The sequence below is a fragment of the Oryza sativa genome, chromosome 3, assembly GCF_034140825.1.
Source record: "Oryza sativa Japonica Group chromosome 3, ASM3414082v1".
NCBI lineage: Eukaryota > Viridiplantae > Streptophyta > Magnoliopsida > Poales > Poaceae > Oryza > Oryza sativa.
In genome coordinates, this window is record NC_089037.1 from 17,837,870 (window position 1) to 17,979,559 (window position 141,690).

At 46.2% G+C, this 141,690-nt stretch overlaps 8 protein-coding genes and 3 long non-coding RNA genes across 18 annotated transcripts in view; 5 read left to right on the forward strand and 6 right to left on the reverse strand.

The window, feature by feature from the left end:
- Positions 1 to 4,664, reverse strand: part of LOC4333120 (vacuolar protein sorting-associated protein 52 A) — a 10,118-nt gene extending 5,454 nt beyond the window's left edge. Inside the window, exons 1-8 of the mRNA XM_015777081.3 lie at positions 4,397 to 4,664; positions 4,218 to 4,278; positions 3,901 to 3,996; positions 3,444 to 3,545; positions 2,794 to 2,877; positions 2,035 to 2,115; positions 1,132 to 1,275; positions 200 to 291 (exon numbers count right to left, since the gene is read on the reverse strand). Coding sequence (XP_015632567.1) covers positions 200 to 291; positions 1,132 to 1,275; positions 2,035 to 2,115; positions 2,794 to 2,877; positions 3,444 to 3,545; positions 3,901 to 3,996; positions 4,218 to 4,278; positions 4,397 to 4,500 — 764 coding nt within the window. The 5' untranslated portion in view covers positions 4,501 to 4,664. The remainder of the gene's footprint in view (positions 1 to 199; positions 292 to 1,131; positions 1,276 to 2,034; positions 2,116 to 2,793; positions 2,878 to 3,443; positions 3,546 to 3,900; positions 3,997 to 4,217; positions 4,279 to 4,396) is intronic.
- A 3,924-nt stretch (positions 4,665 to 8,588) lies between these two features.
- LOC4333121 (chitinase 12) lies at positions 8,589 to 9,846 on the forward strand. The gene has a single exon (NM_001417683.1). The coding sequence runs from the start codon at positions 8,655 to 8,657 to the stop codon at positions 9,633 to 9,635; it is 981 nt and encodes a 326-aa protein (NP_001404612.1). The 5' UTR covers positions 8,589 to 8,654; the 3' UTR covers positions 9,636 to 9,846.
- Positions 9,847 to 27,566: 17,720 nt separating this feature from the next.
- On the reverse strand, positions 27,567 to 30,810 carry LOC4333123 (uncharacterized). 3 transcript variants are annotated; one of them, XM_066308893.1, is made up of 4 exons: positions 30,277 to 30,783; positions 29,884 to 30,051; positions 29,203 to 29,440; positions 27,567 to 27,787 (listed from the first exon to the last, which is right to left on the reverse strand). In XM_066308893.1, the coding sequence occupies exons 1-2, from the start codon at positions 30,725 to 30,727 to the stop codon at positions 30,026 to 30,028; spliced, it is 477 nt and encodes a 158-aa protein (XP_066164990.1). In that variant the 5' UTR covers positions 30,728 to 30,783; the 3' UTR covers positions 27,567 to 27,787; positions 29,203 to 29,440; positions 29,884 to 30,025. The 3 variants fall into 3 exon arrangements, with proteins under 3 accessions (XP_066164990.1, XP_066164989.1, XP_066164988.1); XM_066308892.1 differs by lacking the exon at positions 27,567 to 27,787 and adding an exon at positions 27,899 to 28,085 and having other exon boundaries at positions 30,277 to 30,810; XM_066308891.1 differs by lacking the exon at positions 27,567 to 27,787 and adding an exon at positions 27,899 to 28,085 and having other exon boundaries at positions 29,203 to 30,051; positions 30,277 to 30,792.
- A 7,687-nt stretch (positions 30,811 to 38,497) lies between these two features.
- LOC107280468 (uncharacterized) lies at positions 38,498 to 39,967 on the reverse strand. Its single transcript, XR_001544752.3, has 2 exons — positions 39,748 to 39,967; positions 38,498 to 39,499 (listed from the first exon to the last, which is right to left on the reverse strand). It is a non-coding gene; the product is annotated as an uncharacterized lncRNA (long non-coding RNA).
- A 115-nt stretch (positions 39,968 to 40,082) lies between these two features.
- LOC4333124 (protein LONGIFOLIA 2) lies at positions 40,083 to 44,599 on the forward strand. 2 transcript variants are annotated; one of them, XM_015776884.3, is made up of 5 exons: positions 40,083 to 40,521; positions 41,177 to 41,244; positions 41,353 to 43,017; positions 43,117 to 43,258; positions 43,763 to 44,599. In XM_015776884.3, exons 1-5 carry the CDS (start codon positions 40,368 to 40,370, stop codon positions 44,512 to 44,514), a joined length of 2,781 nt encoding a protein of 926 aa, XP_015632370.1. In that variant the 5' UTR covers positions 40,083 to 40,367; the 3' UTR covers positions 44,515 to 44,599. The 2 variants fall into 2 exon arrangements, with proteins under 2 accessions (XP_015632370.1, XP_015632371.1); XM_015776885.3 differs by having other exon boundaries at positions 40,083 to 40,518.
- Positions 44,150 to 45,695, reverse strand: LOC136355619 (uncharacterized). Its single transcript, XR_010739953.1, has 2 exons — positions 45,519 to 45,695; positions 44,150 to 45,262 (listed from the first exon to the last, which is right to left on the reverse strand). It is a non-coding gene; the product is annotated as an uncharacterized lncRNA (long non-coding RNA).
- Positions 45,696 to 52,291: 6,596 nt separating this feature from the next.
- On the forward strand, positions 52,292 to 56,559 carry LOC4333125 (nuclear transport factor 2). The gene is made up of 10 exons (XM_015777796.3): positions 52,292 to 52,449; positions 53,668 to 53,717; positions 53,800 to 53,937; positions 54,016 to 54,313; positions 54,396 to 54,628; positions 54,771 to 54,942; positions 55,026 to 55,147; positions 55,215 to 55,280; positions 55,488 to 55,551; positions 55,966 to 56,559. The coding sequence occupies exons 2-10, from the start codon at positions 53,670 to 53,672 to the stop codon at positions 56,289 to 56,291; spliced, it is 1,467 nt and encodes a 488-aa protein (XP_015633282.1). The 5' UTR covers positions 52,292 to 52,449; positions 53,668 to 53,669; the 3' UTR covers positions 56,292 to 56,559.
- A 10,640-nt stretch (positions 56,560 to 67,199) lies between these two features.
- Positions 67,200 to 70,588, forward strand: LOC4333126 (ninja-family protein Os03g0419100-like). Of its 2 annotated transcripts, NM_001417686.1 has the most exons (3): positions 67,200 to 68,161; positions 68,698 to 68,789; positions 69,953 to 70,588. In NM_001417686.1, the coding sequence occupies exons 1-3, from the start codon at positions 67,663 to 67,665 to the stop codon at positions 70,064 to 70,066; spliced, it is 705 nt and encodes a 234-aa protein (NP_001404615.1). In that variant the 5' UTR covers positions 67,200 to 67,662; the 3' UTR covers positions 70,067 to 70,588. The 2 variants fall into 2 exon arrangements, with proteins under 2 accessions (NP_001404615.1, NP_001404614.1); NM_001417685.1 differs by lacking the exon at positions 68,698 to 68,789.
- On the reverse strand, positions 70,290 to 74,841 carry LOC9267848 (uncharacterized). The gene is made up of 5 exons (XR_001544766.3): positions 74,471 to 74,841; positions 72,663 to 73,189; positions 72,437 to 72,573; positions 71,972 to 72,287; positions 70,290 to 71,415 (listed from the first exon to the last, which is right to left on the reverse strand). It is a non-coding gene; the product is annotated as an uncharacterized lncRNA (long non-coding RNA).
- A 24,453-nt stretch (positions 74,842 to 99,294) lies between these two features.
- Positions 99,295 to 102,138, forward strand: LOC136355828 (uncharacterized). Its single transcript, XM_066308981.1, has 2 exons — positions 99,295 to 100,337; positions 100,436 to 102,138. The coding sequence occupies exon 2, from the start codon at positions 101,025 to 101,027 to the stop codon at positions 101,880 to 101,882; it is 858 nt and encodes a 285-aa protein (XP_066165078.1). The 5' UTR covers positions 99,295 to 100,337; positions 100,436 to 101,024; the 3' UTR covers positions 101,883 to 102,138.
- A 30,866-nt stretch (positions 102,139 to 133,004) lies between these two features.
- On the reverse strand, positions 133,005 to 139,839 carry LOC4333130 (PHD finger-containing protein 1). Of its 4 annotated transcripts, none has more exons than XM_066308971.1 (11): positions 139,637 to 139,839; positions 138,543 to 138,628; positions 138,085 to 138,179; positions 137,941 to 137,995; positions 137,618 to 137,859; positions 137,353 to 137,517; positions 137,060 to 137,174; positions 134,631 to 134,855; positions 134,396 to 134,514; positions 134,083 to 134,200; positions 133,005 to 133,284 (listed from the first exon to the last, which is right to left on the reverse strand). In XM_066308971.1, the coding sequence occupies exons 1-10, from the start codon at positions 139,673 to 139,675 to the stop codon at positions 134,112 to 134,114; spliced, it is 1,230 nt and encodes a 409-aa protein (XP_066165068.1). In that variant the 5' UTR covers positions 139,676 to 139,839; the 3' UTR covers positions 133,005 to 133,284; positions 134,083 to 134,111. The 4 variants fall into 4 exon arrangements, with proteins under 4 accessions (XP_066165068.1, XP_066165067.1, XP_015629352.1 ...); XM_066308970.1 differs by having other exon boundaries at positions 137,060 to 137,177; XM_015773866.3 differs by having other exon boundaries at positions 137,618 to 137,995.
- Positions 139,840 to 141,690: the final 1,851 nt, after the last annotated feature.

Sequence of the window (141,690 nt, forward strand, 5' to 3'; positions counted from 1 at the left end):
AAGAATCCTGCTAACCCCATCTCATCCCTCTCGGTCTCCCTTTAGATTCATGACCCACAAGTTTGTCTTTGACTTCAGACTGAATCTGAGAGCATGGAAAATGGCATTGACCCATGATCCCAATGACTATCCATAGAACATTGCTCATGCAAGAACTAAATGTGGATAAAACAGGATCAGAGAAGACCATTTTGCATACTTGTATTTAAGAAGAACACTCTGCTGTAGAATCTGAATATTTGTTTTCGGTTTTCTCAAGGCATAGAACTTTTGGATGACAAATTCAAAAATCTGCAAGAACAATTATGAACGCATCAGTCATCAGCCATAAAACTCTTTAGTAGCTTTCTGCAATTGGATTGGCTAGATATAAAAATTCAATCAGCAAGATGCCATGAATCCAGGGACATTTTATTAAAGTTCAAGTTCATACTCATGAATAAACGAGACATTTTTTTTCCAATCTTGCCTTCCCAAACATATCTAAAGCCTGATAAAGTTTCAGAGAAATCCAGAGGGACATTGATGTGACTTCTTACTTCAAATGACCAAATCTACAATGGCTTGTATTTGCTCTGGAGTACGCTATCAAGTATGAACTGAGCAATAAACAGAGGTAGCAGAAATTAGGGCAACTCCTAATTTTAAATGAACCATTATGGCTAGTACATTTGATGGTAAAGTGACACACTGGTTGCCATCAAATGTACCAGATAAATTATTAGCCAACATAGCTGCATCTTTCTTAGTAACACCAAACTGGTTGCCATCAAATGTACCAGATAAATTATTAGCATATCATTCTAGTTAATGGTGGACATACCAGGCACTTTCAATTGACTCATTTCTATGATATTACTGAGCCAATTATCTCTATTGAACTGAGATGACATAGCATGTATGAACTAACCAACCTTGCAAACTCAGAAAGCACAAAGGCATGACACATAATCCCCTCAACCCACATAAAACAGATGCTGAAAGCCATAGATTGTTTCCTATAATTATTTTGACAAAAATAAGCATGTACGAAAGATGAAACGCACATACACCTTCAGCATGATATAAATCCTAGACCTGCTCACACTCATAAGAAACTAGAAGTAATAAACTAGTGATTGTTCTTCAAACCTTTGAGACTGCTTTCTGCCTAAGTCTCTCAACCTCAGGTTGAACATCCTTTAGAGCCTTGGACGATTTAACCATTGCATCAACTTCAATGAACTTGATTTTTCTGCTTAGAGTCTCAAGTGTTTTCATGTATTCGTCATTAACCTGCAGTGTTGATGCATAGGTCATTTTCAGTTCTCAAACAAATTAATCAGAATTAACTGCAAAAGAAGCAAGTTGACTAGGATAACAAAGTAGATCCTTGGGACGGATGACACATCAAACTAACAATTGAAATCTTCTGTTGGAAAAAAATATATCAATCAAAGACAAAGAAAAAAAACAGCTGCACCAAAAAATAATTAAAAAAAGGACAAATCACCTACGAAAGGATATAAAGCAGTTAAACTGAACATTCTCACGGCTGAGCCAGAAGAGAAGAAACCATTGGCATAATGGCATGTTTGGATCTCTTGCCAAGGACTCTGTAATAGTAATACCATAGCGTCTAAAATCCCCTTTTCACTAGCTTTGTGTGTGTGCCTCTGTGATTATGTGTGTGTCGGGGGAAGGGAGCAGACCCACTTATCCATAGCACCCTCTAACACTCTCTTCTTTGCCGCATGTAGGATTAATTCCACCAAATGACTATATTTGGGCCACCACTTAAGGCCAGGGTATTACACCTTGACTAGTCAGAATTGGCTATCTTTCATTGACAAGGATCTCCTCGTCCACAATTACTAGTAAATACAATGTTATGCAAGAAAAAATGAGGCATCCTCACTATCAGGTAGAAGCAAGGCTACGCAAGGGTGGGCAAGAGAACCAAACATGCGCTGCATAACTACACATGGTATTGGTACCATATCAGAAAGTTGCAAGGTTAGCTGCAAACGAACATGAAAGGAATATAGTGATCACCTCTCCATCGACAATTATGTCAATCATTCTTGGAGGCACTATTATATCCTCAACAAATTTTGACAATTTAGACTCTGCAGCCTGCAGTATTTCCAAATGAGTGAGAACCAACATTAGGATCATCAAAGATAATTAAGCATGGAACGAAAGAAATATATAACATGCAAAAAGCTATAAAAACTGTGAAACAATTCCAAGATAAGCTACTTTTGATGATTCAGATGACAGTGACTGCCCTTATAATGTTGCAAAAAGGGCTCATTTTATAATTTCTATGCCATGTCTTGTACTTGAGTCTTGTCTCATTATTTGATAAACAAAAATCTAAATAACAAATCGGTTTGTCCAATTAGTTATAACACATTTCCTTAAAAAAGATACAACACATGGCTGTTCCTTCGGTAACAATTTATGATGCATGATTATTTGTCAGAAGTGTAAGATAGAACCTTAATCGCATATGCAATATTTTCTGAAACATTATATCAAGCAATGGGGTGATCATTCATGTGTCGATATGTAAAGAACTATTGTAGTAACACAGAAACTATGTATGCTCTGGCATCTACTCTTGAGATATTGGAAGGTACAAATTTTAACAGTCATAAAATATCCAAGATGCAACCAATATATGCTAAACCACCAATCCCCTAGATATTTCAAATCAAGGACCTAGTATGCACTCAGATCAGAAAAGATTGAAATGGAGGAATAATTGGATATATGCGGATAAAATGTACAGTATGAAGTGAACCAAACCTTACGATTTTTCAACTTTAATCCCATGTCCATAGATTTCTCCTGAAGGACCTTTATCTCCGAACTTATAGAACCAATTTCTGTCTACCACAGAAGTCAAAAGAATTGCAGAATGACTTAGTGATCGTAAAAGAGTGAGTTACTTTTGTCTATAGGTGAAAGATTAGGTAGAGAAAACAGGAAAAAAAAAGTATAAAGACTTTTTTGGTTTGAGAGGGAACATTGGTCATCCAATTAAATGATAAGAAAGAGTAAATAATAAGCTAAAAATGTTTTGATTCAATTATGTCAATGAACTTCTCGCATGGATCACATAGTAAAAACTAGAAACATTGAGCATAGAATTGTGATACAGGTAAAGAAAGTTCTTCCAAGGAGGTTGCCTTCATGTTATTTAGTTGACAAAAGGACAGCTTAAAAATGCAGAGACATGATCCTGGTGAATTTTCAGGTAGCTCACAGTAGGCAGACTCCTCTTTGAGAAGAAGTTCAGAAACCACGTGAATTGCTAATTGATACAAAGTAATACTAAAGTTTGCACATTCCAAACATGATGATAATATGTTCAGTATAACTACTCATTCAGCTAGCCAGCACACAAGAGAATGCCACAGATAGTTTTGTCAGAACATATGAGAATATGCTTTTACCTGGAATCCAGTCAGAACAGTTTCCATTTGTGACAAAATGTTATCACAGTCACGAATCTGATCATGCAGCGATACCAAGTTTTCACTTTCTCCAATGTAATCCTACAAAGAGGGAACACTACATTTTATCCACTGCCAATTTCTATTTATGAAGCATCAGAAGCTGAAGATCATAAGTTTTTTTTTCCACAACATTTGTGCAATTATTTGATCAACGTAAACTTTCTCTGGTAAGAATAGGCAAGTCATTGGATGGATTCGTAGTCTTATAGCCATCTGGCAAAATAAGCTAAATAATCTTATTTCAAAATAAAATAAAACCATGCTGTAACTGTATTCCTACTCAACGTCAAATTCAAACTGCAGTTCATATTCATATGTATATAAAAAGAGCAGCTCTAGATCAAGCATATTAACTTGGATGATTGACGTGAATGACCATATCATATATAAATACCTGTATAGAATCCAGCTCAATTTGGCGAATGTTGTTCTCGACGCCTTTTGTGTAATCACGCAGTTTGATGCCGTTAGCCAGGATATTTGCCACTTCCTACATCCACACAGAAAAGTAAAATCAGCGATCCACACACAAGAAAGAAAAACAGACGGCTACACTGTTTCTTGCTCGTAATTGATAAGTGAGCTCGGAAAGACAACAATGCAGCACCCAGGGACCTGAGAAGCACGTAGCCCAAAGAGAGCTCAATCGCCAAGCTCGTTACTAGTCTACAAGTAACAAAAATAAATAAGCATCGGATCAACAGGCAGCACCTCGTCGTCCTTGCAGTCGTCGAGCTCCTGCCTCAACCCCTCCAGCGACTCGTCCTCATCACTGTCGAAAAAAAAAAACCAAACCAAATGTTATTCAAAACAGCGCGCAAAGGCTCACGTTCTCGGACGTTATCCACGGGACGAGATCGGGCGGCGCGGCATCCCGTCACCGTCCGTACCTGGCGACATCCTCGTCGAGGGCGAGGTCGCCGACCAACACCCCGAGGTCGAACCGCTCCCTCTGCCCGTCGTGCGCCTCGGCGGCGGCGGGGGCAGCGTCCATGTCGTCGTCGGCTGCGGCGGCGGAGGGGCTACCGATGGGTGGCGAGGATGCCGGGGATCGCCGGCGGCGGGGTGGCTCCGATCCAGATCTACCACCGGAGGCGGTGGTGTCGGGATCGGATCGGATCGGAGGACGGACGGGGGGGGAGGGAAGTGGGTCGGATCGGTCCCGGCAAAACGAAGATGGGGGAAGAAGAAGAAAGAGAGAGGTTGGGTTGCGAAGGGGGAACGGACGCGTATTGGGCTGGGCTTTCAAGTTAGGAATTTGTAGGCCTATTGCAGTCCAGGAAGGAAAAGGTTCACTCCAAGTCCCTCGTCTTGTCGTCTGAGTTGTAAAATCATCCTTAAACCCAACGCATCTGTAATCTTATAAATCCGGGTCAGTTACAAGACAGTATTGCTTCCGATTTTAGCTAACGTGACGAGCTGACTTCGATCATCCAGACTGAGTCAGAGACCGAGACCCACATAGCATACATACAAAATATTCTACATTAGACCAGTTCTTCCTCTACCACCTTTCCTCCATCTCTCTTCTCTCTCCTCAGCTCACGATTTTAGCGAGCAAGCTATGCCGATGATCATTACAGAGGCCTGACGAGGAAGCACATAATATGCTGCAGGAGGTACACAGCCTCGCTAAGCTATAACGGCGAGTCGGCGATTAAAAAAAAAAAGTGTTCCAGTGTACAATTAATTCGTTCTATATAGATTCATTTTTCAAGTGAAAAAGAGCCTTTTGTAACTCTTTATGTAACACCTTGACTACCATTAATACAATAGTTATAAGGTAGAGTCTCTCTACCTTTTTCAGTCAAAAAAAAAAGTGAAAAAGAGACATATCAGCGTTTTTACAACAGCAGCTATATTTGTTACAGCTCCTTGCGTACAACACTTTGATTGATGGATTGCACAAGGAAAAAAGATAAGGCATTGTTTAGATCAAAAAAAATTTAGCCAAAAACATCATATCAAATGTTTGGTCACATGTATGGGGCATTAAATGTGGAAAAAAACAATTGCACAGTTTGCATGTAAATTGCGAGACAAATCTTTTGAACCTAGTTGTGCCATGATTTGACAATGTGATGCTACAGTAAATATTTACTAATAACGGATTAATTAGGCTTAATAAATTCGTCTCACAGTTTACAGGCGGAATCTGTAATTTGTTTTGTTATTAGTCTACGTTTAATACTTTAAGTGTGCGTCTGTATACTTCAAAAACTTTACACCCAAAGAACTAAACGCATCCTAAAGCTGTGTTTGGATGCCCTTTTCCCAACCCCTCTCTCTCGTTTTCCACGTGCACACTTTTCAAACTGCTAAACAGTGTGTTTTTTGCAAAAAAAAAATGTTTCTATACGAAAATTGCTTAAAAATCAAATTAATCTATTTTTGAAAAAAAATAGCAAATATTTAATTAATCACGTGCTATTGTACCGTTATGTTTTCCGTGATCACTGTTCCGGATGGGAACTTATTCTAGCGAACTGAGCCTACTCCCTCCGTCCCAAAAAAAAAACAAACTCTGAGTTTCCGTGTCCAACGTTTGACCATCCGTCTTATTTAAAAAAATCAAAAAGACAAGTCACATATAAAGTATTAATCATGTTTTACCACCTAACAACAATGAAAATACTAATTATAAAAAAATTCATATAAGACGGATAATCAAATGTTGGATACGGAAACCCAGGTTTATCTTTTTTGGGACGGAGGGAGTAAGTATGTTCCAACTTCCAAGAGAATGTACTGTTCGTATACATGCCCCGTACGTAGCTATCTGTCGTATACATCCCCACACGCATCAGAGCAAGTTTAATAGTATAGTTCACTACTAACTCCAATTCATTTATTGCCAATCTAATAGTCAATTCATACAATAGTTGCTTACTATACTAATAATATATGGTCCCACCTGTCATACACATATTACGTCTTATAGTCCGTGTTGTAACTGGCTATAGATCTATAGCCCGCTACTTTTCTCTTTTATCTTTTATCTTATTAAAATATATTTGTAGTTGGTTAATAGTCTGTTACTATACCTGCTCTCACGAGACAATGCATATATATGTGCATGCATGTGCCAGCCTGCTTGTTGGTTTGTAGTGGCAGCCGTTTTGTTGGTTTGTAGCTAGCTCGGCATACGACCGGCTGCTAAGAGCAAAAGTTTAATAGTATAGTTAACTGCCAGCTTCAAATTATTTATAGCTAATTTAATAGCCAATTCATCTAATAGTTGTTTATTATATTATTAATATCTGATCTCACCTGTCATACACACATTACGTCTTGGAGTCCGTGTTACAACTGGCTACAAATGTGTAGTGTGCTACTCTTTCCTCTTTTCTTTTATCTCTTTAAAATATGTTTATAGCTGGCTTATAATCTGTTATTGTACCTGCTCTAAGTTCGATCGTGGATGATCGATCATTCGTCAAATGTTACCACGTCCAGTGACTTATCCATGGTTCACCTTACTATAAAAAATGATTTTTACGGACAACTCCTTTAATTTTGTTCAAACGGACCAAAGAAACCCGTATGTAAAAAGGTTGGGAATATCTGATCCCGTATGTAAAAAGCTTGGAATATCTGATAGAGGGCAAACTTGTGAAAATTGTTTTTTTAAGATAGACCTCTTAACAAGCCTACTTGCAAAAATCGACCTATTTACACAGACGGACTTGTTAAGAGACTTGTCTACGAAAATCGGTGGATAGCATGACCGGTCACAATACTTCCCCTATAATTTTTTAATCCTCCTAGATAAACCCTATCTCTCTCTCCATGTTCTTTGCTTTCCATCTATAGTCTCGCATCCCTCATCACCTCCCATTCCTCTCTCTCACCCCCTGCTCAGTGGGAGCGCAGCTGGCGATGGCACCACCAGTGACGAGGGGCCAGAGGCCTCGCATGTGCACGGAAGTGACAATGGCGCCACATTATTAGCATGGGAGCAGCGGCGGCGATTTCGTCGGGACACGCTGCAATTGGCTCTAGTGACGGCACCCTTGAGAGGACATGGTAGCGGTGGCGGCCTCAGGAGTGGTGGGGCACGGTGGCAGAACTCCGGCGGTGGCAAGCCACCACACAGCGACAGATCCACCACCACCGACCTTGGGAGTAGCGGGGCCTCAGCGGTGACGACGATGGTAGATCGAAGCTAGGGTTTCTATTTTTTTTGCTGCAAAAATCACTTTTTACACATGGGTACATGTATGTTTTTTACATACACCTAGTGTTAGGTGGGCCGTCCACCCGTTCGCAAAGATCATTTATGCAGTCGTCATGATAGGAGATGGAACCATGGAGGCATATATGCAAGTATTTGGCCAACATGTCCAATGTCCACCAGATTGGGACGTCAATCCTACCCGTGGTATGGGTATATTACCGTGCGCCTGATATTTACGTACGCTGGTTTAATATATTTTTAAAAAATTTGCTACATACTCCCTCCGTCCCCAAGGTTGGCTTTTTTTTTTTGAGGGAGAGAGTAATATTTAGAGTTTGTGGTTTTTGTTATTGAACACCTTAAAAGGCATGAAACGACTTGTCGGAGAACGAATCTCCTCTAGCAGGGAAGCAACGAACCTCCCAAAAAAAAACAAAAAAAAACTCCTCCTTTCATGATTCAACCAAAGGGCAATTTGAGATCGAGCCTACTTTGTGTGATGAACTCAAAACACAATCAAGTATACTTGTGTGATGAGCGGTGAGCCAGATATGTTCCTGCTCTGTCCGTGCTCGACTCAATTCATTGTCAACCCTAGCGATTTCCATTAATGCAATGACTATATGAAATGCAAAGATGTACTATATGACTACTAGTTGGATGCACAATAGTGCTACTATGGAACCCCTTTTCCCCTCTAAATAAGTAGCGCATCCCTAGGCAAAATGACTTTCCAATAATCACAGTTAGTAAGGGATGCATGCATATGCATGATATAGTGATGTCTGTTAATCGTGGCAAATTGGCAATGCAATTTGTTGTTGAAAAATACCAAGATGCCAATACTACGCCCACTTCCCGCGCGCTCTATATAAAGCCATGCGCTCCCATCGCTTCTTCCTCACAAACTTTCCCTCAATCAGTCAATCTGTATACAGCAACTCAGCGATCTTATATTTACCCAACACACCATGAGAGCGCTCGCTGTGGTGGCCATGGTGGCCACGGCCTTCCTCGCGGCGGCCGTGCATGCCGAGCAGTGCGGCAGCCAGGCCGGCGGCGCGGTGTGCCCCAACTGCCTCTGCTGCAGCCAGTTCGGCTGGTGCGGCTCCACCTCCGACTACTGCGGCGCCGGATGCCAGAGCCAGTGCTCCGCCGCCGGCTGCGGCGGCGGCGGCCCGACCCCGCCGTCCGGCAGCGGTGGCAGCGGCGTCGCGTCCATCGTGTCGCGCTCGCTCTTCGACCAGATGCTGCTCCACCGCAACGATGCGGCGTGCCCGGCCAGCAACTTCTACACCTACGACGCCTTCGTCGCCGCCGCCAGCGCCTTCCCGGGCTTCGCCGCCGCGGGCGGCGACGCCGACACCAACAAGCGCGAGGTCGCCGCGTTCCTTGCGCAGACGTCCCACGAGACCACCGGCGGGTGGGCGACGGCGCCCGACGGCCCCTACGCGTGGGGCTACTGCTTCAAGGAGGAGAACGGCGGCGCCGCCGGGCCGGACTACTGCCAGCAGAGCGCGCAGTGGCCGTGCGCCGCCGGCAAGAAGTACTACGGCCGGGGTCCCATCCAGCTCTCCTACAACTTCAACTACGGGCCGGCGGGGCAGGCCATCGGCGCCGACCTGCTCGGCGACCCGGACCTCGTGGCGTCCGACGCCACCGTCTCCTTCGACACGGCCTTCTGGTTCTGGATGACGCCGCAGTCGCCCAAGCCGTCGTGCCACGCGGTCGCCACCGGCCAGTGGACGCCCTCCGCCGACGACCAGGCGGCGGGCCGCGTGCCGGGCTACGGCGTCATCACCAACATCATCAACGGCGGGCTGGAGTGCGGCCATGGCGAGGACGATCGCGTCGCCGACCGGATCGGCTTCTACAAGCGCTACTGCGACATCCTCGGCGTCAGCTACGACGCCAACTTGGATTGCTACAGCCAGAGGCCCTTCGGCTCCTAAGCTTCGCCTACCTAGCTTCCACACAGTGATAAATAATCACTGATGGAGTATATGTTTACACCATATCGATGAATAAAACTTGATCCGATCGACGACGATGATCAGTAATGCACGACGAAGCGATTGGTAAAATATAATGTATTATATGGAAAGAATACAGTACCACTTGATTAATATTGTATGGAAAGAATACAGTATCATCGAGTGGACAAAAATCGGAGAGCGTGAAATCATAGCTACTACTAATTGATGTGCAGCATACCCATGAAAGATATTCCGATATACATCAAAATGGGATTAATTCAGCCCAATCGATGTACACGTCCACGTCTAACTATGGTAATCAAACCCATGAATAAGAACTTGTAGTCTCTTAAAATACTACAACGATAATTTAGTCCGTATATTTGTTTTGCATTAAAATATTATTATATTTTTTATTAACTTGATTAAACTTAAAATAGTTTGACTAGAAAGAAAATCAAAACGACTCATAATTAATATGAAACAGAACGAGTAGCAATTATTGACACTATCCAATGTCTTTCTTCCTTCGACTGGTTATGGGCAGTCTTCGGATTACTAGATCCTTCAGAAATATTTTCTTCATGTTTGGGAATTAGTTATATAACGGGATGATGAATGGGAAGTGGATTTTGATCCCTCGAGGGATTCCCTCATTGTTTGCATGTCACTCAAATAGTTATGAAAAAAATTTGACAAGATGTATTAACATGTGATATATCACTCTGCAAATATGCAAGTTCAAATTCAACTTATACATCTCGCAATGAAAAAAAACAAATTTAATTGTGAATATATGTTAACTACCTATGGTTTAATTTGTTTTTCGTTACGAGATGTAGAAGTTGAATTTGAACTTGCATGTTTATGGAGTGTTATATTACATGTTAATACATCTTTTTAATTTTTTCTAATTTTTTTATAATCATCTAAGTGACATGCAAATAACAATGGGATATTCCCTCGAGGATCAAAAATAGTTTCCCCGATGAATGTAAGGTTTGAGGATTTTTTTTTCGCGTGGCTGCTTTATGTTGGGTTAACTAATTGTGTTGTTTCTGCAATAGCAATGACACACTATACTTTTTTGTTTTGCACTACGTCTGTCAAAAAAAAACAATATAGTATTGGATATGTGGCGTTTCTTAGTACAACGAATCTGAACTATTATGTTGGTTTTTTTTTACGGAGGGAGTATGTTGTTTGGTTAAATAAAAATGATATTGCTTTTTAGAAAAGACGAAAAAAAACTGCATGTCTAACCCTATAAATGGCTGATTTTCATGTGTTATTTGGATGAGTACGTTTTTAGTCTTTGCTCAAAATGAGGCATGACAATCAGTCATTGTTACGTCAAGTCTCACTTGTTGGAGCAGACAACAATAGAGGTGTTCTTCAATGGTGATGGACAGAGACGTGGCAACCGGATTTGCGAAAGTTGTTTCTCTTTCATATCGAACTTTTGCCAAACTTGTTTGTGTGGTACGGTAGTTCTACTGTAATAGTGTTGATCGCTGTGTATACCATGGTCAGAATGTTTTGAAAGAAATACGAAGAAGGGTTTTTTTAATCATTATATATCCTGTAATTATCATGGAAAACATTTCGTTTTAATTTGGAACGGGGGGTGAAATAGCTGAGTGGACTAAATAGACAGAAACTCAGAATGTGATAGATAGATGCATGCATGCATGTATGCGTTCGTGGAATTCCATCGATTTCTGGCAGCAAATCAAAGATGCCTGCATGCGAACGGCAAGGTGCAGATGAAGTGATGTAGAAGTAGCTAGCTAGTCAACGAGGACTAGCTATAGCTAGCGCTAGTTAGACCATTAATTCACAATGCTCCCATGTGGCATTCAACCTAGGCACACCGAACCGAATATTCGGTGCCATTTCCTCCACCAGCAGAGCTTTTCCAAGACTGCGTAGCTCTTTGCCATCGGTTCCTCATCAGTTTTTCAGGAAGAGAGAAAGAGAGAAGAGGAGAGGGATGCGTCGTCGTCCCCATGCTCCACGCCGCCGCGGGGAGGAGGACGACCGGACGCCGTCCTCGCCGGAGAAGCTCGCCGGCTCAATAGGGGGAAAGCGACGGCGGCGGTGAAGATCGATTTGGCATCGGCGAACTCAGAGAGAGAAAGAGGGGAAATTCGGCGAGTTGTCACTCCGCCCGGCTCCGCGAGGACCACCGACGGTTGGGGGAGTCGGCCGCGTCCGCCGGTGAGGTTGACCTCGATCCGCGCCGCTGGGAGCTCACCCGCCACGCTAGGCTTGATCCGCGGGGCCGCGTGAGGCCACTCCATGGACGTCGTCGCCGAGACTTGCCTCGGGGTCCTCCGCCGCCGACGATGTGGGGAGTGGGGACTGGCAGTGGGGAGGAGAGGCGCCGCTCGGGGGCGTCAGCCGAGAAAGGGGAGGAGAGGCGCTGGCCGGGGGAGGAGATCGAGGCTCCGCCCAGGCGGCCGGGGCACTGGCGTGAGGGGAAGAGGAAGTGGGTGTGAGGATAAGGTGAGAGAAATGATTTTTTTATAGTTGTGTGGATCCTGTTTGAGGCTACATAGCACTGTGAAACTTGTGACAAGTATTATTCTTCTTGTGTTTTTATCCTATGTGGTAGCCCCAGGCTCTGCAAAATAGGTGGCGCACTGCTAATGCCATTAATGCGCAGAGCGCGGCCAGCAGGAACAATAATGCCCACGTGCATGAAACATCTCAAAGTCGTCTTGCACTGTTGCATTAGGTACGTTTACGTACACAGTAATACTAATTCATTATACATACTACTACTAGCAAGAGCTAGAGCTAGCTGGATATTTACCGCAAGTGGTATATTACATGGTCAACTAGACCATGTACGGAAGCAATTCGCCCATCGATAATTAGGGTATGTTTAGTTCACGAACGAAAAATTTTTGATATGTCACATCAGATATACATGTATATATATTTGAAGTATTAAATATAGACTAATAACAAAATAAATTACAGATTCCGTCTGGAAACTGCGAGACAAATTTATTAAGCCTAATTAATCCATCATTAGTAAATGTTTACTGTAGCACCACATTGTTAAATCATGAAGAAATTAGGCTTAAAAGATTCGTCTCGTAATTTACGAAATCTGTGTGATTAATTTTTTTATATATATTTAATACTCCATACATGTGTCCAAACATTCGATGTGATAGGGTGAAAAATTTTTATTTAGGAACTAAACAAGGCCTTAAGCTAGAGGGATATATCCATGTCCTCCTAATCGATGCGGACCAAGTCGAAACTTGACATACACGACTGGCTAGCTAGGATTAAATTAATGCAACAAGATATGCTACTGTCAACAGTCGTATCATCCAATCAGGCGAGAGTTATGAGAGAAAGAGAGAGCAATGTGTGTACCGAGCCATCTAGATCTTATAAATATACTCCTAAACTAAGACTTATGATGGCATGAGAATGGAGGCCCCCGTGCGCTCGTGAAGAGCAACACGGGCGGCGACCCATGCCGCTGCAACTCCAACCCCCCCACCCCACCCCACTTCCCTCCCTTCCCCCTTGCCATGCCGCCGGAGCCAGCCTGGGCGCAGTGATGATGCAACGGCAGTCGCCGCCGGTAATGGAGGATGAAGTCGTGGGCGGTATGGTTGGATCTGTCCAGATCCATCGGTGGCGCACCCGGATATGGCTAGTTAGGGGCGGGTAGCATCACAAACCGTATAGGTGGTGGGGGTAGCCATGGTGTCAAGCTGGAGTGGAGGAGGCCGACGGCTGCTATAGGTCGGGCTAGCGACCGAGCTCTTGGAGGTGGCAACAACAGGAATTCTTCCTTGTCGTGGTTAGGCACGATGGTGGCTTGGAGCTAGCATGAAGGGCAGCGGTAGCCAGCTTGGCTTAGACTAGGCTAAAAATAGCCAGTCATGGCGGTGGCGTGGCTTGTTAGAGGAGGCAAAGCTATACCTTGCTGCCAGCCAGTCATGGTCGATGGTGGTCAGGAGAGATAAAGGTATAGAGGGTGATGGAGGGTCGCGTCCCTTGATGTTGGCCGAACACTCTCTCTTTTTTTTTTTGGAGCTCCACTTCTCCTTCCGTGGAGAAGGTAGTAGTGGGATAACAAGGGTAGGCTTGGGCCACCGAGACATCGCTGCCCAAATCTAGACTCTCTTTGACCGGATGTGGCGAGCAGGCTACTGGATAGCGGATCAGAGGGATCCTGAGGTAGTGCACAGGGGAGCGGTGGCATGGTAGTAGGCGCTAACGATGAGGCATGGTGGTGGTGTGGGTTGTCTTCCTAATGGTTGGCTTGATATCCTATCTATTTGTCGAGCTCCTCCCCCCTCTCAGTAGGGAGCTCTGTAACAGGATGAAGAACAGGGTGAAGGTGGCGCATGGAAAGTTTTGGGCTGCCAAGACAACACAACTCCAACCGATCTCTCCTTGGTCGGATCTGGTGAAGAGGCTAGTGGAGATCTGAGCCAGCGTAGCGAGGAGTGGAGATGGGCTAGAAGGCGTTGATGGCGGAGAGCAGTTGCGGAGGACGTCTAACCATTTTCCCAACATTTTGGATGGACTTCCTTCAATCAACCGTGAAAAAAAAAAGGCTTATGGGCCGTTCAGTACGTATAATTAATTAGCCCAAGCAGCAGCTCAGCCCATTCCTAACCTTGCACGCATCAGTTGCACTGTTCTCCATGTGGTTTAGTCACGTTGCCTGAATTATTTTGGCTCGTCAGATCAGAGCTGAAGGACATATATTGGATTCTATTTTGTACTGGGACTAATTAACCATAATATATGTTAATAAATTTTCACCTGAGAATTATCAAGTGTAAATATAGTATAGTCGTAGTAACTTATATATTACACCCTCCATTTCATAATATAAGGTACAAATACTTTTAAAAGTTGTTTCATAATATAAGGCGTGTATACATTCATGCCATTAACTGGCACCACTTTTCCACTAAAATATTATTATTTAAATCCTCCACCATCAAGATCTCTAATTTTATTGGGTGCATGCATTCTACTCCCTCTGTTTTAGGTTATAAGATATTTTGATTTTGGTCAAAGTCAAACTGCTTCAAATTTGATCAAGTTTATCGAAAAATAGTAATATTTTCGACCCAAGATAAATTTATTATAAAATATATTTAATTACTAATTTAATAAAACTAATTTGGTAATGTAAATATCATTATATTTGTGAATAAACTTACTCAAACTTAAAGTAGTTTGACTCTGATCAAAGTCAAAACATTATTAGGGTAATCTAAACTATGAGGTGATAATAATAATTTTTTGGTTTTTGGGTTAAGGGTGGTTGTGTCTTATATTTTTGAATGGAGGGAGTATAATTTACATATATAAAATATAACTTTACAAAATCTTGCAGCAACACGTTATTTCCCGGAAGCAGAGGTTACAGGGCTAAATCCCCTCATACACGTGTTATGATTTTTTTCCCTATTCTACTTGCACAAATATTGATGCAAATCTAACGGTTCAAAAAAGTTAGACACATGTTAATATGTTATATTGCAATTATATGTAAGTTATGATATGATTATATTGTGTGTGTGTGAGAGAGAGAAAATATGTTGGTAGTTACAAAATCATTTTTGAACAGTAAAACCGGATATGACGCATCCTCCAACTTACAAAACCAGTGCAAACTAGGTCCCTCGGCGGTTTTGACTCAGATTTTGTTCAATGTGGCAGCTGACTCAGCGTGGAACCCACGTGGGCCCCATACATCAGCCTATTCTTGCCCTCCCCTCTCCACCTCTCTTCCTCTCACCTCTCTTCTTCATGGGCAGCCAACAGGGGAGTAGCTGGGCGCAGGCGGCGGAGCGGCGCCCGGGCGAGCGCAGGCGGTGGGGGAAGCAGCGGCACGGGCAGTGCCCGGCGAGGGAGCTGTTGCCTGCAGCCGGTGGGCGTAGGCGGCGGGAGGAGGAGCGGGCGGCGCGTGACAGAGCAGCGCGCTGGCAAGCGAAGCGGCCCCGCGCGGGCAGGTGTTGCGGCAGTGGCCGTGGAGCTGGAGGTGGGGCCAGGCGTCATGGAGGTGGACACGGTGGACTCGGAGCCCCGGCCTACTCCCGCGCCGCATCCTCCCTCTCTCCGCGTGCTCGCTGTCAACCCCCGCCCCATATCCTCCCTCTTCGTGCGTGCTTGCCGCTGGCCGGTGGCATGGGAGCAAGCGAGCTGTCCGTGGCGTCGGCAGCAATGGCAGCGCGGTGTATGAGGATGGGGAGGACCAGCGTTGTCGCTGCATCATGTCCTTGTCGGCACCGCACAACGTCACTGCCACCGCGTCGCCCCCTCTCACCACCTCGGGGCTCAGGCTCGTGGGCTCGCTGCTGGTGCCAGTGTTGAGAGGGGGTCGCCGCCCGCTGGATGCCGGATGCCACGGCTGCTGCTCTGGACCGCCGCCGTCGTTGGGGTATGTCGTTCGGCAAAGTGAGAGAAAGTGAGGAGGGAGAGAAGAGGGGAAGAGAGAGATGGTGATGTGGCATCCTAACATGTGGGTCCCACGCTAACTCAGCGACCACGTCAGATAAAACCAGGATCAAAACCACTGAAGGACCAAAGTGAACGGTTTTGTAAGTTGAGGGATGTCATACATCTGGTTTTGCGATTGGAGGATGATTTTGTAACTCGACGACAAGTTGAGGGACCTTCGATGTACTTTTTCCATTTGTACTTACAGTATCAGATCATGGAATAAGTTCACTTTGTGACCCTCAAAAGTGATCAAAATCTAATCCGTGACCCTAAACCACAAAACCGGATATCTCGACCCCCAAACTCTTAAAACCAGTGCAATTTGACTCCCTTGGCAGTTTTGTCGACGTGGCGCCTACGTGGTGGTATTGACTGGGTCTCCTTTACACGTGGCGTTTAAGTTGCATTTAGAATTAAAAAAATATGTGTGTGACCCATTTGTCATTGACATAGAAAAGAAATTGTGGGACCCACGTGTCCCTTCTCTCTTTCCCCTTCCTTTAGTTCCTTCTCCCGCCTCGTCGCTCCCTCTCTCTCCCGCGGCGGGCAGCGAGGGTCGGGCGAGAGCCGGCGGCAGGAGGGCGGGCGGGGGTTGGATCCCCTTTGCGAGGAGCTGTGCTGCTCTCCTCCTCTTCGGCGCCGAAGAGGAGCTGGCGCGAGCGGCCCACGAGCGGCGGAGACGCGGAAGTCGGAGGACGGCATCGGAGGAAAAAGAGAGAGATGCTATGGGTGTTGGAGGACGCTGGGTGGCGGAGGCGGGAGGCACACGCGGTGGGGTACGACGAGCTTGGCCGCGCCCTGCTTGACCTGCAGGCCGCCACCGACCAGGTCTTCGACGCTGTCACGGCACAGGTACGCGTACTACCCTCCTCCCCTAAGTATTTTGGTGTCGGGAGTCTGTGAGGGTGCCGTCACCGGTTTCATGTCATCGGGAGGTGGTGTGGTCTCCTTCATCTTCACCGTGGTGGAGCTCAGCCCGAGCGCCGCCGCCATCGCCGCTCCAGTGCCTGCCACCGCCACTCCCACGTCTCTGCTGCTCGCAGGCCGCCGCGCCTCCGCCGCTCGCCACGGTCTCCGCCCGCCGCCGCTCCGGCCCTCGCCGCCCACCGCGGGAGAGAGAGGGAGTGGCGAGGAGGGAGAAGGAACTGGAGGGAGGGGCGAGAGAGAAGGGACACGTAGGTCCCACAATTTATTTTATGTGTCAATGACAAATGGGTTCCACACATATTTTTTAATTCTAAATGCCACCTAAACGCCACGTGTAAAGGAGACCTGGTCAATATCGCCTTGTAGGCGCCACATCAGCGAAACCGCCCTCCAAACCGCCAAGGAAGTCAAATCGCGCCGGTTTTAGAGTTGGGGGGGGTCGAGATATCCGGTTTTGTGGTTTAGGGTCACGGATTAGATTTCGATCACTTTTGAGGGTCAGTATGTGAACTTATTCATCAGATCATAGGCGCCTAGCATTCTCCAGTACACGGGCCTTCACTCAAAGCTCATTCGAAGCTCACGCTCAAATGGGGCAGCAGGCCAGACGATCTAGCGCTTTGGCGCTCCTCGTCCTCGAGATCGTCCTCACGACCCCGCCACAAGTCCACAACGCGCCTACGCCGATCTCCCAGATGCCTATTTCTCAATAAGATGTGCTTCTATGCTTTCAAAGAAAAAAAGCACGAAAGTTAAAGCGCATAAGTGGCTCAGATTAAAAGTTGATTAATGGAGTAACTGTCATTAGCGAGAGGCACTTTTGTCCAAGTAAAGTTGAGTCCACGTCCTGGCACCTCGAGCAGCGCAGCGCAGCTCTTCCTCGTGAGCAGCGTCAATGCCCCTTCCCCTCCTCGCCTCCCATGGTATGGCCATAAGGCCCGCCCGGCCTAGACACGGCCCAAGGCGATCAGGCCGGCACGGCACGGTCGGCAGTTCGTGTCGTGCCGTGCCTGCCCACGGGCTGCCCACGGTACGGTCGGCAGGCCGTGCCGTGCCTGTGGTTCCACGGGCTGCACACACACACACACACACACACATATATATATATATATATAGCTAATATAAGTCTATTTTATGTCCCTACTTGTTGGCCCATGCCATATAATATGTGTATTTTTCATCCCTATTCTTTGTGCCGTATCTTACATATGGTTGAAAATAAGTCTGTTTCACATCCCTGAACTTCGTGTCGGGTCCTGCCGGCCCAGCGTGCCAAGGTAACAGCCCAGACATGGCACTGCCGTGCCTGGGCCAGGCCGTCGGGCCTCGGGCCATATGGCCTCGATTCCACGCGGCGCGTGGAACCGCACACGCTTTTGGCTCGGCTCCTTTGGCAGAACTAACTATGTGGCGCTCGCCTATTACCAGGCCGCGTACCGGTTCCGCGGCAACACGGCGTGGCTCAACTTGCCCGACAACGCCGCATCCCGTGGGTTGCTTCACGCCTCCGTGGACGCCAAGCTCTAGGCTGTGCCAGAACATCATGGCCGCCAAGAACGCCAAGTCCTCCATGGCACCGCCTCCACTTCAGTCTCTGCCACTGCCACCTCCTCCGCGCTCATCAACAACTGCTCCTTCTCGTCCTCTGGCAATGCACCGTCCGCTGACTCATCCCTTTCCCTGTCATAGTCGTTGTTGATGAAAAACACGAGGCCTGAGAGATCTGCTTAACTCCAGTGCAGGTCCAAAACTCGCCTTCGGGTATGCTAGCATGCCAGTTGATTTGATCCTGCAATCAACATGAAATAAAGACAAAGAAAGAACTAAATCGATAAACGATAGCCGATCGGCTAAGTGCCGATGACATATCATTTATCTTTGAGCCGATGTCATATATATACATCGATCGACAGTTATAAATGAATAATAAAGAACTAAATCTACTTGATCGGCTGTAGATATTAACAATATATAATCCTTATGTGGATATATACTTAAATCAAGTGATTGGGATAGATCGGTCGCCATGCCGAGACAGTATAAATCACTTAGATTGAAATATATACAAACAACAAAACTATATATGTTCATAGCATAGCCGATCAGATAGATCTAGCATGTATCGGCTAGTACTCCGATACCACTCTATATTAAGATATTAAAGCAAGCAGAATATACCAAACAAAAGCATAATATACCTAAATGCGATAAGATCTTAATATAAAGGACAGATTTAACATGTCAGTAAAGCATATAAAACAAATGTAGTTAAATCAGGTAAGATCGGCTGAAACTCCGATACTACCCTAATCGGCAACCAAGAAGCAGGCTAGAGATTGAGATTCTAATCACGACTCATAAGATCAAACAACTGATGCAGCTATAAGTATGAAAAGAAGGACAATATCTAGACAATCAAGCCATTGGAAGTTTCATAGAGTGGTAGATATCATATAATCTAAGCCAATGTTGATATTTAACCTAATCGGCTGCCATCTATTGATAGACGTTAGCCGATTGTAGGTTAGATAGCGATATTGCCAGAGATTATATAGGATATATGATAACTCTACGAATTACATAAACAAGATTAGAGTATCATAAAGATGGAAGCACTAATCCCGAGAACGCAAGCCGTCATAACAAGTTTTACCTCTTGTTGAAGATCGAAACCGATGCAGCTCAACCCGAAAGCAAGAACTCGTCGAAATAAAACTAAAGCAAAAAGGGTGGCGATGCGCCGAGATTGTATTGAACGTATGTGTTAATTGATTACATGGGGTGCGGGGTCTATTTGTACCCGAAAATTACAAACTATGTCCATATCGGACATGACTCCTATCTCTAACAAACTCTAAGATATCATAAGTCTTTATGGCAGACTTTTGCCAAAACATATATCTAAGAAAATTACATAAAATATCCTAAGTAATATATACAATTGCCTTCTCAGGATTCTATCCATGCGTGGCAATCATCTTGAAGCATATCAATTCAACCCGATGTCTTACACCAAGTCGTATTGCCAGAATCGGCTGCATCACCAAACCAAGTCTGACTTGAACTTAGCCGATCTAATCGTAGCCGATCCGGACTCTAGCCGATTCCTACTCTGTTTCTGCAACGATCTTCATCTTTGATTCCGCTTCAATCTAATCCTCATCTCCGATGCTGATATTACCAAATTTGGTCGTTAACAGTCGTACACCGCCACCACGCTCGAGACGTACATACCGCGCCGAAGCACAGAGATGCAAGCCTGCATGCGCAACAGCTCGACTTCAGCGCCCTTTCCCTGTCATCGTCGTACACCGCCACCACGCCCGAGATGTCCATGACCGCACCGAAGCACAGAGATGCAAGCCTGCATGCGCAATAGCTCCACTTCAGCGAGGCACCGTGGGGCGAGTCTGCTGCCTTCGCCTAAACAAGTACCCGTCCTACGAGATCGACCGTCCGGGACTCCCTCCTCACCATCAAATTAACCACCACCGCTTGGTTAGTACTCACATCATCGTTGTTAGCTTAATAGCCGCCGCCGCTATGCAGATGGGATTTTAGATATTCTGCAATCTACTGCACCGACGGGCACTAGGGATTAGCAGTTTTAAGCCTCCTGTTGGTTGGTTCGTTGTGTATGCATGCATAGATCTCTCTCCAGACTAGTAGCTCGGTTCTTCTGTTGTACTGTCATCTGGCTTCTCCTGGGAAGAACACCAACCAACCCTGTGATACAGAAGAACCAAGCCAATGATACTGAAGCTTGTGTTTTTGTGTTCGGCGTACGTCTCTAGTAGTTATCCAGTCAATCATTGGTCGATGCTACAGAAGGGTCGGCGGGCCAGCGGCGCTGTTTGCTGGGGGAGCCGCATGGCTTTGCTTGAGGTGGGCTTGGGCTGGACGTGTGCTCAAGTTTCCATGGATGAAAATGCCCCTCACCAATAACGATCACTCTGTTAATCCACATTTAATCTCAACCACTGATGCGCTTTAACTTTCGTGCTAGTTTTTTTTCTGGACGAGCATAGAAGCACGCCATCCTCCAAACTGACCACTCGGCCATCACCAGGGACTACACGAGTAACAATTCCTCACCGACATTCATTTTGTCATAAAAGTCTGGTTACTGAATCTGCTCCCGTGCGCAGGCGATCCAGGAGGCGATCGCGATCCCACTCTCGATTTAGGCCGCCATCGCCGGCGATCTTGATTAGCAACACCGGCGACAACTCCGATCACAGTGCCCACACCCCGTTTTCCGACCTTTGTCGGCGACGGCCACCGCATATCGTCGGTTAGCCATTTCTGGCGCCACCAAACACAATTTCTCACTAGGGGTAGCGCCGCTAGGAACCCTAGAGTGGGATCGGTTTTGGTGTGCTAGCCTCCAATCGGTACGCTGCATATCCTATTTCCCTCCGATCTGTGGCCATGGCCGCAATCGGGAGTGGACCACCGGTTTATGCCGAAAGTGCACGTTGCAGATCAGCTTCAGAACCTCAACCTGACTACAGAAGAAGAAAACGTTGCGGAATTCAGCGATGATGATGAGACTGGAGACCCCCAGGAGGTTGAATGGATGCTTGTTGGCAAGGTCCTCTCGCCAGCAATAGTGCATGCCACCACAGTATTCCGGGCGATGAAACCGGCACGGGGGAATCCCTACGGATTGAAGATCAGATCCATCGACGAGAAGGCGGATAACATTTTTGTCACGAAATTTAAAGTTGAGCGGGACTTGCAACGTGCTTTGGGTGGCTCGCCGTGGATGGTGGGACGCCACGTCCTGATGCTGCAGCCCTATGATGGAAACCTCAAACCTTCAGTAATAAGGTTTAATCGAATGGAGATCTGGATTAGAATCTTGAACCTCCCACTCGGCTGGATGACAAGCACCGTGGCGAACTCGCTATGGGATTGGTTGGCGTAGTGAGGAAGTTGGAGGTGGACTCTGACGGCAAAGCGAGTGGCCCTTACCTACGTGGACGTGTGGCGATTGTGGTGGCCAAATCACTAAGAAGAGGTATGCTTTTGAAGACAAAAAAGGATGCAGCACCAGAATGGTTTTATCTGCAGTATGAGAAGCTGCCTTATTATTGTCTTGCGTGCGGTATAGTAGGCCATTTAGAGCTGGAGTATGAGAAACCGGTGGTCCGATATGGGTCGGGTAAGCTACCCTACGACATAAGACTTAGAGCACCAGAGATTCGGAAGAAGAAATTGCTGAGCTTCCAAGCCGCAGTGGCAGAATCCTTTGGCAGTGGCTCTTCGGGTGGTTCGAAGCAGCCGAAGGGATCATCGTTGAGATCCAAGGACGGGCGCCCGAAGAATCCTACCTATGCGATGAAGATGATGAGACCTTGTCACCTCCGGGAAACCAGGCCTCTACTTGAGAGAAGGCTTCTAATCAGGGGGTGGTTGCAAATCGTCACTTATCCTAGAATAACAATGAAGATCCTCAGATTGTGCTGCGAAAAAGGAAAGCGAATGGTTCGTGTAGTACCTCGGTGTCAGACCCCAACAATCAAGTGGCCAATATGACAGCCCTAGTTCCAAGGGGACTGGTGTCGGAGCGAGTGAGTCAACTAGGCAAGACAGGTGGAGAGGTGGAAGCATCTATTTCGGAGGTGTCGCCAAAGAAACAGAAAATATCTGAATCTCTGACAATCGCATCATCGGCAGCGACGGCAGGAAGCAGTCCCCACCGGGCACAATGAAACTCTTACGTTTGAATTGCCAGGGCCTAGGGCAGCTCGAGGCAGTTCAAGAAGTACATGTGGTGGTCTTTCTCTCAGAAACTCGATGCTTCTCCAACAAGGTGCAAGGATTGCGGAGTAGCCTCAGTTTCCCGAATGGCATTGGGGTGGGAACCTATGGTTGCGGTGGGGGTCTCGCCCTACTGTGGAACAACGAGGTCTGTGTGAAGCTGCAATCATATGACAAGCTTCATATAGACGTGATGGTGGTGGACCCGGTATCGGGTGTGGATCTGTGTCATTTTACTGGCTTCTATGGTGAAGCTAAGAGGGAACTTCGACACCGAAGCTAGGAACTGTTGAATTTTCTGAATGACCAAAGCAATGCCCCGTGGCTGTGTGCTGGGGATTTTAACGAAATCTTAGATGCCGGCGAGCAATTTGGAGGGGCGCTGCGGCCAGAAAGACAAATGAATGGTTTTCGTGATGCTGTGGCCATGTGTGGCTTTCTTGACTTGGGTTTCTCGGGACTGCCATACACCTGGGATAACCGTCAAGAAGGAATTCATAATATTAAGGTTAGACTCGACAGAGCTTTTGCTAACGCCTCGTTTGCGGATATGTTCAAACAGATCAAGGTAGTTCATAAGCTAACAACAGAATCTGACCACTGTTGCCTGGTGATCGAGTGCAACCGATCCAAGAGGCGAAGAGGTAGAAGAACTTTCAAATACGAGAACATGTGGAGGAGGGATCCTTCTTATCTATAGCTGGTTAAAGACACATGGGGGGATGTAAACCATGTCCAGGATTTTGGTGAGTTGCAAAACTCGCTTAGGAAAATGCAATCGGCGTTCCAAGAATGGATCACACGGTTTTTGGCTCAGTACGGCAGGAAGTGCGCAGGTTACACTGGGAACTTGAGAATGTGAGGAGCTCTTCCCTCCATTTAGGCCCATCTCGGTGGGAACTGCAAATTATGACTCATATTTCTGAACTTCTTGCACGAGAGAAAATAATGGAGAAGCAACGCTCACGCTTGACATGGTTGAAGGAAGGGGACTGAAAAGCAAGGGAACGAGCAAAGACTAATCAGATACTAGCTCTGAGGGCGGCTAATGGTGATCTGATTATGGGACAGGCAGCGATGGAGTCAATGGCTGTGGACTTCTATGGTGACCTATTCACGGCCCAACCAACCTTGGAGCCAGACAGCATTCTGACGCATGTACCGTGGCATGTGACTGAGGCCATGAACGAGTCGTTGTAGAGGCCTTTTTCTGGACAAGAGGTAGATCGGGCTCTATCTATGATGGGTGCCCACAAGGCGCCTGGGCCAGACAGCTTCACAGTTGGTTTCTACCAAGCGCACTGGGAGACGATTGGCCCGAGTGTTACCAGAGCTGTTCTGAATTTTCTGAATGGAGGCGAGCTACCGGAGGCAATCAATCAGACAACACTCGTGCTAACCCCGAAGGTAAAACACCCACAGGATCTCAAGAACTTCAGACCGATCTCTCTTTGCAATGTGGTCTATAAGTTGTGCTCAAAAGTACTCGCCAATAGACTGCGAGTGTTCTTGGATGAGATTATCTCTGCAGAACAGAGTGCATTTGTGCCTGGAAGACTAATCACAGACAACGTGCTAGTGGCCTATGAATGCACTCACTATCTAAAGAGGAAGAAAGGAAAAACGGGGGCATGCGCAGTCAAACTTGACATGGCGAAAGCCTAAGATCGAGTGGAATGGGACTATCTCCAAGGTACGATGTTAAAACTAGGATTTGCAGAAAGTTTTGTGCGAATTATCATGAGATGCGTTACCTCAGTATCTTTCTCTGTACGGGTCAATGGACAACTTTCGAACCCGTTCAAGCCGTCGAGAGGGATTCGTCAGGGGGACCCAATCTCCCCATATCTCTTCCTACTGTGCGCTGAAGGTCTCTCCTGCCTCTTAAGGGTGGTTGGACCGGTGCATCTTGCCAGAGGTGTGCAGGTTGGGATACACGCTCCATGGATTTCACACCTGTTTGCAGACGACTGCATTGTTTTCTTAGAAGCTTCGTAGAGAGGGGCTTGACGGTTGCAAGATATTCTTGACTTATACAACCGAGGATCAGGACAGTTGGTGAACAGAGATAAATCAGCGATCTTTTTCAGTGCTAACTGCGATAATGCATGCAAACGGGAGGTAAGAGAAGTTTTACATATTGATATGGAAGCATTAGCGGAGAAGTACCTAGGCCTCCCTACTGCCTTGGGGCGGGCAACAAAGGACACCTTTGAATTTATGCCAACCAAAATCAGAAATCTAGTTGGAACATGGAGTGGCCGTGAAGCAAGTTGTGCAGGTAGGGATGTGCTGTTCAAATCAGTTGCTCAAGTTGTACCGACCTATCCCATGAGCTGCTTCCTAATCCCAAAGGATACTTGTCGGAAAATGAAATCAATGATAGCGAACTACTGGTGGGGGAGCTCGGCAGATAGCAGACGCATTCACTAGCAGCGATGGGAACTACTGACTAAACCGAAAGCTGATGGAGGCATGGAATTTCGAGATTTGAGATTGTTCAACCTAGCTATGTTAGGTAAACAAGGATGGAGACTGATCAAAAATCCTAATTCACTATGTGCCCGAGTGTTGAAAGGCAGATACTATCATGAGTCAGAGTTCTTACAAGCCACTCGGAAGAAACATTCAAGCCATACTTGGAGAGCTATATTAGCGAGAAGAGATATTCTGTTCAAGGGGCTTGTGCGCCGAATTGGTGATGGCAATTCAACGAGGATCTGGCAAGATCGTTGGTTGCCTGGACATTTCAGGGGGAAGCCGATTACTGAACCAGTTCGGCAGCATGTGCATGTGGTGTCAGACCTTTTAATCCCAAGTGGAAGTTGGAACACTGAATTAATCAAACAACTCTTCCTTGATGTGGATGCCCAGGCTATCCTGAGTTTGCCGGTGAGTGGAGTAAGAGAAGATTCCTGGGCTTGGGAACTCAAAAGACATTGGAATTACTCTGTCAGATAAGCTTATCGCTGCTTGTTTGATGAACAGAGGCAGTTAGATGCTACATCTCATGCAAGTCCCTCAGGAGACACGACTTGGTCCCGAATTTGGAAACTATGTGTGCCCCCAAAAGTTCGCGTCTTCTGGTGGAGGGTGGTAAATGATTTCCTTCCGGCTAAATAAATCTGTTCTGAAACGCAGACACATAGAACCCATTGCTAATTGTGATGTCTTTGGAGGGGAAAATGAATCAGTGAGGCATGTTCTACTTGAATGCACGGTGGCTAAATTCTTTTGGAACCAGACGAAAACCTTATCTGGAATCAAGGTCCTGCACCTACACCCGCTTACTTGGGCGTGTGATCTGGTCGACCCAAGGTGTGTCCCATCCAAAGAGGCTGCAGTAATCTTGTGTGGCTTTGGATGGCGAGGAACAGCAGGTGGCATGGTGAGGAGCCGCGACCGGTGAGAGCTGCCACACAATGGGCTATTGATACCGCCTTCGATCTCTGGCAACTGATTCATCCGGAAAAGGAAAGAACAATGATTGGTAATCCAATACCCTGGGAACGACCGGCTCCGAGATGGGTAAAGTGCAATGTCGACGCAGCCTTCTAAGATGGCAAACGCTCGGCGGCATCTGGGGCAGTTCTTAGAGATGAAAATGGAAGAACTTGTGGAGGCACTGCTCGGTGGTACGAGTACTGCCTAAATGCTCTTGCTGCTGAAGCATTGGCGTGCTGCGATGGCATGATGCTAGCTCGGGAAAAAGGTGTTCAACGACTGATCTTGGAGACTGACTGCCAAGTCCTTACTGGTTTATGGGAGATGAGAGCACAGCAATGTTCAGAAATCTCAGCTCTGCTTACACATATGGAGATCCTCAGCCGGAGGCTGGAGCTTCATAGACTTCAATTTACGTTTTATTAGCCGAAACTGTAATAGGGTAGCGCATGCTTGTGCCCGGATGGTATCCCAGAACTCTCTCAGGTGGTGGAGTGGCTTATAACCCCAACTGAACTTAGGGATATCTTAATCTAAGATTGTAACCCTGACCGTGATTAATGAATCTACGGTCCCCCGCAAAAAAAAAAATAACAATTCCTCACCACATAAACCACATCGCCAAACAAAATCAGCCAAGTTGTGATTTACCCCCTTCTTAAGCCTATCTCAATTCCTCAACAAATTAAATCCTCAGTTTATAGATACGCCCACCCCACTAACTATATTAAATCCTCCACAAATTGTTTGTCTTGATATGTTAATTGGTTAAGATCTTTGTCTTTTAAAAAAGAAGACAATGCCCATGGTACGTATATATGAAACATTGGAAATGTATCTGCCCGATGCAAGGAGTGCATGATATTGTCCAATCATTTGTTTTTCCAGACCATATGAGACATGGCTATAAGCACGACACGATCGAGAGCTAGACAGCTAATCTCCATGCGCACGCTTAATTCCGTCATGTGATCGATGCAATCGTCCACACATATTAATTACTAGTTGGGTGCCCGTGCGTTGCAACGGGAAATAATATATCAATTTAAAATTACACTTAGTGAAATGATTTAATTCGATTATGGTCATATATAAATATATTAAAGACAAAATACGATAATATGGTATTTAAGGAAAATTAAAAATAACTTCCGAATCAAAATATATGCATAAAAATTTGCATGTCAAATCCAAATATGCATATCAAAGAATATTAGTGACCCAAACATCGTGAGCTTGCGAAAAAGCATTAAGCGCCAGCAAGAACATACCTAAATAAAGATCAATTATTTTCACTCCTTGCTGCAAATCGCCCAAAAAACCTGAACTACCATAATGTTACCTGAAGTTTTGGTTTCTGTATGGTTTTGTTAATATTTATAATATATACACTGTAGGAATCTTTTCTATAGTGTTTTTACATAAAAAAAAACTGAAGATTATTGCCAGTTGACCACCATGCAAAAGTCTGAGATGCAATCCAAAGGCCAAACCTGAGGTAAATAAGGAAAATGATAAGAGGCTCATCCAGAAACCTCCGCACAAATTTATTATATTATATTTCTCTTTTTATTTTGGCTATCAAGCAACCGTCAGTGACACAATGCAGTCTCAATTAAGTATTTGACATTTAAGAAAATAGATGGTATAAGTTCAGTACAGTAAAGGGGAAAATTGCGAGAACATCTTCTGCTCAATAATGCCAAAAAGTGACCCAGCCTCTGACCAGCTGACCTAAGAAATGTTGAATATCGATAAGCATTTCTTAACTGCAATCCATTTGCTCTGTTCCTGAAACCATTCACAAGATGCTCGTAAAGAATGATAGCATGGTGAAATATCACTGTGAGGAATACATTACTTGTTACTACCATTACATTGCCTACGAGTTTTACTTGGCTATATGGAAAACAGCCTGAAAAGAATTCCAACACACAGGGTGTGTTTAGTTCACGCCGAAATTGGAAGTTTGATTGAAATTGGAATGATATGACGGAAAAGTTGGAAGTTTATGTGTAGGAAAGTTTTGATGTGATAAAAAAGTTGGAAGTTTGAATAAAAAGTTTGGAACTAAACTCGGCCATATTCTCATAGCAATCATGTCAAAATGATCCAGTAAGGGATGTCAGCATGTATCAGATGTGAAGCTTCTAAATTTTGTTTAATAACCACAACCTAGCAAGAGCAAGCTTTATACTACCCATAAAAAAATAATAAAAGTTCCTCAATATCAGGAGTAAAGCCAGAGAGGCTGGTAGAGGGTCTATTTCATTGATAATGTGCATTATATCTGGTTGATAAACCAATTATGTTCTGGTTAATGAGCTATACCTCTGACACATCTAAATTTCTTGTTACAAATGCCCAGTTTCCTAATAAGATCCAAGACACTCAGACCAATAACTCAGCTCCTTCTCTATTAATACAAAGGAGGCAAATCTTTTGCCCATCTTTCAAAAAAAAAAAAAACTCAGGTCATATACGAATTGAGATCTGTTTTGGCATTTAAGTGCTGAGAGCACCAAGCTTTAATGAAATTTGTGCGTATATGGCTGCAGCTACAAATGAAAGGTTGAAGCCTATCAACAGAACATTGTTTTCAGACTGTGAACAGCCTCATTGAATCAAATATTTATTTTCACAGTTCATGAAACATTTCAATGTCTCCTATAATATCAGTCCATGATTCTTTTTACCCACGCATTTGGCACCTGGAATTCTTTTTACCCACAGTTTCTCCCTAATTATGAAGCGTCCTCACGTTGATGCAATGCAAAAAAAAAAAAAAAAAACTAAACTAAACGATCAGGTCTGATAAACAATCAGATGATGGCGATGTCAGCCTACAATTTGCAAGGAATAAACAAAGACCAAACAAAATTGCAAAGAGGTCTAGAAAGCTGCTCACCAAGGTGGACCTCATGACCGCACTGCAGCCTTGCTGTAGACCATCGTGTCGAGGTAGATCAAGCAGTCGATCAGGGGGAAGGGCCGTGAGGCCTTCCCAGCGATCATCTGAGAAGGCCAAACGTGGCGTGGCGTATGCAAAAGATCGCGGCGGACAGCAGCACTTCGTCGGCAGAAGATCGTCGGCAGGCAACTGATGGATAGAGAGAGGAGGCACAGGGTATGGCGATTTGTTGAAACTACAATGCAGAAAACAAACAAGTCATTATTAATACCCTTCATTGACGTGTTCAGATCTACTACAAAAGAAATTGGTAAGACTACACTATATAAAATATCATCTCAAAGATTATATATGATGTATATATGAATTTGGTGGTGATATATAAAACTATCAGATAAAAGAATTACATAGAGGTATAGAACAGAGGAAATTGAGGGCCATAGACCTCCCTATTATTCCTATATTGTGATAGTAAGTTTTCAGACTTCCCTATCTTATATTTTTCAGAAACTTTCAGTGTTGAAATAGATAATGTCGCATCCCAATGTTTGCATATATGAAAATATATACATGTATATTAAGAAAAAAGTTCTGCTGCAGCATAATATGCATGATAGACTGACTGTACTAAAGACCATATGAGAACATATACTACTAAGTAGCCTTGAATTAAATAACCATGAACAAGTGATATGTGTCTGGCGATCGGCGGCTGCAGAAAGTTGTCCTGGGAAGAAGATCAGCGGCGGCGGCTGCTGGAGAAGTACCCGACAGCCAGCAGCTAATCACCGTTCTATTCAAACCTTCGATCCAACATTCATCAAATCATCAGACACAGATAATACCCTGCAAACAAGTTGAAAATTTTAGACATTGTTGCAAACAAGTTGAAAATTTTCCTATGTACAGCAGGATAATAATCGACAAGCAAAATATGCCTATATTTTGCTGATTTTAATGGAACACACATTGTCTTGATCATATATATTTACTGCATGAATAAATTTGTAAACATATGAAGATGTGTTTTCAAGAGAGAGAAGAGGGGGGTTGGAGAGGGGCAGTAGTGACCAGCTGAGGTGGCGGCGGCCTGGACAGCGACCGGTGGAGCCGGTGAAACGGCGTTGATGGGGAGGACCGCGCGGGAGAGGGAGAAGGCCGTGGCGTTCCCCTGCTCCTGTGGAGGCGGCATCGTGGAGGCGGTCAATCGGTGGTGATGGAGGGACCACGCGGGAGGGAGAAGACCGCGGCGTCTCCGGAATCCGTCGCGCGGAGACCTCCTTCTCCCGCTGCGGCGACGCCGGCGTGGATGCGGTGGAGTCCGGGGGGCGGCGACGACGGCGTGGAGGCTGTGACGGTTGGATGGCGTGGGGGAAAAGGGGGGGAGGGGAGAAGGGCGGCAGCGACGGCGGCGTGGAGGCGGTAGAGTCGGGGAAAGCGGGGGGCCGGCGACGGTGGCGTGGAGGCTGTGACGGTGTGAGGGAAAAGGGGGGAGGGAGAGGGGCGGCGACGACAGCGGCATGGAGGCGGTGGAATCGGGGAAGTGGGGGGCGGCGTGGAGGCTGTCAAGGGGAAAAGGGGATGAGGAATGTGGGAGGGGGGCGCTCGTGAGCGTTTGGCGGAGGCGATCTGGATCGTTGGATGTGTACGATCGTACGGGTAATACCACGCGTGTCTGCTAGGTTAGAGTCATCGTCACCACTACAAAATTTTTAAGTAGTAGAGATTAATTAATTAATTAACTCATTTTTTTTATGTGTCCATGCACACGATCGATATATATGGCCACACGAATGAAGAATTAACAGATGGATTAGTTACGATAATGCGGTGGAGTGGAGATCACATATATATATATATATATATATAGATCGATCCACATCGACCGACAGATTTGTCGTTAATTAACTGAAGAATAAATATGACAACTGCCACAAGATTTTTGTGTGCTCCTAATTAGCACTTAGCTAGCTAGACTTTACCCGTGGCTCCAGCAAACGATCGCTGATATATATGCTCACATGCATGCAATGCGAGATACTGCCACTTGACCATGAAAAGAGTATAAGATATTAGAAAGACTTTGGAGCTGCACTACCGTACCAGCTGCACACTGGTAGCTAGTTAGGCTAATACATACGAAAAAAAATATAATCTCGATGCTTTGATTAAGGAATCTTGAGCTGAACGATCGAAGAAGGACGCGCACATGATCGTTGTTAATAGTTAATTTAAGTGTGTGCGTGTCAGTTGCATTTGTCTATATATGATGCGTATGATATCGCTGGTTATTTTGTTGATCGACTCTGCCAGAGCTATCGTTGCAAGGAACGTGAATTGAAAAATATACCATCACAAAGGTCGTCAAATAGTATAGTGCACTTCATCGTTGTCACGGAATTTTGTTCAGAAGTGCATCGATGACTAAATTTGGGAGATTTTGGAGTCCATTTTGTATTTTAGAACAGCTAGCTATCAGGCTGCAATGTGCCATAGGCCATAAGGTGCCTTACCGGTGTGGGGGCTGCACTAGTACAAAACACGTCATATGAACCAGTCTCATATGAGAGGTTTTCCATGTTTTGACATTATCAAATTAAAACCAATATCAATAGTCATACACGTATTGGTTATGACAAAAAACTGATACTTACATGTGAGTCATTTGTGTTGGGCGTATAAAAACCAGTATTTATATATGAGACATCAGTGTTATTTAATTAGTTTAAGAAAAACGCCACCGATGAATCAAGCTGAGATGACATAAGACACAAGTTGACTTATAAGCGACCAGTTTATCTTCCACCAAATCCTCTTCTCTTCTCCACCCGGTAAAGGTGCATCCTCCCCCAGCGGCATATAGCGGGTGGCCTCCCACCAGCAAGGGCTCGATGGCAGTCGGCGCATTGGACGGCGATAAGCAGTGACAGCGGTAGATGCACTGGTTGGAGAACTTCATCACGAAGAGTAGTAGCAGTGACGGTATGTCGTTCTCTTCCTTCGAGATCTGTGTTCTTGGATGCTGACTAGTATATGTTTGATTCTGTGATATTGTTCTTCTATGTTCTTGGAAACCTTTCAATCACAGATGTTGATGATACACAGTAGCAGGACCGGCACTAAGTGTTATATATGCATGCATGTACATAAGTACGGTATACCCTATGTTTCCATCCGATTGATCGGATGTTGTATGCACGCATGCTTGCCAGCTCCTACGTTCTACAGAGTACGTTTTGTATTCTTTATATGTCCCCCATATATATTGGTACAGGAGTACATACTACGACTATAATCTTATACCATAAGTACATGAGAGAGAGAACAATATGGATTCTCTCTGTCTCAGAATATATAGCAATCTAAAACCGAATGTGCTTTATGATAATACAATGAATTTGATAGAAAACTCTCTATTAATAGTATTAGAATAAGTTACATACGATTTTAGGTTACTGTAGTAGTATAAGATGGGTAAAGTAGCGAAGGAAAAAGAGGCTGTCGCCATCCGACGCGATGGAGAACGTTAGATTGGCTTTGTTCGCCGTCATCTCGTCGTCGCACGCGTCGATCGATCAACCGATCACGCGTGTCTGCCGGTCGATCCCCCGGCAACTGTCCTGGAGCCCTAGCTATAGCTAGGGTCGAGTTGCTAGCTAGTAGCTTATTTAAACGGTCAATATATATATATATATATATATATATATATATATATATATATATATATATATATATATATATATATATATATATATATATATATATATATATATATATATATATATATATATATATATATATATATATATATATATATATATATATATATATATATATATATATATATATATATAAACGGTCAAAAACCGTTTAAATAATGCATGCTAGCTTTAGCACTGCACACATGGCAGCGACTGATGGATTGACTGCAACATCTAACTAGAGTACTCTCTATCCAACATGCATGTCCTCTAGCTGAAAGAGAAGAAAAAGACATGCATGCTCCATTCGCATGTGTATCGGAACATGCATATGCGCTCTATCTCTATATCTTCTCGTCGGAATTTGAGGATAAATGGAAGCCTTGTCGTCGACCGGCCAATGCCCCGGCATCCATTAATTGTTTCTCCAAGTTACATTTGCATGCAGTGCAATGACTTGCAGCGGTTTTTAGTCGGCACACGCACACACACACACGTGTCGACAAACTGAGGAGATAAGGGATGGACCGCGATTGGTTTATTTTCTTTGTTTTATTTGCAGAGAATATAGCGATCTAAAATTTATGAGCACATTTCCAGCCAATTATTAGCTCTTCTATTGTTGACGATATTATTATAAGATCTCTTCCCCATGATTTTCACCTTCTGCACAAGCGGATAAACCGGTACTAGTCTTCTTTAGCTCCACTCTTACTCTTACGATCGCTGATAAACGGATAAAATAGAATGATTAATTATTTGCCACTTTTACGAGTGGTGATAAAAAATTTACTACTGGACCTACCTGTCATAGACACATGAGAGCTAGCATGTCATAGATAACGAGTGATAAATACTACTAATTACCACATCTTAAAAGTGGCAAAATGTTAAATGTCCCAGGTTAAATGGGGCTACACTCATTTAACTTATATACTAGAATAAATCTCCTCCAACCACTCCCTTATAGGGATTAATCGAATAAGGCCTGAGGCGGTGAAAAAAGCTAAGAGAACCCACCCTATCTCAAAACCCTAGGATGGTTAGGCTCGGGCTTCTCTTTTTGACTTTTTGTCTTAGGCCCTTGTTTTTAGGCTTATAAGCCAACTTATAAACCGAAAAATCTAAGCCTAAATAAATAAGCGGCTTTTTCGTTTGGCTTTTCTAAAGCTATAAGCCACTCTAACACTATTAAGCCAAAAACTAAGTTGGAGAAGCTTTTTTGACTTATGTGAGATAGATACATGACTTCACTATTAAACTTAGGATATTAAATCCACCGGCTTATAAATCATATAAACCAATAAGCTAACTTAAAAGTCTAAATTAATAAGTCTATATCTAAATAAAGAGGGCCTTAGCATTAAGCTTAGGCTTATTGGGCGTGGCCCGAAGCCCAACCTTGCCCATCATTTTGGCAGTGGTCTAAATTGGTTTACCTTTTTTAAGGGGGAAGATCAGAATCCCATTCATTGAGATGGAAATTTAATTAGAGCATTATGTCTAATTAAAGTTTGTTTGACATTACATAAACTTTCGTGCAAAGCGTAAATAAATGCGACAAGTCGTAGAATCTCATCTCGGTGTAACAACTTGTACTCTGTGTAAACGAAAACCAAAAAAATATGTTGACTTGCAAGCGAGGAGGACAGATACGTGGAGATGACATTTTAAACGAAACCTCCCAAGCTTAGGCTGAGTTTAGTTCATGTGCCAAATTTTTTTAAGTATATGGATACACATTTAAAGTATTAAACGTAGACTAATAATAAAATAAATTACAGATTCTGTCTGTAAACTGCGAGATGAATTTATTAAGCCTAATTAATCCGTTATTAGTAAATATTTATTGTAGCATCACATTGTCAAATCATTGCGTAATTAAGCTCAAAAGATTCGTCTCGTAATTTAAATGCAAACTGTGTAATTAGTTTTTTTTCGTCCACATTCAATGCTCCATGTATATGTCCAAATATTTGATGTGACGAAATAATTGAAAGTTTGACGAAAAAATTTTGAATCTAAACACGGCCTTATTTCTTCTGTATTTCGGCTACTTCTATATCATTTCAAAACATTTTATCGACAACAACTAGGGTCTCATAGTTTCCCTTATGCCTTTCATCTCATTTCAAAACATTTTATTGATAACAACTAGGGTCTCATAATTAAGTTTCCCTTATGCTTATTCTTATAAACCAAAATTTAAATTTTAGAACTCAATTTTGAATTTATTTTTAAAATTTTTCTATCATATTTTCTTTTACAACATTTACTTTTGAGTTCTTAAGGACATGTATATAAAAGTTTTACTCACAAATAATTTTTTATTTGTTAATAAGTAATTCGGATAAGTGAATAAGCGAAACAACGAAGCTGTGTAAGTGTTGGAAGGGACAGACCAGACCAAAGTCTCAAAACAATATGAATTAACTTACCCATGCAATTTATGGATTGGAATAATTGGGCACGGTAATTGAAACAAATAGTCTGAGAACACTGCTAATTTACTTGTGTGGTTTCTTTGGCCCTAGTTCACGTGGAACAACAAAGAGCATTATCGCTCGGCCTGATAAATCAAAGCAAAAGCCAAATTTTAAATTTTTGAACTTAATTTTAAAATTAATTTTAAGATATTTTCAACGCAATTTTTTTTAGCGTTGGCTTTTAAGTCCCTATAAAAAAATCTATAAAATTTGTAAATATAAATTAATTTTTATTCTCTAATAAACCATTTTGGCTTATTAGTGAATATGAGCAACCGATAAGGCTATGCAAATTAATAGTATCTCATAAGATTCCAGTAACTTACATAATATTGCTATGTTTGGATAATGTGATAAGAAAAGTAGGATTGGGATAGGAAAATGAGTGAAGGGTTAGTTTTAAATCAAAGAGAGAGAATAAATGGTTAGGATTTAATGATGTATTTTAAATTAACCATTTAACACTAGGAGTTATCTTATCAAGAATGTGGAAGTGATGTAAAATGTCATATCTCATGAGTTTGAACATTGGATGGCACAAGGCCATGTGTGTGTTTAACCTAATCCCGGAAGAAATTCCTTCTTTTTTATAATGGAATAGTATAGTATACATCTTAGGCCTGTGTCATCATATCGGCACACAGCCCACCTCCTCCGAAGTAATCAATACAATTTCTTTAAACCACAATAAAAAAAGGAATAAACAAAATATATGTTGAATTGATTTTTATTGTAAAAAAGGAGAAATTAATTAATACTATCAAAAGAACTAAATTCTATTCTGCGCTCATGGAAAAGAGCGAAATGGATCAACAGACACTTAGCAGAAAACTATCGCTAAATTTACCTGATGGGTAAAAGTTTCAGAGCACCTTTTAACGTTCAAATAAGAAAGGCCAGCGATAATTCCGTGTGAACCTCACCAAATTCCCAGTGAAAATACATACACCCGCATATACGTAATTAATTGTGGGTACTAAGATTAGTTGAACCTTATTTGGTGAAGCCATATATATTCAACTTTATCACCCATTTCTTTGGTGTATATATGTGTAGTGATGTCCGATGTATATACATATGCCTTTTCACATAATCCGAAGTAAAAAAGAAATTTACATTACACCATACTACCATATTAGTGAGTCTTATTATTGATCTTAGGGACCTTTTTGAATCATATGAATGAAAAAACTAAGAAATAGAGGAAATACATACAAAATTCTGACAATGCCAATGTAAAACGGATGATTGCAAAATATAGGAAAAAATCGTTTGATTGAACCGCGGGAAAAACACAGTAATCGAATGAGAGATATAGACTTGAAGTAATTTTTCAAAGAGGTTGGACTTCTTACAAAGTTTCTTCAAAAATCTACATCTAACGAGTCATTTCATAGTAATTTTATAGGATTTGAAAAACTCCAATCCTTTAAATAAAAGGGTAAATAAAAACATTTTCTCTAGAATTTTAATCCTATAAAATTTCTTCCTAAACCTTTTATTCAAAAGAGACCCTTAACCGACCATAAAAGCGTTTCCTTGGTTGCAAGGCACGCGGCACGCCATTGAGCTGCTCCCGCCAGGTTGAAACCCGAAAGTGCACATTTACCAAACGGTTAAAAATGAACATTCCAATAAAATTAAATGCAAAGAAAAAAATCCACTCTGTTTCAAAATGAGTTCATTTTTCACGAATTCCATATATATCAATGAAATGTAAAAATATCAGAATAACTTCAGTTTATCAAATCCCAATATAACTATTTTATACTTTATCTACTCCCAACATATTTATTTCCTGCTTTCACAAACTCTGATACAATGATTAATTAAAAACAAAACGAGTGGAGTTAAAAATAAACTTATTATAGAATGGAGAGATGAAGTATATTGATATACCAAAGAACCACTATATATGGTTTGTAGTGTCAGATCCAGGAATCCTAATCAATTGAGGCGGACAAAGCACAAACAGGCGATCGAAACATAAAAGGCGTCCACTAATTAATCAATGCAAATCCAACTTACGACCACCACCACAGCAAAGGGGTCCAAGAAAATACAGCTAGCACTAGCAGCAATCCATCCATCCATACATCCATCAGTGTGAGGTAGTATAACCCACCTAACAACATCCATGCCTCCAGATCTGCTTACACTGGTCCCTGGAGTACAACTAGCTACCCCCAAAACACACAAATTGCTATCCATTTATCGCTGTGTCTTTTGCTTGGTCCCCTCTTTGCAGCTTCTTGAGAAGGAACCAGCAGGAATGCTCTGATCTAGTAGCTGCCTTCATCACTTCCCAGTTTATCCTGCATCCCCTTCAAGTTTGGTACTGCAACCCTTGCCACTGCTACTGTACTACTACCCTCTCTGTTCCAAAACAAAACATAGTATCTTTTGACTATGTTTACTTCTATATTACGAGTAATTCCAATATGTTATATAGTACCCAATGCGCAAGATGCTGACCCGTTTAGAGTGTATTTTATATGTAGAAAAAACAAAGTATTCAAATTTCTAAAGAATAATTTGTATTAGTGTCATTCGGTATATTCAGAGCGTGTTCTACTTGTAGAAGAAAAACAAAGTATTAGAATTTCTAAAGATTAATTTCTATAAGTATCATTTGGGTTGTAGAAACAAACTATAGAAAAACCAAAGGAAATTCTCCTTTTTTACAAGTTGTAGAGAGAAAACATGGGAATTTTACATCCGCTCAAACCTCTTAGAAAAAATTATATGGATTGATACGTGCATCCATTCCTATTCCTTTACTTTTAATATTTGTATGGGCTGAAAATCCTTTAAACTGAACAAATGGTGTGTTAACTACTTCCCGAGAATTGTTTCATATATTATGTTGACTGAAAATTGTGTGCAAAGTGAAAAAAAAAAAGAAAAGGTGGTTGTCAACAGCAAGGTCACGTACTCACATGTTGAGATATGTTTGATCTGTTCTGATGTCAGTGTTGATACACTTTGCAGAGAGTTCCAGGAGTTAGGGTCATGCAGCAGTGTCAGAGCATGATGCATGTGTGGATGAATGTGAAAAGAGGAGTAAACTGTACAAGAGGAATAGCTCTTTTGGTCCACCTAGGCTACAAGAGGAATCTCATGGACCTCATCTGATAAACCAGCTGAGAGATAGGATTGTTTGGCAGCCATTTACAAATTGAGTCAAGGACCCAGCTGTATAATTAGGCTTAGCTACATTACACATGGCGCCTCAAATTGAGGTGGCAAACGCGGTGCCACAATGAGTGAGTAGTACGGGGATCTACAGTAAACAGATGACTGAACAGTGGTTCCATACAGAGAGAGATTAATTGCAGAATGAATTAACCTCGTGGCCTACACTGATCAAATTGCTCTTGCAACAGATGACCGAACAGCAAACAGCACGTTGATCAAGTTGTCCTTTTGCAAAAACCAGATGCCTAACAGTCTAACACAGCTCACCCATCAAATTGCTCAAGTACAGCGCTTACAACTCATCCGAAAAATAGTGCCAACCTTCCATTTGCATGCTCCTGCATCCGCAAACATGCGAGGGCCCAGGCATACACACCCTATCATCATCGTTCAAGCAAATCTATCCCTTTTTTTTCTTTTCCACCATCATCCTAATCAAACAGACCGTCTCGCTACCACCGACTACCTGTAATACCTTTAAGGACCCACATGTAACACCTTTAAGGACCCACATGTCAGTGCCACATGGAGCGGCAAAACCCGGAGTAACAAATCTTCGGGTGGTTGCCTGTGGGGGCATGCAGAGCATCCACATCGTTTGGTGGTGATCAGCTGAGGCCGTAGAAGTCTGAACATTGAGCATGGCCCGGCCGTTCTGACCGCAGCTAAAACAAACAGTTCATGGTGGTGGTGTAGTGGATTGCTGCTAACGTGATCCACGTCCAGAAGCAAGCTTAGATTATATATCTCATATGTAGAACCGGCACATGCTCTCTGCCACACGCGCCGCTCTGGAACCAGGGATATGTAGCTGAATCTTCCTTCGTCTCCAATCTTCCCCTTTTCTTCTTCTTCACAGGAAGATTGAATGGCTTAACCACCAGATTGACCAACCGCTCTAGCATTGTTCTGCACATGAGCATACTTAGATTAGAACCAATCTATATTTATTCGGGTTACAGATTTATACATGTTAGTAATACTTCCCACTGTTTACGGAAAACACGCCATTTTGGACGTGAATGCAAATTTTCAGGATGTAACTTCGACAACTACTAATCTCGGTCATATGATCCAATTTATGAAACCCAACAAAATTATGATCATTTTTTTCCCACTCCATCAATGTTAAGGAATGAGGTTTTAATCATTCTCACCTGTATATATAACCGGGGTCGGAATGTGGGACCCGGGGACAGGTCTGCATTCCTTCCTTAACACTGGCAGTGGCAGGCTCTGATCGATCTAGGCTGAATCTGATCTGACGGGCGATGACGACGACGACGGTGCAAAAGCCTGACAGGCATCACATGCCCATGCCCACAATGATCAGCCCACATGTGCCTTGCACAGTATTGTATTTGCTCATTTGCTGTGGCCTCCGTAGGACCAGCCATACCAGTCGTCGTTGCTGCTGCAATGCATTTGCAATGCCATTGCACACATATCTTCTCGTTCTTAAATCAAGCTGCTGCCTCTCCCTCCTCCTCTTGACAAGCACCATTCCTCTCAACTGAACCTGTCAAACAGAGAGAGAAGTAGATGATAGCGTGAGAGAATAGAACAGAAGAAAGAAGATAAAAAAAAAGAAAAGGAAAGGAAAGCTCTGTGTAAAGCCTGCATCTACGTGCTCTCTTTGGTTGGGGTGTTCTTGCTGCTAGAACTAGCTTAGCCTGGTTCTGCCATGGAGTGAAGAGGCCTCTCGTTCATCTCCGATTCTTGGGGGTTGTCTTCAGCTGTTCAGCAAGAGCCGAGAGCTTAGCTTGGGGCAAAGGAAATGCCGTCCCGGATGATGCAGGCGTTCGCGCAGGAGGCTTCCGACTTCGACCGGCAGATGGGCTGCATGGCCGGCATGTTCCAGATCTTCGACCGCCGCCGCCTCCTCACCGCGCGTCAACGCGGCGGAGCCCGAGGCACGGCGCCACCAGGTAGTGGTACCATACCAATTCTTCTTCTCTGTACTCTTCTGCGGCGTGTGCTCTTCGTGTAGCTCTTCTTCTTCTTCTTCTTTCTCTCTCTCTCTCTCTCTCTCTCTCTCTCTCTCTCTCTCTCTTTTGCTGCCAAAGTTTATCACAAAGACAAAACTGAATACTAACTGTCCTGTGGAGATATGAACAGTGTTACTGGCAGTAGATGCTAAACTAGAACAGGGATTAAAAAATTGTTTCGTTTAGAAAGTACTGCTGCTGCCAAGTAAGAACAGGGGAAATTTATAGGGAGGTACATGGTCATGGACAAGAAACTGACACAAGTTCAGAAGCTGCAGGAATGTAGATGTAGCACATATGAGTTGTAGTAATGGGCAATTGCACAGTGAATAATCAGTCAAGTAAAAATGAAATGGTAGTAAAGTGAAGTGCTTTTTCTATTCAGATATTTGGTATTCTTTGGCTGAAACAAATCAATAGATTTCAGTGATATGTTCTTGATCAAATCCAACTTTTAAAATTCAGATATCTTTATGATATTGATCTTTTCCTTCCCTCGATCAAATTAGATATTTATAATTTAACTGCGGTAACTTTCTTTTGGTTTATACCCAAATACAGTTCATATTAATAACTGTTTCCTGAATACTTTCTTTAGGCCATGTTTTGCCAAACAGCAACAGCAATGTCTCGATTCAAAACCCAGTTGCTTCAAACAACACTCTGGTAATTTTCCTACTGTACTGTGCATGACAAATATATATCCCAAGTATGCAGTTCATCTGCCTCAAACAGACTGGTTTTTGACTCAAAACATAATACTTACTTGTGTAGGACAAAACCTTCAGCAAAAGTATGACCGAGAACAGTAGCCTCTCCATGGAATCATCGCGGGCATCTTCTTCTTCCTCATCGTGCTCTTCGTTCTCGTCCACAGACATCAACAGACCAATACAACAAGAGCTCTCCTACATCAACAAAGAGCGTTTTGCTGGGAAGCCACCAAGAAGCTCACAGACAAAGAGTGTGAAATGTTCCAAGACAGAGGCCAAAACCAAAGACCCACACACTGGCTTTAGAGACATTGTCAAGGAGTCCATCAACCGGGAAACCCATGGTATGACCATCAAGACGTCGACAAAGGAGTCCAGAAAAGGATTGCACAAAGACTCACCAAGGCCGTTGCTGATCTCCAAATCAACCGATGGAACTTACGTGATTGGGATCGACAGGAGCACCGGCGTTCCTGGATATGTTCATGAATCCAGCAGGCCACCACGCTTCTCATGCGACGATCGGCAACTCCTGAGGTCGGTCGAAGCGCAAGACAGCAAGAAGCCTTCAGCAAAGCTCAAGGAGCTTCCCAGGCTGTCCTTGGACAGCAGAAAAGAATCCATGAATCCATGTTCACGTCTGAAGAACTCTGGCTACATAAGAACTGATGACAACCTCCTGGATGTTCTGAAGCACCAAGAATCGCCGAGCCATCAGCGGGCCAGCAGCGTCGTTGCCAAGCTCATGGGGTTGGAAGGAACTACTCCTGACATCCATGAGACGGCAAGGTCACCTACACCTGTCCATGGCACGCAAATTGATCAGCCGTCACACTGTCAAAGGATCAAGAACCAAGATCATAGTGTCCCGGTGCAGAAGAATCACTCTCCAGTACTGAAAACCAATCCTTCTCCAAGAATTATCCCTGAAGCAGCCCCATGGAGACAGAATGAGAGAGCTGTAACAGGACGTGCAGCTGAAGTGAAGCCAAGAACTGCATCCATCTATGCTGACATACAGAGAAGACTCAGGGGTCTAGAGTTGTCGGAATGCAACAAGGAACTGAGGGCTCTCAGGATATTGAGCACACTGCACAAAAAGGATGGCCCAAGCCAGAGCGACAACAATCCTGAATTAACAGCCATTCAAAAGAAGGCCTCTGAACAAATAGTTGATTCTGAAAATTTCCAGTCTCCAATTGTGATCATGAAACCAGCAAGATGCATCACAAAACCTGATGCTTCAGATACTTTGGTTGCTCCCCTTTCAAGGCCAAAAGGCATAAGAAGACTACGGCATGAAGAGACATCTTTCACCAGGAAGAATGAAAACAGTGATAGCAAGAGAAATCATTCTCCGAATGAAAGTGCTCATTCCAGTGGTGAGGAACCTGTAAATTCTGCAAGATCACCAAGGCTTTCCAGCTCATTGAGCCCCAGGCTGGCACAGAAGAAGGCGGACTCTGAAAGGAGGTCTCGTCCACCGGTTTTGCCAACGTCACCAGGCAAGAAATCTAAAGAAACAGTGTCCCCAAGAGGCAGGCTAAGATCAAGGCACTCGCAAACAAAGAGCAACTCTGACAACGATAATGTGTTACACATCCCTGAAACTAAAATCAATTTGGCAAAGCAGATCGATGTGGGTGTCGTTGATCATCCGAATCCTCTGAATGCCAACTCACCATATATCCATCAAAGCAAAATAGCTTCAACACCCAATCGTGAGGTACAGAAAATTAACTGTAGTACCACCTCTAAAGACCTTACTGTTATGAAAACATTATCTGGCAGTAACAACTGATTGACAAAACATTGTTTTTCCCAGGAAATGCCTACAATTCTACCTGCAGACAAGAAGAAGATCCATCCACAGGAGAACATCCCAAGTCCTGTGTCAGTTCTTGATGCAACATTTTATCATGAGGGGTCATCGCCTTCTCTGAAGAGAATCTCAGATTCCTTCAAAGGTGAGGACTTGGTCTGGCAAGCTATTCTTCTGCAAACTTTTTGAGTTTTTATACTGTTTGTAACTTTGTTTCCATCCACTAAGGAAGCTCAAACTGGTTAGGCATAGGACAAGCATACTTAGCTGTAAGCACATCCACCAATCATAGTGACAGGCAACCAGTAGCCAATGCACCAAGCATAGCTTGTGGTCCTTTCAGATCGGAAGGATCACAGTAAATTGACAGTTGCAGATACACATGTGAGTGTTTGCTTGTGCCAAACTGTTAGAGAGTACAATTCCTTAGCTGCCTGCTGTTGTTCATGTCTACAGTCTGCACCTAACATCTACAAGGAACCCCACATGTTGCACTTGCCACGAAGGAACATGATAGTATGTTGGTTAATGTGCAGACATACTTATGTAGATGAGCCCACCAATTATTTTGATTTTTATAGATGAGACAGAATGTCAGATAGACAAGAATTATCAACTTATCTTTTCTTTCTTTTTTTCACTTGTTCAGACGGCGAGACGCATACTTCAGATGAGAGTTGGAACCCAACAAGCCTCCCTGATACACCACCTTCAAAGGCAAGCAACGATGGCAACCAGATAAAGGCAGAAAACATGAAAGCCCTCATCCAAAAGCTTGAGCTCTTGCAAATGTTGAGTGAGGAAGCTCTGAAAACCGATGACACTTTTTCATCAGTTGCTGCCAATAAAGATCACCAGTACCTCTACGAGATACTTTCAGCATCAGGGATCCTACACAACAAACTAAATTTTCAAATGATGCCTCATCAGCTGCGACCATCAAGCTACCCGATTAATCCAGAGCTTTTCCTCATCCTTGAACAAGCAAAACCAGACGAAGAAAAGCTGCACCGTAGGCTCATATTTGATCTTGCAAATGAACTCCTCGCCCAGCAAATGGATGCCAACCACACTGTGAATTCATCAGTGCAGTTCTTTCAGTCAAAGAAGTTAAGTGGGTGGCAACTTTTCAAGGACTTATGTGCAGAGATTGACATGATCCAGTCTCGGTCCTCAATGATAAGGTGCTCTGAAGAGGAAGATAGCAGGCTAGCAGAGGATGCAATGCAAGGCATGAAAGAGTGGAAGAGCTCCGACAGTGAACGGCAAGGAATTGTTTTGGCCATTGAAAAATCCATCTTTAAGGATCTTATTGATGAGATAATTAGTGGAGTAGACAAAGGGAAGGTGCACCTGACGCAATGGAAGCTAAGGAGGCAGCTGTCTTTCATCAGCATATAGGCCAAATTTCTGCTTCTTAGGAAGCTTAGCTAATGGTATATGTAACCGTTTTAAACTGGCTATACAATCCATGAGTTAACTGACATATATATATCTACATGAGCAAGCAAACAGTAACACTGAGATCTTGCCAACCAAAAAAAAAAATATCCAAAGATTCCCTCGAAGATGTTCCCTGGTCAGACAAAGATCCATTTCTATTTTCTTCATACATTTTATTATATTTTTTCAGGATGACCACCAGATGCTATCTGTTATAAGTCTCCAACCAGATCAACAGTATTTCAGACAACATAATAACAGGAACCACCTGTCAGACACATCTTGCACTACTACAGATAACATGTGATGTCTTTGTCTAGTTGGGATTTGGTAACATTAGAATGTTTAGCAGTGACCAAATTTTGCCCTAACCCTCGATTTTACAATTTCAGTACCAAGGCGCAAATAATGTGAATCGTAATCCTACAAAATTCTCATCTTATACCAAACTAAGTCTAAAATCCCTTTAGTGCAACCACTATTCGTTCCAACAAAGGAACGCAAGGAACTGAAACATTGAGCAATATTTGGTTAACAAACAAATGCAGAAATGCTCATGTGCCATCAGTGGCACTGCAGCTCTGCAACTTACCTGATTAACTTGGCATATTAGAAGAGCTCTCCAACTTCCAAGCTGAGATATTTTTAGTCATCGGACATTCAGGCCCATTCATCTTGCACAAGTGATCCTCCTAAGTCTGAATCCCTGCAGGCCTAAAAAAACATCAAAATCCGCTACGAATTCCTAAAGTTCTCTCCCCTCCAAAAAAAAAACTGTCACCGAGTTGCAAAGCAAGAAAACCTGAACCCAGTTGGATTTCTTGGCAGTTTTTCCACCTTAATCCATGGAACGTTTGCATTCATCTCAATACGCATTTCGCCAGAGCATTTCAGTAGCGCACCAACTGAAACTGAAGCCAAAGAGAGAAAGAAAAGCGTGGTAGGATTCAAGCGAGCAAGACCTGTATATGGACGAACAGGGCAACTGAAACTCATGGAGGTCGGCGGCTTCTGGCTGGGCTCCAGGCCCCCGGCGAAGCTGACGACGGCGAGGTCGTCCATGGTAGGCCGCACCCGTGTTGGGAGTACTAAAATAACTCCGCCGAAGAATCCTCCGAAGGATGGCGATGCGAATACTGAGCTGGGTTCTCGGCCTGTCGACCATTCCTATGCCAGTTTCGTCTGGCCCACATCAAGCCATCCTGCTCCAGCTAAAGTAAAATCGACGAATCAAATAAAGGAATAAGTTCATCTTAGGTCCCTTAGAGCAAGTATAATAGAAGGTTATAAGCCAGCTAAATGCTGAGGTGGAGGAGAGAAGAGAGGAGAGAGAGGAGAAGCGGGCTGTAAACTTACAGCCGGCTTGGACACAAGAACCAAAAAAACTCCGTGAGACAGACAAGTGGGCTACGTATTAATTATAAAAAGCTAACTATTATATGGGTAGGCTGAGAGAAGTCTATAAAGAACCTTATAGCCAACATGTCGGCTGTATTATAAGCCTTGCTCTAACTTGTCAATGAATCTGATTTTCGTCTTTCAACCGGAAAACCATATACAACTGGTCCCACAATTGTCAAAGCCGTTGCAATATAGGTCCTATGGCGGTTTGGATGGCGGTTTTAGCTGACGTGGCGTCTACGTGGCTAATTTGACTCAGTCTTCATATGATGTGGCACTGACATGGCGCTTTCATGGCAATTTGATTTGGAAAATAATACTCAAAATTATGGGCCCACACATGTCAGTTACACCAAAAAATTAATTTTAAAATGGGCCTCACATGTCATTCTCACCCCCCTCCTCTTCTTTCTCCTCTCTTCCCAACTTCCCTTTCTTCATATCTCTCTTCCTCTCCTCTCTCCAGGCGCAAGTGAGGAGGGGTGGTGCGCGGTGGATGGCTCACAAGGAGGGGCGGTGCGTGGCGTCCGGGCGGAGAGGGAGGAGGACAACGAGCGGGGGTAGAGTGGAGAGGGAGGAGGCAGTGCCAATCGAGATCTTGAGCTCGAGCTCATGGGGGAGGCTCACCGGAAGGAGATCAGATGATATCGATCGAGCTCAGTGACGGCGACGCCACCACCCACGTCACTCGAAAGATAGGATGGAGAGGAGACGAGGTGGAGCCGGTCGAGCACAGTGACCACACCGTCGCCGCTCAAAAGGAGATGAGGTTGCTGCCGCCATGGCTCAAAACGAGACAAGTTGGTTGCCGTGCATGAGCGCCAACAAGAGGTCGACGATGTTGAGCGAGCAGACCAAGTTAGAGACGGGCAATAGATCCAGCTCGAGCGGGGCGGCGGCATGGTCGGCTCCTCAGCCTCATAGGCCATCGCGCAACCCTCGTCTTCCGCCAGCCATTGCGCGTCACTCCTTCCTTTCCCATCTCCCATCAGCCGTCGTGTGCTGCCCCTCCTCACTTGCACCTGGAGAGAGGAGAGGGAGAGAGAGATGAAGAAAGGGGAGTTGGGGAGAGAGGAGGAAGAAGAGGATGGGTGAGAATGATATGTGGGGCCACGTAGGCCCCACTATTTTTTTTGTGTAACTGACATGTGGGCCTGCAATTTTTATTATTTTCCAAATCAAAATTGCCCGTAAGCACCGCATCACTGCCACATCAGATGAAGACAGAGTCAAATTAGCTACTAAAAGTGTCAATTAGGCCTAGAGGGGGGGTGAATAGGCTAATTCAAAAATTCAATTAAAAGCGGAAGCAGTAATTTTCGGATATTTCCGAAAATTTTCGGAGTCAGCACAAATAGCAAAGTAAATCCTAGATCTAGTTGCCTACAACAAGAATATGCTAGCACAAACAGCCACTAGACCTATAGCGGCTCAAACAAGCAAAGCTAGTGGAGAGAGAGGAAGTAAAGTCACCAAAGATGAAGCTCACGAAGTTGTTCCCGAAGTTCGAATCCTTGAGGGGATTCTACTCTCCGTTGAGGAGCTCACTAAGAGCCGGGTCTTAGCTAACCCTTTCCTCAAGAGGTTGCACTAAGCACTCCTTCTACTAAGGGTATCTCTTCCCTTTCGGAGGTGAGATCCGACCTTCACAAACTTCTCCCGGCCAACCACAAGTAGATCAGTGGCTCGGGAGTGACACCTAGCCGCCTAGGAGTCCTCAACCTCCAAGAGTAACAAATGAAGCAAAGAACTCCCGGAGATGATGCAAGTGCTCACAAATCTTTACAAAGTCAACAACAAGCACTCACACAAACTCGAATCCACAACTCTCACACACACACCAAATCCAAATCAAACACGGGTGAGAGGGGAAACAAGAAAGCAAGGTTCAAAAGTGCTAGAGAGAGAGCAAGCCAAGGGCACAAATGATTGGAATGGAACCAGCCGCGCTCACAAGTGAGGGGAGGGGGCTATTTATAGCCACAGCCCAAATTCTGCCCGTTATGCACAATAATTGAGATTTTCGGATATTACGAAAGATTTTCGGACAAGTCCAAAAATTCCAGCTCAGCACCAATAGCAAAGTCAACGAAAGATTTTTCAGACATTCCAAAAATTTTTCGGATAAGTCCGAAAATTTCCAGCACCAAAACATCGTTCTGGATGTTTTCGGAAAAGTCCGAAAATCACTTTCGGACAAGTCCGAAAATACACAGAAGCGATTTTTGCCTTTGCTGAAGTTTTTCGGAAACTCCGAAAATCAATTTCGGAAAAGTCCGAAAATAAACAGAACCACATTTGCCTTCACAGTCATTTTCGGAAAGTCCGAAAATGTCTTTCGGACATATCCGAAAATTTCCAGAAGCGAAAATTGGTTCTGTGCATTTTCGGAAAGTCCGAAAATGACTTTCGGAAAACTCCGAAAATTTCCAGAACACACCAAACTGAGGAGAAACACTTTTTAAAAATTGATTTTGAGCACTTTGATCACTCCTCATATGTCAATACATCATCCCTCTTAATAGTACGGCATTCCTATTGACTCAAACGAAAGAAAAAAGGTACAATATACCATTTGCTCATTTGCCGCATCACACACATCAACATATTCGGCGGGATATGCATTACGCTAACTCATTGAGGACATAACAACCTTCACATTTGCTTAAATAAAAATGTTAGTCATCTCTAATCGCATTGTAATTAATCACCAAAAACATTAAGGGCCTAGATGCACTTTCAGCTACGTAGGCGCCATGTCAGCTAAAATTGTCGCCCAAACCGCTATAGGACCTATATTGCACCGGTTTCGATAGTTGAGGAACCCGTTGTATCTGTTTTTTCGATGGAAGGATAAAAATCGGATTCGTTAACAAGTTAAGGGACCTTAGATGAACTTATTCCTCAAATAAAAACCAATGGAAATAAAGCGTGAGGAGTGAGAAGATGAGTTATTTCCCTTAGAAAAGGCCAAATGGGCTTGATGGGAAATAATCATTGGCTTTCATGAAGTCTTATTTTTGAGAGACAATTGATAGAAATCCCAAGCTGCTCATAAATTCAATCTTCTTAAAAGTTTCTGTTACCTAGGTCAAGTTATTTACTTGTGTAAATGATGTATTATCAGCATCACAAACAGACCACACAAATCTATTTCTCCAATTCTTTTTTTTTTAAAAAAAAAACCTCTAATAGAATTTAAGGGATAAAAGTATTCTCCCCGGCAACCTAATTTAACTTTTAAAAGAGGTGGACATAAAAGAAACTTCCAAATAAATCCATTCTCTTTTCGCACTCCAGTGTATGGCCCCTTCTTCTCCTGACGTGCACGACCTTAATGGTTGGGAGCTGAAATCTCGCTCTTCACAAGTAGGGATAAATATTTTCGGAAGTTTGTTTAGGGCTAATGTTGAAGACTATTTTTTTTTCTTAAACAAAAACCTAAAAATTTAATGATTTGGAGTAGTATAGCTGATCTCACGAGTATATTTCCCAAACTTAGGGGCCTGTTTGGATGCCCACCTCACTTTGCCACAATTTTGTGTCAAAGGTGTGGCAAAATGTAAATTGTGGCTCCAAAATTGATGACCACACTTGTGGCAAACTTTGATTAAGAAAAAGGTCTATAACTAGTGGGATCAAAAGAGATCTAAGAAAGTGCGGCATGCTAAAATTGTAGAAACAAACCAAACCTAGCTATATTTGATCAAATTAACCTACCTCAAGTGTAGCAACATGTGGCACCAACCAAACATGCCTTAAATCCCAGTCGGACGTACGTGAAAATCAACCGCCCGCCCCACCTCATGGCACGATTGAGGAGATCAACCACCGGATCGGTGGCCCCACTGTCTTAGCTAAACCATAGCCCCACGCATTAGTGGGTGAGAGATGATTACCGCCTTTGGGTAAAGGAAAGCCAGTCATAGTATTAAACCCTGAGTGCCATATTAGCTCATTCATAGTGTGTCCTACTCATTTGAGGAGCTTCGGAGTGCCACGTAGGTTTAGGTTACAGATCTAAAATCTTGATTCTTCATATCTTTCACAATGCACCTAGGTGGCATTCAGCCCCAACATGCCAACTAGGAGATCCTTTCCACGTCTGTATCTGTCATGCCCCAAGTATGCTCCTCGTGCAAAGCAAGCGAGAATGGGCCAGACGAGCCCCCAGTCAAAGCCACTCGCATTGTAAGAATAGTTTCTTATACGTTCTTCAGCTTATGTGGCACATAGCTTTTTCGTGAGTCTCCTCATAGATGGTAGCAACACTGCTCTTTCCCTGCAAAGTGGCTTTAGAAGTGGCTTCAATTTTATAGCTTATCCCCTATTATTTTTGTAGTTCTCATTTTATTTTTCAATTTATGTGGAGGTCCAAAATTTACACCGAACACCCTAAAATCTAGAAAAAAATTATAATACCCCCCTCTCCTTTCTCCCTTATCCTTTCCCTACTTCGGCCTCCTCCTTCGGCTACCCTGCCGCATCCCTCTCTCCTTACCACCCACTATCGGCACCCCTCTCCCCCTTCACCACTTTCCCTCCCCCCAACCGTTGCCCGTTGGTGTGGCTCTCCCTCCACCTTCCTCGTCGGGGCGCCGTCGGAAATTGAGCGACAGAATGGCGGATCGAAGCGACAACGAGCTCGGCACCACGTGCGTGCGTGGATGGCAAGGAGCTCGAGACGGATCTAGCAATGTTGGCGTGTCCGTCTCGTCGGCGCGACCGGGCAGAGAGGCGGCCAAAGCAGCGACTGTGTCGCCAAGCGGATTGACGGCGGGGCTTGCTGGATCCAGCCTCAGGCGGCAGTGGCGGCTTGCTGGATCTCCCCTCTCTCCCATGGGATGAGCTCGACGATGACACGGAGGCTAGGAAAAACGACAATGTGCTCACTCACTCATGCACGCGGGAGCGGGAGGGCGAGGGCGAGCGCGGTAGGACGATGAAATGAGGTCACGACCTCCACAACACACCGCTCGCCCCTGGATTAGACCGAGGAACGAGTGACCAAAGTTGGACGCTTGGACTTCAGCTCGGTTTGGTAGAAGCTAAAGGCTGTGTTTAGATTCAAAATTTTTTTCTTCAAACTTCCAACTTTTCCGTCACGTCAAATGTTTGGACACATGTATGGAGCATTAAATGTGGACAGAAAAAAACCAATTGCACCGTTTGCATGTAAAATCGCAAGACGAATCTTTTGCCTAATTACGCCATGATTTGACAATGTGATGCTACAGTAAACATTTACTAATGATGGATTAATTAGGCTTAATAAATTCATCTCGCAGTTTACAGACGGAATCTATAATTTGTTTTGGGGGTTTTAACTATTTGCCACTCTTCCGGAGTGCCACTATCCATATGCCACTCTTAGATTTTTTTTACACAAACACTACAAGAGAGAGATTTTCTCCCTAATTAGTGTGCCATGTCAGCAGGGAAACTTGAAATGACCTTTTTGCTAGCAATCCAAGAAGCTTACTCCTAGGAAAAAGCTAGCTAACAAGCCCAAAATTCCTCTTTCAAAAAAACAAGCCCAAAATTGCTTCACCACTCAAGCTTTTCAACTGATTTTGCTATGTGATGTGTCCTGATGAACTTATGAAACGATGTATGGTCTGAAAAGCCTTTGGCACCTTTTGTTGTGATCTGATGTGTATGGCCTAATGAGCGTATGCCTTCTTATTTTGCTACAAACTACTTTATGGCCTGCATGTACGGCCTAGCATCTCTCAATGAACTTTTATAATATGAGGGATTACTTATGCATGATGTCTTATTATGGCATTGTGAACATGTCAGGTTGGCAATATATATTGGAATATGGATGGTTCGGTTCTATATGAAAGTGGCTATGTTCAATCTATTATTATATTATGGTGAACTTGTTCAATGAATATTTGTTAACATATGTTTGTATGTAATCTCTCATAAAATATTATATGAAATCAGGGGCAAAAAGATCATTTCAAGTCTCCATTGCTGACATGGCACACTAATTAGGGAGATAATCTCTCTTGTGGTGTTTGTGTAAAAAAATCTGGAAAAGTGGCATATAGATAGTGGTACTCTGAAAGACTGACAAATAGTTAAAAACCTCTTTGTTTGTTATTAATCTATGTTTAATACGTTTTAACGTGTGTTAAAAAAATTTTGGGCATACGAACTAAACCCAGCGAAAACCTCTGTGAACTTCAGGTGGTAGGACGCGCGGACTATAGGTAACGTGGCGTGGAATATTCGTTGGGGGGAACGACGAAGCCGAATGCCCACTAGACGGCCGCTGTGAATTGGAGTACCCCCTTAAAACCTCTCTCCCCTGCCGTTCCGTCCCGCAAAATAATTCGCGTAAACTATTATTCGCCGCCGGCCCCCGTGTCCATTCCTAGGGTTTCTTCCATCCCCACGCCGGCGGCGGCGTTGTCTCGCGGCGGCGCCGGCGGACTCCTCTCTGCTTCCTTCCCCGTTCCCGTTCCTCCCCCGCGCCGCAAGGTATGGCCGTGGCCCTCCCTCGGTGTTCCCTCCTATCTGTTTTGCGTTTGCGCGTGCCGATCTCCGTGGGGGGGAAGGGGCTTGATCCGCCTCCCCCTCACTTCTTGTCGGCGTGGCCTCTTCACCCTCTCGTGGAGATACGTTTTTTCGTGGCGGCGTTGCTGCTGCTTTAGGTTTATGATGATGATGCGCGGGATGGTGCCATTGGTTTCCGTATGAGCCGTCGTAGGGCAGCCATTGGGATGGGATGAGATAGCTGTTTGGTACTTCAGCGTTTAGTTGGATCGTTCTGGGTGGGAAAATTTTCTGTTCTTTTTATTATTATTATTATTATTTGCGTGAAAGGAACCTGAGCGAACCTGTCATTGGATAGATTTGACTCACAGTGCAACACGAATTAGGCGATTGATTTGTCTTGATTAAGCTCCTGCTGTTATGTTTGAGTGATTTTAAACTGAGCAATCAAATGTTGCAGCAGTGCCCATTTTGCTTGATGAGACCTTTACTATTAGTCAAAATATATTTCCGTTTATGTTTATACTTTTGTTATTTTAATTGTGCAATTGAGGGTTTCCTAGGCTGTTGGGTTCTTACCTAATCCTGCAAAGATTCCATGAGCATTGTTTATGGACTTTGTGTATGCAGGATGGGCCTGTTGGGTTGGGGACTAATGTTGCCACACATTTTTTATTCTTGCCACACTTTTGTGGCAAACAAAATTACAAGCTAAGCTTAGGCAAAGTTAGGTAAGAAAATAGAGTGTATGACATGTGGCTAAGAGTTAGGCAAAGTAAAGTTGTGGCAGGAATCAAACACTATCTACTAAAAGTGTGGCTTGTCTAAGGTTAGGTGTAGCAAATTTAGTTGCCAACCAAACAGCCCCTTAGTATACTTTATTGCACTACTCTGGTTTTGGAATTCATTGGGAGAATTGGGTACTGTCATGGAGAAATTATTCTATTTAGAGTACTATTGACTACTCCTAAGTTACAAGGTTTTTAGCTGTTATTTGTTATAGCTTTTGTTTGTTGATTCCTCAGGGTCGCATCTTATTAGTCATTCAAATTTATGCTAATCGCTGAATCATGGTGTTTTCGTACATTTATTAATGCAGCTTATCAGCACATATTTTGTCTGCAATTCTTTTTTTTTTGCACATGATAGTATATCTATCTATTTCTGTTATGACTAATAACTAATGTATACTTCTTTCTTCAGCTATGGCAGTGCAAGCTGGAACCCCAGCTACTCCTATAAGCCCCCAAGTGGTAGGCATTTTCTCTTGTCAACTGTCTGGTAGGCATTTGCAGAGGTAAAGTGTTGATGAAATGTGGTCTTTGTTCATTGCAGATTAGTGGTGCATTTGTTCAGCAATATTACCACATTCTACATGAGACACCAGATCAGGTCTATAAGTTCTATCAAGATGCAAGTATTGTTGGTCGGCCTGATTCTAATGGAGTCATGAAATATGTATCAACAACTGCTGTAAGTCCCCTTACATTCGGTTGCTATAATTGGTAACATTAGTACTTTTGCTAAATTCTATTGCTTGTTTTTGAGCAGGATATCAACAAAATAATCTTGTCTATGGACTTCAGCAACTACTTAACAGAGATAGAGACTGCAGATGCACAGTTATCTCACCAGGATGGTGTGCTCATTGTTGTTACTGGATCTTTGACATCTGAAGGCATATGCCGTAGATTTACACAGTCATTCTTCCTTGCACCACAAGAATCTGGTGGCTATGTTGTTCTCAATGATATTTTTAGATTTATAGTGGAAAGGCCACCAGTTGCAATAAGTCAAGTTAGTCAAGAAAATGAGAACAATCAGAACACTGCCACTCTTCCTGAAACTGGTACCTGATTGATTGTCTTCTCTTTTTAAGGAAAACTTCTTAATCTTCATTCCATGCACACTGACTTTTTCAACATTATTAGATCCTAATCCAGCGGGAGATGGTATGATCTCAGAGCCTGTGGCAGTGGAAAATAATGTTGCGGAGGGGGAAGTGACAAATTCCACGGTTGATGGCACTAGTATTGAAAATAATGCTACTGCTGCTGTCGAACCACCTGTACAAATGACGAAAGAGGAGCCCAGGAAGATCTCTGTTGCTGCTCCTCCCCCTCCAGCTCAGAAGGATGTAACGAAGAAGTCCTATGCGTCGATTGTGAGTTCTCTATTCTCCCTTCTTTCAACTAGTCTCCTTCTGCCTTGTTTGAAGCATATTTCTGAATGATTGGCTAATGATAACTGTGAATTCGTTGGTGAGTTCCTACTGATTACAGACCTTGACTATGATTGCATTACAGGTGAAGGTTATGAAGGAGGTGTCACTAACCCCAGTTGTCAAACCTAAGCCAGCTCCAAAACATGTGGTTAAGACTGTTGAAGCTTCAGAGAAACCTTCTGTTAAAAGTTCTCAAACTGTTGAAATCACTCCGAATGATAACAACGATGCTGAAAATAACACTTCTAATGATGGTTGGCTATAGCATTAGTTTAGTATATCCCATGGTTAACACCATTAGTAGAATAGCATTGCTAACACTTCTTTTGCACTGTAGAGCAAGGTTACTCAGTTTTTGTGAAGAGTTTGCCTCACAATGTGACAGTCCAGACGGTTGAGGAAGAGTTCAAGAAATTTGGCGCTATCAAGCCAGGTGGCATCCAAGTTAGGAACAACAAGGTTAGTAATTGTTAGTTTTGACCCGAGTCATGTTATTTTTTTGACACTTTTTTACCATAATATGCAGATTGACCGGTTCTGCTTTGGTTTTATTGAGTTTGAGTCCCAGCAATCTATGCAGGCAGCAATTGAGGTTGGTCTTTTTCCAGACTGTTCCTCAATTTTCAGAACTGTTGTTAGAATTGCTAAATTGTTGTCATTGAATTGTGTTTTAACATTGGTTTGATTTTTGCCATGGCTCTTCTTTTGTGATCTCCTTAAAAGAAAATTGCTGAAAACTATTAAGACATGTATATTCCAGTGATTGTACTCACTGTATATGTATATGATTGTGATCTAGGCATCTCCGATTCATATGGGTGGGAAAGAAGTATTTGTTGAGGAGAAAAGAACCACTACCCGAGGTAAGCAAAAGCAAATCTTCCTGATCAGACTGACAACAGATGGATAATTTTTGCTCGTTTTGGAATGTGTTTGTAGGGTTCAATACACAAAAAAAATAAACCGTGATTCTGAACTGAATCAATGGCATTCGCTAGCTTTGTTTTGAACTCTTGCACCTGGTTTCCAATCTTAATTCTGTTCATCTTTTGCATTTCTTAGCTTATAGCAAAAGTGCACTTGTTTTGCAAAATTATATACGCCAGTGCCTTGTTGGTTTTTTGTGGTATGTTCTCCCTTTTGCTTATTATTTACTGTCTGGTTTGTTGAGTCATTTTGAATTTCGGCATGCTTTTTAGAAGTGTTCTTTCTATATGTAACTTCCATTTCGTATCAAGATATGTTTGGCTTTAGTTTAATCGTACTTCTTGCCTCAGTTGTGAATGGTGTTGTCATCACGCGTGGTGATAATGGGAATGCTGGTGGAGGCGGACGTTACCAATCTGGAAGGGGAGGCTACCGCGGTGATAATTTCAGGGGACGGGGTGGTGGCTATGCGAACAGCGGAAACTACCGTGGAGGTGATAACTTCAGCAGGAGGAACGACTTGAGAAATCGCAACGAGTTTTCAGGTCGTGGTCGAGGGCCACCGCCTGGGAATGGCTATCAGAACAACGGATTCCATCCAGCAAGGCCGTTCCAGAACGGAAATGGGAGGTTCACCCGAGTCAACGGCCCTAGGCAAACACCGGTTGCGGCATAGAGGAGGGCAATGATGAAGGGAAATTCACCGTAGCAGGAATTTCCTGAAGAGATTAAAAATTTTTAGTAGAGCATTGTTTCATAGACAATTTGGGATGGGCATCAAGATTCTTTTGCACCTTGTAACGGCTGCTACAAGGTGAGTTTTGGTGATTAATTGCCGTTGACTAACGTCCATTGGTTGGTGGTGTTCCAAAATTGTATTATCTGCCGATCAGAATTTGGTGAGATGGGATATATCCATAACGTCCATGCAGAGATTTATGCTACTAGTCGTATCTCTGTTTGTCATCGCCTCTTCCGCCGCTTGTTTCGCCAATCTGTCTATTCCACTGGCTATTTCTTTGTGAAAGCTTCCCTGCGAGAGGAATGTTTTTTTTTTATTCTCAGTTTGAGCCGAGCAATTTGCTTCCCAATCAAAAGCGATAGACCAGAACTAGCCTGCTCTTTTTGCCCTCGGAAAGGAAATGCGAGACGGAGGAGCATAGCTTTGGCTGTGAGACTTGATAGGGACAAAGCAACCTACACAGGAAATTTACCATCAAATTGCAGATTTGTGCTCCCCACGGCGCCGATCTCGCGGATCGCCAGCGAAAGAGACCTTTGCGGGCCGCGCGGCCCAGCCAGCCTACTTGTCAGATTGACCGGACGGCTGCCAATCCCCAACTTGCGCCTTTTCCTTCTTTTTTTTTGGTTTGACGGGACGTGACGCGCGACGGTGACACTGGTAATCAATCAGGGTGGAATGATGGAGAAGTTAATCATTTTTATTTTCCGCCCAGTGCAGTGCGGTGCGGTGCGTGTTATCGTGTGTCATCCATCCATTCCTATCGCACGTCGCCTGGCTTTTGTAAACGTGATCTTGCTTGTTTTGCTTTTGGAACTGTAGTGTGTGGATAACATTCTCAAACGTATCCTGCAAGGGATGAAAAAGAGGATACCCCCATAATATTGGCTGCGGATTGCCAACCTACTTTCAGGTAGGAGAAAAGTCGCATATAGGCTGCGACTTGGGCCCGTTTAAATTTAATGCAGATGATGATTAAGTAGCGTACCATAAAAATATCATTAGTGTAAGATTAATTAAGCGTTAACTATTTTAAACTTTAAAATAGATTTATCTGATATTTTAAAGTAACTTTTAATAGAAAGTTTATTAAGCATTTACTATTTTAAACTTAAGAATGGATTTATTTGATATTTTAAAGCAACTTTTATATAGAAAGTTTTTGCATGATATAAAGTGGTATTGTTAATGGACGTGACTACATAGAGACCGTGCGTATTGTCTTAATCAGAGACCTTACTCTCAAGTCTGGTTGCATTACGTACTATACCTAATAATACATGTATCTTTTTATTCTTACAGATTTTTCTTTTAAATTACTTATCCGATCTATAATCCGATTACACCATTTGTGTTCGTTGCAATTAAATCTTTACAACAAGATCTTACATGATTATATTTTTATTAAAAAAATATCTATGTTATAAATTACTTTTATTCATATGTAAGTTACTTTTATCATATATATGAATTACTTTTAGATTTTAGATTTGATTAAATTACTTCTTATACATTAATAGTGTTTTGAGTTGTTTGATTTATTATCATTTTTAGTCAATTCCATAATTTGTGCTAATTAAATTTAATTTTTAGATAGCCTTATGTTTTTACCCCCACAACGGATTTACTTCTAATGTCGTGACAAATTACTTTCATTTTGTTTTAAGTTACTTATATAATATATGTAAATTATTTAGTCTAGTCGTATAGAACGGGTTGAGTTCTTTTTACTGAGTCCTTTCGAGGCTGGAAGTGTTTCTTACAGTTTCCTTTTCCGAAGGGAAAGTCAAGTAGTATAAACTAGTACTAAGTCCAAGAAGAAGGGGTGAAAAGTGAGGAGGGCGATTAGCCCGATCCACTTGAGGGGAGGAAGGTTATTGAATTTACTTTTATATGTCTAAGAAGTAATTTAATAAAATCTAAAAGTAATTTAGATATATTATAAAAGTAATTTATACTCTCTCCATCTACTTTTGATAAGCATATTTTTAAATCTGAAAAATTTATTTTTGATAGGCATATTTCAATTCAACAACTTATCATCTTAATGACTTTCTTGGATTTAATGCGTGACTCTCCATTCTTCCACACAAGATTGGCTACATGGGCATCGAGAAATGTAAATATTAATAAATCACTTGTTTACGAGGAATGACTAGTAGCATATTTAAATGAATGATAACTAGAATCACTTATCATTAGTCTGTGTGTCAAGATGAAATATGACTATAAAAAATAGATGGAGGGAGTATTTTTTTTATAAAAATATAATCATGTGAGATCTTGTTATAAAGATTGAATTGTTATGAACACAACAGTGTAATCCGATCATAAATCCGATGAGTAATTTAAGAGAAAATTTTATTTGAAATATAGGTGATAGAAATATATTTCTATAATTACATGTTGGACTAGTAGGATCTCTATGCGTCGCTGGATAGGGCAAAATCGAGAGCGCGCACGATTTAGATTTTGCAATTGTTAATTGCTAAATTTTGAAATTTTTGATTAAAAAAAGTTGGAACCTCTGAAAAAAATACGTTATCATATTTGTTTCAATTTGTATTCAATAATAATAATATTTGATTATTTTTGTTTCCGTAATTTCTGGTTTTAGAAAAAAAATATGAAAACAATAATAGTAGTAATGGTTTCCGTCCGTTTTCATCGAGCTACAATGGTTGATACTTCATGGAACTTGTGAGCCTGTGACTGTTGCGGCCTGTGGATGAAGGACCACCCCCCCACCCCAAGAAGAGTCCCAGCCGTCCATCTCTATCACACGACCAAGCAGCACTGCATGTCACGTGGCCGAGGCAAGTCGAGGCAGCCACCCACACACCGTCGCGTCGCGGTGGCGGTCGCAGCTGCGTCTGAGCTGTCGCGGGGCCCGCCCGCCCACCCGCTCCCTCTCCCACCCTGCAGCACACGTGGCAGCCAGGCCAGCCACCGCACGGAAAGACCGGCCCCACCTCTTCGCGTGGGCCCGGGCCGTGGTGGGCCCCACCTCTTCGCCAGGCAAACGGGCAAGTTGCGCCACTTGTGATAGGCACTGGTACGTTATGGGATGGATACAGTATAGATGGATGGACAGTTGCGGTTGCTTTGCAGCTGGTGCAATGCAACGCAAAACTGGCCGTCGCTGTCTCTCACTGTGTAGATCTGGCTCGCCTCCCTCCCTCCCCGGCTTGCACAGGAGACCCGAGCCGAGAGCTCTGGTTTTCGTGTGCTTAATTTGCTGGTCAAAAAATTTCCGTACGTCGAGTGGCCAATAAGTTTGCGCTATCGAATGCTTTCCATTTGGTTTTGCTCCTAAACTTGCGTAGGTTTACGGGTCTGTTTGGATAGGTGCCACAGTTTGACGCGTCTCAAGTTCGGTGTGCCATACATAGTTAGCATATGTTTGTTTGCTTACTGTACATTAGCCTATCACAAGAAATTAGTTGCTCATGAACTACTTTGCCACAACTTTCTTATCCTAAGTTGTGCCTCTCAAATTGTTCGTCAAACTTAAGGCACAGGCTAGCTTGTGGCTTGGCAAGTAGAAGTAGTCATCCAAACAAGCCCCGTCTCCCCCCTCTCATCAGCAGTTAAGCTAAGGTCTCATTTGACACAGTCCAGCTCTCAACTCTAACTTACCTGGAGTCAGAGCTGGGCCAAACAATGTAGATCCTCCTTTTTAGGAACGGAGTTGGCAGAGCTGCTCCACAGAATTGTACTACAGGGGTGGAACTGGGTTTTTGCTGCTCCACAGCTCCACTCCACCCTAAAAGACCCACTATCCTTTAATTTTCTAGTGTACTAGAAAAAACACCCGTGCGTTGTAACGGCTGAAGGTTATTTTAATCTTATTATTGCTTACGATTTAGTTAAGATGAAATTCACTGTTAGAATTCGCTTGGATATATATTTTTTTAGAAAATCATGAGCTGCAATAAAAAAATCAGATATCTCAAATTAGCATGCGAGTTTTTTAAATAAATATCTTATACAACTCCTTCTGTATTTTAAAATCCGACTCAAATATGAATCTGTATTTCCAAAATCGAACAAATTTAAAACCAACTCATACACGGATAACATACCAGAACCGGCAAAAACATCTTCAATTTTTATAAATTTACACCAAAATACCATTAAACTACCCCCTCCTACCTCACCCCTCCCGTTCTCTCTCCTCCTTCGTCTTCCTCGGTAAACACCGACGGCCGGTGGCGGCGGCGTCGGCGTCAGCAGCAGCAGGCGGGTGGCGCGCAGCAAGGGCCATCGGCGGCAGGCGGCGCGCGGCGAGGGCCATCGGCGGCAGGCGGCGGCGAGGGTCGACGTGCGTGCGGTGGCGGCGGTGGCGGCCGACGAGAAGACCGTTGGCTGCGGGGCAGGCGGCGGCGCATGGCCTGAGCGGCAGCGGCCGCGGCGGGGCGGCAGCGGCGCGGGGTCGATGGCGCACGCGTGCTGTGGCGGTGGCGGCGGCGACCGACGAGCAGACCGCCATCGGCCGGGCGGGTGGCAGCATCGGCGGCGCATGACGCCTACCAGGTGTTCGACAAAATGCCAACAAGAGAGGTGGTGGAGTGGAGCTAACCAATATAGCCAAATACTTTCTATTCCACTTCAGCTCCTATAGGAGCCAGCTCTAACTGGAGTTAGAGTTGGAGTTTGAAGCCCTACCAAACGGGGCCTAATTTTCCAGCAAATATTTGGGCGGTTCGTAGGCAAACCCATGCGGTGATGGAATTATAGTGGAGCCAACGTTTATCGATCTCACTTCAACTAATTAAACGTACCACTTACACGTCCCTTAATAATGATAGCAATGAACATTGTGATAAAGTTAATGAAAAGAGAGACCATGATATTGTATAAATTAAAATACCCTACCCAAAAATCAATGATTTCACAATCCATCAAAAATTCGGATAGAAAAACTGAAATCACGTAAAACCCCATTCATTTGTATTCGTCTAAATCCTGTTGTAACTCATGTGCATGACACTAGTTGAAGAAAAATAGAAAGACATGATACAGTGCAGATATTTGCATATACTTATGTATATCTTTCAACTTTTATGCAACATTTTCTACCAATTAAAGTAGGCATGCTTGTTTTATCACTTATTCTTAATGAAATCTAATGAAAATAACATTTTTCCCTTGTCTTCAGCTGTGTCGAGATAATTTTTACGTTTGTGATAGTCGGGGTGTTCTACTTATATCCCCAATCAATCTTCATAATTTCTTCTCAATCTTTACCTTATCTATAGCCTATACAATTAACATGTTGTGCTCTTTATTTTTTCAATATGTAAAAGACATTTACAATAAGAAATAATCCATGAAATGCTATTGATAAGCATCCAAATCCCAGAAATACCATCGATAAGTGTGAGTTCTAAGAAATGCCATTGTATAAACGACTTTGTCCCAAAAATGCCATCGCTGTTAGGGTTCCGTCCACTCCGTGCCGTTAAGTTCTATAGGATGAACAGTGTATTTAACGGCACAAAATGGATGGAACCCTAACGGCGATGGCATTTTTGGGACAAAATCGTTTGTACGATGGCATTTCTTGGAACTCATACTTGTCGATGGCATTTTTGGGACTTGGACGCTTGTCAATGGCATTTCTTGGATTATCTCTTAGAATAATGCTTATGTGCATGCTCAACACGAAACAATTCATTGGACACCCACATCGCGCATAGCTAGGGATGCAAGCGGCGCGGGTAAGTGGGTTTTTTAGCCCGCTTATCTCACTTCTAGTTCATTTTTCTTTCTAAATTTTATACTACCATGTGGGAAATGAACTACTAAGCGGGTTTTTATGCGGGTAGCAGGACTACCCACTTGCATCCCTACGCATAGCCCCATTGTTTAGTTTGGCGGTCCAAATGCTAGTTGGTAAGGACGACAAGTTCATGGTGGCTTCAAGCATGTCTTTGTTGATGATGCCCAAGTTCAGATACTCCTTCAACCCTCTGCGGGAAGAAGCAATTTCTCATCATCTACAACGTCGATCTCTATCAGGACCATCTTCATCTCACATAGATCCTGTCGGAGGGTGAACTCCTCCACAAGGGAACCGTGAGGCCCCCCTTTTTTTGGTTCAGCCGGGGGCAGCAGGTGAGATTCGAGGGCTTGGTGAGCGAAACTGTGTGATCTCGAGAGAGTTAGGCCCCTCCAAGACGATGAGACAAAAGGAGTTTATACAAGTTCGGGCCGCTGAGAAGCGTAATACCCTACTCCTGTGCTATGTTGATTGTGGGAGAAATTACAAGATCTCCTTGTTGGAGTAGAAGGCGTTGATCATGAGGGGTAGAAGCTGCTCTAGAGTCTTAAATGGCTCATCTTCCTTCCTTCCATCCATCGATCGATCTCTCTTGGTCGATCCGTCCCCCTCCTACGTAGGCCTGGACTTTCTTTTATACCTTAAGGGGTTACCACATGGGCCCAACAACCTAACTTAGTGGAGAAGTATTACAATCTTTGCATTAAATGCATGTCTTGTCTCTTGACATGGGAAGCCAAACGCACGTCGTCTTGATGATGGGCCAGTCAAATCTTGCCGCCTGACACGGGGGGTTGCCCCTGTCAGTCGCCATTTAAGGGACGAAGACTTCTGGGCTCCTGTTTGACCAGAGCTAGCTGCTACGGAAGAGCCAGCATAGGGGGCCCCGGGCGTCGACGACGACCAGAGCTCGATGCAGGGCTAGGATAGAGCTAGGAATCGCAGCCTCCACGCTTTTAGCAAAAAATCGTTTGAATGGATGAAGTGAATACAAACTTTTTGTTACCAACGGGGGCAAACGAGCGTGTGGCACGTCGGTACCACGGGACTGCGAGAAAGAGATGGTTCAGAGATAAATATAAGCCATAATAACTTTGCTGATAAGCATGAACAAAGTAGATATAAGCATAAAGGAAGTATTACAAATGCTATGCTCAAAAAGAGCCCCCGGCCAACGCTGAGCTTTCCCAGAGAGGTCGGCTTTGGTCCGGGTATTGTAATACCTCCTTTGTTACCTTTGTTTATCCTTGTTTGTACGTCACGGCCTTTCAAACCTTTCGCTCGAAGAAGGCTCCCCATCCTGGGCTCTGAACCCTTTAGGGAAACCTGCGACCACTTAGCAAACGAGGTCAAGTTCCCACGAGCCTGCGCCCCCATGCTACACATTTTGTTCGCTCTTTCCTTTCGGTGTCCTCCTTTCAATCTCTTTTCCTTCTACATGGACGATTACTTTCGCACGAGTGTGAGAGCCGAAAAACTCTAGAGCCAGTAATCCCCATCCACAGTTGAGCCGGGCTAGGCTCCATAGCCATCCGGCGGGACCAAAGTCAGCCGCTATGGAAGAGCCAACACAGGGGGTCCCGGGCTTCGACGGCACCCGGGGCTCAACTTAAGGCTAGGATAAGGCTAGAAAAGTTAGCCCCCACACTTAGCGAAGAATTGTTCATGTAGATGGGAGAGAGGTTGGGCTCTTACCACCGAGGGAGCAAACAAATGCGCAACACGCGAGCGTCGCAGGGCCATGAGAATAGAATGGGGGGAAATTAAATATAAGATTTCAAGCTGATGAATTGAAAATTTGAAAATACTTGAAACTTGAAAGGATGATTAATGCTTGAAAGATGGATGCCTTTATGCATGGATTGTGGTGGCGACAGGGTCTTCTCTTTGGCAACCAGCCTACAAGATCTGAGCGCAGAACACCAGCAACTAAGAAAGGACCTCTCCGCTGGAGGGGACTTGTCAATTACACAGTCATGCCGGAGCACGGTGTAAGCCTGACTTCCCATCTTAGCGAGCGTGCGACTTGTGGTTGGCGCCAGGTGACCCTGTGCACTATGTGCTTTTGGTAGGTTTTCAAACGCTTGATACCTACCTGCAAGAGTCTTCTCAGGAGTGGACCGAGGCGGGCAGCATGTTCATGAGCCAACCCCGCGCTTGGCCCCTGAGGGCCATGGGGAAGAAGCTCGCCATGACCTGGTCATCACCCCCCGCCGCCTCTATGATCGTCGTGCAGATCTGGAGGGACTTAGAGGGGTTGACGCCGCCGTCGTACTTCTTGGTGAGGCTGGGCCGGAACTTTGGGGGCCATCGGGCATTCTGAAGACTCGCCACAAAGGACTGGCCGCTAGCCTTTTTCGGTGAGGATGTGGGGGGCCTAGCCCCCTGCCTAGGGTGGCGCGGCTCTCCTGAGGAGGCTGCGCCTTCCCCTGCATTAGCGGCGCGACGCTCATCACGCCGGCGATCGAAATAACCTTAAAAGTCACGAACGCGCCCCCTACCTGGCGCGCCAGATGTCGGAGGGTGAACTCCTCCACCAGGGAACCGTGAGGCCCCTCTTTTTTTGGTTCGGCTGGGGGCAGTGGGTGAGTGAAACTATGTGATCTCGAGGGAGTTAGGCCCCTCCAAGACGATGAGACAAAAGGAGTTTATATAGGTTCGGGCCGCTGAGAAGCGTAATACCCTACTCCTGTGCTATGCTGATTGTGGAGAAATTACAAGATCTTCTTGTTGGAGTAGAAGGCGTTGATCATGAGGGGCAGAAGCTGCTCTAGAGTCTTAAATGGCTCATCCTCCTCCCTTCCATCCGTCGATCGATCTCTCTTGATCGATCCGTCCCCCCCCCCCCACGTAGGCCTGGACCTCCTTTTATACCTTAAGGGGTTACCACATGGGCCCAACAACCTAACTTAGTGGAGAAGTATTACAATCTTTGCATTAAATGCATGTCTTGTCTCTTGACTTGGGAAGCCAAGCGTACGTCGTCTTGATGGGGCCCGTCAAATCTTGCCGCCTGACACGAGGGTTGCCCCTATCAGTCGCCATTTAAGGGACGAAGACTTTTGGGCTCCTGTTTGACCAGAGCTAATAAACCGACTCCGGCTATGATGAGAGACTAAAAAGCCTCTCATTATGATGTGACGGGATAGAGCACGCCGCACGCCGCCTGGCATACTGACAGGGTGGGGGTACACAGCCGCCGTCACATCGGTCATTCGACCGGTAACGGACCGGTCACAGATCGGTCACAGATCGGTTGAGTGCACTGCACATCGCATTAATGCGGCGTGGCGCAACTGCTCAGGTCGCCATAAATGCGGGTAGGTGGGCGCCTGAAGGCGGCCACCTAACCCACCGCACGTGGTGACCCAGAGAGGGGGTCGGGGGAGCCCGATCCCTAGTCACAGGAGGGGGCGGCCACTGCCCTACCTCGGGCCCGATCCCTCCTCGGGGGAGGGCCACGTGGCGCCTGGGGCAGCCTCCTCCCTCTAGTCTTGATAGGGACAGGCCTGACCCCCAAGCGTTGAGGGGGCAACCGCCACTCCACCCCGGGCGCCACCCCCTCGGGGAAGTGCCACGTGGGTCTGGGGCAGCCTCCTCCCTCCAAACTCGGTACCCTATGCTGGGAGGGGGCGGCCGCCGCTCCACCCTCCTTAGGGGACGCCACGTGGGTTTGGGGGCGGCCTCCTCCCTTTAAACATGATACCCCGGGCCCATATCACCGACAGATCCGACTCAATTTAAACAAACTCTATCCGATGTCTCAAGGGAGGACTTAATATGTTTTTGTGTTTTTTTTTTGGGTGTGTTTTGATCAACTGTTGAAATTTGATATTTCATGTGCAAGCTAGGAGCAAATAGTTCAACTGAGATTTTTGTCTATGTTTCACATGTTTTTCTTTTCATGTTTCAGTATTTGAAACTCAATGTTTCATATGTGGAAGCATAATGTTTCAACTTAGATTTGAAAATTTTTCACTTTTTTTATTTATGTTGTACTCCATGTCTAAAGATGTTTCAGTGTCTGTATTTTTATATTTCAAAATACTTCAATGTCTAGACTTTTTATTTCACGATATATAACGGGAACATTTCAAGTACTCGTTTCACGCTCATTCGTCAGATTGTTGCACGCTTTTAATAATACATTTTTTTTAAAAAATACTTCTTCTACTGTACACACCATTTGTTTTAAGATATTTTAAGTTTATTTTTAAAAGCATTTGATTTATCGATATAATCAAGTAGATAATATGCAAAAATGATCCACTCAATAATCTAACTCAAACACGGTCTTAATCACCACATCATGAAGGACACCTGCATAGAGAAGATATGGAGATTGCATACTCCACTACAGAAGCAATAGGTTGAGATGCCATAATGGACAATATGGCACATTCATCCGTATCTTTCTTCACAATATTTTTTGGACATAGAATATATAGATGGTTTAATAAACAATAAAAATGAAAAATGAGTGTAGAGGATCGAGGATCGGCACTAAAATGAATATGTTAGATGAATCTCTTTACCACGTAACCTCACTTCTCACTAGTATTCACATCGTAGATGCGTTATAAAACAACATTTTCCATACTACCCATACTGTTAAATAGCAGTCTAGCTAAAACAAGGCAATGTCCCGTTTAAACGGAAAACGGTAAAAAACAAACGTGCGCACCGAACAACCCCGTTTTCCGCTGCGGTGGCGACACGCGTTCGTCCCACCCGTACGGCGAGCTGCCTGAGCCAAGCTAAGCCACACCCCATCCGTCGGCTCGGCTCTGCTCGGCTAGGCTAGCCTCGTGCGGACCCAACACGTGTCGGCGCGGTGGACACGTGGGTCACCCTCCACGCGGTCGCGGGCCATTAGGACACGCCTCCTTAAAATTATCTACGCCCACTTGGGGGTAATTAACAGCTAATGGCTTGATTATTTAGCGAGTCATCAGTAGGTTAAAAGAAAACCCTTTCTGGTGATTACTAATGGCGGAACAGGAGCGAGAGAGATTATTAGACGGACACGTCGTCCCCCCCCCCCCCCCCCCCCCCCCGCGCCCACCAATCGCATCCACGCACGCCGCCCACGCTGCGGCCTCTGCGGGCGGAGAGGCAGAGATCTGAATGATTGCTTGCCTGCTTGCTTCTTATCTTTCCTCTGCCGCTTTCGTCCAATCCGCTGGCCGTGCAGCGAATCCGCGCATTTTTTTCTTTTTCCTTTCTGGTGATGGGAGTTGTTTTAGTTCTTTGATTTCCGCCGTGGATTCGCCGCTGATTCTTGGGAGGATTGGATTTGGCGGCCATGTGATTTGGTCTTGTTTGAGCGAGCACAGTTTGGTGCAGGTGCAGGGAGGGAGTTCGTCGTGTTTTTTTTTTTTTTTGGGGGCGAATTCTTGATTGTTTTGGGGGGCTTCTTCTTCTTGCTTGGAGGAGCATGCAAGAGGAATAGCATCCTTGGAGGGATTTTTTTTTTTTGTTGGAGAGGTGAGATTGTTAGGAGGTGGTGGTGGTTCGGCCATGGCGTCGAGGGACTTCTTGGGCGTGTTCGGCGGCGGCGGCGGCGAGAGGAGGGCGGCGAATGGGTCCGGGAGCGCGGTGGGCGGCGAGTCGGACGAGATCGAGCTGAGCCTGGGGCTGTCGCTGGGCGGCCGCTTCGGCACCGACATGTCCCCGGACGCCAAGCGCGCGCGGCTGGCGCGGTCATCGTCCATCGCGTCCGTCTGCTCCGTGTCCGCCGCCGACGGCGACCCCTCCCCCGCGGCGCCGCTGCCGCTGCTGCGCACCAGCTCGCTGCCCACGGAGACCGAGGAGGAGCGGTGGCGCCGCAGGGAGATGCAGAACCGCCGCCGCCTGGAGGCCCGGCGGAAGCGGCTCGAGCGGAGGATCTCCGTCGGGTCGTCGTCGGTCCCGAACAAGCCCGGCAGGGAGGACGGCGGCGACGGCGCCGTTAACAGGTTGCAGCTGAGGAGGTCAATCGGGTCGCAGGGGAGCAGCTCGGCCAACCCGCAGGATCAAGGTATAAGCAGTAATTTGATTAATTTCGGCATGTTCAATTGTTCATACTCTTGTATAAGCAGTAATTTGATTTCAGCATGTTCAATTGTTCATACTCTTGTATTTCTATGCCTTTTAATTAACTATTGTGCTTGAGATGCATCGCAAAAAGGTTTATCGTTGTGAGATTCTAACCTGCCAAGTTTTAGAATCGAAAATTGTTTCTATTTGTTAATCCAATTTTGTTGGTTAGATTCAGGCTGTGTATATATGGTTGGGAAATTTCACTAAAACTTGAATATAACTAGACTTAGGCAGACTTGTATTTGAAATTCGGTAAATGCCGCTGGAGGTTCGCTTGCCTAAATGGTAGGCCAAGATGTAGTACGCCGGCAAAAGTTGGCACTAGACGAAACAGACCAGATTAACAGTGCATTTTAGGTCGTGACTCATGACTAGGATGATTGTCTCCTACGTGTGCATGTGTTTTGGCGCACAAATCTATTGATTTTTGATATTATTATCTCCTACGTGTGCATGGTTTTTTGGCGCGCAAAGCTATTGATTTTCAAAGTCCTGACGTGCGGACATATATAGAAGTATATGGGATTGTGATCCACTTACATGTGCTGTTCAGTGTTCACTATCAGGTATACTTACTGTTTTGGCTCACAAAATGATTGCTCTTCCTGTTGAAATGTGTTCAAAGATCTAAAAGTATATGGGATGCTATCGACTTACATCTTCTGTTGTCATCATGTTTTTGTCTAATGGAAAATTTTAATTTGATTAGTGGATGAATCTAAAGGCTGTGCATGCTTGTCAAATCAGAATGAAATTTATCTTTGTTGTTGGCTTGAATCTTAATCATGTTAATGTTTTTCACGTACAGTATGATGCAATTTTTGGTTCGCCAGTATGTAACTATGATCATGTGCCATAATTTGACTTTAGGTGAGGTAAATGTTTTCTATGTTTAGAATGATGCTTTCAACCCTTTCAACTAGCCATATTTTCTTGAACAGGCTTTATTACCAATACTTTTTAAAAAAGAAACTTCTGAACTACTCCAATGTTCTATTTAGGTATGGTTAGGTGCAGGGATTTAGACCAGGGAAAAACAGTTAGTGGAAATAACCATAATTCCAATTGACAACTTTTATGCCATTTGCTGACATGGCAGAAAAAGTGAGATTCTAATCAACTCTTCCTACTCTTCACCTTTTAATTGGTACCACTGAATTCAGGTTGTATTCGAAGTCAGAGTGTTGATGATCAAAAATTGTGTCTCTTGACAAGTTGTTAAAAAGAACTCGACAAGCAGTTTCACACTTTTCTAAGAGATGGCACTGGTACTTCATTTAATATTTTGAACTATAGAAGGTTCATGTTTATGTTAGTTCCACTAGAGCATACCTCAATGACAGCTTAAATACTGTTTATTAATATATATTTTTTTGGTTAGACTTTGAAGGGACCACATATAGCATTACCTAAATTTAGCACTTCTCTCCGAACTACATAAGGCTATTTTGCATCTAATGTGATAATCATGAACTCACTAGGTAACTTGTTATTACACTAAAAAAATGTTCACACATCACGCTTATGATTCATGAGTCCTGAAAGCATGCAAATATATATATTTGATATTTGATTCATCGTGATTGGTACTTGGAAGAATCTGTTGTGGCTAGTACAAAATTGTGTTATCAAAATGAGATGGTTGATAAAGTGAAAAATAAATTTGTGGTCAAATTTATGCTTGAGGCTGTACATCAAGGAAACTCAAAACTTTCAATGTTGTTCTCAGGTCCTGATGGAAGTGCAATCTGCCAATCCACGGAGGCGAGAAGCCCATCAACCTCTGATGATACCAACCAAAACAGTGCACTTCCTCCAACAGCATCAACTGGCAAGCCGCTAAACGGCACCGTGACACAGCAGTCCCCGTTGCGAACGCTTGGGTCACTGACAATGCGGACGAGCAGCACTGGCGACATCGGGAAGATCATGATGGACATGCCAATGGTGTCTTCCAAGGTGGAAGGGCCCAATGGTAGGAAGATAGATGGCTTCCTGTACAAGTACAGGAAAGGTGAGGATGTGAGTATAATGTGTGTCTGCCATGGTAAATTCCATAGTCCTGCAGAGTTTGTGAAGCACGCTGGAGGGGGAGACGTCTCAAATCCGCTTAGGCATATCGTCGTCAATCCCTCGCCATCGGTGTTCTTGTAATCACAACCTAGGGAGGTTTTTCTTCACATTCTTTACCTGTTGAAAACCTGTAACTTGTGTTTGTAACTTCTGATAAACACCCTGTTTCCGTGCGTGCAACGGAACGAGGGTCCAAGCAAATTTACCAAATTGTGAGAATAGCAGAGCATGTTCAGAAGAAATGTCATATGCATCTCGATTGATATGTTAATATCATTATGCAGTTCGCGTTAGCCTCAATGAGCACGATGATAAAAAATAGACGATAAAAACTGCTGTTTTTTCTTTCTTTCTTCTGCTCGGGCAGTCTAGCACTTTACGACTACCAATTTGTAGTTTCGCACAGGGGATGGCATTGTCCATGCGACCATGTCTAACAAGAAACAAATAGCAGAAGCCTGCCACTGCTATATCTCGCAGAGCGGCAACAAATTTGTTAGCCTGGTTGCACACAAGAAAACTATGAAGACAGATTACGAAATAACTATTAAACGACCGTAAATTGTCCACAAAATCATGACTAGCAAGGCTTTGTAATAGACGCCAAACTCTACGAAACTAGGTTACAAAGTGGGTATGCCAAAATTGTGACTAGGTTACAATGGATCTATAGTATTTGGACTACAATCAAGGCAGAAAAACTTGTTCTACTGTCATACACATTACATATCGATCCTGATGAGCTACTCTACCTAAGGACACTGGGTCAACCTTGAGCAACCTATACGAACTACATACAAGTAGGGCTCATATAATGGTGATTTATTGCATTATATTATGAATTATTCCACCAATGCTCTGCACATGAGTGCCCGTTCAGAATGTGCATCACTGCTCATACTGACCACAAGTCAAACATGAAAAATCTGGCAATTATTAGCTCAACCAGATGGAACAGTGCAAGACAAAAGAAACTCAAACCTGCTATGGCTTCTGGAGAACCAAAGGACAGCAAAGGTAGCTAGGCGTTTAATGAAAGCAGCTGCTCTTATCATATCCTGCGGTTTGCCTTCTCAGAGAAGTGTCTTCAGAGCATCAGCCAATACTTCACCACAATCGCTGGATAAAGACAAAAATCAGGTTTTGTTGTTAAGTTACCTGAAACCTTCGCTACTGCTATTTTAGACATAAAAACCATTCAATTTACCAAAAATGATCAGACATGAAAAACATTCCGAAATCACTTTGTTGATGGAAGACAAAGTGAATAGCCATAAGCCCTGAATTAAACATATTGTATTGGGCACTGCTGCCTCCACATTAACAGAATAGTGCTAACTCAAGACTATACAACTTTCTATTTTAAATCAATCAGCATTGGAGTACATGACAAAATGCATTGTCAGAAATCATCGTGTAATGTGAATATGTGAAATAACTGTATATAATTAGTTATTTGAGTAACGATAAGCATTTCAAGGGTAAAACAGTGAACAAGAAAACTAATACAAGCAAAATATAATGGAAGAAGTTTTTGCTATGATGCTACCTATCGAAAAATCTTTCTTTAAGGGAGGAAAATGCAGTAACATCACAAGTTCTATAGAATCAATTGGAGGCAAGTCAACAAAAGAAAGAACACGAGGTCAAGAGCATATATTTCTTTTCACCAGACCCAAATCAATAGAATTCCAATCTGTCAGGCCGATACTCCCAATATGTGGTTAAAAAGCTGCAGAAAGAAGTCTTCCAGGTCGACATTCAGAGCTTCAAGGTTGCTCCTCCCGACATTAAACACAATTATGCAGCATTGCAGATGTTGTGATGTAGACAGTGTATTATCATGTAGAATCTCACTGTGATGGTCGGTATACCCAGAAAGCTTCTTGAGACATGCGGTAAGTTCGCCCATGAAATCCAAATCAATTAAATGTGAGAATTTTCCTAATCCCTCCATCTGGGGATACATTAATGGCCTTGCTCCTGAAGTCCTGATGATGATAATTAGACTGTCAGGACAGTAAGTCAGTAACTTCCAAAGTAAGTAAAAATTTATCATATTGAATAAATTCGGATCGTATAATGCCAATAATTAGTTGATTCTCACGAAACTTAAGTGTAAACTTTCAAACACACATACCTGGAATTTGAAGTATACATCCTATGCTTCAAAATACGAAGGTAAGTCTCGAAAAGAGCAGATAGTGTTTCTTTCTGTATACTTCTCCTAACCTTTCGATTAAGAGTAAAGGAGGCACCTCTAAGTTCAGCATCAACCTGTAGTAATAATAAAAACAACAATAAACAAACTTCTAATACAAACCAACATAGCCATCTCAAGAAAATTATGGAATACACAGTGTTACCTCTTCTCTAGCCTTTGGCTTTCTTTTTATCACTCACTGGCAATTGCTTTGGGACCAAAGCAAGGAGTTTGATACAGCTGTCTACTGAGCATGCACTAACATTAATATGTATCATAAGCAAAGGCTTATTTAAAAATGAGTTTCTCTGTAATGCAAAAAGGAGCATAAGGATACCAGAACTTTCAACTGAAACTTTGCATGAGGAGATTCAGTTTGAGCTTGCACATTTTGGAATTTACTGTCTCCCTTTTTGCTTTCAGATATTGCTTTATGTTCTTTCTTTTGAGACACTGCGCGTAGCGCAGAGCCGCAGATGGCATGGTGCAGCCGTTGTGCTCTCCGTGACCAGCGTTTGACTCTGGTCGGACGTGCTCACCCTCTTTCTTAATAAATTCGACATTGGGTCCTTCCCTAGTATCCAGCGTTTTTTTGTTCTTTCTTTTGAATAGTTTGTTTGGCATCTGCTCCTTTGTCTTCAGATTTAGATTCAACACCATTAGAACTGTCATCAAATCTCGCGTTCTTGGCTGCATGCCAATGCAAATATGTTACGTGAGTAGAATAACACCAAGTAACATGGGCAAATAAACAAGGCATCTTTAACCTTCAAATGGCATCGTTAGCTAGATAGAACTGATGCATACAGCCTCTGGTGTGTTTAAGAAAAAAATGATATCCACAGAAACCTATTTGTGCCTTTTTAGCTCTCATTGGACAAGCGGTCTTGGCATGATCTTTCTGTTACAGTGAACTGAAAATTATTATAGGAAGCAAAGATCATTAAAGCCAGTTCTATATAAACAAATATTAATTGGGCCTTTTTTCAAAAAATGGAGAAGTGCCCAAACCCCATACATGGATAAGTGCAACAATTTAGCTCTTTCCTAGAAAAAGAATGTTGGATTCTATGTACGTGCCAGCTGACCTCCCATGTCCAATTCAGTCAACCTGGTACAAGAGAATGCATAATTTCCAAATGGCAAAGCCGAAAGACTAGGCTCAATGTACTGATTGAATTTGTTTAGTACCCTTCCACATTGGATCTACATTTGCAGTTGCACCTAGATCGTTCTTTCTTCCAATTTTAGGGCCCCTTTGAATCGCAGGAATGGAAAAACGGAGGAATAGGAAAAACGTAGGATTCTGACAGGAATGCAGGTGTAAAACAAAGGATTGGAAAATACAGGAAAAACACAGGAATGACCGTTTGATTAGACCACAGAAAAAACGCAGGAATCGGATGAGAGAGATAGACTCAAAGGAATTTTTCCAAGAGATTGGACCTCTTGCTAACTTTCCTCCAAAATCTCTATAGGATTAGCCATTCCATAGGAATTTTAAAGGATAGTATATGATTCAATCCTTTGTTTCAAAGGCTTTCATAGGAATTTTTTCCATAGGATTGAAATCCTTCAAATTTCCTACACTTTTTCTACAAATCAAAGGGGGCCTTACAGTTTATTCCAATCATCTACGTTCTAAAGGGCACCATTCCAATTGCAATCATTCGTGATTAGGCATTGTCATTTTTTAGTACACAAATTTTGCAAAATTTTCTCCTCGGTAGTACAAGTGTACAACAACGAGAGTAGCTGGTTTGGTTGGAAGTAGTAACAAGTTCCTCCACGGAGAAAGAAACCTGAGCGCATCAACACACTCTTCTATTCGATGACAAAGCCGCGATTCTTAAATTGGAATAAAGACTGATAATTCAAACATTCAATACTGATGCTGCAGCAAGAGCAGAATAACAACAGATAAAACTGGAGCGGCGCGGAAAAGCGTCATGGGATGATGGGTGGCTGTACCGTTGTTGTAGACCAGCTTCCCCTGCAGCGTCTTGATGGGGAATGCGTCGACCTCCCTCCACCAAGTCGTCATGCTCCTTGCACGGCCTGAGGCTGAGGGCCTCGGCCACCTTCCTGTTGCCCTCGCGCTCCTCGTAGGGGCGCTCGACCTCGTCCTCGTCGTCGTGGTCGGCGACCCTGGTGACCACGACCTCGCCGTCGTCCACCTCCGGCGGCAGCTGCGGCGGGAGGATCACCTTGTTCTTCTTCTTCTTCTTCTTCTTGCTGCTCTTCCCCCATTGCGCCCCATTGCGGAATCGGTCTGCAGCTCAGGCTTTCCTCTCGCTCGCGGCGGGGAGAGGCGGCGGAGGGAGGAGGAAGATGACAATGCCGCCGCTTGAGTATTTTGGGCCTCATTAACTGGGCCATTCCCGCGAGGAATAAGTCCATTTTTGTTTCCTCGTATTTACATCGAATCTAAATCATCTACCTACACAGCAATACCAGAAAACTTTGAACCCCCATCATATCGAACCAGGTTAAATAAGGTCCTATGAAAGTATGAATGGCTGGTTTTGTTGACATGGTCAGTTGATCTGGTGCACTCGTATTGACTAGGTGTTTGTGTGGCAAAAAAAGATAATAGCGAAACCCACGTGCCATCCTCCCTCTCGCAAGAAAATTAACGATGCAGTAGCTCCATCCCGCAAAGGCGGGTGATGGCAAGACCTGAGGGAGTCCAGTAAGGGAGACGGTACGACAACGCCATCCCCAAATCTCCCATCCTCTTCCTCCTATCCACCGTCCGCGGACATAGGCTGTGTTCGGTGCTCTAGGTTCCCAACCCATTTCCCTCGTTTTTCGCGCGCACGCTTTTCAAACTACTAAATGGTACGTCTTTTTTGCAAAAAGTTTCTATACAAAAGTTGCTTTAAAAAATCAAATTAATTCATCTTTAAAAAATTAGCTAATACTTAATTAATTATACGCTAATGGACTGCTCCGTTTTCCGTGGGAAGAAGATGGGTTCCCAACCCCAAGTTAGAACACAGCCATAGTTATTTTCCTCACCTCGCCTTAGCTGCCTCAACCAGTCTCATTCGTCGCCATTTCTCATCCGCCTTTCATTGCGACACTAATTCGGAACAATCCCATCATCGTTGCCTAGATTAGGAGAGGCCGTCAGGACTTAACACTAGCCATCGCCAGGGGTCCACCTCGAAGAAGTCGTGCTACTCGCTAGAGAACTCGATGAACTTCACCTCTTTCCCTCATACCTCCCTCGAGGCTTGGTGTGGATGGACTCCGACACGACCGGTGCTCCTTCAAACGCTCATGGCTGATGTTGATGTTAGCACAATCCTACCACTGCAATTGTTACCACTCGTCGGCGGCTACCCCAACCCTCTCCCCTTCCCCGGTCGCTCTACCAGGAAAATGAGGGAATAGGATAAGAAAGAGGTGGAGAAGGCTACAACGTCACTTAAGTCTAGGTCTATTGATATTTTTTTATCTATAATGTATAATGCCACGTTGGCACCACGTAAGCCAAAAACGTCCTTCATATCATTTTGAGATCTCGTTTGCACTAGTTTTGAAAGATGAGGGACACGCTATACCTGGTTTTCTGGTTGAGAGACGCAATTCAAATTCACACCCATACTCCCTCTGTAAAAAAAAAAATAGGATTTTTTTTTATGGAGGGAGTAAGTAAGATACGTGTGATCTTTTTCCAAGAGGAAGATGGCACCGCGTTTTTCCATCTTGGGCCTTGCGTGAGTATTTTGGGCCTGATTGAAAACTGGGCCATCACAAAGCATCTAGGCCTTCCAGCCTCAAACAACGTAGAAAAAGCTAGCCCATTGCCCGGCGAGGTTGCAGTAAACTCGATGCCTTACATCGCAAGAAAGCCCAAAAATATCTCGTTACCCAAACCAAGTGTATACACGGGCCTCGTCCCTACGTGTCGCCTCCTCCCGCAAGAAAGCGGGCGTCCGCAATCCCCATCCCATTGGCAAGGTATAAATGGGCCGGTCTCCAACGTCTCACCCCCAATCTCCCACCCTCTCACCCCTACACTACGCTCACAAACAAACGCGCGCGCGCACGCTCGCCGAGAGAGAGAGAGAGAGAGAGAGAGAGAGAGAGAGAGAGAGAGAGAGAGAGATGGCGGTTCCGGTGGTGGAGCAGCCGGTGCAGGCGGCGGCGACAGACTGGATGGGGAGGCTGCAGGTGACGGCGGAAGGGCTTCGGGATATCGGCGCTCTAGTTGCAGCGGCTGCGACGCGCATCCAGGCCGCGCGCGCCGCGCTCGGCGAGGCCGCCGGGCTGATCGGCGAGGACGCCAGCGCCGCCGAGACCCTCGACGCCGACGTGTGGTCCGCCCTCGCGCACGCAGGCCAGGCCCCGATCCCGGACGCCACCGTCGACGCGGCCGCGAAGCTCCTCGCCACCGTGTCCTCCGGGGCGCCGCTGCTCCCGGGAGCCATCCGCGCCGCCGGGGACCTCATCTCCACCGTGTTCGAGATCGAGATCGATATCGACGACCAGGCGGCGGCGGCGGCGCCCACCGGGCTACTCAGTGAGGCCATCCGTGATCTCTCGGTCGCCTTCGGCTTGGGGAGCGTCCACAACAACGTCGAGTTCCACTTCCTCACGTGCGCCCCGTACCTCCACGTTCGAGCCGGCGACCTCACCGACCTGACGTGGTTTGCGTGGAGCAAGCAGACGGAGCGGGCCAAGAAGTTGGCGACCGAGGCGGAGCTGTGGATCAACGCCGCGGCCTGGGAGGCCAAGGATGCGGCGGAGCGCGCCCGCTCCCACTCCCTGGTTCAGTCGCCGGAGCGCAACGAGCACATGGGGGAGCTCCAGGTGAGCCTGCTCATGGCCACCAGGTACGCCGACAAGGCGCTCGCGGCGGTGGACATGGTGCGCGACGCGGTGGAGTCGATGGACCAGACGCTCCATCAAGCCATCGGCAACGCCCACATCCCTGATCCCTATCACCCTATGCCAATATGGCTATGAATCCATGAGGCACCGCAAGCTTCTGCGAGGATCAAATGGGCGATCCACCATCGTTACCATCTCCGTGTGTTCGTGTCGTTTGCAGAGCGTAAGCTGCATGCAGGTAGGTAGATCGATGTGGGCATCAACTATTTGTTCTATCCTGTTCGTCTCTGCAGGTTTCGAGTGGGCGTTTTTTCTCCTCAATTTTTTTTTTTGGATAGCGATCGATCTGAGCAGCTATAGTAGGAAGAGTCTCTGCTCTGTTTCTGAACATTTTTTGGGGGACAATTTCTACCATAGCGATCGATCAGAGTTTAGTCAGTTGTACAGCAAAGCACACACTGTGAGAGAGATTCTGAATTGAACTCGATTGTGGATTCTGATGAATGATGATCTAGCTATAACTGACCATAATCTGGCTTTAATTGTGTTAGAGTTTGTGTCGAATATGTGTATATAGTCGGTTACAGTTTAGGACTTAGAGTTGTACTAGGTGTAGGACTAGAGTAAGAGTCGGACTCTATCCTAGGATCTCTCATAAATAGAGGGGCGTGCCTGTTGTAACCGCATTGCGACATAGCATAGCGAGAGGGAGCGGCTACCGGCGGCGACCGACCGTGAGTCGTTGTAACTCTGATACGCTGTAATATGCTGGATCGGGGAGGAGCGCCCATAATCAGTGCCCCGGAGATGTAGGCTATGGCTGAACTCCGTTATTAAATATCGTGCCTCGGTGTCGTCATCATGTTTGGATCTCCTATGGTGTTTTCTTCCGCGTTTAGCTACCGATGTCGATTTCGGGGCCGGTTTTATAACAAGTGGTATCAGAGCCTGCGGGAGATCCATGGTAGAGGTACGAGGGAGGTGCTCCACGCCGCGACAACTACACAGGGTGTCCAGGAACGGACATGGACACAAGGTGGAGCACGGCAGCGATCAACGGAATTTGATAGGTGGAATCGGACATTTCAGGCGACGGTCTGAACCGTTCGATGGTTGCAATCAACGAGGAGATGACCAGACGTGGTGCTCGGGTTGATGGCGGCGGAAGCGATTGACGAACCAATCGGTGGGTCAGACACTTCGGGCAGGTGGCTCGAACTTTCCGGTGAGCTACTTTCAATAGGGAGACGTGAGGCCTCACGCTCGGGGTTGATTGAAGCTGGAGGCGATCGGCGTTCTCGATCGGTGGAATCGAACACTCTGGGCGGGGTGGCCCGGGCCCTTCGATGAGCTGCGTTCGATAGGGAGATGGCTAGACGTAGCGCTCGGGTCGTTTGGTGGCTGGGAAGACGGCATGCGACTTGTCGGCTTCGGCTCGCGACTAGGTTGATGGCGTTCAATCGGAAGTCGGAGCGGGTAGATCCTACAGGCTGTTTTGGAGGTGTTAACGACAAGGTACTGCAAGCGCTCGGGTCGTTTGGTGGCTGGGAAGACGGCATGCGACTTGTCGGCTTCGGCTCGCGACTAGGTTGATGGCGTTCAATCGGAAGTCGGAGCGGGTAGATCCTACAGGCTGTTTTGGAGGTGTTAACGACAAGGTACTGCAAGCGCTCGGGTCGTTTGGTGGCTGGGAAGACGGCATGCGACTTGTCGGCTTCGGCTCGCGACTAGGTTGATGGCGTTCAATCGGAAGTCGGAGCGGGTAGATCCTACAGGCTGTTTTGGAGGTGTTAACGACAAGGTACTGCATGGGGGATTGCTACTTAGCAGCGTACATGCAATGGATGGCAGAACAGAGAAGTGTTTGCTCTGGAACTAGGACGTTGCTAGGGGTACGTGAAGCTTGGAGGTCTGGGTCGCGGCAGTGTGCACGGTTTTGCGTCGAGGCCGAGCCGGCGGCGGAGACAGAAGCAGTGCTGGTAGTAGCAAACCGTTTGGTTTCATGCAGGACTCGACTCGGAGCGGCCGTGGTAATACACACCACAAAGAAGAGATCGAGAAGGATATTGCGTCGGACACGGAAGGGAAATTACAGCAAAGGGACACCACGGGATTGCAGCAATCAAATCAAACCAACCAAAGCAATGAAGAGATCGGACATGATTTCTTGGGCAGTGGTGGTTTGGGCGATGAATTGCGAGCGGTAGGAGCACGGCTTGGTGTAGTTGTCGTGCAGGTGCCGGCGAGTTCGACGCGGGCCAGCTCCAGGAGGAGGTGGCGAATACCGGCGGCAGGGGTAGGCTGCTCCTGCGTCGGGGTGCGGCTCCATGGGCGTCGGCATCCTCACCGGCGGGAAGCCCACGGCGGCAGCGGCAGCGGCGTTTTCATCGGCGGTGGTCCCAGGGAGGTGGCGCAAGGGGAGACCAGCTCCTGTGCGCGGCAGCATCTTCTAGACGGGCAGCGGCGTCGGGAACCGAAGCGGCATCTTTGGTGGCAGCGCGGAGGAGAGGTGAGGCGCGGCGGCTCTGGTGCTCGCGGTCGGCAGGAATCAGCGGCGCAGCAAGGGCGCGATAGGCGCTAGGCAGCGGCGCTGTTGGGCTGAGGAAGGCGAGCAGAAAGGAGCGAGGAAGGAAGGGGATCGATCTGATCTCCAGACTTCCTATTAACTGGTTTTTGACCAAGGAGAGAAAACCGAGCGGTTTATTTTCTTTTTGGAGAAAAGAAAAAAAAAGATCGGTTCGTTGATCCAGTTGGTTCAAACACCAGGGCTGTTGAGCTATTGAGTAGTCTTTGACCGTAATGGGATTTGGTTGGCTTGATTCACTGATGGCTTTACGTGGAGACTGAGGCTGCAGGTAACTTGATGGTGCATAGGGACTTGGTTTAAAGAACCATGCTATGTGTAGAGAAGCTCCTCCAGCAAGATATCAGTAGCATGTTAAGTCAAAAGTGTTGGCTATGCTAAAAGACATCACGGTGGTGGTTTGACTTGTTAAGCAGCTGTACAGGTGAAGTTCCCGGGCAATAGCGGGTGAAAATCGTTGAGGGCGTCAACGGGCTGTTTGGCAGTACAGGGTATATCCAGGATCTGTGGGGTTTGCATGATGGGGATATATGGAATCTGCGTCACTGAAGAGGAAGAGCAAGTGCTATGGTGATAATTTATTCGGGTGATTCAAGGCAACAGTGATTTTCTCAAATTATCAGGAATTCAGTCTACGAATGCGGAGAAGCGTGGATGTTGGATTTATTAGCTCAGTTCATAAGACGACAAGGAAGAAAGGGTTCTCTTCATGTCTGGTGAGTTTGGTTTGTCTATTTGATGATGACATTGGTTATCTGGCCATGGATTTGATCAAGTCAAATATAAGACGGTAGATGGAGTTGAACATGATCTTCGGAGAGTATATGATGTAATGGTTAGGAAGGAATTCAATTTCGCTTGGGCAAGATGACTGTGGCGATATGAAAGAAGATGGAGCACTGTTGCAGGTGGAGTCAAGAGGAAGAAATTACAAAGATAGCAGGAGTCTCTTGTTTTACGGTGAGCCTGGTGGAGGCTTGTCGGGACAGCTTGGCGTGAGCGGCAAAAAAGGGTCAACTCAAGTCCTGGTACACGGAAGTTCGAGCAAATAACAGATTCAGGTTGGCGTGGTATATTCGCCAAGGTGGAGTTTGTTAGAGTTTGTGTCGAATATATGTACGTAGTCGGTTAACTTGGAGTTATACTAGGTGTAGGACTAGAGTAAGAGTCGGACTCTATCCTAAGATTTCTCATAAATAGAGGGGCGTGCCTGTTATAACCGCATGGCGACATAGCATAGCGAGAGGGAGCGGCTACCGGCGGCGACCGACCGTGAGTCGTTGTAACTCTGATACGCTGTAATATGCTGGATCGGGGAGGAGCGCCCGTAATCAGTGCCCCGGAGATCTAGGCTATGGCTGAACTCCGTTATCAAATATCGTGACTTGGTGTCGTCATCATGTTTGGATTTCATATGGTGTTTTCTTCCGCGTTTAGCTACCGATGTCGATTTCAGGGCCGGTTTTATAACAAATTGGATATAAGTGGATGAATCAAGCATCTGAACAATTTGCTGCAAAGCATATTGGAGTCATGGAGTGCTGTGAGAATTGCTTCGCATGTTTCTGCTTGAGACATGTGCAGATCGTGATTCTGACTACATTACAAACAAGCCTTAGGTGATGATCTTGTTAAATTTCGTTCTCAAATTGATGTCATGCATGAATGGGCTATCAGTATGCCATATGATATATGCTGTTCATTAATTAAATGGATTCAGCTCTGGCATATGGCTGCACACAGCTTGATCAGTTTGATATATCTCTGCCCTCTGCAGCTTAATTGTTCATCTATGATTTTAGATTTTTAGTATTTGTCTCTGTTCGTGTTATGCGGTTATCCTCTTGTTAACAACATGCCGCTGACGACGTTGATTTGCCGCTTTCGTCGAGCGTCAAGAACCGACATGGTTATGTGGCAATAGTTGAGCGGGAGTAGTAGCCATTGTTCTACCGTCGGACCATCGAAGTAAAACGGGCAGGGAGGCCCACTGTCAGTGACGGTGGCAGACAGTGAACTTGGATGAATCTTATCGCGCAAGGAAGCTAAGGACATATTTTCCTCTCCAATTTCTTACATGCCATTTAAATAAATCCTGACCATTGATCATACAATAAATGCAAGAGATTTTTTTACTGTTCTTGAGGTTGTGCGGTACCAAATCTAGCATCATCCAACAGTCAGAAATCATCCGTACCTCGTGATACTGCACCTTCTCATTAAAGCGGTACCATGGGTGGAAGGGTATTTCCGTCCTTTCCTGTTTCACGAGAGGAAATCATCCGTGAGCAGCGAGAGATGGCGTCGAGACCGCGAGAGGCAGGGTCGCAGGGACAGCCAGATGCGCGACGGCGGCGGCGGGTGACGTTCAGGCATCGAAGGCGGTCGAGTTTGTGATCTCCAAGGTGGACGACCTAATGAACTGGGCGCGGAGGGGGTCGATTTGGCCGATGACGTTCGGGCTGGCCTGCTTCGCCGTCGAGATGATGCACGCCGGCGCGTCCCGCTACGACTTCGACCGCTTCGGCGTCATCTTCCACCCATCCCCGCGACAGTCCGACTGCATGATCATCACCGGGACGCTCACCAACAAGATGGTGCCCGCGCTCCGCAAGTCAGTACATCTTCCTCCCCTCGGCTGCTCAGATTTGGCGCTCCTGTGCTCCGAGCTGGGAATTTGGTGTTCCCCTGCTTTTAGATCTTGGAAATTATCTTGCTAGGGTGAAATAAGACTCAATAGCTAATGTGATGTCATTCTATAGAGCCTTAATCCCCACCTTTAATGTCAATTTGGAAACTTGCCACAAATTCGACACTAGCACCAATGTTCTGAATGCCTGGACAGGACAAATGGGATAGTGCGGTGAATCATTGAAATCTCTTCCAGCATCAATAGTTAGTCTAAATACTTTGGCATGATTCAAAGTATGCCAATGAATATTGTGGATCATTCAACCCATCATAACTTAGGATAACTTAGCATACGCCCGGCCTTGCAGATATTTGAGAGGATAAATCGACTTGATATTTAGATAGGGCGATGCGCGATGGCGGCGGCGACCTCGATGCGCGACGGTAGAAAGGAGGCGGCGATTTCTGACCTCGAAGAGAGGAGACCTCATTTTTGTTAGCCCCATCATACCCTGCTAAACCAACGGTTATATTAGATTGGTACCTCATGGTACCTCGTATCTCATGGTACTCTCAATGCAAAACGGTATGCGTCTCCCGCTCGTGTTTTCATCAAAGAAAAATAAATGATGGGCAGGCGGGCAGCCATCTAACTGCATTCATAAGAAGGAATCAAGGAAACAACGTGCAAATTAAGATGTACAAACCAGAGACGTCCCAAATGAATTCATGTACACACCATGGTCCATGGGCATCCATCTGATGGGTGAAGTTAGCAAAGGTGACGAAGTTGGTCAAAAGCCAAAATGTGATGCTCTCTGACTGATTATTAATCAGCTAATCCAAGCCAAACATGCAGTTGCAATTCCAGTAACGGACTTGCTAAAAAGACGTCGACACTTTTTGGGGCTGATCGGTAAACACGCATATGCAGCGTAAAGACAATAAGCTCAGATGAACAGAACTAGGAAAGCAAAACCGCCCTGCAAGATGAACAGAACTGAACAAGACAGAGGAAGGGGACCAGAAGAAATTTAACATTACAAAAAATAAAAATGACTTATAATATGAAATGAAATGGAGGGAATATGGTAATTTTAGCTGAGCATTCAGTCATTCAGGCCGCACGAAGCAACTGGCGAAAAATGTGCCCAGCGAACTGCGTCGATCAGAATTCAAAATCAAATTTGTTGTAAAAAAATAGAATTCAGAACCAAAACAACATTCAAATTAAGCTTTAGAAATTAGAAAACAGAGAAGCAAATGAAATCACGCCCCTGCAAAAAGAAAAAAAATGAAATCACGCCACCGCAAATTATGCAGTGTGCTCCAAGTTGACCAAATTCCATAGTACCATACTAGTTCAATGTCCAGTGCAAATTCAGTACAAGATCATCAGAGAAACTACTAAGAAAAATCCCTTTGCAAATGAAATTCTCGCACACAGCGATGTCAACTCGACGATGAACTAAGCTCGGATCAATCGCTACCGCAAGGGGAAGAAAAGCCCGTGCAAGCAAACTCCGATCAGCAGGATGAACAGAGGCGAACAGGGAATAGATTCAGACTTCAGAGAACAGGAACTAACTGCTACATACATCGATGTACCTAGTTGCAGTCGTGGTTGCAAGAGATGGGAAGAACACGGAGATGGAGACGGAGGGTGTTGCAGGATCATCGGGCTGGGCCTCCCGCCTCACGGAGCGGCGTCGTCGATTGCCTCGCGCACGGTCTGCTCCTCGACGGCGACGGCGACGCGCATTTGGCGAATGGCCACCGACGCCTCGTCCACCTCGTTGATGGCGGTGCTCACGATCTCCTCGACCTTCCAGGTCTCCCTGGCACGCTCCCCTGGGCTCAGGGACGGAAGCTCCTTGTAGAGGCGGTGTTGGCGCACGGCGATCTGGGCGTCCGAGATGGCGGAGCTCAGCGACGTCTCCGCCGTGACTTCCTCCACGAAAGCTCGATGCCTGTGGATGCTCCACTTCAGCCACGTCTCGCCGCGCTCTTGGATGCCGAGTTCCGGGGCGCAGTCGACGAAGCGGTCGCGGGCCTTGTCATGGTCGCTGCCCACCACGCCGAGGAGGCGCTGCGCGTTCCTGAGTGTCCCGATGACCGGCGGCGGGAGGGCGCACACACTGGCGACGAGGTCCATGGCTGCGCCGATCGCCCCTGGGAGCACCGGCGCCTCGCAGAACGCGGCGACGACCAGCTTCGCTGCCGCTGCGACTGCGAGGGTGCCGTCGGGGTCCAGGTCATCGTGTGCGGGAACGACCGCAAACGCGTCATCGACGAGGACCTTGGTGGCGTCGATGTCCTCGCGGAGCAGCGCGGCGGCCTTGGCGAGCGTCACACTTGCGGCGAGGGCGTTCGATTCGACCCCCACCAGTCGATTGCGTGCCTGCGCAAGGTCGTGCGCCACCTGCTGCGCGATCCCCCTGGGGTCCGTCGCCTCTGCCGCCGCCGCCGTCAGTTGCTGTTGGAGCTGCAGCACGGCGGCGGCCTCCGCCAGTAGAATGCCCATATCGTCAATGTTGTCCGCCACCCTCTGCGCGATCTCTAGCAAGTCCATCTCCTTCCGCTCCTCTTCCTCCTCCTCCGCCGCCGCCTCGATTTTGTGGGCGAGCGCGTGTTGTGTCATGTGTTGGTGTCGTGTGTTGAGCGTGGTGCGGGAGAGAGATGAGGGGGGAGAGAGAACTAGGAGGAGACGTGCCCATTTTATAGACTGACGAAGTGATGTGCCGAGAGGAGTTATTTTTAGTTGTTTACAGCATACTATGAGTTTAACGGTGTCTAATTTGGTTTACTTGTGGGAGACAGCATTGAGATTTACCGTCTCAGTGCTTCTCCCTCACACCCAGGCTGTGTTTGGAACATGGGTTTGAATATAATTTCCCATCCCTCAATGGGTAAGCTTTAATCTTAGCCCTTCATTCTTCTCGCCCCAATTTTATTCTATCCCTCCATTTATTTCTATTTCCTAATCCCATCTCTCTTAACCCATTTTCCAAACACACCCCCCGTTTTCTGGCGTGGTAAAATAGTTCGTTTACGATAGCTTAGCCATCGGAGGATTAATTTACGTCCAAGTTGAAACTAGAATGGGAAAGTATTTCATTCCTTGAGGGGATATCTCTCATTTCGTGCATGTCACTTAAATAGTCATAAAAAAGTTTAAAAATATTTGGCAACATAGATTAATATGAAATATATCACTTCACAAACATGTAAATTTAAATTCAACTTCTACAAGTTGTAACAAAAATAACAAATACAACTGTGGATGTACGATAACTATTTTCAGTTTAATTTTTTTATTGTAACTTGTATAAGTTGAATTTGGTTTTACATGCTTGTAAAGTGATATATTTCATATTAATCTATGTTGTCTTTCTTTTTTTAATTTTTTAATAACTATTTAGATGACATGTAAATAACGATGGGATGATCCTTCAGGGTGAAAATCTACATCCAACTAGAATGAACCCAAGGGGTCGATGTACTAGTAATTTAGATGTACTAGTAATTTATTACAGTAACATATATCCTGACGATGAAATTAATATTCTAATTACTAATGTGATGTGTTTCTTTGTCGTGACTATAGTACAGACCGATCATACGCCACCAGAAAAACTTAGAAAATTTATTCTATATAAATTAGGGTTAAAATTATTTGGTTATTTCTTTTCGAACACGTAAAAGCTTTGAACGTTATTTGTATTAGACCTATGAATATTAAATTTACAACCACTTCATTCTAAGTAGCAGGCATTAACGGGAGGGGGAGAGTTCTCAAAAAAAAAAAAAGGTGGGAGAGAGAACACACGATAAGTAGTGACACTGGTCTCTGGAAAAAAGAAGGAAAACAAAGGAAGAAAAGGAATATATATTTTTTTTGAAAGGAGGGTAAAAGTTTTGTCTCGTATATTAACAAAGAAGAAATAAAAAAATTACACAAAGTTATCCGTCCAAAGGATAAAAAAGGCTAAAGACGAAAAAAAAACTAGGTGATATCTCTCAAAATACAGAACTCTTGCAGTCCAAGAGCTCCTGCCTTTACCCATGCACCAACTTTCTCTTTGATCTTTGCTAGGATTGTGGCCGACATTGATGTCTTTTGACGAAAGATTCTTACATTGCGTTCGTACCAAATTCCCCAAGATACTTAGTATCACCAAGGTTCGAAGCGGGCATCGGGGGGTTATTAGGGGATTCCAACATCAAGTTTCACCGGTGCTCAACTGAGGGACAGTCATCCCACTTATTTAATTGTAGGTCCGTGCTAGTCCACCTTTGAATTTCTGACCAAATTCTCTTTGTGACCCTGCATTTTACCATCAGTATTATTGATGCTCTGATTGATGATAATCCAATAATCCAAGCCAAAGCCCAAATATTCAATGCAGATTCAGTACTGAATCATGAAAAAACACAACTACTAAAACCCCTTGGCAAAAGGAGATCCTCCCACACAAGTACACAATTGTTCATCCCAAACACAAACTAATTGCTACTACTACTTGCTACAAAAGGGGAGAAAATGACCAAATCAAATCCGGTTTGCGTGATGAACAGAACGCGACAGGACGGAGAACAGAGACTACATCGATTTACACTCTTGCGGGGCGGCGTCGTCGATGATCTTGAGCGATTCGCGAATGGCATCCAGCGCCGCGTCCACCTCTTCGATGGCGGTGCTCACGATCTGCTCGAGCTTGGAGGCCGAGGCCTCCCTCATGCGGACCCCTCGGCTCAGTCTCAGCAACCGAGGATGCCGGTAGAGGCGGTGGACGCGGACGGCGTTCTGGACCTCGCAGATGGCGAACTGCAGCCTCACCTCCACCGTAAACAGGTGCGCATTGGCTTCGGCCATGGTGGCGATCCCCTCCTGCCACTTCTTGTCCTTCACTTCGACGCCGAGGAGCGGGGTTGCAGTTGGCGAAGAGGATCGCCGCGGCCTGATGTTTGTTGGCCACCGTCGAGATGAGTAACCGGGCGCCCCCGCCCTGGAGTGTCCCAGGTTGCGATGGCGGGAGAGCGTACACGCCGGCGACGAGGTCCATCCATGGCTGCACCGATCGCCCCAGGGAGCAGCGGCGCCTCGGCGAACGCGCAGGCGACGAGCTTTGTGGCCGCTGCGAGGGGTGGCCTTGGGGTCCCGGTCATCGGGTGAGGGGACGGTGGCAAACGCGTCGGCGAAGAGTGTCTCGGTGGCGTCCATGTCCTCGTGGTCGTTTACAATTACAGGAAATCGGGCTTACTTGTGTGAGACGTCATCCACATTTGCCGTGTGCTTGTGGCACTTGGGGTGAGACGGCGCCGCAAGAGATAAAAAGTTTGTTACACTCTGGGGTCCACGGCGTGTGCCCCACATATGTCAGAATCAGAATGCGTCCGTTATAGCTAACCACGTTAATTACTTGATGATTTAGGAGGAGTGGTTCTGAAAATACGTGTTTGATGGAAAGGTTATTCTTAGTTCTGAGACTGAGCTTGTTACTTGATGTTACTCTGAATTTCCTTTTCGGAATTCCTTTGATTTTAGGTCAAAATTTTAGGAGTAGTTCATGATCGTTTTATGAATAACTCTGATATGGGGTCAATATCTGATCACTCTAGTTCAGTTGAAAATCATCCAATAGTATTTCTACAAGCATGTTGTTAATCTGAAACATGTTGCTTGTTGTGACTGTAGTTCAGCTGAATTTAATTTAACAGGTCAGAATTTTAATTGAATTCAGTTGTTACTTCTTCAGAATTTAATTGGATACAGTACTTGATTTAAACTATTCTTGATTGCCCTACATTGCCTGATTGCTACAGTGATTACAGATTGCTACATACACTTGTAGTACAGGTTCCAAATCAGTTACAGATTTCTATTTTTGTTACTTGTAGATGCAAATGGAGATGGAGGAGCATATATGATTTTGATGGTAGATATAGTACTCAGTTGTGAATCTAGTCCAGAAATTAGTCATATATTGACAAAAACGATATTGTTCCGATTTGATCAGTACAGAAGATCTAGTTCTGAATGAACCATTTGATTACTTTTTCATAGTTCTGAAATTAGTAGTTGAACGATTTGATTACTTGTTCTACATTTAAGTACTGCATTCCAGTACTACATTCAGTACTTGAGTTCTGAAATTACTTTATTTCGATCACTCTATCAGTACTTGTTCTACATTTTCACTCTGCATTTCAGAAATCAATGAAAAAAAATAGCAGTATGTGTCTCCCGCTCGTGTTTTCATCGAAGAAAAATAAAAGACGGGCAGCGATCGAACTGCATCAGTCAGAATGAATTCTCGTCATTCCATTTCCAACACGCTATGCTCGAAGTTGATCAAAAGTCAAAATGTGATGCTCTCTGATCATTAATCAACTAATCCAAACCAAGCGTGTGCAGTTGCCATTCAGTACTAGATCATCAAAATGCAACTAACAAAAATCCTTTGAAAGAAAGGAGCTCCTGTCACACAGCGTGTTCATGCAGCCCAAAGACAAACTGAACTAAGATGAACAGAACTAGGAGAGCAAAACCGGCCTGCAAGATGAACAGAACTGAACAAGACAGAGAACAGAGAGAACTCGATCTTTCGCCGCTAATTGCTATTGTCTATTTTTGTGATCTGCAAACAACGCGAACACGGAGATGGAGAGGGTGATGCGCTGTACCGGCTTGGTGTTGTGCGGGATGAACGGGCTAGTCTGGATTCTGGAACCTCACAGAGCGGCGGCGTGGATGGCGTCGCGCACGATCTGTATCTCGCCGGCAATGGAGTAGCGCATGTGTACGACGGCCGCTATCACCGCGTCCACCTCTTCCATGACGGTGCGCATGATCTCCTTCAGCTTCCAGGCCTCCTTCATGCGCCTTCCCCGACGCGGCGACCCGACCTGGTAGAAGCGGTGGACGCGCACGGCTTGCCCGGCCTCCCAGATGGCGCGGTTCAGCCTCATCTCCGCCGCGTATCCGTTCAGGAGGGCCTGGCTCCGGTGGCTGGTCCACGCCTCCCACGTCTCGCCCTCCTCCTCGATGCCGAGGTACGGCCTGCAGTCGGCGAAGAGGTTGCGGGCGCGGTCGTGGTAGTCGGACACCGTCCCGAGGAGGTCCCGGACTTCCTGGAGCGGCCCGGTCGCCGGCGGCGGGACGGCGTACACGCTGGCGACGAGGTCCATGGCCGCACCGATCGCTCCCGGGAGCACCGGCGCCTCGGAGAACACGCTGGCGACCAGCTCCGCGGCCGCTGCGAGGGTGGCCTGCGGGTCGCGGTCGTTGAGCGCCGGGACGACGGCCAGCGCGTCGGCGGCGAGGATCTTGGCGTCGCGGATGTCCTCGCGGAGCAGCCTGCCGGCCTCGCCGAGCGTCGCGCGTGCTGCACGGGCGATCAACCGGATCACCTGCAGTTGATCGCGGACCGCCACAAGTACGGCCTCCGCCTCCTGCGCGATCGCCGTCGCAGCCATCACCTCCGCCGCCGCCGCCGCCGCAGCCTCCGCTTCTACTGGCTGGACCGGCACCGCCATCTCCGATTCTCGGTGGCTGCGCGCGTGTGCGCGTGTTCTGTGTTGTGCGAGAGAGAGAGAGAGAGATTCGCGGGGGAAGAGATGGCGGCCTGGCGGGTCCGTATTTATACCCGGCGAAAGGCGAAAGCCGGGTGTGAATGGGAATATGGGATTGGGTTGCGAAATATTTTGACGGTGGTAATTGGGCTTTGCATGCGCAAGACGGTGATGAGAATTACCGTCAGCTTCAGTCACTGACAACGTGGACCCCACATCAGCTTCTATAAATGGCGCTGCGTGCGAGGAAGTAAAATGTTCGTTACAGGCTTTTCTAGAAACGGGCAAACGGCACCAGTTGAAAATGAACCGAACTGGGCATGCAGAGTTGCTTTTTTTTTTTCATCTCAAAAAGGGAAAATAGTTGCATCATTTTTTAGCTCTTTTCTCTTCTTATCTTCTCTTACAGAATTAAGTATATGATCAATCGTTTTTAGTCCCAATTATTCGACATGATAAGTAATAGTAAAACTACGCTATAAAATTAACATTTTATAGTGCAAACATTTGGAGTTTGCATTGTGAAATAAGGGAATTCACGGTGTCAGATACATGTTGAATGAGAAACACCAAGTGGTATGGTGGTAAGATGAACTTAGCCATCATAAGGTGGAATTAAAAGAATCCAGTTACTGGCACCGAAATGCAACACTCTGCTTTTGAAATGCAGCTTGTGACTTGTTCAGAATTTTATGAAGCGCTGAAGCATAACGGTAAAATGTTTCTACTGCTCCCTCCATCTCATAATATAAAAGGGATTTTGAGTTTTTGTTTGTATTGTTTGACCACTCATCTTATTCAAAAAATTTGTGCAAATATAAAAAACGAAAAATTATGCTTAAAGTATTTTGGATAATAAAGTAAGTCAAAAATAAATAAATAATAATTTCAAAATTTTTGAATAAGACGAGTGGTCAAACAGTACAAGCAAAAACTCAAAATCCCTTGTATTATTGGACGGAGGGAGTACTTTGTAGCGACACATAATTCGAACATGCGCACTCAGCTTAGCAGTCAATCATCGCGTGAAAATACATCAACGGAGCATATATTGCGACGTAACTGGCTGAAAAATTGCGGCCAGCGAACTGCATCAATGAGAAGGAAAGCAACATGCAAATTAAAATTTAGAAATTAGCTAGAAAACCGAGAAGCAAACAGAGAAATTACAACGTCGTCAATGGCATTTCGTAATACTTAAAGCAGGATGCAAAATGATCTTGGCCATTATCGGTTTATACAACCTAATGCAAAGCAAACTGCATTAGATCAATGCAGTTTATTCAGATTTTCCAAATGATAAATCATAAGTTCAGAAATACTAGTACTTCATGGCGATACACAATTCGAACATGCATGCTTAACTGAGCATTCAGTCATTCAGGCTGCAGGAAGCTACTGGCCGAAAAATTGTGGCCAGCGAACAGCGTCGATCAAAATTCAGAAGCAAAGCAACATGCAGATTAAGCTTTAGAAATTAGAAAACAGAGAGAATAAAAGCAGCATGCAGTATGCTCAAGCCTCCAGGTTGATCAAATTCCATAGTACCATATTAGTTCAGTTTCCAGTGCTAATTCAGTACAAGATCATCAGAGACACAACTAAGAAAATTCCCTTTGCAAATGAAATCCTCGAACACAACGATGCCAACTCAACGACGAACTAAGATCGGATCAATCGCTACCTAACGGGGGAAAAAAACAATGCCCATGCAAGCAAACTCTGATCAGCAGTTAGAACAGACGTGAACAGGACAGAGATTCAGAGAACAGGGACAAACTTCTGCCTAAATCGATCTACCTAGTTGCAGTCGTGGTTGCAGGAGATGGAAGGCGATGCGTTGTACCGGCTTGGTGCTGCAGGATCATCGGCCTGGGCCTCCCGCCTCACGGAGCGGCGGCCTCGCCGATTGCCTCCCGCACGATCTGCTCCTCGGCGGCGAGGGCGTCGCGCATCTGTCGAATGGCCACCGACGCCGCGTCCACCTCTTCAGTGGCGGTGCTCAGAATCTGCTTGGCCTCCCAGGCCACCTCTCGACGCCGCGACTGAGCCTGGTAGACGCGGTGGACGCGCACGGCATGCTTGGCCTCCCTGATGGCGGACATCAGCCTCACCTCCGCCGCCGCCGCCTCGGTAAAGGCTTCTTCGTTGCGGGCGCTCCACGCCAGCCAGGTGCCCAGGTCTCGTCGCCCGGTTGGATGCCGCGGTTCGGGGTGCTGTTGACGTAGAGCGTGAAGAGGTCGGTAGCGTCGTGATGGCCGTTGACCACCGCGCCGAGGGTGAGCCGGGCGTCCTGGAGTGTCCCGGTGCGCTGCGGCGGGAGAGCGTAGACGCTAGCGACGAGGTCCATGGCTGCGCGGATCGCCCCCGGGAGCAGCGGCGCATCGGAGAACACCCTGGCGACCAGCTTCGCGGCCGCTGCAAGGTGATCAGGGCCATCTCGTGGCGCGATGGCGGAGAACGCGCGGGCGAGGAGGACGTCATCGGTGGCGCGGATCTCCTCGCGGAGCAGCCCGGCGGCCTCGTCGAGCGTCGCGCGTGCAGCCTCGGCGTCCGAGAGGATCATCGCCAATCGAGCGCGGAGCTCCGCTAGGTGGTTCGCCACCGCCTCCGCCTCCGCCTCTGCCTCCACCTTCGTGGCCACTCCGCTCGGAGACGCCATCTCCGACTCTCTTGTCTTCTCTGCGTGTGCGCGCGTGTTCTGCTCTGTGTTTGTGTGGGAGAAAGGTTCCGGCGTTCAGCGAGGTTTGGAGGTAGGAGTGGGGCCCTATTTATGCACTGATTCGAATACTACTCTGTATTGTATTTACGGTGGCTAATTGGGATTTTCTTGGGGTATTTTTATAACGTACTTCTGTATTTTACGGTGCCTAATAATTGGGATTTGTTTGAGGTAGGGGTGAAAACGGTACGGAAACAGACGGAAACCATCTTTATTGTTTTTGTTTTTATTTTATTTTTGGAATCGGAAACCCCAGATACGAAAACGGAATCGAATATTATCGAAACCGAAAACGGAGCGAAAACAAACCGGCGCGAATACGGTAACGAAAATTTATCGGAATAAAAAACCCCTCAAACTGATAAATCCAATTGAATAAATTGTCTATGTTTAAAAGAGTAATGTTGTTGATAAATCCCAATATAGGAAAAAAATATTCTTATGTAATTTTAGATTCGCATAACAAATATTTTTTTAAAAAAATAACAGCCAACATCATTGTATTCACTATTTAGTGCTTAAAAAAATACATGGTATTTCAGTCACGAAATTTTTGGTAATTCCGGAAAGTTTCCGACCGATTCCGAGTTCCGATGGAAACTGCCCTTATCATTTCCGATTCCGTTTCCGAGAAAATATTTCCGAATTCGTTTCTGTTTCTGAAAAATTCCGACCGACAGATTCCGTTTTCGAAAATAGGTCTGGAATCCGGAAAGATTCCGTACCGTTTTCACCCCTAGTTTGAGGTGATAAGCTTTGAGATTTACCTCAAGGGTCCCACGAGCAGGTGTAGATTCTAGAAACGGGCAGCGCCCAGGGGGGGGGGTTGAAAAGTTCGTTGAAGGCTGTCAGAACACCATGGAATTGAGGAATTGCGTCAAACTGGAATGAACATGATGAACACCCAAGTACTGGCATGATTAGTCCACTTATTATTCAAAGCCAAAATGGCGTAATGGCGTACGTGAATGGCGTTGCAAAATCATCCGGACTGCGACTCGCGCGCGGAAGCCTCTGCCTCCGCGGCGCCCCAACGCCGCACGAGGATGTTCTTTTTCTTGACGTCGTGCCTCATTTCGAGCGCAGCGAGTTAGCCCTGTTTTCCCGATCAAAAACTTTTTATCATGTCACATCGAATATTTGGATACATGTATAGTCTATTAAATATCAAATATAGACAAGAAAAAACCTAATTACATAGATTGCATGTAGATTACGAGATGAATATTTTAATCATAATTATGCCATGATTTGGCAATGTGGTGCTACTGTAAACATTTGCTAATGACAGATTAATTAGGCTTAATAAATTCGTCTCGCAGTTTACAGGCGGAATCTGTAATTTGTTTTCTTATTAGACTACGTTTAATACTTCAAATGTGTGTCTGTATCCTTCAAAAACATTACACCCAAAGAACTAAACACACCCTTTGTATTGTGAAATAAGGGAATTCACAGTGTAAGATACATGTTGAATGAGAAACGCCAGTGGTACAACTATGGTTGTGAGATGAACTTATGGAGCCATCGTTTCGCTTATTCGCCTATTCGTGGAATTAAAAGAATCCGGTTACTGGCACTGAAATGCAACACTCTGCTTTTTGAAATGCAGCTTGTGACTTGTTCAGAATTTTATGAAGCGCTGAAGCATAACGGTAAAATGTTTCTATTTTGTAGCGACACATAATTCCAACGTGCGTACTCAAAGCTTAGCAGTCAGTCATCGCATGAAAAAACATCAACGGAGCATATATTGCGACGTGACTGTTTGAAAAAATTGCGATCAGCAAACTGCATCAATGAGAAGGAAAGCAACATGAAAATTAAGCTTTAGAAAATAGAAAACAGAGAAGCAAACAGAGAAATTACAACGTCGTCAATGTCAATGGCATTTCGTAATACCTAAAGCAGGATGCAAAATGATCTTGGCCATTATTGGTTTATACGAAGTACATCCTAATGCAACACAAGCTGCGTTAGATCAATGCAGTATGTTCAGATTTTCCTTCAGAAATACTAGTACTCCAAGTCCATGGCGATACACAATTCGAACATGCATGCTTAACTGAGCATTGAGTCAATCGGGCTGCAGGAAGCAACTGGCCGAAAATTTGTGGCCAACGAACAGCGTCGATCAAAATTCAGAAGCAAAGCAACGTGCACATTAAGCTTTAGAAATTAGAAAACAGAGAGAATAAAAGCAACATGCAGTATGCTCAAGCCTCCGGGTTGATCAAATTCCATACTAGTTCCGTTTCCAGTGCTAATTCAGTACAAGATCATCAGAGACACAACTAAGAAAATTCCCTTTGCAATTGAAATCCTCGAACACAGCGATATACCAACTCAACGACGAACTAAGCTCGGATCAATCGCTACCTAACGGGGGGGAAAAAACAATGCCCATGCAGGCAAACTCCGATCAGCAGTTAGAACAGACGCGAACAGAACAGAGATTCAGAGAACAGGGACTAACTGCTGCCTACATCGATCTACCTAGTTGCAGGAGATGGAAGGCTTGGTGCTGCAGGATCATCGGGCTGGGCCTCCCCCCTCACGGAGCGGCGGCCTCGCCGATTGCCTCCCGCACGATCTGCTCCTCGGCGGCGAGGGCGTCGCGCATCCGTCGAACGGCCACCGACGCCGCGTCCACCTCTTCAGTGGCGGTGCTCAGAATCTGTTTGGCCTCCCAGGCCACCTCTCGACGCCGCGACTGAGCCTGGTAGTCGCGGTGGACGCGCACGGCATGCCTGGCCTCCCAGATGGCGGAGATCAGCCTCGTCTCCGCCGCCGCCGCCTCGTGGAAGGCTTCTTCGTTGCGGGCGCTCCACGCCTGCCAGGTCTCGTCGCCCGGTTGGATGCCGTAGTTCGGGGTGCAGTTGGCGTAGAGCCTGAAGAGCCAGGTAGCGTCGTGATGGTCGTCGAACACCTTACCGAGGATGAGCCGGGCGTCCTCGAGCGTCCCGGCATGCGGCGGCGGGAGAGCGTAGACGCTAGCGACGAGGCCCATGGCTGCGCGGATCGCCCCCGGGAGCAGCGGCGCATCGGAGAACACCCTGGCGGCCAGCTTCGCGGCCGCTGCAAGGGCAGGGCCATCTCGTGGCGCGATGGCGGAGAACGCGTGGGCGAGGAGGAGCTCGGTGGCTTGGATCTCCTCACGGAGCAGCCCGGCGGCCTCGTCGAGCGTCGCGCGTGCAGCGTCGGCATACGAGAGGACCATCGCCAATGGAGCGGGGAGCTCCGCTAGGTGGTTCACCATCGCCGTCGCCATCGCCTCCTCCTCCGTGTTCTCTGCGTGTGCGCGCGTGTGTTGTGCTGTGTGTTTTTGTGTGGGGGAATGGTGCAGCGAGGTTTGGAGGTAGGAGTGGGGCCGATTTAAATGCACTGACTCGAATATTTTTACAGCGTATACTACTCTGTAATGTATTTATTTGGTATCTCTTCTTTCTTGAGGTGATTTGTTTGAGGTGATAGGCTTTGAGATTTACCTCAAGGGTCCCACGCGCATGTGTAGATTCTAGAAACGGGTAGCAGCGGAAGGAAAAGGGGTGAAAAGTTCGTTGAAGGCTGTCAGAACAACATGGAATTGAGGAATTACGTCAAACTGGAATGAACATGATGAACCCCCAAGCACTGGCATGATTAGTCCAATTATTCAAAGCCAAAATGGCGTACGTGAATGGCGTCGCAGGATCATCCCGACTGGGCCTCGCGCGCGGCCGCGGCGCCCCACCGCCGCACGAGGATGTTCTCTTTCTCGAGGGCACGCCTAAAGTGCGGGTGATCGGCTGCCCCCTCCCCTATACCCAGATACACTCCTCCCTCTTCTCCCTCTTTCTTCTCCCCTTCTTCTCTTCCTTATACAGTACACCATAATTTTTTTTAAAAAAAAGTTAGAAAAATTTATGTATAAAAATACTACATATAAAAAATTTGAATTCAAATTTAAATTTGAATCGGATATGTAAACTTTTGACTTATAAACTTTGGATCTATAAACTTTAGGTGTATAAATTTTAGATGTATAGAAATACTATATATAAAAAATATTTGAATTCAAATTCAAATTTGAATCGGATATAATTCAAATTCAAATTAGAATCGGGTATATAAACTTTTGACTTATAAAATTTAGGTCTATAAACTTTAGATCTATAAACTTTAGGTGTATAAAAATACTATATATAGAAAATATTTGAATTGAAATTCTAATTTGAATAAGATATAATTCAAATTCAAATTTGAAACGGGTATATAAACTTTTGACTTATAAACTTTAGGTCTATAAACTTTAGGTGTATAAACTTTAGATGTATAGAAATACTACATATAAAATATATTTGAATTCAAATTCAAATTTGAATCGGATATATAAACTTTTAACTTATAAACTTTGGGTCTCTAAACTTTAGATGTGTAAACTTGAGGTGTATAAATTTACTAAAATAGAAAAGTAATGTAGTGCCAAAAAAGGAAACCAGGTGGAGGGGGGAGGCAAATTGATCGCTACCCCCATCGCCAGGCGATCGATCGCCCATTAGAGGTTTCGCTTTCTCGACGTCGTGCCTCATTTCATGCTGAAAACGGTACGGAAACTTTTCGGATTCTGGACCTATTTTCGAAAACGGAATCTCTCGGTCGGATTTTTTTTGAAAACGGAAACGGAAACGAAATCAGAAATTTTTCTCGGAAACGGAATCGAAAATGATAAGGGCAGTTTCCATCCGAACTTAGAATCGATCGGAAACTTTCTAGAAATTTTCTTAGAATTTCCAGAAATTTTGTGACTTAAATACCCTGAATTCTTTTTTTTAAGCACTGAATAGTGAATACCATGGTGTTTGGCTATTATTTATTTAAAAAATATTTGTTATACAGATCTGAAGTTACATAAGAATTTTTTTTCTTGCATTGGGATTTATCAACAACATTACTCTCTTAAACATAGATAATTTATATAATAGATTGTGTTTTATGATGTACTGTTGAGACTTAACAATTGGATTTATGTGATTGTGTTTTATGATAAATTGTTGACCGTTGAGACTTGAGAATTGAATTTATAAGTTTGAGGGGTTCTTGTATTCCGATAAATTTTTGTTACCGTATTCGTGCCAGTTCGTTTTCGCTCCATTTTCGATTTCGATAATATTTGATTTCGTTTTTGTATCCGGGGCTTCCGATTCCGATTCCGATTCCGAAAAAAATATGAAAACAAAAACGATAAAGGGGGTTTCCGTCCGTTTCTGTACCGTTTCCACCCCTACGTATATTTCCTTTTGACAGCGTGTTACTCCCTACGTTTCCTAATATAAAGGATTTTGACATTTTGCTTGCACTATTTGACCATTCGCCTTATTCAAAAAATTTTGAAATTAGTTTTTGTTTTTTAGTGACTTACTTTATTATCCAAAGTACTTTAAGCACAGCTTTTCGTTTTTTATATTTACACAAATTTTTTGAATAAAATGAGTGGTCAAACAGTGCAAGCAAAATGTCAAAATCCCTTATATTAGAGGATGGGGGAGTACTTACTAGCATTCTTTTGCTCTCTATTTACTATTATCTTAAAAATAGTCAAAGTTATTAATAATTGAACGAAATCGAGGAATAACCCTTAACCAAAATTTTGGCAATTTGACCCTCTTAGAAAACTTATTTCAATAATAACCTAGTTTTTCACACGGGTTATAATGAAATTGGTTTTTAACACGGATTATTATTAAAATAAGTTTTTTAAAGGGTCAAATATAATTGTCAAAATTTAGGGAATAACCTCTTATGTGTCTTTAAGATCAAACAGTTTCATCGAATTGAATACGATTGTATGTATAATAACATCTACTATATCAGGAATATAAATGAATCCCATTCTTATAATTGCATTGCTCAGGATACCTCAAGATCCCTCTTAACTAGAATAGAATAAAAGAATTAGTAAATTTGTTCCGCCCAGAATGAAAATAGGCGATAGGATTATAAACTTATAATTATATAATTGACTTAATCATTTGTTCTATATTAGACCATTTCTAAAATTATGGTTTAAGGATTTCAATTAAAGTCGACGTAAAAGTGAGAAATGGACTTATTCTGTTGCAGTAAGCTCGATGCCTTTAATCGCAAGAAAGCCAAAAATAATCTTGTCAGCCATGGCTTCCCAAGTGTTCATGTACATGGGCCTCGTTCCTAGTTCGTGTCACCGGGAATTTCGATGCTGCCGTGTGAAAATATCTCATGGAAAAAGTACACCGAAGGTCCCTCAACTTGTCATCGAGTTAAAAAACGTCCTCGAACCGCAAAACGGTCCCTTAACTATATAAAACCGGTCACCTCGGCGGTTTTGATCCCGGTTTTGTACTACGTGGCGCTTTGACCACGGTCATCGGTGGCTGAGTCAGCATGGGACCTACATGGGCCCCACATGTCAGCGTGTACACCTCACCCTCTTCTCCCTTTCCCATCTTCTCTCTCTTCCTCCTCTCTCTCTCTCTCTCGATCTTCACTCTGGGGCTTTGGGCAGGCCGGCGCCGCCGGCCGACGGGGCGAGGCCGAGCAGCGGGGAGTCAGCGGCGGCGGTGTCGAGCTGGCCTGCTCGCCGGAGCGCTACTTCGCCGTCGCGTCCCTCCACGTGCATCCCAAAGAAGCTCCTCCTGGCCCGCGTGGCGTCCATCTCGATCCGCTCCCCCTCTCCTCGCAACCCCTCATTCGCCGGCCGGTCATCCGGCAGCGGCGCGACCCTGGCCGGGTACGACACCGGTGTGATCGAGGGCCCCGCATCCTTCACGAACCGCATCTCCTCCCGCGTCCACTGCTGCCGCTGCGGCAGCCCCTGCGATCTCCTTGGAGGCAGCGAGGGCCAAGACCCGGGGGTCATCGCTCGGGGCAGCCTCCTCCGCGGCGGCGGGAGCCTCCTCGGGCACTAGCTGCGGCTTCGGCACGTAGGACACGGGCTTGATGGGCGGCGGCGTTGGGCCGGAGCCGGAGCCGGTGTTAGAGAAGAAGTGGAGGAGCGAGAGGAGACGATGCGGTTGGGGGTGGTGGCGGCTAGAGTGGGAGAGGAGGAGGCGGAGGTGAGCCATGGCGATGGCAGGGTGTGGCGGCGGCTGGCTTTGGGCAGGCCGGCGCCGCCGGCCGACGGGGCGAGACCGAGCGGCGGGGAGTCGGCGACGGCGGTGTCGAGGTGGCTTGCTCGCCGGAGTGCTGCTTCACCTGAGCGTCCCTCCGCGGTGGCGTGCGGCGGGCTGCACGAGGACGCGAGGAGGTCGGCGATGGCGAACTCCCTGGGGCGCATCGCGGCGGTGGAGGGCGTCCACCACGTCCGTCGCGCCGTGGCGGCGCTCATCCGCCCGTCCTCCCACCACCAGCGCCGCCGCGCTGCCTTCCGTCCGCGCCCAAGCCACCTCTTCGCTATGTCCGCCGCCGCCGCCTCATTGACATGAGCAAACAATGAATCCGGATACCACTGGCAATTTTGGATCCTTGTAAGCCTCTCTTTCTCGCCGGAGATTTTTGTATTGTTGACATCAGAGTTCATCTCATCTCATCTCTTCATCAAGGTCTTTTGTTTTGTTCATTGCAGCGCTCCGGCTCGAGGCAGGAGGCGGCATCTCCCCATGCAGGAGCAGGCGAGCAGCAGGACGCCGAGCGCCGCCACTCCCCCATGCACTCTCCCCTGCCGGCCGCCGCGCGCCTCCCACTCTTCCCCGGCTGTCGTCGTTCTACTCCCCGACCTGCTCCCTCCTTGCCGCTGTTTTTCTCCCCTGCCAGAGAGATGATGTGGCATCCTTGGGTCCCACGTTGATTCAGCCGCCATTTAGGATAAATATGAAGTCAAAACCGCCGAGGGACCTCGTGTGACCAGTTTTGTATAGTTAAGGGACCCCGCATATCTGGTTTTGCGGTTCGAGGACGTTTTTTAATCTAGCTGACAAGTTGAGGGACCTTCGGTGTACTTTTTCCATATCTCATCGACCCCATCGGTCCATCCCACTGGCTGGCTGGCAGGCAGGCTAGGTAGTATAAATGGGCCTCCGTCTCTTTGGATTTGCTTCCGCCTTCCCTTCCGGTCTCCTACGCCTCACCCGAAATCTCACTAGTCACGCACCCTCTCCTCTTCCGCACGGCCGCACTACACACACAGCCGCGAGGGAGCGCGCAGAGATTGAGAGATGTTGGTGCCGGAGGCGGAGCTGCCTGTGCAGTCGGCGGCGGCGGCGGCGCCGATAGACTGGATGTGGTACACGGTGCATCTGACGGTGGAAGAGATCGAGCGAATCACGGCGAGAGTTGAAGCGGTTACGACGGCCCTCGAGGCCATACGCCCGGCGCTCGACATGGCCGTCGGGCTGCTCGGCGAGGACATCTACGCCGCCGAGATCCTCGACGACTACATGCTGGCCGCCCTCGTGCCCGCAGGCGCAGGCCAGGCCCCGCTCCCGGACGCCACCCTCGACGCGGCGGCGAGGACCTTCGCCACCGTGTCCTCCGGGGCGCCGCTGCTCCCAGGCTCCATCCTTGACGTCGGGAACCTCATCTCCGCCGCGTACGACATCGTCGATCAGCCGCCACCAGATGCCCCCACCCCCGACGGGCTACTCAACGATGCCATCACCGATCTCCAAGCCGCCTTCGCCGACGGGGGCCTCCTCACCAACGTCCGGAATCACTTCCACCACTGCGCCGCGTACCTCCATGTTCAACCGATCGACGCCGACCCGACGTGGACGGCGTGGACCGGGCAAGCGCAGCAGGCCAACTATTTCGCGACCGACGCGTTGGCGATGCTCAACGTCGTCGCCTGGGAGGCCATGGACGCGATGGAGCTTATCCGCTCCCACTGCCTGGTTCCGTCGCCGGAGCGCAACGAGCACATGAGGGAGCTCGAGAGGTGCCTGCTCACGGCCATCAAGTACATCGACAAGGCGATTGCGGCGGTGGGTCTCGTGCACGGCGAGGTGGAGTTGATGGACCAGACACTCCGTCAAGCCATCCACGACGCCAACATCCCTGCTAATGGCTGGGCTTGAATCCATGACGAACCGCAAGCTTCCGCGAGGATGACGAGATCGATCCCCCTTTCCACGCCGATCCAGAGCAGAGGAAGTGCTTCGCTCTCCATCTCCGGCCGTGTTCGTATCGTTCCGCAGATCGCAAACTGCAAGTAGGTAGATCACAAACTTGCTACTACGACCTCTGTTCTGTCCTGTTCGTCTCTGCAGGTTTTGTGTGGGCGTTTTTTTTTTCTCCTCGATTTTTAGGTGTTTAGCGATTGATCTGATCAGCTAGTAGTAAGTGTCCCTGTTCTGTTTCTGAACATTTTCTCCCCATGCTTTCTAGCGTAGCGATCGATCAGAGTTTAATCAGTTTTGTAGAGCTAAGCACACCGTGTGCGAGAGATTTCCCAATTGAATTGGATTGTGGATTTTGATGATCCAAGCTATAGCTGACCATCTGGCTTTAAATTGGAGATATGGATTAATCGAACATCTGATCAGTTTGTTGCAAAGCGTCTTGGAGTACTTTTGTCTCGGACAAAGATTTTCTACACCTAGGTGCCATGGCACCTATCATTTACATGCGACTCAAATAGTTATAGAAAAAATTAAAAAAAAATTAGTAACATTGTTTGTGATGATACAAGTCTATACACAAACATGCAGGACTAAATTTAATGTACAACTAGAGAAACAAAAATAATAAAATCAGACAGTAAATAGTACCTGTACAGTGGAGATAAAATTTGTTATTTTTGTTTCTTCATATATCGATCGAATTTATACTTGCATGTTTGCATAGTGTCTTATATTATCATGGACTATCTTATAAAATTTTATGAAATTTTCATATAACTGTTTGCATTACATGCATACACCTAGGTGCCATGGTACCTAGGTGTAGAAAATACTTTCTACTTTTGTCTCTGCTTTCTACAGCTTCTGTTAATCTGAGAATTGGTTTGCATGTTTCCGCGAGAGATATCTGCAGGTTGTGATTCAGACTAAATCACAGATATCATAATCACATCAGGTGATGATCTGGTTTCATTTTGAGACCCATGGCATTCTTGCATGGGATGAAATCACTTTGCCTTCTTGCATGAACTATCAATGAAATGTACCATGGCATATATGGTGTTAATTAGTTAAGTGGGTTCAGCTTTGCCTCTGGCTGCAGAGATCAGCTTGATCAGTTGGATATATCTCTGCTTTGTACAGCTTAATAATCCGGCTATGACTTTGTATGCCTCTGTTGTGTCATGCGTGATGATGCTCTTGTGACACACATGCCGATAGGAAATGTCCTTATTCAATTTGTGTTGGGTATGTTTTCATTTATCAGAATCAAACATTAACTATTTTATTACTTGTTACAAAACGGATTTCTAACCTTGCGAGATTCATCTCTTCCATGCCCTTCTCCAGAAATGCATGGTAAACTTGTCTGTTTGATTATGATTGTGAATTTACCCCTGTATGATTTACGAAGGCAGGTCGGCCATATGATTTCGTTGGCAGTGGAAATGTGGAATACGGCTATACACGCTATGAAACACGCACTTCTTGTTCTTGGGATATGCCTTTGCATGTCACTCTGTGGGCCCCACCCTTGTCCACCTGTCACTCTGTTTCCTGGAATTACGGTTGTTGGGCCATGTTCGTAGAGGTAAAACGAGCAGGGGGCCCACCGTCAGTAGCAGAGGCAGGCGGTTAACTCAGGTACCTTCTCGCGCAAGCTGCCTACATATAACGAACTCGTGCTCATGTCATGTCTCGTCCGCCCCCACAACCCAGACACCCAGTAACAACCAACCCACCATAGAATCTCTCACGCCACGCACCCCACACAGCACAGAACACACACGCACCGGCAGGGCGAGATGGTAGAGCTTTCGGGCCTGACGTCAATGGTGGCGGAGGAGACGATGGTGGACTGGTCGGGGGTGGCGCGGAAGATGGTGATGCGCATCGAGTCGATCGAGTCCCGGCTGGGAGCGGCCACGCGGTACGCCGAGGCCACGCTCGACACGCTCGACTACGCGGCCGGGCTGCTCCAGGAGGACACCGACGCCGCTGACACCCTCGCCGCCGACTTCTTCGCCGTCCTCGACCTCGACGCGCCAGCGGCAGCAGATCACGAAGACGAAGGCGAGAGCGAGGCCCTGATCCGCCGCCTCCCCGATCAGGCCAGCGTCGACGCCGCCGCCGCGAGGCTGGCCGCCGTGGTGTTCTCCGGTGCGCCGGTGCTCCCAGACAACATCCTCATCTCCCGGGACCTCATCGCCGGGGTGTGCGTCTTCCGGCACGACGTCGCCGGGCTACTCCAGAACGCCCGCCTCCATCTCGGCGTCACCATCGACCGCAGCAACACCTTGAACCACATGATCCGCAGCAGCAGCTCTCTCGCCGATCGGCCGGCCGGCACTGGCAGCCCGGGCGCGTCGCAGGATTGGATGGATTACCAGGAGCGCGTCGTCGAGTTGGGAAGTGACGCGGAGCTGAGGCTGTTCGCCGCCGTCAAGGCGGCCATGGACGCGCAGGGCGCGCACCCGCTCTGCGTGGTCAGGTCGCCGCAGCACGAGGAGCACATGGAGGAGGCCAAGCAGCACCTGCGCAACGCCACTTGTGAGCTCGACGGGGCGCTGGCGGCGCTGCTCGAGATGAGGCGCGACGTCGAGAGCCAGGAGATCCTCGTGCGGCGGTGGGGCGCCGCCGAGGCTGAGGCTTCCGCGCGCGAGGCCGCCCAGTCCGGATGATCCTGCAACGCCATCACGCCAAGCAGGCCGCCGCATCGCCTTCCTAATTCCGATCGCCAACCACGATCGCGAGTTCCAGTAGGTAGATCGAAGCAGGAGTCTCTGCTCTGTTCAGTTCGATCGGTAATTGTGTTCATCTCCTGCAGGTTTTGGTTTGCAATTCGCCGCCCAGATTAGCCATAGGTCCGATCGAGTTTGTATCAGTTTGATTCGTCGTTGAGATGAAAACGCTGCTTTGCGGGAGACGTTTTTTTCTGGAGAAATTTTTCTTGTGATTCTTTATCAAGTTGCGCTGGGAAATTTTGGCACTGGCTAATAAATGGATAGATTACCAAGTGCACGTTATAGTTCGTTTGCTCCTTGATCGATATCGGCGTGTGGTATATTGAAAACCGTATGATGTGATCAAATAACGAGCCGATTATAATTGCGTGTCAAGTATAAATGGATTGGTAAATTACAAAGTGCCTGCACTTTTCTTGGCATTACTTAGAAAAGCATTTTTAGAGACGGCTAAATTTGATTTCTTGAGACGGTTCAGCTGACCACTTCTATCAAAACATCTTGCTTGTGAATTTCACAAGCGGTCGGGTGCAAGACGACCGTACGTGAACATATGCATTTTTTAGTTTCTGTTTTCCGAATTTTGTAGGCCGCATAAAAACACCCGAAAAAAATATATCGTATATTACTACATCTACACGACAGTAATCCCGCGTGTGAGAAATTACTGTAGACTGATTTTTTTGGGGGGGGTTTCTTATGACTTTGGTACTGAATTTTTTGGCTTTCAATAAATGGCTTAATCATGCCAGTCTTATACTACTTGCGTTCATCATGTTCATTCCAGTTTGACGTATTCCTCACTTCCGTGGTGTTCACTTTTCACCCCTTCCGTCGCTCGCTGCCTTTTCTAGAAGCTACACCAACCAAATGGTCCAAATCCTGTCATGCCAAACAAATCCCCAATTAGCCACGTTACAATACAGTAGTACGCTGTAAGAATACCAAAGAAATCCCAATTAGCCACCGTAATACGGTACTAGTACAGACCGTGTGGTACGCTCGTTCCAGAGCGACCCGCAGGGGCAGGAGGAGGAGGACCCGCGGCAGCTTTTCGCCGCGCCGGTGGTCGGGCTCGTCGCCAAGAACATCTCGGTGCTGTACAACGTCGAGGACCGCAATGCGCTGCTCGGATCTAGTTGGTGGCAACCCTTCTCCTCTCACATTCCAGAAAGGTAGGAGCACCACAACAGTGGATGGATGCCTTGTACATTTTTCAATGTTTTAGCCCATGTATCTGGATGTTTTATTAGTTCGAAAAAATGTTGAAGTGGATTTTGAATGTGTTTTATATTTTTCAATTTTTACTCGGATATGTAGATGTTTCAATAGCTTAAATCCATTTGTTTCATATGATGATTCAATTGTGTTTTACTGTTTTCAAGAGTTGAAACATTATTTCATTGACTACTGAATCATTTTTATGTAAGGGGTGAAATAGCGTCTGATTTTTTTTGAAAAGGTTAGAGGCCATTTTTTTGGAAAAAAAAAACGTCCGATTCATAGTTGTTTGGGTAACATATGCTGTGAACATAAGTACCTCGACCGCTGTTTATATAGGGCCTGTTCACTTTGATTTCATTTTCAACTTTACCAAAAAAAAGTGACTACATTTAGTTTCCTGCCAAATTTTAGTAACCATATAAGAAATCCTGCCAAAATTTTGGCAAGTTGCCAAAATTTTTTGGCAACTATACTAAAATTTTGGTAATACCAAATTTTGGTAAGGTTTTTTTTTTGTATCAAAGTGAACAGGCCCATATAAATGGTTCTATCTCTTTTGTCTCCTACCTTTCTTCCACCCAACACAACACACACATCTTCCACCCAACACAGCACACACAGGCTCACCAGTACTGGGTGTGAGTGCGAAGTAAAATCCCATCTCAACGGATTTGCTAAAATGATGTCGCCATATTTTATGGCTGATTATAGTCGAATTTCTGACCGTCAGATGTTATTAAGTCCACTCAGGTCCTTAGCATCTCTCGGCTGCCATTACACGATTAATTAAAATTTAATATGCTTCATTAGTTTAAGCTTTTGATGGTTTTACTCATATGTATCTGTATAGTATATAAATATATGTTATCTACAATGCAAAATATAGACGTTGTATTGCACTTACATTATAATTACATTAAACTTACATATGTAATTTAGAAACTTACATATGTAATTTTAAACTTACATTGTAAATACACTAAAATTACATATGTAATTTAGGGGCTTACAATGTAAATACATGGTGACTATTTTTTTGGTGAAAATTATGGCGCCATAAATATAGCTACTCCCAATCTCAATGCTGTCTCAGCCATAAATATAGCTACTCCCAATCTCAATGCTGTCTTAGTGCCTCCCACGAGTAAACCAAATATAGCTACTCCCAATCCGATGCCATGCGCGCATGTTACCAGCCTCCTCCCGGTCTCAAAGTCGACGATGTGATCACCAAGTCCATTGCCGACTCCGCCGCCGACAAGGCTTCCGCCGCCGTGCGCGACGCGCTCTCCACACACCTTCCAGCGCCGCCGGCTGCATCTGACCTCCCTCCGTCGACGGAAACTACATCACCGTCACCCTCCCAGAGATCGCGGCGCTGCTCGCCCGTCTCACCGACGGCCTATCGATCTCAGCTCCAACCACCGGCGCCGTCCTCGAAAACACCAACACGCCACCACCCCAAGTCCTCGACGCTGACGCCCGCAACGCCCTTCATACTCAAGCCGTTGCCGTCCTCAACGTCAAGGCACTTGTCCCGGTGACGCTCGACCTCGCCGCTGCAAACTACTCCCGATGGCGCGGTCTGTTCATCGTGATTCTCGGCAAATATGCCTTGACGGATCACGTCGCCTCCGACGTCCCTCTTCTCGACCAGGCCGATTGGACACAGATGGAGTGTGTCGTCCTTGACTGGTTGTATGGGACAATATCACATGACCTGCTTCAAGAAGTCATGTCGCCGACCGCCTCTGCTCGCACGGTGTGGCGCGACCTCGAGTTCCAATTCCTCGGCAACCGCGAGCTCCGCGCCGTCAACCTCTCCGCCGAGTTCCACACCTTCCAGCAGGGCGACCTCTCCGTCACGGAGTACTGCCGTCGACTTCGCACCATGGCGGACAGCCTCGCCGATCTCGGTGAACCACAGAGCGATCGCACGCTCGTTCTCACCCTCATCAACGGGTTGAGCCCCAAGTATGGCAATATGCAGTCTTTACTCCCCATGCAAGTTCCGTTTCCTAGTTTTCTCCAGGCCAGATCGCAACTACTGCTTGAAGAAATCACGAAGGGGCATCGTCCGGCGTCTGAACCCGCGACGGCGTTCGTCGCGTCTACCGCTGGCGCCCGCACCGCCCAGAACATCCCCAACAACCAAGGCGGCGGCGGCGGCGGCGGCAGCTCCGGCAACAACTCCCGCAACCGTCGTCGTGGACGCGGCAATGGTGGCGGCAACAGCGGACAAGGCAGCGGCCACGGCGGACAGACCGCCGGCTCACAGGGAGGACAGGGCACGGGCGGTCAACTGGCCGGCCAACAGGCCAGCGCCCCTCGCCAGGCCCAGCAGTGGCCCACTCCTTTCAACCCATGGGCTGGCACTATACATATGTGGCCTGGGCAGGCCCCAAGCATATTGGGCCGGCCTCCTTTTGCTGGGGCAGTTTTTCCTGGGCTGCAGACATCTCCCGCATACAGTGCTGGGCTGGGCCAATTCGGCCAGCCTGGTGCTCTCCCACCGCATGCGAGTCTGCCGCCTCTACAGTGACACGTCCCAAAACGACCCTAAAATATATCCTTTAAAATTATGCCTACAATAATTAAAATCCTTGTGAAAGCCTCCAAAAATTAAAATGTGCAAAGTAAAAGTCAAATAAGGCTTGGAGGATTTTTGTATAATTCCTAAAAGCCTAAAATGTGTAAATAAATTTTAGTGGAATTTTCAGAGCACAAATAATAATTATTAAGAAATAAACAAAGTTGAAAAGGTTTTATAAAAAGAAAAACCCTAAAAATCTCTCTCCCCTCGGGTGGGCCGAATCCGGCCCATCTCCCTTCCTCCCTCTCTTCTCTCCCCCGCGGCCCATTCGGCCTCTCCCCGCGCGCGCGCCGCTGACGGGCGAGCCCGTCCGCCACCCTCGCTGACGGGTGGGGCCCACCCGTTATCCCCGTCCTCCCGCCGCTCCCGCCGCCGCCGAATCCGCCGCATCCCGCCGTCCCCGCGTGCAATTAAGTGGGGGGAATTATTCCCCGTGATCCCCTCCCCCTTTCCCCCCATTTTTCCCTCTCTCTCCCGCATTCAAACGGCCGGATTTGCTCCCGCAAATCTCGCCAGCGCCATTGATGGCGGCCGGACCTCCCACGCCGGTTTCCTTCCCCGCCGGCCGCCCTCTCTCCCTCCCAACCCTATTTAAACCCTCCCCGCGCCTCCCTCGCCCGTTTCCGCCACTTGCCGCACCGTCTCCCCGCCGGAATCGAGCTCACGCCGTAGCCCTCTCTCTCCTCCGTCGCCGACGACCTCCGGCCGGCCCTCTCCGCTCGCCGGGACCGTCTCCCACCTCGGCGCTGTCTCCTTCGGCTTCGCCGCATCATCGCCGACCTCGTCCAACCCTCCGTTTCGGTCGCCGACCGCCGGAACGCCGCCGACCCCGTCGACCTGAGCCGCGCCACCGCCTCCTCCGTCGCCCCGGGGTGAGCCGTGGACCGCTGCCTCTTTTCCCCTTCCCTTCCCCTCTCTCGGCCGCCGCTCCACCGTGCCTATGGCCGCCGCCGGCGACCATAGGGGCGCGGGCGCCGCCTCCCGCCGGCTGCACCGTGGTGGCCGCCTCCGGGCGCGCCGTGTGGCCGCCGCGTGGGGCCTGGCCGTCAGCCGCCCGTGCCCTCTGGTGCGGCTGACGCGTGGGGCCCACGGCGCCGGCCGGTGTGAGCCCGGGTGCGCCCGGTCCACCGAGGACCGTGAGGCTGCCGCGTGGGCCCCACTCCCGTAGACCCGGTCCGCGCGCCCCCTCCCCTCGGCTAACGCAATAAATCCTTTTTAAATTAAAATTTAAATGAAGAAATTCGCAAATATTCACTTAAAGAGCATATAAACTTCAAATGGCCATAACTTGGCCATTTGAACTTAGAATTGGACCGTTCAAGTCTCTAATTTTTTCTTAAGAAGTCAAGAACCCATTTTTGTGCTTTGTTCCTGCTTGTTATATGGAGTTTATTAAAGTAAAAGCCTTTTTTCCTTTCCGTTGGTCGTGTAGACGCTGCAGCTTCAGAAGATCCGCTCTACGTGGAGATTGAAGCCGACGTTTGGGAAAGCGAGCAAGGCAAGTCACATCATCCTTGAACATATTGAATCCCAGTTTATAAAATTATTTTGATTTAAATTAATGCATTATCGCTTTATTTAAATTCCCACGTTATCACTGTTTTATTTAGCCATGCCTATTTACCTTTGTTATGACCTTATTATTATTGTTATTGTTATTATTACCTTGTTCACCCTAGAATAAACAAAACCCCAACTAGTGGATACTCTATTCATGGTACCACTAGTATGAATTTAGGTAGATGCTTCGCTATTTAATTAGGCAACATTAGGTGGTTTTACAACTCTAGACTTTGGGAATATTCATATTGCTTGGACATTATGGAATGGTTGGATTATTGTGGAACTGGATTCACACCTCCCCCTCTATTCAAAACCCTCAAAATGGTTTTAGGCTGGGCTCGGGGTGCATGGTTTTGATAGTAGCACCTCGGCCACATAAGGACCGGTCTTCGGGCCTCTGTTGCAAAGCACTACCGTACTTCCACATGTCTAGTGGGTAAGGCTTAGTTTGTGGCTCAGTCTGGTTATAAACAAAAGTACACGGATGGAGATGGACAAAGTCAGGGGGTCGATGGACATCTCTAGGGCAAATGAAGGCTACACGAGCTGCGGCCCGGTAGTCGAGATGTCATGGCACAGGGCTGGTGTCCTGCTGCTAGGGGCTCAGTCCTGCCTACCTGTCCCAGAGGTTCCGGCCGTAGGTGGGGTTGGGTCGGTACTCTTGTCTATGGCTAGGATGGGTTGGGAACTACGTCACGTCTTTCGTCCGTATACCGTGGTGGTATGTGGCACGTAGTTACACGTGAAGAAGATGTGTCTTGTGGGTAAAGATGTACACCTCTGATCAGAGTATAATCTATTCGAATAGCCGCGCCCTCGGTTATGGGCAAGCCTAGCAATGTACCCAAGTTAGTGTTTTAAATTCTTAAAACCTGGTTAACAACTAAAATGTGGAATGGTTGGCCTGGGTTGGCTTGGGACGAGCTGGGACCCAGGGTCGGGTTGCCAGTTCGGTCTGAATCATCGTAGGCCTTGGGTTAAGGCAGGTTCGTGTGGGTTCACGGCCTTGTTTAATAATATTGTATAGCTCTAGGATCGTGTTTTTAAAAGTAGCTTTGAGCAACTAAGTGTCTTTTAATGCTGTTTACTGCAAACCCTAACCCCCTATATTATAACTCCCTTGTACCCCCTTGCATTTATTCTGCACTTGTGGGTGTGTCTTGTTGAGTACGGTGGTTGTACTCAGTCTTGCTCAATTTTTTCCCAAACCCAGAAGAGGAGTTCATGGAAGATGAAGGCTTTGGTGTCTAGCTCGTGCCTGTCGTCAAGCGCCTGTGGTCGTCGCCCTAGTCTTCCGCTGTTTTTTTTTCGTTTGTCTTCATGTGTGCTGGGCTTTCGCCGCCCATGTAATAAATTAACTATTTACGCTTCCGCTTGTTAAACTTTGTATTGTATCAACTTTTGGTGTACCTTGCCTCCTGGGACAAGGAATAATACACGCACGTAAGGAACGCCCGTTGGGTTATTTCCGGTCGTGACATCCAGCTCCCTGGGCCATCGGTGTACTCGCCCTCTCCTTCGGTGGTGCCGCCCTCTCCTGTTGCGGTGTGTCACACCCCGAAGTTTTCCTCCCAAGCCAAAATTGTAATTTATAAATGACCCTAAGAAAATACCGGTGCAAATCAGGAGAAAACCCTAAGAAAGTAATGCAAATAATAATCGGATTTGACATGTGGAATTTTTTCTTGAGTTCTACATGTCGAAATTCATTAACAAGATTTTTAGTGGAATTTTCAGAGCTCTAGAAATAATTTTAACCAGTTAAAATTGAGCCAGCAATATTGTAATTCCAGGGAAAATCCTTTTTCCTTTTTCTTTTTCTTTTCCCTCCCTTTTTCCACTTTTTTTTTCGAATGGGCCGCCGGCCCATTCTCCCCTTTCCTTCCCCCTCCCCCTTGCTGGGCCGGCCGCAGGCCGCCCGCCTCCCTCCTCTCCCGGGGTCGCCGACAGGTGGGGCCCACCTGTCAGGTCTTTCCCCTTCCTCCGGCCGACGCCGCGCCCGCAACCGCCGCACCCGAAACCGCCGCCGCGTCCACGTCTCCGCCTCCTCCGGGCCACGTCGGCCACGCCCACGCGTGCGCCGCGTCTCCCGCGCCCACTCTCCTCTCTCTCCCGCTTGCGTCCGCGCCCGAGATGGCCGGGATTCGATTTTCGAATCCCGCCTCTCTCTCTTCCCCCACTCCCCCACGTCGGCCGGCGATTCCCGCCTCTCCCGGCCACGTCCGGTCCTCTCACCCCCTATTTAAGCATCGCCGTCGTCCCCTCTCACTTTTTCCCCATTCCGCCATACTCTCTCGAGCCTCCCATCGCTCTCGCGCCGTGCGCCCATCCGCAGCCGCCGTTTCCGCTACTCCGGCCGCCGCTAGCCGCCGTTAGGGTCGCCGCCAGGCCGCGCCATCGCCGCCATCGGGTTCGCGTGGCCGGGATCCACCCCGTCCACCTCTCCTCCGTCGAGGTTCGTCGCCGGAGCCCTCGTTCCCTCGCACTCGGGTGAGCACCACCTCTACCGCCGCCTTCGGCCATGGCTTCCGGTCGCCGTGGCTCATCTCCCTCTCTCTAATCCCTCTCTCCTCCTTCCTTAGGGCACCCCGAAGCTCGTCCGCTCGCCGACGTCGTCCTCCCGTGGCTTGCCGTCACCGTTCGCCATCGTCTTCCTCCGCGCCGGCCACCCTCGGTGAGGCATCCCCTCCCCTCTTTTCCCCTTCGTCTCCTCTTAGTGCCGCGCCGCCGCTTCAAGTCGCGCGCTGTCGCCTTCGACCGCCGCCGCCTCGCGTGCCGCCGGTCGCTGCCGTCGTCGGTCGCATGCGTCGCCGGCAACGCGTTCGCGCGCGCGTCGTCGCCGTCGCCGCGGTCGGTCGGCCGGCCTTGAGCCAAGCTGAGCCGCGTGCCGCCGCCCTTTCTTTCCCTCTCCCGGGTCGCTGACCAGTGGGCCCCGCATGTCGGCGCCGCTCCTCCCCGGTCCGTGGACCCGATCCGCCGTGGACCGCCCTCTCCCGGGTCACTGACCGGTGGGCCCCGCATGTCGGCGCCGCACTCCCTCCGTGCTGACGTCAGCCCTGGAATATATTGCGCAATAAATAGTTTAAGGTTTTTCTTGTATAGTTTTAAACACAGTAAATCTTCTAAAAATCATAACTAATTCATCCGAGCTCCGTTTAAGCCCATTCAAGTCTCAGTAAATCAAGAAAACTGTGCCGAATCCATTAAAATGGTTTTGTTCCCTGTTTCAGTAGTCTTATAGCCTGTTTGCAATGTTTGCTTTGTATGTCGCTAGATTCCGTTTCCTCCGACGCTCCGGTGTACTTCGAGATAGTCGCCGAGGTTCCTCCAGCAGCAGAGCAAGGCAAGTCATGCTTGTCACTTGAACATGTTGATCCTATATTGCAAATGCTCTATTGTTTTCTTTCAAATATTGCATTGTTTTATAATATTACTATGGGATGGCTACCTATTGTTACAGCCATGCTTTTCGGATACCATGCTCCTTTGTTAGCTTGGGGTTATAACATGATTAGAGTTTGGACTAGGAATTGCTTAGCCATGCTTAGTTCAACTAGTTCACAACGGGGAAAATCATATTAATGTTTAGACTGTTGGTTCCAATGGTGTTGTTGGATTAGTGACACCGTTTTGGTGTTGGTTAATTAAAATAAACCACATGGTGGGCTGTGGGTGCATGGTTTTGCTGGTCGCACCCATGGCAGTTAAGGACCGGTTCGCGGGATGCACTGGAAGAACTTATCGTACTTACCACAAGCCAGCGTGGGCAACGGCTGGACTTGTAGTGTATCTTTCCTCTAGTCGACGCATCCAGGCAAGGGTGGGCGTGATGGAGCGGGGCGGGCCCTGCGACGGCCTCTGTCGCTTCCGGATTCACCTAGGCACGAGAGGGGACTGCCCGTTGCCCGCTGGGGACGGGGGTGAAACCTGAGGTGTGGTGTGCTTGGCTAGAGGGGGTTATGCGAAGGGTCCTATCACGGCCTCTTTCCGGTATGTCGTGGTGGCATGTCGGCGCACGGTAACGTGTCGTGGGGCTGTGTCTTGTGGGTACAGTTGTACACCTCTGATCAGAGTAAAACTATTCGAATAGCCGTGCCCGCGGTTATGGGCGGTCAACCAGATTCACCGTGATTAGTCTCACCTTAGTGTAATCTTTTAATTTGGATAGTTTAGGTGGATGGTTGGGCCTGTCGCAACATGGGTTAGCGTTGGACAGTGGATAGTTGATGTTAATTAATTATTACAACTGTTTAAATCTTTCAATTTCTGTTTTCAAATGCTCGCTTTATGCAAATGAACCACTTCAGCTCTTCTTTGATGATTCCCTGCATCATACCCCTATTCCGGTATGACTTGCTGAGTACAGTGGGTAGTACTCAGTCTTGCTCTACTTTTCCCAACCCCAGAGTTCGAGTTCGGGTCAGATGAAGGTTTCTCCGAGGAGTAGGCTTTGTCCGTGCCGTCGAGGATGCCTGTGGAGTGGTGTTCCCGCTGCAGTTCAAGTCAAGGCTTAGCTCCTGTTGTCTTTCTTTCTTTCCGCTGCATTTATGTAAGACTTTTATGATGTTTGTAAGACGTGGATCTGAATGTCAACATTGTCGTTTGTGTACCCTGGCTGGTCCTGGACGGGGATTTTAATGCACATTCTGCTTGGAATTCTATTCGGGAATTTCTGGGCGTGACAAGTTGGTATCAGAGCCGACCTTGACCGTAGGACAAGCCAAATGGAAAAACCTAAGAGCCCTCTGAATCCTTTTCATTGCATATGTTCTTTGCAATTGGATTTGTTCCGGGAAAATTGGGATCTGTTCTTGTGGTTCAAGGGAAAAATCTTGGTCGCTCGTTTAAGTGAGATTCTTCAAAACGAGACAGTCTAGGGTTTTAGTAAAACTATTGGGATTTATTCGTCAGTCAGTTGGGATTTGATGGGTGAAATGCATTAGGTCCTAGCTCAGTAACATGGGTTGCAAGGTATTTATGCTTTGTTTGTTATTATTAATATGTATCTAATTTCTCATTATTTTATCGTTATGTGAGTCTGTCTTATTTATTCGCTCTCATGCAAAATGATCTATGCATAAAATTTTCGCTCTTATTCGTTTCCCTTATTTGAGTCTTTTATTGCTTTATTTAAATTTGGAGTCTGAGCATGCATTGATCCTACTCCTTTGTCTTCTCTAGATGGCCGGCCACCCACCCAACCACCGCGGAGAAGGCATGATCGACTTTGTGGCAGAGTTGGCACGCATGACACTGGTGGTGGGCTATCCCAACGCGCCGGAGTACACGACGATTCCACCGCTCAGTGGCGAGCTTCCTCACCGTGTTCGCTTGGAGGTCCACGGCTACGTGGGTACCTGCCTAGCTAACATGGTGGTCGAGGCATCTGGAGGCACAGCAGATCACGCCTGTCAGGAGGCCGCCTACTTGATGATGGCCAGACTACGGGAGCGCCACAACTACATCTTCCACGACACGGCGTACCGCTTCCACCCCCGTCGAGCCAATGGTGATGACGTCAGCTCCTTCCGTCCGACAGCTGGCGAGAACGACACCACCTTTGGTCACATGTGTGCTGTGATGAGGGGATTGGACAGGATGCACTCGGACCTGCACAAGGCGACCAAGGCCTTGAACGATGGGAAGCTCATGAGGATCGTCGCTCTGAAGGACGAGATAGCGCGCCTGAAGAGGGAGAACGCTCAGCTAAAGGGGCTTCCAGCGCCAGGAGGAGTCCGGATCCGCACTACGCCCCGCAAGACGACGACGGCACCCGTGCGCATCTAGCTTGCGCCCAGGAACCCACCTCCATCCGCAGCTCCCGCAGCACCTCCAGTTCCGCCCGCAGCTCCGGCAGTTCCTGCAGCTCCAGCTCCCGCGTCCGCTCTCTCCTTCGCTCCCGCATCAGCCGCCAGGGGTCTAGCCAGTGGCAATGGAGGTTGGTTGTCTGCTACTCCCAGTGGCTCAGAGTCAGGCAGTGGCGAGACTTATCTGCCAGGCTCCAGGAGTCGCTCAGAGGGACCTGGTGACGAGCAGGAGGACGCCTTCGACTCCACCGACTGCAGGAGCCGTTCCGAGCATTAGGCTCGTTTTCCATTAGTTTATCGATTGTCTATCTTCTGCTTGTTAATTTGTGTGTTTAGGTTGCTTGTTTGGGGTTAGTCGACGGTCGATATCATGTGCCTATGATATGGCTGTCTTAATAAGGATTTTTGCTTGCTCTTTAAGTGTTTTAATTCAGATCAGAACAATTGCAGTCTTAATTCCTTTGTAATAAAGCTTAGTTCCTGAGCATCTGTTTTTCTTCTTTTCCCCGTCTGCTTTTCCCTCCAGATGGTCTACACCAGGAATGGTAGCCGCGCAACAGGCGAGGGCAGCAACGGCGAAGAACGCGCTGACGGTGTGCACCCCAGCAGTGATTCCGGCAATGGTCCGCCACCACTTCCCGAGAATCCGACCCTTGCCCAAGTTATGGCACATCAGACTCAGATGATGGCAGCCATGATGCAGCAGATGCAGCAGCAGCACCAGCAGATGCACCAGAGGATGATGCAGCACGTCGAACAGCAGCACCAGCAGTTTGGTCCCCCTCCCCCTCAGTCCAAGTTGCCTGAGTTCCTACGCGTCAGACCACCCACCTTCTCCAGCACCACCAACCCCATGGAGGCGAATGACTGGCTCCATGCCATAGAGAAAAAGCTGAATCTCCTGCAGTGCAATGATCAGGAGAAGGTCGCTTTCGCCACACACCAGCTTCAGGGTCCCGTGTCAGCTTGGTGGGACAATCACATGGCCACCCGCCCACCAGGTACTGAAGTCACATGGGCAGAGTTCTGCCGTAGCTTCAGGAAGGCGCAGGTGCCAGACGGGGTCGTGGCACAAAAGAAGAGGGAATTCCGGGCACTCCATCAGGGCAACAGGACTGTGACAGAGTACCTCCACGAGTTCAATCGCCTCGCGCGATATGCACCAGAGGATGTCCGCACCGACGCCGAGAAGCAGGAGAAGTTCATGGCGGGTCTGGATGATGAGCTGACCAACCAACTGATATCCGGGGACTACGCTGACTTTGAGAGGCTGGTTGACAAGGCAATCCGCCAGGAGGATCAACGCAACAAGATGGACAGGAAGAGGAAGGCCGCACAGTTCAAGGCACCTCAGGGAAGTCACCAGAGGCCGCGCTTCGCTCCTGGGCAGCAGGGTGGACCTACCACCATGATCGTTCGTCAGCACCGCCCGTTCAACCCTAGCAGCTTTCCCCAGGGCGCCAGTGGCAGTCAGAACCACCATGGAGGTCAGTCCAGCCGCGGTGCAGCTTCACGCCCACCAATGGCACCGGCACAGTCAGGCCAGCCCGCGCAAGCCAAGAAGGAGACTGGAGCAAAACCAGGGTCCTGCTTCAACTGTGGCGAGCTTGGCCACTTCGCTGACAAATGCCCGAAGCCTAGGCATGCCGGACCAAGGTTTATCCAGGCTCGTGTCAACCACGCATCTGCGGAGGAGGCACAAGCAGCACCAGAGGTCGTACTGGGTACGTTCCCTGTTAACTCAATCCCTGCAACAGTACTTTTTGATTCTGGTGCGATGCATTCTTTCATTTCAAAGAAATTTGTCGGGATGCATGGGTTTATAAGAGAGGAACTTAGCACACCGATGCGGGTTCATACCCCAGGGAATAGCTCCACTTCGGTTCAATTCAGCCCTTCTATAACAATAGAAATTCAAAGATCACCATTTCTAGCCAACCTCATTCTTCTCGAATCCAAAGACCTAGATGTCATTCTTGGGATGGATTGGCTGACCAAGTTCAGGGGAGTCATCGATTGTGCGAATCGCACAGTCACCTTGACCAACGAGAAGGGGGAAACGGTAGTGTACAAATCACCAGACTCACCAGAGCAAGGAGTCTCCTTGAATCAGATTGAAGCGGAAATCCCAGTGGACACCGTGGAGAGGAATTTGAGGAAATTGGAAGACATACCCATAGTCTCCGAGTATCCAGAAGTGTTCCCCGAAGACCTCACTACCATGCCACCCAAGAGAAAGATTGAATTCCGGATTGACTTGGCACCGGGAACCGCTCCAATTTACAAGAGACCGTACAGAATGGCGGCCAACGAACTAGCAGAGGTCAAGAAGCAGGTTGATGAGCAGCTGCAGAAAGGGTACATTCGACCAAGTACTTCATCTTGGGGTGCTCCGGTCATTTTTATGGAGAAAAAGGATAAGACGAAGAGGATGTGCGTTGATTACCGCGCACTCAACGAGGTCACAATCAAGAACAAATATCCTTTGCCGCGAATCGATGATTTGTTTGATCAACTGAAAGGAGCTAAAGTGTTTTCTAAGATAGACCTGCGATCAGGCTACCACCAGTTGAGAATTCGGGAAGAGGATATTCCGAAGACGGCCTTCACCACTCGGTACGGGCTATATGAGTGCACGGTTATGTCCTTCGGACTTACTAACGCACCCGCATTCTTCATGAATCTAATGAACAAAGTGTTCATGGAATTTCTGGACAAGTTTGTTGTGGTGTTCATCGACGACATTCTTATCTATTCAAAGTACGAAGAAGAACATGAACAACATCTCCGTCTGGTACTCGAGAAGTTGAGGGAGCACCAGCTATACGCCAAGTTCAGCAAGTGTGACTTCTGGTTGACGGAAGTCAAATTTCTGGGCCATGTCATTACAGCTCGGGGTGTGGCAGTCGACCCATCGAACGTGGAGTCAGTTACCAAATGGACCCCACCGAAGACCGTGTCGCAGATTCGAAGTTTTCTTGGACTTGCAGGTTATTACCGTCGATTCATCGAAAATTTCTCCAGAATCGCCCGACCCATGACTCAGTTGCTTAAGAAGGATGAGAAGTTTAAATGGACAGCCGAGTGCGATAAGAGCTTCGAGGAGCTCAAGAAGAAATTAGTATCCGTACCAGTTTTGATTCTGCCCGACCCGATGAAAGACTTCCAAGTCTATTGTGATGCATCCCGTCACGGACTTGGATGTGTCCTAATGCAAGAGGGCAGAATGGTTGCGTATGCCTCGCGGCAGTTGCGTCCACACGAAGGGAATTATCCAACTCATGACTTGGAATTGGCAGCAGTGGTTCATGCTTTGAAGATCTGGAGGCACTATCTGATTGGCAACCGCTGCGAAGTATATACGGACCATAAGAGTCTGAAATACATCTTCACCCAACCGGACCTAAATCTCCGACAACGAAGATGGTTGGAACTAATCAAAGACTATGACATGAGTATTCACTACCACCCGGGTAAAGCCAATGTGGTGGCAGACGCTTTAAGCCGGAAAAGTTACTGCGCTGCCCTATGCATCGAGGGCATGTGTGAGGAATTGCGGCAGGAGTTTGAGCATCTCAACGTGGGAATTGTTGAACTCGGGTTCGTAGCCGCTCTGGAGGCACGGCCTACGCTCGTGGATCAAGTCAGAGCAGCTCAAGCAAATGATTCTGAAATAGCAGAGTTGAAAAAGAACATGAGAGTCGGAAAAGCCCGGGATTTCCACGAAGATGAGCATGGCACAATCTGGTTGGGAGAAAGATTGTGTGTACCTGACGACAAGGAACTGAAGGATCTGATACTCACCGAGGCTCATCAGACCCAGTACTCCATTCACCCAGGCAGCACTAAAATGTATCAAGACCTCAAAGAAAAGTTTTGGTGGGTCAGCATGAGGAGAGAAATAGCTGAATTCGTCGCACTCTGCGATGTTTGCCAACGAGTGAAGGCAGAGCACCAAAGACCAGCAGGTTTACTCCAACCTCTTCAAATCCCGGAATGGAAATGGGAGGAGATTGGAATGGACTTTATAACAGGACTGCCCCGGACATCATCGGGTCACGATTCGATCTGGGTAGTCGTGGATCGACTCACTAAGGTTGCTGACTTCATACCAGTACATACCACATATACGGGCAAAAGGTTGGCGGAGCTTTACCTTTCGAGAATCATGTGCCTACATGGAGTACCCAAAAAGATTGTATCTGACCGAGGGAGTCAGTTCACCTCAAAATTCTGGCAGAAGCTACAGGAAGAACTGGGGACCCGTTTAAATTTCAGCACGGCCTATCACCCGCAAACTGATGGTCAGACCGAGCGAGTCAATCAAATCTTGGAAGATATGTTGAGAGCTTGTGCTCTTGATTTTGGTGGAGCTTGGGACAAAAGCTTGCCATATGCGGAATTCTCGTACAACAACAGCTACCAGGCCAGTCTACAGATGGCACCGTTTGAAGCTTTATACGGCCGGAAGTGCCGCACACCTCTCTTCTGGGATCAGACAGGCGAACGTCAACTGTTCGGAACAGAAGTATTAGCGGATGCAGAAGAGAAAGTCAGAATCATCAGGGAAAGATTGAGGATTGCTCAGTCTCGACAGAAGAGCTACGCGGATAACCGTCGAAGGGAGCTCACTTTTGAGGCAGGAGATTACGTGTATCTTCGTGTCACTCCGCTCCGGGGAGTACACCGGTTTCAGACGAAAGGCAAGTTGGCACCACGCTTCGTGGGACCATACAAAATCTTGGAACGAAGGGGAGAAGTTGCTTATCAGTTAGAACTTCCATCCAATATGATCGGCATCCATGACGTGTTCCATGTGTCCCAATTAAAGAAGTGCTTAAGGGTACCTGAAGAACAGGCTGATTCGGAGCACATTGATATCCAGGAGGACCTAACATATGTGGAGAAGCCGGTTCGTATACTTGATACCAGCGAAAGAAGAACGAGAAATAAGGTCACCAGGTTTTGCCGAGTTCAGTGGAGTCATCATTCAGAAGAGGAAGCAACCTGGGAAAGGGAAGATGAGTTGAAAGCCGCCCATCCGCACCTCTTCACCAGCTCCTCCGAATCTCGGGGCCGAGATTCCGTTTAAGGGGGGTAGGTTTGTCACACCCCGAAGTTTTCCTCCCAAGCCAAAATTGTAATTTATAAATGACCCTAAGAAAATACCGGTGCAAATCAGGAGAAAACCCTAAGAAAGTAATGCAAATAATAATCGGATTTGACATGTGGAATTTTTTCTTGGGTTCTACATGTCGAAATTCATTAACAGGATTTTTAGTGGAATTTTCAGAGCTCTAGAAATAATTTTAACCAGTTAAAATTGAGCCAGCAATATTGTAATTCCAGGGAAAATCCTTATTCCTTTTCCTTTTTCTTTTCCCTCCCTTTTTCCTCTTTTTTTTTCGAATGGGCCGCCGGCCCATTCTCCCCTTTCCTTCCCCCTCCCCCTTGCTGGGCCGGCCGCAGGCCGAGGCCCAGCCAGGCCGCCCGCCTCCCTCCTCTCCCGGGGTCGCCGACAGGTGGGGCCCACCTGTCGGGTCTTTCCCCTTCCTCCGGCCGACGCCGCGCCCGCAACCGCCGCACCCGAAACCGCCGCCGCGTCCACGTCTCCGCCTCCTCCGGGCCACGTCGGCCACGCCCACGCGTGCGCCGCGTCTCCCGCGCCCACTCTCCTCTCTCTCCCGCTCGCGTCCGCGCCCGAGATGGCCGGGATTCGATTTTCGAATCCCGCCTCTCTCTCTTCCCCCACTCCCCCACGTCGGCCGGCGATTCCCGCCTCTCCCGGCCACGTCCGGTCCTCTCACCCCCTATTTAAGCATCGCTGTCGTCCCCTCTCACTTTTTCCCCATTCCGCCATACTCTCTCGAGCCTCCCATCGCTCTCGCGCCGTGCGCCCATCCGCAGCCGCCGTTTCCGCTACTCCGGCCGCCGCTAGCCGCCGTTAGGGTCGCCGCCAGGCCGCGCCATCGCCGCCGTCGGGTTCGCGTGGCCGGGATCCACCCCGTCCACCTCTCCTCCGTCGAGGTTCGTCGCCGGAGCCCTCGTTCCCTCGCACTCGGGTGAGCACCACCTCTACCGCCGCCTTCGGCCATGGCTTCCGGTCGCCGTGGCTCATCTCCCTCTCTCTAATCCCTCTCTCCTCCTTCCTTAGGGCACCCCGAAGCTCGTCCGCTCGCCGACGTCGTCCTCCCGTGGCTTGCCGTCACCGTTCGCCATCGTCTTCCTCCGCGCCGGCCACCCTCGGTGAGGCATCCCCTCCCCTCTTTTCCCCTTCCTCTCCTCTTAGTGCCGCGCCGCCGCTTCAAGTCGCGCGCTGTCGCCTTCGACCGCCGCCGCCTCGCGTGCCGCCGGTCGCTGCCGTCGTCGGTCGCATGCGTCGCCGGCAACGCGTTCGCGCGCGCGTCGTCGCCGTCGCCGCGGTCGGTCGGCCGGCCTTGAGCCAAGCTGAGCCGCGTGCCGCCGCCCTTTCTTTCCCTCTCCCGGGTCGCTGACCAGTGGGCCCCGCATGTCGGCGCCGCTCCTCCCCGGTCCGTGGACCCGATCCGCCGTGGACCGCCCTCTCCCGGGTCACTGACCGGTGGGCCCCGCATGTCGGCGCCGCATTCCCTCCGTGCTGACGTCAGCCCTGGAATATATTGCGCAATAAATAGTTTAAGGTTTTTCTTGTATAGTTTTAAACACAGTAAATCTTCTAAAAATCATAACTAATTCATCCGAGCTCCGTTTAAGCCCATTCAAGTCTCAGTAAATCAAGAAAACTGTGCCGAATCCATTAAAAATGGTTTTGTTCCCTGTTTCAGTAGTCTTATAGCCTGTTTGCAATGTTTGCTTTGTATGTCGCTAGATTCCGTTTCCTCCGACGCTCCGGTGTACTTCGAGATAGTCGCCGAGGTTCCTCCAGCAGCAGAGCAAGGCAAGTCATGCTTGTCACTTGAACATGTTGATCCTATATTGCAAATGCTCTATTGTTTTCTTTCAAATATTGCATTGTTTTATAATATTACTATGGGATGGCTACCTATTGTTACAGCCATGCTTTTCGGATACCATGCTCCTTTGTTAGCTTGGGGTTATAACATGATTAGAGTTTGGACTAGGAATTGCTTAGCCATGCTTAGTTCAACTAGTTCACAACGGGGAAAATCATATTAATGTTTAGACTGTTGGTTCCAATGGTGTTGTTGGATTAGTGACACCGTTTTGGTGTTGGTTAATTAAAATAAACCACATGGTGGGCTGTGGGTGCATGGTTTTGCTGGTCGCACCCATGGCAGTTAAGGACCGGTTCGCGGGATGCACTGGAAGAACTTATCGTACTTACCACAAGCCAGCGTGGGCAACGGCTGGACTTGTAGTGTATCTTTCCTCTAGTCGACGCATCCAGGCAAGGGTGGGTGTGATGGAGCGGGGCGGGCCCTGCGATGGCCTCTGTCGCTTCCGGATTCACCTAGGCACGAGAGGGGACTGCCCATTGCCCGCTGGGGACGGGGGTGAAACCTGAGGTGTGGTGTGCTTGGCTAGAGGGGGTTATGCGAAGGGTCCTGTCACGGCCTCTTTCCGGTATGTCGTGGTGGCATGTCGGCGCACGGTAACGTGTCGTGGGGCTGTGTCTTGTGGGTACAGTTGTACACCTCTGATCAGAGTAAAACTATTCGAATAGCCGTGCCCGCGGTTATGGGCGGTCAACCAGATTCACCGTGATTAGTCTCACCTTAGTGTAATCTTTTAATTTGGATAGTTTAGGTGGATGGTTGGGCCTGTCGCAACATGGGTTAGCGTTGGACAGTGGATAGTTGATGTTAATTAATTATTACAACTGTTTAAATCTTTCAATTTCTGTTTTCAAATGCTCGCTTTATGCAAATGAACCACTTCAGCTCTTCTTTGATGATTCCCTGCATCATACCCCTATTCCGGTATGACTTGCTGAGTACAGTGGGTAGTACTCAGTCTTGCTCTACTTTTCCCAACCCCAGAGTTCGAGTTCGGGTCAGATGAAGGTTTCTCCGAGGAGTAGGCTTTGTCCGTGCCGTCGAGGATGCCTGTGGAGTGGTGTTCCTGCTGCAGTTCAAGTCAAGGCTTAGCTCCTGTTGTCTTTCTTTCTTTCCGCTGCATTTATGTAAGACTTTTATGATGTTTGTAAGACGTGGATCTGAATGTCAACATTGTCGTTTGTGTACCCTGGCTGGTCCTGGACGGGGATTTTAATGCACATTCTGCTTGGAATTCTATTCGGGAATTTCTGGGCGTGACACGGTGCCATCACCGCAGTGGGCTGGCCCCTCCCAGTGGGACCCACAGGCGCTCACGAGCTCCTTAAACACGGCAACGTTGACTCCACCGCCTTCCAACAAGTGGCACATGGACTCAGGTGCATCTTCTCACATGACTGCTCATCCCGGTATCCTTAGTGCATCCTTTCCACCAAACCACTCACAACCCTCCCACATAGTTGTCGGCAATGGTACTCTCATACCTATAACTGCCACGGGCACTGCGTATTTACATCACCCTAACCACTCTTTTGTGCTTAACAATGTTTTAGTCTCTCCACATATTATTAAGAATTTCATCTCTGCTCGCCGTTTTGCTCGTGATAATTGGTGTGCTGTTTCACTTGACCCTTTTGGCCTTTCTGTGAAGGATTATCAAACCAGGATCGAGATCGCCAGGTGCAATAGCTCAAGAGACCTCTACCCCCTCAGCGGACACTCTCCCTTCGGCAGCCTCCGCCCACGCCTTTGTAGCTTCATCCTCCAACACCGACCTCTGGCATCGCCGGCTCGGCCACCTTGGTCATGAGGCCCTCACTCGCTTGGCTCAGGCTTCCATCATTCCTCCCCCAAAAGGCGCCACCTCCCTTTGTCACGCTTGTCAGCTTGGTCGGCATGTCCGACTTCCCTTTACTACGAGTCTTACTAGAGCTAGAGCAAAGTTTGAGCTTATTCATTGTGATTTGTGGACATCTCCAATTGTTAGTGTGTCTGGGTTTAAATACTACTTGGTTATCCTTGATGATTTTTCTCATTATGTGTAGACCTTCCCGTTAAAGTTTAAATCCGACACCTTCTCCACTTTGTCCCACTTTTTCGCTTTTGTGAAGACACAGTTCTCCACCACTATCCAAAACATACAGTGTGACAACGGTCGTGAGTTTGACAACTCCAGTGCACGAAGTTTCTTCCTTACGAATGGTGTCTCTCTCCGTTTGTCGTGCCCCCACACCTCCCCCCAAAACGGTAAGGCTGAGCGCATGTTACGTTCCCTTAATAACATAGTTCGCTCCCTCCTGTTTCAGGCTAGCCTCCTACCACCTTCTTGGGTAGAAGCCCTCCACACAGCCACCCACCTCATTAACCGCCATCCCACCAAGACTCTCCAACACCACACACCGTTCTTCGCCCTTTATGGTGCCCATCCCTCCTACACACACCTTAGAGTTTTCGGCTACAAGTGTTACCCCAACCTCTCCGCCACCACTCCCCACAAACTCGCGCCTCGCTCCGTCATGTGTGTGTTTTTAGGATATCCTAAGGATCACAAAGGGTACCGGTGTTTTGATCCTTCCTCCAACAGGGTCTATATTTCGTGTCATGTGGTGTTTGATGAGCACTCTTTTCCATATGCTGAGATGGCCAACCATGCAGATGCTGCTAACCTTGATTTTCTTGAGGATTTTTCTGCTACAGTACCAGCTTCGATTGGACGTTGCCAACACACCAGGGCCCCAGCAACGGTGTCCCCTGCTGGCTCCCAGATCGGCTCGCCTCCGGGGCCGTCTCGGCCTCTCGGGCCGGCGTCGCCCGGGCCGGCCTCCCCGGCTGGCTCCTCTACTGGGCCGTCCGTGTCGCCTGCCGGGCCGTCCGCGTCGCCTGGGCCAGCCTTCCTGGCTGGCTCCCCTACCGGGCCGTCCGTTGCGCCTAGGCCGGCCTCCCTAGGTGGCTCCTCCACCGAGCCGGACTAGCCACCTCACGGGCCGCCCGCATCACCGACGCATGGGCCGCCTGCCTCTCCTGGGCCGTGGTCCATCAACTCGGCTCTCCCGTTGGCTGCTTCTTCCTCTACACGGGCGTCTTTACCTGTCACGGTGCCACTTGATCTGATGCGTTTTGTTCCACCAAGCGGTGCCACCACGCGTCCACGCAGCGCCCGTGCTCCTGGTACCTTGCCGCCGCCATCACAGGTCGGCGCTCCTGTCAACGACCACACAATGGTCACGCGTGCGAAGGCCGGTATACATCGTCTAGTTCAGCGCCTCAACTTGCATGCTGCTCCTCTGTCTCCAGTACCCCGCACATATCGTGCCGCACTGGCCGACCCACACTGGCGTACGGCCATGGAGGAAGAGTACAATGCTCTCTTGGCCAACCGCACTTGGGAGCTCGTCCCGCGTCCTCATGGCGCCAACATCGTCACCGGCAAGTGGATCTTTCGACACAAGTTTCAGGCGGATGGTTCCCTCGACCGCTACAAGGCACGATGGGTTCTCTGCGGCTTCACTCAGCGCCCCGGCATCGACTTCGATGAGACCTTCAGTCCGGTTGTCAAGCCAGCCACTGTCCGCACCGTTCTGAGCTTGGCAGTCTCTCAGGACTAGCCCATTCACCAGCTTGATGTCAAGAATGCCTTTTTGCATGGGACTTTACAGGAGACAGTGTTTTGCTCTCAGCCTGCTGGGTTTGTCGATGCTTCCAAACCTGACTTTGTATGCCGTCTAAACAAGTCTCTTTATGGTTTGAAGCAAGCTCCCCGCGCTTGGTACAACCGTTTTGCCAGCTTCCTCCTCTCCATTGGATTAAAAGAAGCGAAGTCTGACACCTCTCTATTCATCTTCCGTCGCGGGACTGACATGGTCTATCTTTTGCTCTATGTTGATGACATTGTACTCACTGCTTCTACTGGTGACCTTCTCCGTTGGACCATCCGTGCTCTCCAGTCAGAGTTTGCCATGAAGGATCTTGGTGCCTTACATCACTTCCTCGGGATCAGTGTCTGCCGCACTCCGTCTGGCCTTGCACTCAGTCAGCAACAGTACAGTGTTGAGATTCTTGAGCGTGCTGGGATGACCGACTGCAAGCCTTGCTCCACTCCTGTTGATACCAACGCCAAGCTTTCCTCCGCCGATGGCGCTCCGGTTTCTGACCCGACTGACTTTCACAGCCTTGCTGGTGCTCTTCAGTATCTCACCTTCACCCGGCCGGATATTGCTTATGCTGTTCAGCAGGTCTACCTACACATGCATGACCCGCGAGAACTGCACCTTGCTGCTCTGAAGCGCATCCTCCGATACGTGCATGGTACTTTGGACTACAGTCTTCACTTCCATTGCTCTCCCACTGTTGACCTGGTGGCTTATTCTGATGCTGATTGGGCCGGTTGTCCCGACACACGGCGTTCCACCTCCGGTTACACTGTCTTCCTCGGTGATAACTTCATCTCTTGGTCATCTAAGCGTCAGAACACGGTTTCTCGTTCCAGTGCCGAGGTTGAGTATAGGGCTGTCGCCACTGCAGTGGCTGAAACATGCTAGCTTCGCCAACTTCTCCATGAGTTACATACTCCTCCCTGTAGAATAGGTGTCGAATATACTAGTCCTATTTGGTTACAGTTGGACTTGAAGTTGTAATAAGTGTTAGGGGTAGAGTTAGAGTCGGACTCTGTAACCCGGCATCTCTCTTAAATAGAGAGGGGGCACCACAATGTAACCATGGCGACTATAATGTAGCGTAGACACGCAGGGAGAGGATGGCGGCGTGGCCATGGACTCGTAGCGGCTAGGAGCTATATTGGTTGGGGAGGAGCTCCCATAATCAGAGCCCCGGGGATGTAGGCTTCGGCTGAACCTCGTTAACAAATATTGTGTGTTCCTGTGTCGTCATCTGGCGTGTCTTGGGTGATCAATGACTGAAGCGATCAGGAAGGTTAGTCGTCGTTCCGCTATATCGACTAGCTTTTATAACAAGTGGTATCAGAGCAGAAGGTTTCAGTATTGAATCAAGAAGACATGTGGAGGAGGAAACACGAGGTGGGGATCGCGCATCGACAGGAGATCGTCAATCGTGGCGATGAGATCGATGGCGACAACGAGGACGTTGCGGAGGCGACGACCTCACTCGTGATCATACTGGCGATGACGGAACGTGACCAGAAGACGGGGCCGGGTGTGGCCGAAGGCGACCGGAGAGATTGGAGGGGTAACGCTATGGACGGCGTGCCCGACGCACGCGGCGAACGCGGATCCGCAGCGGTAGGGAGGCCACTGACGGAAGGGCGAAACCGGCGAGCGTGGCACGGCGCAGCGGACGTGTAGGGCCGATGACGACGGGGTCGTGGACGGTGAACACGAGGGCTGCGACTGCGGTGCGTGCGGAGGCACGGACGAACAGTACGGATGCTGTTCTTTGCGTACAACTTGAACGGAGTTGAGCAAATCGCATGGATCGGAGAAGACGCTTTCATGCGGCACGATGTGTATACAATCATCTTGGCTGCATGCATTAAAATATAGGATGGCTAGTGCATGGTGGTCGTCAGGCATATGCACAAGCTGCATGTTACAGTGCTGAGATTAATGCATGGGAGGCTAGATGCAAGCAGGTGCATAATTTGTGTATGAGCGTGGTGCGGCAAGCTATTTGCTGAGAGGAAGTTGGTCGTGAGGGAAACGCAACAGAGGTCTAGGCGGACACGGTGGCTGACTTGTATCTATTTTTGTGGCCATTAGAGTCAAGTTGTGCACTCGGATTGCATAAGTCCATCAGAGTCAGACTCGGTTGTTTGGAATTCAGTTTGACTGGGACTTTCTTGGGCAATGGTAAAAGCTGGCTTGGGAAGATTCATTATGGCACAAAATTGGCAGAAATCGGCGCAAAATAGTGACTTGGCGAGAAGGCTCCTTGGGAACTCTGTAGAGATAGTCTCACGGTGACGAGGTTGCTCAGCAAGGTGGCGAGGTATGGCTCAGGAACAAGGAGTACGCGAGAGTGTTGGCCGGACCGAACCAGAAGCAGGACGGAGGTAGACCGGCCGTGTAGCAGATTGGTTGGACCGGTGCGGCAGTGGCAAACTGGTGGTTTGCTATGCGAGAAGTTCCGGGCAACAGCGGGACAAATATCGTTGAAGGGGTCGACGATACTGTTTGGCAGTACAGGATATATCCAGGATATGCGGGTTGGCATGATGGGGATATATGGAAATCTACGTCACTGAAGAGGAAGAGGGAAGACTATCTTGGTAATTCTTTGGATGATTCAAAGCAACGGTAATTTTCTCAAACTATCATGGAGCTCAAACTATCATGGAGCTCAGTCTACGGATGCGGGAAAGCGTGGATGTTGGATTTATTAGCTCGGTTCATAAGACGACAAGGAAGAAAGGGTTTAGCTCTTCAAGTCTGGTGAGTTTGATTTATTTATTTGGTGATGACGTGGGTTATCTGGCCATAGATTAGATCGAATCAAATCAAAGATGGAAGATGGAGGTGAACATGGTTTTCGAGGAGTTTATGATGTGTCCGCTAAGGAAGAATCCAATTTCGCTTGGCAAGACGACTGAGATGACAAGAGAGAAAGTGGAGCACTGTTGCAGGTGGAATCAAGAGGAAGAAATTATGGGGATAGCGGAGTCTCTTGAAGATGGTGGGTCTGGCGTAGACTCGTCGGGTGGCTTACGGTGAAGCTGCAAAGAAGACAACCCAAGTCTGGAGGACAGATGGATTGGCATGGTGATTCTACTACTTCTAGGTGGCGTATATACACCAAGGTGGAGTTTGTTAGAATAGGTGTCGAATATACTAGTTATACTTGGTTACAGTTGGACTTGGAGTTGTAATAGGTGTTAGGGGTAGAGTTAGAGTCGGACTCTATAACCCGGCATCTCTCTTAAATAGAGAGGGGGCACCACAATGTAACTATGGCGACTACAATGTAGCGTAAACACGCAGGAAGATGATGGCGGCATGGCCATGGACTCGTAGTGACTAGGAGCTATATTGGTTGGGGAGGAGCGCCCATAATCAGAGCCCTGGGGATGTAGGCTTTGGCTGAACCTCGTTAACAAATATCGTGTGTTCCTGTGTCATCATCTGGCGTGTCTTGGGTGATCAATGACTGAAGCGATCAGGAAGGTTAGTCGTCGTTCCGCTATATCGACTAGCTTTTATAACACTCCCTCCACGGCTACTCTTGTTTATTGTGACAATGTCAGCGCAGTTTACCTCTCCACCAATCCCGTGCAGCATCAATGGACCAAGTATGTTGAGATCGATCTTCACTTTGTTCGTGATCGTGTTGCCGCCGGAGCTGTGCGAGTTCTTCACGTGCCCACAACGTCACAATTTGCTGATATCTTCACCAAGGGACTGCCTACGACTGTGTTCTCAGAATCTCGGTCCAGTCTCAACGTCCGTCAGGCCGACGCTGTGACTGCAGGGGGGTGTTAGCGTATCTTATCTATTTGGCATGTATTCATGTTTCCCTTTTAGCCACACCTCCAAATATCTCTCCCGGTTTTGTTTCTATAAATCGGTTGAGTAGATTCAGGAAGGTTGTGTGCCTATATGTACTCCGTATCAGTATCATTACGATTATCGTGTTGAGTCCTATCGTCTCACATCTCTCACATCCGCATCGCAGTGTATGCCCGTTTCACCCTCTGAATCGGAATCTCTCTCACCCAGTCACCACACACGCGGGCCGGCGGGCGCACGCAGGAGTTTCGATTCGAAGATGGCGGTGCCGGTCGACGTCGCGGATGCTGGAGGCGGCGGCGGCGGCGGCGGCGGAGGAAGAGGAGGAGGAGGAGGAGGAGGTGATAGACTCGACGGAGATTAGATCGCGCGGAAGCTGGCCGACGTACTTGCGGGGATGCGCACACGAGCGGCGACGGTCCTTGCTAAAAGCGCGACGCTCGCCGAGGCCGCCGCGCTGCTCCGCCTCCGCGAGGACATCGACGCCACCGACACCCTGCGTTTACCGTCGCCCGTGACCCAGATTACCGCGACACCCGGCCGCCCTCGCCGCGGCTGCGACGAAGCTGCTTGTTGTCGCCCGCGCGTTTCTCCGGAGCGCCGGTGCTAGTCCCGGGGTCGGTCGGTGAAGCCACGTAGCTCGTCATCAGCGGGTACGATACGAGATCCCGTCGCGGGCCGCGACCTCGGCATCGGCATGCCATCCAACCGGGCGAGGGGACGTGGCTTGGTGTGGACTGGAGCGCCGCTGCGCCACGGCCACGTGGAGCGCGCGAGGGAGGCTTGGGAGATCGAGGAGATCGTGCGCGCCGCCGTCGCAGACATGGACGCGGCGCTGGAGGCCATTCGGTTCGGCAGATACGCCACGCCGTCTGTCTCGCCACCGAGGAGAAGATCGTGCGCCGTGCGCGACGCCATTGACGATGCCGCTCCTCCGTGAGTGACGCGCGAGCGCGAGATCCGGGCATCCAGCCTTTTGATCGATGATCCTACAACACAGCGCATCGATGATCCTTCTGACACTCTCTTCTCTGCCCTGTTCTCGGTTTCTATTAATTCTGCAGGCCGGTTTTTGCTTGGGCGTTTATTTATTTTTTACTCGTCTTTCTGACAGCGATTGATCCGAGTTTTTAGTTTGTATTTAGACCGATGGTGATACTTTTGCAAAGTGGATTTTCTTAGATGTTGTTTTGTCATGATCTAGTACCTGAACTACATTGAGCTTGGTTTGGTTGAGCTCAGTGTTAGTCTGGAATTTTTGTCAGGTATTGGAACAGGATGAATTCACATTTGTCTCTGCTTTCTCCAGCTTTAATTTCTCCATGCTGCTTTTGTTCTGAATATACATCTGCATCATCTGGTGATAGTTGTTGCCTTGTATATTTAGTTTGCTGAATGCTGCTACTAACTGGTAGTCATGGTATTCTTACTCTACTCCGTGGAACAGATCGTAGATAGTACTCCCTCCGTTAGTGTTATAAGGTATTTTGATTTTGGTTAAAGTCAAACTATTTTAAATTTGGCTAAGTTTATAGATAAATATAGTAATATTTATAATATTAAATTAGTTTCATCAAATCAATAATTAAATATATTTTATAATAAATTTGTCTTGGGTTAAAAATGTTACTACAATTTTCTACAAACTTCATCTAACTTAAAGCAATTTGACTTTGAAAGTCAAAACATTCTATAACCTGAAATGAAGGGAATATAAGACAATAGACCAAGTTTTGATTTTATTAAGTCAAACTTGTATAAAAGTTCTCAGTAAGTTCAACTCTTACGATACTACTAAATTAGTCCAATTAAATATAGCATTGAACATATTTTTTTAATAGCATGTTTATCTGGTGTCGAAAATATTGACATGTTTTTCTATAAACCTAATCTAAAGTTTGTCTTACAAAACATCAAAGTACTCTTGTAGTAATTATCGGGCCAGATATCAGTGACTTCACGTGACAAGGCACCAAGCAGAGCAGTCGCAAGTTCGCAACACGCGAGAGGGAGACGGAGCGCGCGCTGGGGAGCAGCAAGCAAGCGAACGACCATCCCATCCCTGTCGAGCTTGGCTTAGGTGACGGTTGCAACGCTATCTGCTGGACTAGCATGACTTCAGGATTTACTAATGCTAGTTGGATTCGATGCTATCACAGCTTGTCCATCCCTGTCGTGCCCAGCAAAATGTCAATCAAAATAACCTGTTCTTTATTCCTATTTTCCCAATTTCTATCCTATTGTTTTTCATACACACGTTTATCAAACTGCTAAATGATATTTTCTTTTTTTTAGAAAAAAAATCCATAGGAATGTTGCTTTAGAAAATCATATTGATTAATTTTCAAGTTTTCTTTGCTAATGCTTAATTAATCCTATGCTAATTCACTGTTCTGTTTTATACGCTTGAAGGATTAGTTCCCAATTCTATAACTAACACAGCTGTGAACAAATTCTTTGTATGAAAGTATGTTTATTGACATGCAATGCTATGTACGAAAGTATGGCATTCTGCAATTTCAGTAAAGGGCCAAACACAGCTGTGAACAAATTCAAGCATAACTATTTTTTTTTTGCACTAATGCGTGCTTAAATCACTAAACAGAACTCTACATGAGCCAAAAAAAAAAGGATATATAGCGATATGCTTTTTTAGATGGGTTTGCTACCTGCAAATTTCAGTATCCATTATGTCATTTTATTTGTATATAAAAGTACTAGGGCTGATCTGTTCTACAACATAACAAACAGTGCATAGTTGGTTGTAATTCCAACAATCTGTGAGACTAACATGCAGTTTTACAGATCGGTGGTTCAATTTCTGAACCAAACAACGATTATTTATTGTCCTATAAGCCGGAATCCTCCCAAATCATCAATTCAAGATTCCTCCCTTCAGCCATGTGATCAAATAGATCAAACGCGTCCTCTCAGTTATCCATGGAGTCAGCCACACCTACATAAGATGAGCATGATCAAACAAACCGACAGAAATTTGAAGAAAAGATGCCAACATGTTCCAATGACCAAAGTTATAACTTATACAGAATACCGCATCTTGTCTTCCACATATCAATAAAGCTTCCACTGTCTAAAATTTGGAATAAACTACCACATACTATCTCACAAATTCATCGCATCAAATTACTCAAATTCAAATTGTTGGCAAAACGAGGACATATTGTTTGGTCTCTCATTGTCCACCCTTGATTGGCTTGATTTTGGTTTTGCGCTATGTGAACAAGGATTTCCTTGCTGTTTCTTTAAAAAATGAAGGATACTAAGGAGGAACTCAGCATCAAATTAATATAAAATAAATAGGCACCCAAGTGAATCCAGTAGGACTTGATGGTGGGGATGTACACCCACATACCCCAAGTGAGCGTAGGTTCATTCAATAAGTATGAATGATACTAAGGAGGATCTTAGTATCACATAAATAAAGAAAATAGGCACCTCACTTCCTATTTTCCTTGCTGTTGATACCCTGGCAACGATTCCCCCTTACCCAGCAGTAAAACTAGGCAAAGCTAGCCAAAGATATACCTTAGAGTAGAGTAGTAGTTCTCAAAATATCAATGGGAATATTCTACACGCGCTTTAACTTAGGAGACATATAAATCTAAAGAGTTAACTGTGATGAATGAAACTTTTCAGAGAAAATAATAGCGAAACCAAGAAAAAGAGAGAAAAAGCTATTAACACAACATTAAGTAAATCAATCGCATGAATCATATTGTACAGACACATATACCTTTCACTATGCCCAAGGAAAGCAAGAGGTCATGCAGAAATGGAACCAAATGGCATAGACTTATGCCTCCTCTTGGGATCCACAAAGACACCCCATAAGTAGCTCTCTCCATCAATCCCTGTTACCATGGTAGATATTAAAACCTCGCTATCAGTCTGTAATTACATTTTATCTTTTTAAACCAAAATATATTATTTTTGCAGACTCACAATAAAAGTTAGTTGAGCACAAAAGTATGAGAAATTAATTACAAGGATGAATTATTTTGTTTTGCTGTAGAGGTAGAAATCATAATAGAGGGTAAAAAACTAACACTGGGAATCAGGTGGAAGCACTTCTGAGGAATATATCAGCAACTTTATATTGTTGATATATGCCCTCATAACAAAATTGCAGCTCGTCTCCATGACATGAGATTGACTCTTTCCATTCCTAAAAATATGAGAAATAAATGCATCAACATTCATATATGTATTGACAAGAAAGGAAGAACATGAAACAGCATATAAACACCAAGTATTTGTCAATGGAACCAGTATAAACCCTACCGGTCAAGTTCAGTGGAGAAGAAGAACAGGCCAATGTCTTCATAAACTGGTGGATTTATCTCAAAAGATTTTGGCCATTCATCCATTCGAGGCAATATATCCAACTCTATTATACTAGGCATGCTCTTGATGACATTGAGAACTTTAGACGACACTTTTGATGGGCAGTAAGCTTTAAAATCAGCAGGATTACAGTTTGATCCATTGGAGACAAGAAAGCATCCCCTAAGAGCACAAGAAAATCAGAAACTTTCACTCTATTATGTATAATTAAATCATCTCTAGTAAAGTAAATTCATTATATGAGGTAAAATTCCTATGCAAAAGAAATAGCAGTTAAACAAATGAAATCAATGCTGCACAAGGTAATAAGAGATGAAAAACATTTAAAGTACCTAAATTATAAAAACCTAAGACAGAGGATAACATAGTAAGATAAGCTCTTACTGAAACAATCAACTTGACACAGTGATTAATTGTAAGTTACACCCATGTAACATAAATCATCCATTATATTCAAGGACCTAGATGTTTAACATGGTAGCATGCCACCTCGTAGAGTAATAAAAAGTCACACTGACTACTAAATGGGCATTAGTGTTTTTTTGTCTTCAGGCAGCTAGCCTAGAAGGAAATAGTGAATATAAAATGACTACTGAATTATGCGATATTGTCATTTATCCAATTTTGTTTGTGATCCTTAAGTTCTGACATGAATATAGTCTCCTTTTTTCTTTCCTGAACAAGCAGTAGAGAAAACACAGGGAAGAGAAAAGGAACCCCAGCCCTAAACTCAAACCAGTCTTACAATTACAAAAGCCTCAGAACGACCCCCTTACTCGGTAGGGACTAGCGGCCTACTGAGCAAATACCGGAGCTTAGAAGCTCCAACCAAGCACAAAAGGGCACTTTCATTTGCTACTGCTTGTACTACAGACATCACACTAGGACTTATGCCATCAAACACACTACCATTCCTATGCTCCCAGATCTCCAAAGCCACAAGTATAACAAATGAATTGAAATCTTTCTTTAAGTCCTTTTCAACATCTCTCACTACCCTGAACCACCAGCTAAAGAAGCGATTTGCGTCTTGGCTCAGCACAATGGAAGAAGACAGTCCGAACCTTTGAAGGATCAATGACCGAACTTGCCGGGTGTAAACACACAGAATCAATGACTTATAGACGCATTACTGATACTTGTTTTTCTTTACCTTATGGGATTACGGGAGCTATTGTCTCCGTGTTTCTTTTACTTTTGAGAAGATTACAGATGCCAATTTGGAAAGAATGGTCAGTTGACAATATTTCAACCATACAATATTCCTGCTTACTCATACAATGATATGTAGTTAATTACACTCCTGAATAGCTGATAAATTTTCAATTTACCCAAAACTAACATCAACAACCAATAACCTTGAAATTGTAGGTCTTACTTCAAAAGAGGTAGTGGTGCACCTCTCAAACAAATGGAGTGAGAAACGAAGGAGTGTTCATCTGCATGGGCATGTTTCACATGCTCATGCCTAGAGAAAATAAGAGATAGGCTTGCATAAAAAAAAGGTGCAATATAACTCAATTTTGTTACAGCATTAAGGGGTACAGAGTGAAAATATTACCCTAATTACACCCTTGATTTCCTTTGTAAACTTTCATCGTGAAATTACAATGAAAATGGTCATTTATTGTGCAACTATGAATGAAACTGTACATTATGTCCAATAGATCAATAACTAATTCTGACATTTTTGAATTATGTGGGTCATGTGGATCTTTTGCCAATCTTACAGCAAAGAATAAATCAGTCCCATTGGGGTATAGCTAGCTGAACCGAAGCTGTTCATTTGTTATCTTAGGTATAAACATATATCAAAGTTGACTATGCAGATGCGATTTTTAGTTCCAGAAAAAAGAAAACCATTGTGAATCTTACTCTGAAAATGGTGAATACAGACCTACCATACATATATGGTATATATACATAAGAAAAGAAACTACACAGACAGTAGCATGCAACCACATAAAACACCCATACTATTCAATTATTATATTTCAAAAGGTATAACTCCACATCTGCAATTTGGTGAGGAAAGAAATTGCTGTAGTAAACTGTTTAATTTCTCGTCAATGTCAACTTGATACATGCTAAATACTACCAATAGTAGATGCAGATCTGCGGCAGACCTGCAGTCCAGTAATGACTGAATGTGCGCGTAATGTAGGTCATCAGAGTAACAGTCAATGAAAATGGAATCACTGGCTCTACATGTGCACCTATGCAAAGTTTTGTAAAGCGGTAGGGTAGTAAGTGAGTGACCACACTATGGGAACCACAACAGAAGCTCAGTTCACATTTTAACCAGAACAAAGGTAAAGATTGCTGAAATAAAATAATTACAAACAAATATAGCATGTTTTACTCACGTCCAACAAATTTCTGGTGGAGGTTGTCTTGCATATTCCACACTTGAATTAATGACCACCAGCATGCCTATATCATTGTCCGGACTCATTTCAGATCCACGTCCAATATCAGTACCTACTAGAGCAGGACAATAGACCATAATAAATAAATAACACATGAAAACTTGGTTTGAGATTTGAACAAAAATATATTAAGTTCAGAATTATGGTTTGAACTGCTAACAAAAAGAATATACTGTATAAAAAATTGTAATGTTAATCCATCAAGAAAATGCTTTTTATATGTGTAATACCTGTAACATTGGATCCACTCTTTTCTCTAGGATCATCCCGACTCTGGGGGTTCATTGTTACTTTATCTGCACTAACTACCTTCTTTTCCCTCTGCTCATTTTGAACCTGAAAGTCAATTTTTCCTCTAATTGCTCTGCTTCTATGACATGGACGAAGCATCTCACCTGTTTTCCATTGATTACGTTTTCTTGTAAATGTCATTTTCTGGTTGATGCAATAGCTTAATATTTCATAGATAAAGAAAAACTAGGTATATCAATATACCTGATTGTGCTTTCTGTTTCATGTTTATACCAGCAATCTCTGTCTGGTTCTGACTTGCACCATCACCTCGTTTCAGAAAAGGCCCTTGAGTGTCACTCCTACAGGGGGACTGCTGCCCATTTGGAAATTTCCGATGGAACTGGCTATAAGCACGATTGTCACTCCTACTAGATGACTGTTTCGCATTTGGAGGAGATGCAGGACGGACATGACTATTTGTACGTCGCACATGAAAATTTGACCTACAATTTGGTGGTCTCTCATTATTATTCAATAATGACACCTCTTCATAAGAAATGTATTTCACTTTGGCATTTTCAAACTTGTTTGGAATTTTCAGGCTATCTTGATGGACTCTATTCCTGATAGTTTGCCCACCTTCACATGAGCAGACAAGAATTATGATCTGCACTATTAACTCAAAAAATGAGATGGTTTGTATTATTTAAATGAGAAAAAAATATTACCTTGACTAGGAGTTTGGTCCCAATTGGACTTGTTTTGGCACTCACAACAACACCATTCATCAGGAACATCATATGTCACCACTGGGAAGCAATAACTTCAAAAGCAGATGGAAAATCTTTCAGTGATTTGAATATATGTTTAACAACCAACTGCAGGAGCTTCCCTAAATAACTTTAAAAGCTAATGGATAAAGACATGTTTTTTATGTTGGGTAAAAAAAATGAAAATGGTACATTCAGGACCAGCTATAAAATGTCCGTGTCACTTGCTCTATTAAAATAACCATACAAATTTCATATCAGATATTTCTGTTTCCCTTATGGGTCAGTTTTCTCTCCAAGCATTCTGACAAATAAACATGCTAGCAATGAATTGGTACATAGGTGTATATAGGCAGATGTCTATGTACAAGTCAATAAAGAGGAAAATTAGACAGTGTAGGAAAAGAAAGGATTACCAATGTTGATAGACATTGCACCGAATACATTTTGCCATTCTATCTTGGTCATGACCGCTGCCACATATCCCACAAACCATTTCATTCTGCAGTGTAAACAAAAATGTCATGTATGTCGCTACATATATTTTTGTTTTCACTTTTGCAATGTTACTGTCTTGTGGAGATATAAAACTGTAAATGTGAAATAAACATACACAAAAAAATTTAAAAAAATGGGATAAATATAAAAACACAACTCAATAAGCAAATAAAACAATTGACTTTGCCGTAGTAAATTAAATCCATAGAGCAAATAGCACAGCGTAAGTATAGTTTCAAGAAAGCGCCAGTATCTCTGTGGTCATGAAACGTAAAGCATTGGGGCGCAAATAAAAAAAAAAACAAATGATAAAACAAAGCTGAACAACCTGTTTTTTTTTTTCAAAACTTGTAAGTAACTAAAGCTACTAAACTCCGAAAGACTACTCTGCATGTCCACAAAAGAAATGGACGATAAATGGATCATCCAGAAACTGAAAATGTTGGAAGATTGAATGCACAAACAGAAGTTCATTTCACCCATATACCATGTTACCAAGAAAAAAAAGAGGCTTCTTTTGAGGTCATCCTAAGTTGACTTGAAGTGAAGAGGGACTTTTTAGGGAGATGCCGAAATAGATGGCCATGGTTTAGCGTGTTTCTAAGCTAATGGAGGACAAGATGCAAAATCACCTTATAAATTACAATTTGTCACAGCAACAAAGATCGCACCTCATGCCAAAATGCAAAAGTGCCAACATGTGCAGCTAAATATGCAAGTGCCAAAATGTTTGGAAGCGCTAAAAGGAGTCGTAAGCTGTGCACTAAATGCTACAACTGCCAAGTTCCCATTGTTCTTCTGCTGGTTCACCAGCGGCGGATCTAACATGGGACAATGGGGGTTCAGTTGAACCCCCCAAACCTTCTTGGGAACCATCAAACTGTTACTAGCATTAAGGCTAAGGCAAATTTGTAGAACAAGAAGCTAGGGCAAACGCAAATTAAAGAAAAAGTGCGTGGGTAGAGAAAGAGAGAGAGAGAGAGAGAGAGATGGGAAAGAGGATGTGCGTAACGGATGCGGCGGAAGCAGCAGGACGAGCGACGGCGACCATGCTCGCGCGATGGATGGGGATCGGCGGTGGCGGAGGATGTGGTCACTAGGATGGATGGCGCGGAAGCAGCAGCCGAAAGCAGCAAGAAGGAGGAAGCCCTACTCGCTACTCGCGGGATGGATGGGGATCGGCGGAGGCGGGCAAGGGCAAAACTCACGCACGATAGAGCGCGTCAAAATGGCAGAGGGTAAATTAGTAATTTCGCCTACCCCTTCTGCTCCCATTTTCCAAAGAATGATGAACGTTTGAGACGGTGGATTTTTATTTTACTTCTTCTCTAGGGTTGAGATGGTGAATAAATAATTGGTATATTTGGGCACCGTCGGATTAGGTATGGCTCACCAAATGGGACGTGCTGTGTTGGCCCCACGTGCTGAGTCTAGAGCCCATGTACGATCCAGTGAGATGTCAGGTCATGTTGTGTTGGTCTAGCACGATTAGGTTGTGGGCTGTGTGGAGGCCGGTTAACCCAAATTTGATATATACCAAGAAAAAAAAATTGCAAATATAGTAGCGAGGTTCTCCGCTCACCGGCAGGGCCGGCCCTGGCCCTATGCAGCCGAGGCGACCGCCGGGGGCCCATGATGGTGGGGGGCCAACTCTAAAAATTTAAAATCCTTCGATGAAGTAGATCTTTGGTCGCACTGCAAGATTTTTGCGAAAACATTTAGGGCCATAGGATTCAAATCCTATAGGAAACTATCCTATTTGGCCCTTTGATTCAAAGGATTGAAGTTCTCCAAATCCTATGAAATTCCTATGGAATGGCACATTGCATGTGGATTTTGGAGGAAATTTAGCAAGAGCTCCAACCTCTTGGAAAATTTCCTTTGAGTCTATCTCTCTCATCCGATTCCTGTGTTTTTCCTGCGCTCCAATCAAACGACCATTCTGTGTTTTTCATGTGTTTTGTAATCCTCTGTTTTACACTTCAATTCCTACCAGAATCCTGTGTTTTTCCTATTCCTCTGTTTTTTCTACCCTGCGATTCAAAGGGGCCCTTACTCATGAGAACTCATCCGATGTTTAGATCAATGATTTTTAGTCAGAATCTTCGATGTCCGCGCCTGAGATTCTGAAGTCTGTTATGGATACAGATTGCTATCCAAATGTTTCAGTTGCCTATCGAATTCTCTTAACTGTACCTATGACGGTAGCTTCAGCTGAAAGAAGTTTATCAAAATTGAGGTTGTTGAAGAACTATTTGAGATCAACTATGTCGCAAGAAAGGTTAAATGGCTTGGTTACGTGCTCTATCGAGAATGATATCTTGGACACTATTGATCTTAATACCGTTCTTGATGATTTTGCATCAAGAAATATCCAAAGAAGTATCTTTTCATAAGAAGCAATGAATATGATGGGGTTCTATTTTTCACTAAGGTAATGATATTAGTTCTAAGGTATTATTTTGGTCGACTTTATTTCTCAATAATTACTAAACATGTTAAATTTAATATATGGATGTATTTATTTTCGTTTTGCAAGTAAAATTAGCGTCTATATATATCACAAAATTTTTTATATAGTTTAGAGAGCCCATCACGATAAGTTCGCCTAGGGCCCTCAAAATCATAGGACCGGCCCTGCTCACCGGTAGCACATTCATCTTCCTCCTCATCAAGCATTGTTTTGGCCCTTCACTTCCTACTTCCTTTGCCCTGAGTCAGTGAGCCCACAGTGACCGCCATGCTTAGTGGTTGTGCTCACGAATGGGATTGGCCACACAACGACGTTACTGTGTAGGCCTACGTCGACGAGCATCCTCCATCACTTCCTCTACCCTGAGGCACTGGCTTCCTCGATTTTCAGTTCTCCTTTCCTCCTGGCTCCTGCTCGGATGGCAGTTGCTTGATTGGCGGTTGTTCGTCTGTCATCGGTCGCCATCCTGTCTCACAGGCCAAGCTATGTGCTTTTCGTGGACCATATCGTGCTGGCTTACTACATGCAATTGTTGTGCTGGCACGCCGGGTCGGGTAGCAACCCAAGCATCACGTGGCTAGACGGGTCGTGCC

What these genes read in the sequence shown, in the direction of transcription:
- LOC4333121 (NM_001417683.1), top strand. Translation starts at nt 8,655, where the DNA reads ATGAGAGCGCTCGCTGTGGTGGCCATGGTGGCCACGGCCTTCCTCGCG.
- LOC4333123 (XM_066308893.1), bottom strand. Translation starts at nt 30,727, where the DNA reads ATGCCGCTGTCGTCGCCGCCCCTCTCCCTCCCCCCTTTTCCCTCACAC. An exon ending in GGCCGCCGCCACCTCAGCTG is followed by an intron (nt 30,052 to 30,276) that starts GTCACTACTGCC and finishes ACTTGTTTGCAG; the next exon opens with GGTATTATCTGTGTCTGATG.
- LOC4333124 (XM_015776884.3), top strand. Translation starts at nt 40,368, where the DNA reads ATGCCGTCCCGGATGATGCAGGCGTTCGCGCAGGAGGCTTCCGACTTC. An exon ending in AGGCACGGCGCCACCAGGTA is followed by an intron (nt 40,522 to 41,176) that starts GTGGTACCATAC and finishes TACTTTCTTTAG; the next exon opens with GCCATGTTTTGCCAAACAGC. An exon ending in CTTCAACACCCAATCGTGAG is followed by an intron (nt 43,018 to 43,116) that starts GTACAGAAAATT and finishes TGTTTTTCCCAG; the next exon opens with GAAATGCCTACAATTCTACC.
- LOC4333125 (XM_015777796.3), top strand. Translation starts at nt 53,670, where the DNA reads ATGGCAGTGCAAGCTGGAACCCCAGCTACTCCTATAAGCCCCCAAGTG. An exon ending in TCCAAGTTAGGAACAACAAG is followed by an intron (nt 55,148 to 55,214) that starts GTTAGTAATTGT and finishes CATAATATGCAG; the next exon opens with ATTGACCGGTTCTGCTTTGG. An exon ending in CTATGCAGGCAGCAATTGAG is followed by an intron (nt 55,281 to 55,487) that starts GTTGGTCTTTTT and finishes ATTGTGATCTAG; the next exon opens with GCATCTCCGATTCATATGGG.
- LOC4333126 (NM_001417685.1), top strand. Translation starts at nt 67,663, where the DNA reads ATGGCGTCGAGGGACTTCTTGGGCGTGTTCGGCGGCGGCGGCGGCGAG. An exon ending in GGCCAACCCGCAGGATCAAG is followed by an intron (nt 68,162 to 69,952) that starts GTATAAGCAGTA and finishes TGTTGTTCTCAG; the next exon opens with GTCCTGATGGAAGTGCAATC.
- LOC136355828 (XM_066308981.1), top strand. Translation starts at nt 101,025, where the DNA reads ATGTTGGTGCCGGAGGCGGAGCTGCCTGTGCAGTCGGCGGCGGCGGCG.
- LOC4333130 (XM_015773865.3), bottom strand. Translation starts at nt 139,675, where the DNA reads ATGGTCGCCGTCGCTCGTCCTGCTGCTTCCGCCGCATCC. An exon ending in GAGTGGATCCAATGTTACAG is followed by an intron (nt 137,178 to 137,352) that starts GTATTACACATA and finishes GTCCTGCTCTAG; the next exon opens with TAGGTACTGATATTGGACGT. An exon ending in CCACCAGAAATTTGTTGGAC is followed by an intron (nt 134,856 to 137,059) that starts GTGAGTAAAACA and finishes TTGTGCTCTTAG; the next exon opens with GGGATGCTTTCTTGTCTCCA.